Consider the following 144,179-nt stretch of genomic DNA (forward strand, 5'->3'; position numbering starts at 1 on the left):
CAGCCAAGCACAAAATGTTCATTGACTTCAGTGATGCCGAACCCTTAATGAGTCTCAGATACTTAGGGACAGATGCTGCTGCCCTTATTCACATTGGATCAGGAGGGAGAATGCAAAGGTGACATACAATCATCCTCTCCTCTGCCTTGAGACTTGTGTCCAGCAAAGCTCAGCCAGATCCAAAGATCAGAGCCCAAGATCTGATTATTGAATTCTAATTTGTTACACTTGTCCGAAGAAGAATGAGATTGCAGAGTTGTCAGTGAGGGCCTGTTGTAATAATTTGGCCTAAAAATTTACCTCAGTTGTAAGCTTCAAAGTAAAAAATATGTGTAAATTCATAAGACGTCGCAATAATGTATAATAACAAACGTTGTTGGGAAAAGGAGCGTGATGGGGTGTCCCCCCAACACAGGATTAGAAGGGGTTAAAAATAGCCAGGTTGTCCAATTAACTGCCGGGCTGCACCTGGAGGAGGTGCCAGGGAGCAGGGAGTTGATTAAATGAGGCTAAACTGTGTAGGATTAGGTGGGGCCTATAAAGCCCAGGAGCTGAGAGCAGAAGGGAGCTGCTGGGAAAGGCTGCAGGAAGGCCAGCAATAGTTACTCCCTGAGAAGTAGGAGGAAGGTTTGGAGCTGGTACACCCAGAGAGAGACAGGGAAGGAGCAGTGATAGTAGAGCAAGGAAGCCCAGAACTGCTGAGCTGAGGGTCCCTGGATTGGACCCTGGAGAAGAGGGTGGGCCTGGGTTCCCCTATCAGCCACTGAAGGTATGGCATAGAAATAAGATAGTGAATGGGAAGACTGACAAGGACTGCTGATGGACTGTACCCAGGAAGAGGGAATTCTGAGTGACTCAGCTGGAAGGCAAAAGAGGTGCTGATGGTCCTGGAATGAAAGGAGCTGCAGACCAGAGTCAGAGTGATGGCATGCAAACCATGGAAGGGGGTGTCCACCTCAAGAGCTAATCCTCAGAGCGACCAGGAGGAGGTGCCATCCCAGAGGTGACTGGAGCACCCTGTCACAAGTGGTGAAGAAACAGACACATGGTTGTCCCTGATACAAGGGGAGGTTGAACCCTGATGCAGGGGGCTATAATAAAGAGGGAGCCCCTAAGGGAAGATGAAAATGAAAATGCCTCCAGCACAGAGTTCTTGGTTGAGGGAAGTTGTCTCCTACTAAGGTGGATGCCAGAGTTGTTGCTCCCACAGAGGGGAGAGGAGAACCAACAGGGGCGGGTCTGTGCTATGTGGGAACAGATATCAGAGAACCAGCAGAGACTGTGGGAATCCAAAGTGTATTTGCAAGACTGTATGCTGTGGGTAGCTAGTCAACAGCAGCAGCTGTACAGAATCCTGCAGGAAAGAAGTAGGAGGAGATGTAAGGGCCAGGAATGGGAAAGGTGCTCTGGGACTAGGAGGGCAGAAGCCCAACCGCAAAGGGGCTACAGCTGCAGGAGCAGGGAGCACCTGAAGAGGGACGGCCCCTATTTAGAGGGAAGGAAAGAGACTTCCCAGGAGGCAAGGACTGAGACAAGGGCCCAGAGAGTCCCACTCGATAAGCAATTGGGTCAGAGGAGGACCTGCTTTTGGTGTGTGGAAAAGGGCCATGTAAATAGACATTGTCCCCACAGGGAAAAGACAGATCCAGGAAAAGCACAAGGGTCAGAGCCAAGAGAGAAAAGAAGAGCCAGAGGCCTGTAAGGAGCTCATAAGAAGGTGGAGAAGTCCAAAAGGCACATATGAAGCGTGAGGTGAAACTGGGGGGAGTGGGAGAAGGAGAGAGACCCCAGAAAGGAAAGTAATTAATGCAGAGACTAACACCGAGATGAACCACAAAACAGTGGGGACTCACACCCTTGGGGCGAAGGTGCTGGAGGACTTGGTGGAGCAAGTGGACCCTGTGACAAGGAGACAGAAATACTAAATTAGTCTAAACAAAAAGACCTATTGATATGGTTGAAGGACTATGTTAAAATCATGGTTGGTAAAAACAGAAGACATGCAACTAGAAATGAATTAATCAAAACTGGTGTGTTGGATATCAGGCCTAATTGGTGGACAAAATAATGAGGGGATGGACTAGTCCGCCCATCACTCCCTTTCTGGGTCCTTAAAGAAAGACTTTGGAGGGAGAATATGGAAGAGCAGAGAGGCTACTAGAGTGGGCTACACTATCATGGCTGCCACACCCAGCATCTCCTGGGACCCATGACCTTCTTCATCCTAATCCTGAGGAATATCCTCACTGGTATGGGCCAGAGAGAGACCCAGATAACACTGCCATCCCTACCAGCTCCAGCTGAATCTCAAACACCACTTAGGATGAAAGGGGATCAGACCTGAGCAGCAACAACCACAGCTCCAGCCCATCTCAACTAGCTTCTTCTTGTCCCCAAAAGGACAGTTATTACCATCTAAGGGACTGTCAAACAAGGGAGATTTTCCTTCACAGCTAACGGGCACAGGAACCAGACATCTTGTTAAAATTAAAGCCTTACTTACTACTTTACATTTCAAATGCTTTGACTGTTTTTCTGTATCTTTAATACAAGGCTAAAAAGATTTTTAGTGGCATGTTTTCCAGGGTACTAAGCAGACTGAGGTCTCTGTATACCAGGGATCGGCAACTTTTGGCCCGTGGCCCGCTAGGGAAAGCCCTAGCCGGGCCGAGCCACTTTATTTACCTGCAGCATCTGCAGGTTCGGCCGATCATGGCTCCCACTGGCCGTGGTTCACTGTCCCAGTCCAATGGGGGCTGCAGGAAAGGTGGCCAGCACATCCCTCGGCCCGCACCACTTCCCGCAGCCCCCATTGGCCTGGAATGGCGAACTGAGGCCAGTGGGAGCTGCGATCAGCTGAACCTGCAGACGCTGTAGGTGAACAAACCAGCCCGGTCCACCAGGGGCTTTCCCTGGCGGGCTGCATGCCAAAGGTTGCCGATCCCTGCTGTATGCCAAACCTTGTTTAACACTGTTTAATGTTGGACAGAGACTGGGTTATACTTGTAACCCTTCTGCCCTTCAGAGTTGGCAGCAACAAGGGCCGGGTTCAATATCTAGGGGATCCATTCCAATAACACAATGCAAACCGGCTCGAGCCCCCACCCAGTGACCTGGGACAAATATATACCACCCCCGCTGGGCGCCTCCAAGAGGCAATACTTCCCCTCTCGCAAGCACATAATCTGAGTGTAGCAAAAGCCTTTTAATAACAGAGAAACAATATGGCATTATGTTGGGGAAACACCACCAACAGGATTCATAACACAACCCATGAGCAAAAAAAAACCCACCCCAAGCAAATTGGGGCATGCCCTTTTCCCCTTGGTTCTTGAGTCCAGCAACCCCAAATCACCCAAAGTCCCAAAAGTCCAATGCCCCAAAAAGTCTCTGTCCCTGGTCAGGGCAGCCCCAGAGTTCGAAAGTTTATCTGCGGAGCTTTACCTCCCAACCTGGGTGGAAATGGGACGGGGGTAAGAGGCACCTTACATGATCTGAAGCTGACCGCCCCATAGCTCCATAGCGGCGCTCCGCTCTGCCAGCCGCCCCACGAACTCCTTCGCTCAGCCGCGCTCTGCTCCGCCAGCCGCCCCACGAACTCCTTCGCTCAGCCGCGCTCCGCTCCACCAGCCGCCCCACGAACTCCTTCGCTCAGCTCCACGGCCCACAAGCAGCTCCTGCCATCCACAAACTGCTCCGTGTCGAACTGCTTCACCAGCCGGTCCGCAAGGCACTCCAGCCGTCTGGCAAACTGCTCCACAATATATCTTCAGGCTCCCCCACTACTTAACACAACACTCAGTGATTTCAGCTCTTAGGTAAATTCAGCTTGTAGTAGGGGAGCCCCAGTGCTGGTGCACTATCAGCCCAAAGTGAGCTCAGCAGCCTATAACTAGACTTCTAATGAAATCAAAATTAGCTCTGATATTCCACAGTGGAGAGAGGAGGAAGTGCAATTAGCATGTAAGGCCCTCACCAAGGGGCCCATACCACCAAGTATTAATACTTGTCCCCAGCCTCTCTCCCTTCACACAGTTTTGGAACCCATGACCCTTGCCTAGCGAGTGCTACTTAGTTGATGGTGAATCCCTCCATCATAACAAAAGGCCACGTACAGTTCCAAGCACAGTTCCCATAATCAGGGTAATAACAATTTATTCTTCCTGCCCCAATAACAGAGACACTGGGGATCCCACAGCAGCCAAAGTGACCATTTGGGCAGCTATGGTCTCATTCTAGGCGTGGTGGGTGTGCCTATGCAAATGAGATCGGCCCCTGAAGTTCTTTTCCACAACTTGCCACACCTCACCACCAGATGTCAGGGTGGAGCTCATCCTGACACTGCTTACATACTAACACCCCTTTGGCCCATTTATTCCATTTAAATTAATACAACAAGCCTCATTTGGCTTGTGGAACCTGTCTCAGCCAGAAATTATGGGCTAGAAGCAGGAGTTAGTGGATGAAATTCTATGGCCTGTGTTATGCAGGAGGTCAGATGAGATGATCTGGCCTTAAAAATCTACGACTGGTAATGATGAATGAAAAATAAAGAACACAGCTCGACGCTCAGGACCTGATTCCTGCCTTGCAAGTGTCTAATGTATAGACATTTACACCTGGGCAATGTAAGTGCAAAGTGGATGTAAAACACTACAAAACCAAAAAGAAAAGGAGTACTTATGACCCCTTAGAGACTAACAAATTTATTTGAGCATAAGCTTTCATGAGCTACAGCTCACTTCATCGGATGCATTCAGTGGAAAATACAGTGGGGAGATTTATATACACAGAGAACATGAAACAATGGGTGTTATCACACACACTGTAAGGAGAGTGATCACTTAAGATGAGCTAATACCAGCAGGAGAGCGGGGGTGGGGGCAGTGGGAAGAAAACCTTTTGTAGTGATGATCAAGGTGGGCCATTTCCAGCAGTTGACAAGAAATCAAGGATTATACAAAATTATACAAAATCAGGATTATAACATTTTACACCTATTTCGCACAAGGTGTAAGGCAATGGAGAATCAGGCATTGAGAGCACAAGCTATTTGCATGGCTGGCAGTTAGAAAAAAAATTCTCTTTGTAAACTGAACACATTTTATCTGATAATAAACCTACAGCCAGACAATGACAGTTTTACAGAGAAACTCTTCATGGCAGCGCCACACTAAGTGTTACTGGGTTGTAAAATGTTTGTCCACCCAGACTGCAAGCTTACCATGTTAAAATGATGGAAGAACTTTGTCACAGCTAAAAAACTTCTCCAGTGTGGGCCTCTGGATTCTTAACCAGCTCAATTTTTCTTAGAATATGGTAGCGATACTTATATATTTGTTTTAAATGCAGAGGATGACATAAGGACCTGATGCTGCAATCCCTTACTCACCCTGCAAGGAGAAGACTCCTTGTCTATGTCTACACTGCAAGAAAAAACCCACAGCACCAAGTCTCAGAGCCTGGGTCAACAGACTGGGGCTCAGGCTGAGACACCCCCACCCTTCCAATAGGGTTTTAGAGCCTGGGCTCCAGCCTGAGCCCAAATATCTATGGGCAATTGTTAACCCTGTGCCCAAGCCCCATGAGTGTGAGTCACCTGAACTGGTCCAGCCCCGGGTCCTTTACTGTAGTGTAGAAGTACCCTTTCAAGTCAGTGGGAATTGTCACATGACTCAGGTCCAGTTGGGTTATGTATGAGATTGCTGGACTAGGTCTTAAATTTGCAGGGAGTAAGGAACAGGAATTGCTTAGAGATATTTCTTTGGACCCATATGAAGGCTGAGGTGGGTCTGAAGATCAGACAGATTATTGATGTTCAACTCTATATCTGAAGGGAATGAATGCATCACAATCAAAAGAGCAGGATTTCCTTTGCAGAGTAACCAGTTGCATATTAGTAATAGCCACCTTGTATACCTCATGCGCACACTCTGTGCAACTTACCTGCCAAGGAAGAATAGTTTATAGTTACATTACATCACTAAAGCAAATCCCAAAGGGACACAGCCTCCTTGCAAATCAAGAACCACCCAGATCGATCTCTAGCTATGCCCTTAAGATGGATGGGCTGGATGTTCAGGCTGTGTCCACCCCATCAATCTTGTTGCACTACTGAAGCTTTCAGTGATCTCATGATTGTCAACCGTTTAGTACCATAATTATATTTTTAATCAACTCTAAACTTTATTTAATTTAAACTTGTGAAAAATATATTTACAATTAATTCAGTACATTTTTAACAGTGTTTGCAGGGCTGGAAGGGATCTCAACTCCAGCCCCCTGCACTGAGGCGGGACCAAGTACACCTGGACCATCCCTGACAGGTATTTGTTTTACCTGTTCTGAAAAGCCTCCAATAACAGGGATTCCACAACCTCCCTTGGTAACCTAGTCTAGTACTTAACTCCCCTTATTCTCATAGATCTGGATGTAGGCAGGCATAGCTAGTGGTCAAAGCAGTGGCCATTAGGCCTCATGATCAGAGAAGGAGTCAGAAACCAGAGGTCAGAGACAGAGCAAGGTTCAGAGTCAGTCAGTAGGCTACGGTCGGGGCATAGAAGCAGGAATCTGGAATCAAGCAGGAACCTGGAACCAAGCGGGACAGGAATGAGGCAAGGCTCAGGAGTCAGGCAAAAAGGGAGTCTAATGTAGAAGCCAGCCAAGGATTCATATAGTTGCTCAATTTCCTTTGCCTCCTTCTGGCTTAAAGAGTGAATCTGAGCCAATTGGAGAGGCCAGATGTCTAATCCAACTGGGAGATTTGTGGGCAGAGCCTATGGTGAGATAACATCCACCAGCCCACACTCCCTGCTAAGACCAGTGAACTGCTAGGTGATAGCTATGATCTGGGAACACAGAGATCTGGGTTTGAGACCTCCATTCCTCACATTTATACTTACAGTTTTTCTTAATATCTAATCTAAACCTCCCTTGCTGCAGATTAAGCCCATTGCTTGTTATCCTACCTTCAGTGGACATGGAGAACATTGATTATCATCCTCTTTATAACAGGCCTTAACATATTTGAAGACTGTCCTCAGGTCCCCATCCCACAGTCTTTTTCTCAAGACTAAATATGCCCCATTTAACCTTTCTTCATAGATCAGACTTTCTAAACCTTTTATCATTTTTGTTGCTCTCCTTTGGACTCTCTCCAATTTGTCCACATCTTTCTTAAAGTGTGGTGCCTGAAACTGGACACAGTACTCCAGCTGAAGCCTCACCAGTGCTGAATAGAGTGGAATAATTATCTCCCGTTTCTTACATACAGCACTCCTGTCAATACACCCCCAAACAATAGTAGCCTTTTTCACAACTGGATCACATTATTGGCTAATATTCAATTTGTGATCCACTAAAACCCCAAAATCCTGTTCTGAAGTACTACTGCCTAGCCTGTTATTGCCCATTTTGTATTTGTGCTAGGTCTGTTGATTAATCACAGTTAACTCACGCTATTAACTCAAAAAAATTAATCACAATTAATCATACTGTTAAACAGAATACCAATTGAAATGTATTAAATATTTTTTATTTTTTCTACATTTTAATATTTAAAAATAAAAATATTTAAATGCTATTCTATTATTGTTTAACGGTGCTATTAATTGAGATTAATTTTTTTAATCATGTGATTAATCAAGATTAATTATTTAATCGCTTGACAGCCCTAATTTGTGCATTTGATTTTTCTTTCCCAAGTATAGTACTTTGCACTTGTCTTTATTGAACTTCATCCTGTTGATTTCAGACCAATTCTCAATTTATCAAGGTCATTCTGATTCTACCCTCCAACATGCTTGCAACACCTCTCATCTTGGTGTCATCCACAAACTTTATAAGCATACTCTCCACTCCATTATTCAAGTCATTAATGAAAATACTGAATAGTACCAGACCCAGAGGGACTCCACTAAATATGTCCTCCCAGTTTGACAGCAAACTATTGATAACTATTCTCTGAGTACGGTTTTCAACAAGTTGTGCACTCACCTTATAGTATTTTAATCTAGAACACATGTTCCTTGTTTGCTTATGAGAGATTCAAGTTGGACTGTCAAAAGCCTTATAAAATCAAGACATATCACATCTCCTGCTTTCTACCCCTCTCCCCCACCATCAACTAGGCCAGTCTCCTTGTCAAAGAAGGAGACTTAGGTAGGTTTGGCATGATTTGTTCTTGACATATCCATATTGGCTATTATTTATCACTGTATTGCAAGGTGCTTACAAATTGGTTGTTTAATAATTTGCTCCATTATCTTTCCAGGTTTCAAAGTTAGGCTGACTGGTCTACAATTCCCTGGATCATATTTGTCCCCCTTTTGAAATATATGTACTATGCTCCACTCCTCTAGGACCTCACCTATCCTCCGTGAGTTCTTGAAGATAATCACTAATGGTTCTGAGATTGCTTCAGCTAGTTCCTTAAGTACCTTAGGATGAATTTCATCAGGCCATGCCACCTTGAATACATCTAAGTTACCTAAATATTCTTTAACCTGTCCTTTCCCTATTCCGACTTGTGTTCCTTTCTGCTTCTTGTTAATATTAATTGTGTTAAGCATCCATTCACAATTAACTTCTTAAGAGAAGAGTGAAGCAAAATAGTCATTAAACGCCTCAGCCTTCTTGGTATCATCTTTTATTAGCTCTCCTTCCCTGCTAAGTAGTGGACCTACACTTTCATCTTTCTCTTGTTCCTAATGTATTTATAGAACCTCTTCTTATTGCCTTTTATGTCCCTAGCTAGGTATAATTCATTTTGTGCCTTCACCTTTCTGATTTTGTCCCTACATGCTTATGCTATTTATTTATTTATTTATTTTGGTACTCATCCTTAGTAATTTGTCCATCTTTCCACTTTTTGAAAGATTCCCTTTTGATTTTTAGGGCATATAAGAGCTCTTGATGTAGTCATATTGGTTTCTTGCTATTCTTCCCATCTTTCCTTTGCAACCAGATAGTTTGCTGTTATGCCTCTAATATTGTCTCTTCGAGAAACTGCCAGTTCTTCTGAACTCCTTTTTCCCTTAGATTTTCTTCCCATGGGCTTTACCTACCCAATCTAGTCCAAGTTTGTTAAAGTAGCCCTTTTTGAATTCCCTTGTCCTTCTTCTTCTGCTTTCACTCCTTCCTTGCCGAAGATTATCATGAAACTTATTGTTTCATGACCACTTTCACCCAAGTTTCCTTCCACCTTCAGATTCACAACTAATCCCTTCCCTGTTCGTCAAAATCCAGTCTAAAATGGCTGCATCCTGGTTAGTTTCTCAATCATCTGAAACAAGTTGTCCCCACCAGATTCCAAGAACTTATTGGAGATACTGTGTTTTGTGTTATTTTCCCAACAGATATATTGGTAGTTAAAGTTCTGTATGACTGTTAGGTCTTGTGTTTTAGGTATTTTTATTTGTTCTAGAAACGCCGCATTCACCTTCTCTTCCTGATTTGAGGAGATGCCTCTACCATGACATTACCCTAGGTTTTTCCTCTTTTATCTTCCCCCCAAAGACTTCCAACTGTTCTGCCTCTCATCTCCTTCTGGACCTCAGAACAAATGTGTATATATACTTAATGTATAACACAACACTCCTCTCTTTTTTCCCACCTTGTCCTTCCTGAACAAGCTATATCCCCCATACCAATATTCCAGTCATGAGATTTATCCCACTCAGTCTCTGTGATGCCAATTACATCATAATTTAGCTTGTGTACTAAGACTTCCAGTTCATCCTGTGTATTCTCTATACTCCTTGCATTTGTGCATAGACATCTAAGATAAGGAGCAGATTCCCCCACTGTTTCCCCTCTTGTTACTCCTATGTCTCTATTATAATTTTCCATTCCTCCTCTTCTCCTCCCCCAAACATCCAGCCCTCTGTCAAAATCACCTTTGTTTTTTAATACTGAACTCTGGGCTTTTGTCACCTTCCCTCTTTGTACCTAGTTCAGTGCACTTTTTTTGGTCATGATTGCTGTCATTTATTAAACCTCACTTTTTCACTGAACTTGGGAGGCTATCCAAGAAATTAATTTGGTAAAAACAGCAATTGAGCTGTCCATTAAATAGATTGACCTTGAATGAATATGAACCATTATTGTGCAAGATGCATGATTAACAAGTAGCATCAGAAACAGATGTTGCTACACTGGACAAATTGGTTCACAAAGGTTTCCAGATTGTACAAAATTGTCTGAACCATAAGTGATTAAACAGAAGAAGAATATTTGCAGCTGTTATATAGGAACAAGCATCTTGGAGCAAAGTTCAATATGTAAGAGAATGAATCACCTCAAAGTGCTGTAACGCAGTTGAACAGAATAATTTTACAGCTGGTAAACCTTAGTGGGCAAAAATGTGATTTGAAAAGATGGGCTTGTTAAGATTGTCTTGCAGAGTGCCTCTAAATGTTCAGTCTTCTTTGGTGTCTTAACCAAAGTATATGTTCTAAGACTACTGAACCCCTTTCAGGAGTCTGATTTGTCTTGCATACCCCAAGTGTCACTTCACTTAAAAACTAGTTGCTTACAAAATCAGACATAAAAATACAAATATACAAAAATACACACTAGTACTGAAAAATTGCTTTCTTTCTCATTTTTACCATATAATAGTAAATAAATCAATTGGAATATAAATATCTGTATTATATTTCAGTGTATAGTATATAGAGCAGTATAAATGAGTCACTGTATGAAATTTTAGTTTGTACTGACTTTGCTAGTGCTTTTTATGTAGCGTATTGTAAAACAAGGAAATATCTAGATGAGTTGAGGTACCCTGGAAGACCTCTGCATGCTGCCAGGAATACGCATACCCTGGTTGAGAATCATTGCTCTAAGAAATCTTGAGGAATTCTGCATCATTGGCATCACTGGGGCAAAGCAACCCCCAATCTATACAGTGTCAGAGGTGAAAATTGAGATTTAAGGTATACATATGAAAAAATACCAAGAATATCTCTTTCATCTTCAGTGAAATTTCTATTCTATATATTTATAGTAGCACCTAGAAGCCCCTGGTGAGGTTGGGGCCCCATAGTGTCAGGTTCTGGACAAACACATAGTAAGGGATAGTCCCTGCCTGGAAGATCTGAAGTTTCAAGGCCCCAACTCTATAACTGATGGCATGTGGGCACACACCAGCTCTGCATGGAGCCTCACTGACTTCAGCCAAAGATGGAAGAAAAGAAAAAGTATTCCCATTTTGCAGATGGGGAACTGAGGCAGAGAGAGATTAGAGGATTTGCTCAAAGTCATGCAGGAAATCTGACAATTGAATGAATCCAGATGTCCTAAGTCAATTAATATTTATAACAATCTTTTCCCCTGTTTTACAGATAGGGAAACAACTCAAAGAGGTAAAGTGATTTACCAAAGACCACAAAAAGAGCAAGTGGTCTGAGGTATTTGAAATCAAGATTTCCTGACTGCCTAGCTTTTGTTCAGACCACAAGCCTCTTCCAGTACCTTCAACCTACCCACTGAATTGTATAGAATTGAAATAAGATTTTCCATCCTCTTTAGATAACTAGAGAAAGGCACTTCCCTCCAAACTCCACTGCTTATTTATTCACTCAAGAATATGTGGAGGATAAATAAAAGCCAACTAATTAAGGGGTTTTTTTTGGATCAGAGATCTGCATTTCAAAGCAGATTTATCATTTATTGTAAAACCTCCAAAGGAAAATTAAATCTAAAGAAGAAACAAGGATGATGCTGTTATTTAAGTTATTTCAGTAGTTGCACATCAGACCTGTATTTTCTCACTGGATGATTAACAGCTGTCCAACACAGATAGCAAAAAAGCCTGTTTGGTTCAATAATTCATGTTCTTTCAGATTGTGCTGTAATAAACCAGATAACACTGAACATGTTGGTCATCATGGCTGCTGAGTATAATATTGTGCCATGATGTGATGTCCCAGTGCAAAATCAGGAGTAAATGGGAAAACACAAAAGAGCTTGAACTAAGGTCCCTTTCTCTAACCTATCTACCACCTTAGGCTCCACTTAGCTCCATGCAAGTGGACTCATGTCCCCAGGCAGATGGAGCTACTAAAGTCAATGAAGTGCCACTCAGGCACAGTCAGTGCAGAGCTTCTTTGATGTCGAGGGCTTTGCACAGGTGCAAAGGTCCACTCAGTGCAGGATGTGAGCCTTAATCTGGATTTGAGTTTGTGAAGCTTGCATGGACTCTAAATAGACTGTAAAACTCCTGATTAAATCAATAAAAGGCACCGTCTGGAGAATCATGGGAAATACAGCCAATTTCTTACTATAATTTGCAGCAATTTATGCATAATCTCCATCTGTTGAAAATAATATCTGGTGTTACCCCTTCATAATCTGCAAAGATTCCAGCCACAAATCAATGAAAAGGCAGGTTTGCAAAAGACTTACAGGTATTTTGTGGATCAACGTGGGACTACAAAATTATCACCCATTCCTTTGTTGCTACTGAGTTTACTTGGTGCTGATATTTTATCAAAACAATTTAAAATTTGACTTATAATTAAATATGAATCACAATTGCTGCATAATGAGTGAACACTAAGGCCCTGCTCCTGCAATTCACTGAAGTCAATGGGGCTCTTTGTGGGCTTAGGAGCCTGTCCACATGCAATGAATTACAGGCTCACGTCCTTGGCCTGTAAGTGCTTCAGGGCAGGCACCACCTTTTAGATATAAATTTGTGAAGTTCCCATTGCCTAGTACAATGGGGCCCTGACTGAGGCCTCTAGGTGCTGCCACTGTACAATAATACATAATAGTAACAGTCAACAACAGGCAGCAACAGGGTTATGTTGAAAAGACTAGAAAACTCCTAAAGAACTAGCCTTTCTAAAGGACAAAAGCTCGCTGGGGCCCAAATTCAGCTTACCTGCAAACATATGCTTAAGTCTCATTATTGTAATGCTTAAAGTTAGGTTGCTAGGGGCCAAAATATGAAAATGAAGTGATGGGCAAATATAGATAAAAACATAATGCACGTTGAAGCTAAGTGATACAAAAAAAGGGTCTGTTAGGACATTTGATTTTTGCTTGGAAGCAAATTTCTATATGCTATGGTTAAAGAATACCCATTAGTTTGTTTCAGAGTAACAGCCATGTTAGTCTGTATTCGCAAAAAGAAAAGGAGTACTTGTGGCACCTTAGAGACTAACCAATTTATTTGAGCATAAGCTTTCATGAGCTACAGCTCACTTCATCGGATGCATACTGTGGAAACTGCAGAAGACATTATATACATAGAGACCGTGAAACAATACCTCCTCCCACCCCACTCTCCTGCTGGTAATAGCGAAGCGTCAAGCACCAGTTTTGCTTCACTCTTGTTTTATGGGATACCTTTTACTTTTATAAAGTTGAGAGTATTACTATGTGCTCAATAACACAGTGATGAGTTAGGGGACGAGAACTGAGGAAGCGTTGTTCTAAGTCAGCCATAAAAATGTTGGCATACTGTGGGGCCATGCAGGTACCCATAGCAGTGCCGCTGACTTGAAGGTATGTATTGTCCCCAAATGTGAAATAGTTATGGGTGAGGACAAAGTCACAAAGTTCAGCCGCCAGGTTTGCCGTGACATTATTGGGGATACTGTTCCTGACAGCTTGTAGTCCATCTTTGTGTGGAATGTTTATGCGAGGCTGGTGCAGAGATCATTTCTGCAACACGCAAGGGCACAGAGGCAAACTGGTATGGCTGCTCAGGGAACAGACTGCCCCACATGTTTTTTCTGCACAGAACCCAAACCAGATCATGAGTTGTTCTGTGGATTTCATCCTGCTTATACAGAGCCTCAATTCTCAGACTGTATGTGGGTAGAGTGAATTTCACCTCAGACGCTTTGAGACCCTGGGAAGAAAGGGGTTACAGAAATTGAAAGTGCAAAGTAGTGTCACGTGTTTCTGATCTATTGGGTAGATTACAGGGTTTTGAAAAGAGCATGTAAATGTTCAAGATTAGCATCTTGATATTTTCATGAAAGGATACATATAGGAAGGCAATCACATTCCTGAAAAATTTCTGAGTTAGGGTTTGTGAATATAAGTTTAATATGCTACATGCTTTATTTATTTATTTTCAACATACCAAAATTAGTAAAACCACATTCTAGATTTATCTCTTTAAACATAATTTAAATTCAAAACAGATTTGGATGCATTAAAGAGTAAGAAGTATCTCTAAATAGTAGATTTGAATTTTTCTGTGCTTTAGTAACTCAGAATAGTTCAAGACAATTTAAAACAAATGTGCTCCTGGACTGAAACTCTGAATATAAAGTTTTTCCCACAAGCAAACTTTAAGGATGAGCTATGAACCTCTATCAATACTGATTTATAATGGAAGTACCGGTATTGATACAGCCCTCTTTATAGTGTTGTGAACAGAAATGATATTATAGAAGAGTGATGAAGGACTGGATTTGGTAAAAGAATATATTTTCTATCTTCTAAAGGAAGATATTTGATTTCTGAATCACTAGCTGTGTGATAGGGTGTACAACCCCCACTCTGGGGAACAAGGAGCAGCTCTGGTCATAAGAGGCTCTGCCCAGCCATGCCTGCTGAGTGTGCTCTCTATCGACGTGGAGCTTAAAAGGGTGTGGCACAGCTCAGTCTGGGTGGTCAGTGGAAAGGAGTGGACTTTCCTGGTAGTTCCTGCTAGAATACTGCAGGAGCCCCATGCTGTACCATGCTGCCCCAAAGCAGACCTCAACTCAGAACTGCAACCCATTGCAAAAGAGAGTGGAACTTCTACTTGTGAGTTGGGGAAGGAACCTCCTAACCCTCTTTCTGGTGGAATATTTTGTGGACCAATAGCCAGGCCTTCACCAGGACTCTGGAGAGGCATGAATACAGTAGGAAGTGACCGGGGGAGTAGGCTGGATGGTACCCTTACATAGGTTGCACACATGAACTGCCTGCCTCAGGGCCCTGAGTTGGAACCCAGCGAAGCATGAGGGCCTTGGTTCCCTTACTGCCAACCCTGGACTTGAACCACTAGGGGATGTGTTCTGGTGAGATGATCCCCAATCATAAGCAGTTACCACTTGTATATAAACTTTTAGTATGAAATAAAATAAAATTTCAAACTCACTTACGTTTTTAGCATTGGCTATTTAAACCTGTCCTAAAAAAATAGAAATAGTATCTTAGGCCCAGTTCAGCAAGATACTCAAGCACATGCCTTACTTTAAATATGTCACTAGTCCCACTGAAGTCAGTGGCTGGGACTCTTAAAGAAACTTAAGGAAGTTAGGCACTCAAATTTCATTGAAAATCCTTGGGAATTTTGCACCTACTTCCCCTTTGTGCCTTTGAAAAATCTCACCCAATGCTTAAAGGTAAGCATGTGCTTAAGTAATTTGCTGAAATGGGGCTCACATGTGGCAAGAGTTATCTATTGACAAATCACCATGTAAAGTACCTTTGTGCTCATGCACACAGCCCAGCTCTAAAGCATTTCAGACTGCAATCACACACTCTCTCTCTCCCCCCTGCTGGCATTATAGTTAGATGTAGACCTGAACCAATGCTATTGATCCACTTGCAAGTGAACTCTGCAGGTGTCCAAATTTCCCTTGTTTTATAATAGGCCAAACCCAAACTCAAGATCTGAGAACCTTAACACTTCGAGGTGTTTGAAAATTTTGCTCTTGGATCTAATGCTGCAACATAATGACATTGATTCCTGCAGGTCTTTTCCTTTGCCATGTAGTACCATGTTGAGACGGATATTTAGAATACCAGAATGAATTTGGCTGGAGCCTCAAATTTACCAGTGACACATGAAGTCTTTGTGGAGAGTTTGTAAGGCTCTAACAGGGCTTCACTTAGAATCATACTCCACTGCAAGGGAGACTTGAAGAGACATGTATATTGTTTGTTTCACCATTGGTAAAATATAGGGATCATTCAAACTGGCTCAGTGCTGGGTAAAAATCTGGAAAGGAAGATGAGGGAGGGCTCGGACAAAACCACACATAGAGGAACACTCCAGAACAGTGTCCCCTGGTTACCAACCACTCCAAGCTCCATCTCCGTATCTTAATGATGAATTTTGGTTCTGGGACCCAGTATGTTGCCATGCCTCACCTCATGATTATGAGGCTGGGTTTGGAGAAAGCTGAGTTTTATTGTGGGTGAGGCTATGTACTGTTTAGTGGGAGGTGGCAGGCAATGAGTAGTAGAGCCAGCCCCAGCCCCTGCTATGGCCTCTTTATGCCATTCTAGTGGAGGAGAGAGGTTGCAAAGGGGACCTGCATGAGAATTCTTTCTGTGCAGGGGCAGAACAGGAGCAGCATGTAGCCTTCCACTGGGCATCCTTAGTCTCTGGTGTCTGGGCATGCTGAGAGCAGATGGATTGTTTCAGGGACGGGAGGGGGAATGGCTAGAGTGCTCAACACCTGGCAATGGTGGGCTCCACTGCAGCCCAATGGCAGCTGGGCAGAAGCTGCTGTAAATCAGAGGAGCCCCTCTGGCTCCTCTAATTCATGCTGGGATCCACATTGGCCTGCACATTATCCCAGAATATGTAAAGGGCAAGAGGAGCTTTGTCTCACCCACCCCTAGGGCTGTGCTATCTGGGCTGCATCTCCTGAGAGGTGCAGCACAGATTCTGGCCCCTGCCCACAATCTGGTGAACTGGTTCAATTGTCTTAAGAAGCTGAGAACTGCTACCCTACTGCAGCTATTTCCTCTTCCATTTCTCTGTCACATAAAGATTAGGAGAAGAGAAATCTTTCACACTGAACTGGATGCACATCTCTATTTAAGGAGATGAGCATCCCAAAACTTTGGAAATGAACTATTTAGTGTTTCTAGATTGACTGAATACCCCAAGAGATGCAAAAAATAAAAATAAAAAATCATCTAATCATTTGTAGTGAGAGGCAGTGGGTCAGCACAAATACCATTGTGTTGCTGTTCCTCGCTGTGCACACAGACAGACACAATACACAGAACTCCTGAACAGATAACTGCTGTGACATTATTTCCTATATGGCTGGAACATTTCTGGTCATGCAGAAATGCTTGCTGCAGGCAGGTGGCAGCACACCACTGAGCAAACCAAACCATATTTTGCTTGACAATAACATAAATTAACCATTTGTGCTGTCAGAAAGGTTGCTTCTGATGTATTAATCATTTTCATTAATTTAGGAGGGGAAGTCACTTAGACCTCGCAAAGGACCACAGGTCGCCTCTGCTTCAAGATCTTTTTTGAGGGGTAACAGCTAATTTAGACCCCATCATTTTGTATGTATAGTTGGGATTATGTTTCCCAGTGTGCATTACTTTGCATTTATCAACATTGAATTTCCTCTGCCAGTTTGTTGCCCAGTCAGCCAGTTTAGTGAGATCTCTTTGTGACTCTCTGCAGTCAGCTTTGGACTTAACTATTTTGAGTAATTTTTTATTGTCTGCAAATTTTGCCACCTCCTTTTCCAGATCACTTACGAATATGCTGAACAGCACAGATCCCCTGCAGACTCTTGGCAGTGGCGTAGCCAGGTGGAGAAAACGGGGGGGGGGGAATTAAAAAAAGGTGCCACCCGCTACTACTCACCCGGCGGCGCTCAGGGTCTTCAGCAGCACTTCGGCGTCGGGTCCTTTACTCGCTCAGGTCTTCGGCGGCACTGAAGGACCCCCCCGCCCCGCCACTGCAATGCCGCTGAAGACCAGAGCAAGTGAAGGACCCGACGCTGAAGTGCTGCTGGAGACCCGGAGCGCCGCCTGACCCGTTGCCGAAGACCCGGAGCGCCGCCGGGTGAGTAAAAATTAAAAAGGCACCAAAGAATTTAAAAGGGGCCACTTCTGCTCAGTGGGGGAGCGGCCGCTGCCCCGCTCCCCCCCTAGCTACGCTACTGATTCTTGGGGGACCCTGCTATTGACCTCTCTCCATCATGAAAACTGACCATTTATTCCTCCCCTTTGTTTCTTAACTTTTAACCAGTTACTGATCCATGAGAGGCCCTTCCCTTTTACCCCATGACAGCTTACTCTGCTTAAGAGCCTTTGGTGAGGGACCTTGTCAAAGGCTTTCTGAAAGTTCAAGTACACTATATCCACTGGATCCCCCTTGCCACATGGTTACTGGCCTGCTGTAATTGTCAGGAACTCCTCTGGAGCCTTTTTAGAACTAGGCGTTGCATTAGCCACTCTACAGTCACTGGGTACAGAAGCCGATTTAAATGACAGATTTCATACTACAGTTAATAGTTCTGAAATGTCATGAGTTCCTTCGGAACTAATTTATCAGTTGTTTCACAACGTCCTCTCCTGACACCACAATCTGGGAGAGTTCCTCAGATTTGTCATCTGAGACGAATCGCTCAGGTGTGGGGATCTGCCCCACATCCTCCGCAGTGAAGACGGATGCAAAGATTCATTTAGCTTCTGTGCAATGGCCTTCTCTTGCCTGAGTGCTCCTTTGGCATCTCGATTGTCCAGTGGTCTCCCTGACTGTTGGGCAGGCTTTCTGCTTCTGATGTACTTATATTTTGTTGCTGTTAGTTTTTGTATCCTTAGCTAGTTGCTCTTCAGATTCTTTCTTGGCCTGCCTTATACTTTTATATTTGATTTGCCAGAGTTTATGCTCTTTTCTATTTTCCTCACTAGGATTTGGCTTCCAATTTTTGAAGGATATCTTTTTGGACAAGTCAGAGTTAGAGGAAGGCATGGTTGTTGGCCCCTACCATCCAGAGACCCTGCTCTTCTCTTCTGCTTCCCAAGAACCCTGTTGACACTGGGAGTACCAATATCTTTCTCAGCTGCTGCCCAGTAAACATCCCTGTAATTTGTGTGTGTTCACAGTACGGTAGGCCATATCACTTAATGCTGACTGGATCAGTATTCTCTTATACCTGGATTCCCTGAGGGATGGAGGAGTTGTGAGGGGGAAGAACTTTGTCACAGTCAGTCACTCCATTCCAATCTTCAGAGCCTGATCTTCACTCACATGGGGGCTTTTGTAGGAATAAGGTCAGCGGTATAATCTTATAGAGCTGACACCCCTTCTTCCATAGGCAAGAGGAAAAATATACCAGATTTGGGTTCCCTTCTATCATTAACTGTGAAGATTTAGCCATCATCTCCATGCAGTTCAGAGTGAAGCATTGGCCACTGCCTGTGGCAGAGTATTTCTCAAGAATTGCATGTTTCAATAGTGTGCACTTTTCTTTTAAAAAGCAAAATGTGGCAGCTCCTCAATGGGTGTAAATCAGCACAGGTCCATTGAAACTACGCCAATTTACACTAGCAGAGGATGTGGCCCCCACTAATGTATTCTTGTAAGGCCTCACTTCCTGCATAATACATAATTTAGGATAAAGTTTTTTATTTTTTGCTTCTCTTTGACCTCAGTGAGAATTTTTCTTTCATTTCTGAACTCATAGCAACAACCCACACATTCATTTAAGGAAGCTTTAAGTCAGTGGGTTGTACAGGAACTTCTGTGATGCAAGTGCCTAGCTTGTAGTTATTTAGTTCAGCTTTCACAGTGGATTAGCAGTTTCACACTGGTCAAAGGCTGTGCTTTGCTCTGAGTCTGCTTCTAAATGGAAAGCTCTGAGTACCGCTATGTTTACTATTTAGTCCAAGATTATCTGAAATACATTCTTCAGGAACCACAGCTTGGACCAGCCCCAAGCAGAGTTGCTCATGTCTTAAGAAACGCTGCATCCTTTCTGCAAAAGGAAAATGAAGAGAGTCTGAAACCATGTTTGGACACACTTGATATTACCTCTGTAGATGCTGCCAGAACAATTTTCACTCAAATCATGGATAAAGAATTTGCTGATGGAAACACTAACTGGGGACGGATTTTGACAATATTTATGTTTGGAGGAATTCTTTCTAAGAGGCTTCAAGAACACAGAGTTCAGCTTACAGGAGATAATAAAGAGCAGATTTCTTATTTCATCACGGGGTACATTATAAACAACAAGGCTGAGTGGATAGAGGCAAATGGAGGTTGGGTAAGTTTCAGTGCTGTATTTTATAACCATTTTTCACTGCTGTCTACATCAGGAGAATTTTCCTTAATAAATTTTTTAAAAATGCTCTTTTAACTACTGTCAAAAAGAATTGTCAACTTAGCCAGGGCTTTACCATTTGCTTTATTTAAAACTTTTATATCTTGAATTCTTCCTTGAGACTTAAAGCAAATATCTTGCTTCCGATATAAATTAGCAGAAAATACAAGACCTTTAAGGTGCTTGTGACAGTATAAACCACTAAAGTAAGCCCTGAATCATTTGTACAGTACACTTTCCAAACTGAAATTAAAGTGAAAGGACGCAATAATAATGCTATGGTCCAGAGCCTTTTGAAGTCAATGGAAAGGGAAATCTTTATAGGTTAAATCCTGTCCACACTGAAGTCAATGGGAGTTTTGCCACTGAGCTCCATACAGCCAGGTTTTCATCCCCTGTCAATTTAGTTGTATGGTCTGATAATTAAATATAATTGGGGTCAAATCCTTCTAACCTTATTCGTGCACTGAGACTACTTGTGTGAGTGGAAATTGGCTGAGATATTCCTAGAACTTCCCCATGGTTATTTTACAAAAATGAGTAAAGTATCTGACAAACAGTATGTCTCTTTTTCCAGCTTCATATATATGACCATTTAATTAAAGTCCCTGTGCTGATGCAGAGGAAAGTTGTAGGAAACTCCGCTCTTCTGCTTTGCAGGGTTTCATCATGCAAACTTGATTTTCTGTAGGAGTTTAGGGGAAGTTGCTGGTAAATGCCATCAGAGCCTGAGATCCCCTGGTATTTTGTGTGTGTGTGTATATATGCAAATGCCACTTTCTCTTTATATCACCTCTTTGGGCCTGATTCTGCTCTCAGTGCAATGACTTTTGATTTACACCATTGTAGATGAGCTTAGAATCAGGCTTATTTTCTCCTTTCTCACCTGTCCCCCTTTACTACTGTCTTTGTCCTTTCCCACACTTTTCTCTAGCTTGCTTTTCTCTGTTTCTGTTGGGTAACAGTTGTAGTGAGTTAGTGGTGCTTCATACATCACGTTTATAGAGGCTCCTTTGCCTGCCTCTTTCAGTCAAACCTGTTTAAGGTCAGCATCTATTCCTGCCATTTTTTTCTCCCAGTATCTGGAATTGTCAGTAAGTACCTCATAACACCAGAAAGAGAAGGCTTAAAGGGAGAATATTTATACGCATAAAACCTGGATTTGTGCTGGAAATGGCCCAACTTGATTATCATACACATTGTAAGGAGAGTGATCACTTCAGATAAGCTATTACCAGCAGGAGAGTGGGGTGGGAGGAGGTATTTTTTCATGCTTTGTCTGTATATAATAAGATCTTCTAAACTTTCCACAGTATGCATCCGATGAAGTGAGCTGTAGCTCACGAAAGCTTATGCTCAAATAAATTGGTTAGTCTCTAAGGTGCCACAAATACTCCTTTTCTTTTTGTGAATACAGACTAACACGGCTGTTACTCTGAAACCTATAAGCATATTAAAACTGAACCACAGACAGTTATGTTACTTGCAGAAATGAGCCCGAACTCCAAAGTTTAAATCCAACCTAAATAATGAACCATCCCCAGAAGGGAGTAGGCAGGGAGGGAGCAAATTTGGCCATGTTATAATCTGGAGATGAGACAGGCATTGCATGATTTGCAAATAGTTTCAGCTATTGTTTTTAAAGCCCAGTTCATCTTTTTCTGAGGTAGTTGTCGGTAAACCTGTCTCTATGACAGCTCTATTGAACGGAAAGCCTCCTGCTATCATGAAACAATGGTGCATTTTTCACGAGCTCATTATTTTAAAGCTATAACCAGACTGTACATATTCTTCTCCACAGGAAAACGGCTTCCTACCTATGTTTGAGGAAAAACGATCATGGCTGTCCTTATTCAACATTAAAGCAAAAATCATGGATGCTTTTTCCTTCTTCAGTCAGTACTATTGACAAGATGGAGGTCAGCCTTCCCCATGTAAACTGGATGTTGCCACAAGACTCATTGCAGTGGCTTTCTTCAAGCAAGAGGAAAATGAATCAGTCTTCTAGAATTAAGGATACGTTTTCTTGCTTACATTATATTTTAATTTACGTATTTACTAGTAAATGTTTAGGTGCTGGCTTATTTGACAACACTGAAGACTAGAGTCTTCCTGCCATCGAAGAGGTACAGAACTGACCCCCAATATGCCTCAACCCTGACCTGGAGGGAATACCTCTTGGAGAGACAGAGAGCAGTTCAGTGTCTATCGCCTCTGATGCACCCTCAAAGACGTGCATTGTTTCACCTACATATAATCCAATGGGTTAGGAGCAGTATCAGTTTTAATTCTGAATTTTAAAAATTTTGTGAATTAAATTTATTACTTGATTGCATTTTGTTGTTTGCTTTATCAGCAGAAGACTTCTTAAATAAAGGGGCTAACGCACTCACTGATGAAAGCACATGCAAGTTCATGAGATGGATCAAATGATCACTTGGGATCAGCAATTTAAAATGTGTGTATATATTCACTAATCAGTACAATGGCATCTGTTTAATAATTCCTTTTTTTTAAAAATGTTCTTCATATGCATGGTGCTCTTTCCACCTGCAATGACCACTGACTTATTTGTTTAAAGAGATGCTTTTAAATGGCCAAGTGCAAAAAGTTTATTCAAAATCAATAAACTATTTATATCTTTGATAATTCAAATGTGATGAATGGGTTTTTGGAAAAAAGATTAAAATATAAACATATACTTAGGCTGAAAGTTTATTTTTACCAAGTTTCATCTCTGAAAAAACATTTTTTTCTATTCAGCTGAGTTAGATACACCTGGTAAAGCAAGTGTAGGCATAGGTGCAACTCTAGGCCGTATAGGCCTGATCCAAAGCCCACTGAAGTCAATAAAAAGACTTGTTTACAAGCCAGTCTGTAGCATTTTTGGTGCATTATCTGGCAACGTGTATGAGCAGCCTGTTAGATCTTGATGAAATAATATATATGGATCAGATTTGGATGGCAGTACTAGATATTTAGGGGATACATTTAGTGAATGAAGTAGGAGCCTCTGAAAAGTCACAGGAACACCCTCTTGTTAAAGATTTCAACTTATGCTAAGTAAAAGACCTTTTCTTTAACTGTTAGGACCCTAGGATTCTCCTGGAATAGCTGATGAGAGTTGGGACTCACTGGTCTCCTTCCCTTACAGGAATGGAGAGAGTGAACCGGGGTAGGAAACACCAAATACATATGGGTGGGGAACAGTGGCTCTGTGCCATGCCACTTCCTCTCTGAGAGCCCTCTATATAAGCAGGGTTCTGTGGTGTAGGATGTGCCATAGCAGGAAGGCAAGCAGTTGCTCTTGGAGGGCATGTTCTCTATGTGACGTGGTGGCTTTTTGATAGAAAATACTCAACTGTGAAAAAAGAGTTAAAAGCAGAATTAGTTCCCTCCACAGTTTCTCTTCTCACTTGAAGATGGGATACGGCACAGCTATGAGGGTATGTTTACTGACAGTACAGCTCCTGGAGAATCTAGCTGCTGTTAAGGAGGCGGACTCTTGAGAGCACAAAGAGGTGGAAAGCCATCTTCAAAGATAACCCGGGCTCTAGATAACGTGACATGCCTTTCCTGTGGATCCTTGGCATCCCTGGGATGTGCAAATCCAGCTTCATGTGACGAACCTCATGGAGTTTCTGTAGCACATTGTCTCTTCCTACAGGAGTCCTGGTGACTAAGTCACTGACCCTGGTCATTCACCTGCAGGGAGTGGTGCCTAAGATCTAAGAGTCCAGGTAGTTGTATTCCTTAGACCATGTTAGATCAACAATTGTAGCAGGGAAAATCCAGAACCCCAAAAGCCTGGATTCAGGTCTCTTAACAGGTATATTTGTCTACATATCACGAGTGCATTATGAATGCATTAGAGAGAAAATAGACAGATGTGAAGGAGGATAAGTGTCCGTCATGGGATTTTACCTTTTCCTCTGAAGCACCTGATACTGGCCACTGTAAAAAGCAGAATATTGGACAAGGCAGTTCCTATGGCTTTCTAAAAATAAAATCTTTAATGTGTTTATTTGTAATCTAACCCTTCATATATATGTTCTGTTAAGGATTAGGGATTTTAAAGCATTTCAGTTCACCTTCAGACACAATTCTCAATGTTTATTTTAGTTGTCATTATTATTACTATTGTACAGGCAAGGAACTTCAGTAATTCCTAGGAACTGTAGATCAGCAGCAGGGAATCAAAAATGACCTTACCGCTAACTGTGAACAAAGTGGTTGTAAATTAAGTGTTTAAAGATTTGTATTTAGTTCTCCTTGTGAACTTCCTCTGTCAACTAAATGACACATTCATTGACATTCTTTGGGTATATTTTGCCCCAATGGAAAAATACAAGTTCATTTTTTGTCTAATAACTTAATATATTAAATATACAAAGCCAGAGTTGGCCTTTTATATAGACATAGAATTACAGATAGACAGTGTAATGGTTTTAGCACTTGTCTTTCATCTCTAAAACATTTTAAATAAAGGAAGGTAGGATTATCCGCTAAATGATCCATTGGGACTATGGACTATCTTCACCAATAACAAAATCTATAGCTGCTCTGGATTTAAGAAAAAGAACAGCTAGTATATCTTCTTTTTATTATTTTATTATTCATTCTTTGTACTATTGTAGTTTCCAGGAGCCTTAGGCATGGAACAGAACTCCAGGGTGCTAGAAATGACAGACCCTGCCCCAAGGATCTTACAGTCTAAGTAAAAGACAATAGACAGCAGCTGGATACAGACAGATGGGGAGTTTAGGGAAACAATGAGACAATATTGATCAGCATGAGAGGCAGTAGTCAGCACCCCAACAGTCTAACCATTGTCACGTTTTTGTAGGCCTCACGGCAAGAGTTTTTAAGAAGGGTTTTGACTGAGAATAATGAGTTTGTTTTGCAGATGTTTACAGGGAACTTTTCCCAAGGCTGAGGGGAAGCATAGGAGAAAGTACAAACATGCTTGTTTGAAAATTTAAGAAGTGGTCAATAGAGGCGGGCATTATGGGCCAATCGGAGGCAGAGGTCAACCTTTTGATACTGAATGAAAGATGATAGGTAGGGTGGAGATAGGTCATGAAGGGCCTTCGAAGTGAACACAAGTAGCTAACATTTGATACAATAGAGGAGAAAGTCAGTGAAGGGATGCAGTTACGCTGGTATATCTTGATTTCTATGTGGTATCTAAGTATACGTGTAGTATATTTTAATGCTGCTGCCTCAATCGTGTAGAACACTACTGACATTGTTTGGTTACTGACATCATGTTATGCACCACCACATCTGCAGTGTATCTATACCACAGCCATTGAAGATATCACTTCAACTGTCAGGCAAAATATTGGAGCAGCAGACAATGCTCTGTTTCTGGAGGAAAGGCCGGTCAAACGGCACTGGAGCAGCACAGAAGATGAATACATCAGTACAGTGGTCAGGTAGTATCAGGATGTCACTGCAGCACATGATGGCATTGAGACCTACCAGATCACCTAATCCCATTTTTTTACCAATGGAGCATTGGTCACTATTTACTAGTATTTACTAGTGTTTGGTCAGATGTTTTAAATGCCCCAAGTGATGTGGCTTCTGCCCCTTTCCCTGGGAGATTGTTGCACAGGTTAATACATGTTCCTGACAGGCATGATGCAAGACAGCACAAGCCACAGAAGCTGCTGACACATACTGAAAAGGAGGAATCACATTGACAAAAAAAGCCATCGTCCATTTCCTGTAACTCACAAAATTCCCCTAATGTTCCAGACACTGTCTCCTACTCTCCACCAGTTGCCATTTAGTCAGTATGAGGATGGGAAATCACTTGGTCAATGGCTGTTAAATTATATTAAGTTGTACTCCCCCTTTGGATAGCAAAACCATGATGGGGGCGATTTCTTTATGATGTTCTGTCTAGACGAGGCAAACATGATTTGCAACCAAGTGTTGGATGGGATGCCTTTCTACAAACACAACAGTCAACTTCAGACTGCTCTAAATTATGGTGGGGGGTAACATTAAAACCATCTTTGCCACCTGCCTCTGGTCCTGTGCTGAGCACAGCTCAGGCAGAGCAGTGAATCTGGAGCAATATTTCTAATAGAGTAGCAAAAAATCCCAAAATACAGTGAAAAGTACCTTTCATGTCTCTTCATTCATCAGAAAGAAACAACACAGGTCCCGGACATCTTCCAAAGTATTTTTGACAGTCACTTTCAATTGGTTGATTTAGTAGTAGATGCTAAAGTCTGAAGCATTAAAATAAATCTCACAGTAGTGAATCACCAGGCATTCTAAAATCAGAAGTCCAAATCATGAGATTGGCTTAAAAATCACAAGACTTTAGTTATTTGCCTGGCTTCTGACTCTTAACGGTGCACTTGGCTCACATTTTCAGACTGTTCTTTGGAACCATGAGGATTAGAATTTTCTGAAAGCAGAGACTGTTAGTCATCACTCAACTCCAAAAGCTACAGGTTTAAGAACATCAACCACTGCACCACTGGTGATAAAACCAGAAGAGCTGGCAAGGCTGATTTCAAGCTTACAAGGATTTGCAGTCAGAATGGGTGGGTCGGGGTCTCATGGGTGTCCAGAATCACAGAATCATAGGACTGGAAGGGACCTTGTGCGGTCACTCTAGTCCAGTCCCCTGCACCCATGGTAAGTATTATCTAGACCGGGGTAGGCAAACTTTTTGGCCTCCCCAAACAGCCTGGCCCCCGTTCCCTATCCGCCCCTTCACTGCCCCCCTCAGAATTGCCAACCCATCCAACCCTCCCCCGCTCCTTGTCCCCTGACCACCCCCTCCTGGGACCCCTGCCCCTAACTGCCCCCCTGAGACCCTACCCCCATCCAACCCACCCTGCTCCCTGTCCCCTGACTACCACCCGGGACCCCTGCCCCTTATCCAACCCCCGCCCCCGACTCCCTGCCCCCTTACCATGCCACTCAGAGCACCAGGACTGGCAGCTGCACTGCCCAGCCAGAGCCAACCACACCGCAGCGCAGTCTAGAGCACCTGGGCAGGCTGGTGGCTCTCGCAGCCGCGCTGCCCAGCAGGAGCTCACAGCCCCGCTGCCCAGAGCGCTGGCAGCATGACGAGCTGAGGCTCCTGGGGAGGAGGAACAGCAGGGGAGGGGCCGGGGTCTAGCCTCCCCGGCCGGGAGCTCAAGGGCCAGGCAGGACAGTCCCGTGGGCCGGATGTGGCCCAGGGGCCGTAGTTTGCCCACCTCTGGTCTAGCTCCATCTCTGAACTAAATAGCACAATAGAGAACAGAACATATGACTTTACTACTTGAAACTGGTCTCTACCATTTGAGCTAAAAAAGAATCCCCAGTACAGTGAAGTAATAGGGCTCATAGAGCATCCTGTTTGTAGGCCTGTTTCTAGGGTCAGCCAGCTACAAAAACTTGGCAAGTCTCAAATTCCATCCATCCAATGAAATGTTAAACGGGGCATAAACAGACCAGCCTGGAGGCATTACACAATAGTGTAAGACATTTTCCATTTTTCTCCTCCCACATCTCAGGCAGACTCATTGAGCTAGTCAGGCTCAAGACTTATACAGATTCTGCAGAGAAACTGTAATGCAGGTTCCCTTGTTCTATGTGTGGGGCTGCCCCTAGTGTAAATTGGGTGGTCTTGCACTAGCCAGTGCGGGTGTGTACTTGTCACCATTGTCCTCTATGTTATGTTCATGACATACACTCAGAGAAGTTAGATAAAAACATAAACATAACAGACTGACTGCTGCTGGGCCCAGATCCTAACCTGCAAGCAAGGTCAGGGGAAACCCCCTGAAATTTAAAGGGACAGCCTACAATTGTAACACAGTTTTCAAAACACCACACACTACAGGATAGAATGTCAGGTGACCCAAGTTTCTGTGAAACACAGAACCCTCCGTTGCCTTATCTGCAAATGAGCTAAAAGCCATATAATTGCTGATGGCAAACGATTCTTCTTTAGTTCAATATTCCCATACAGCGCAGAACAGCATCAGAGATACACAGTGCAGATTGGAGCAAAGACTTTCACCCTAGCATGTATTTAGTTGTGGTTTCCCCATATAAAAGGGAAAAAAAGGCTGGCACTGTCATTTGAGCAAAACCCTTTAACTGTCTGTGTCATTCAAACAACAGTAGGATGAACTCCCAAGTTCCTTCACGTCAAACAATTCCATATTCTGTAACGGTTTGCAGATCTGCTGAGGAGTTAGCTAATTGTATGCAAAATGCTAGGAAGGACTCAAGGATTTCCGAGGTCTGGGGCAAGTCTGTGAAAATTTTTGTGCTCTTCAAAAGCCAATTCTTGCAAATAAGCCCATTTCCCCTAAATTACCGCACATACAATAGCAGATGTTGTACAGCACGCTCTAGAGGGGAAAAAAAAAAAGAAATTTTCCCACTACTTTCCCATCTGATGGTAAGTAATATTTGTTTATTTTATTTTATTTTAGTGTGTGCTGAGATGAGTCAGAAAGAAGAGAAACCTTTTATCCCTTTAGGAGAGTGTCAGTACTGTATCAGCTTCTGCCGTTCATTCTGTAATCGATCAGCTCCTGGAAATTGGGGCCGGGGGAGGAGGTTCAGGAGGGTTGACATTTTGCTATTCAATAGTGACACCTGCTCACTGCCCAGGAACACCTTAATGGAGGTCTCAGAAAACACAGTTCAGCCCTAATGGCTGGCAGACAGATATGGTGATGTGAGTTGCGTCTACAGAGGTGGTGGTGGTTTTTGGGGCGGAGGTGGGAATCAGAGGAATATGGGGGAATACTGAATCATTCAGGAAATTACATTAATGTCCAACTAAATTCAGTAGCAGAACAGATTGTAGGGAGACTAGCTCTGTTGTATCTTCAGGTTCTCAAGTGAGAGAAGGCAGGGAGTCCATCATAAGCTCAGAAGTTTTTCATGGAGAGCAATCTGTGACTGAGTGAGATTTGCCAAGTAGGTCACCATCAGCAGGTCTCAGAGTAGCAGCCGTGTTAGTTTGTATTCGCAAAAAGAAAAGGAGGACTTGTGGCACCTTAGAGACTAACCATTTTATTTGAGCATAAGCTTTCGTGAGCTACAGCTCACTTCATCGGATGCATTCAGTGGAAAATACAGTGAGGAGATTTATATACACACAGAACATGAAAAAATGGGGTTTATCACGCACACTGTAAGGAGAGTGATCACTTAAGATGAGTTATTACCAGCAGAAGAGTGGGGGTGGGGGGAGGAAGAAAACCCTTTGTAGTGATAATCAAGGTGGGCCATTTCCAGCACCTTGATTATCACTACAAAGGGTTTTCTTCCTCCCCCCACCCCCACTCTCCTGCTGGTAATAGCTCATCTCAAGTGATCACTCTCCTTACAGTGTGCATGATAAACACACATTTTTTCATGTTCTATGTGTATATAAATCTCCTCACTGTATTTTTCACTGAATGCATCCGATGAAGTGAGCTGTAGCTCACGAAAGCTTATGCTCAGATAAATTGGTTAGTCTCTAAGGTGCCACAAGTACTCCTTTTCCATCAGCAGGTCGTTGATACTGCTGTTCAGCACTGTCTCAAAGTCCTCCAGTGAAATCCTTGGCACCTGGTTAATAAGATCCATCAGCAAGTGCCCAACAGTGTTGTCAGCAGCCACTTTATCAGAAAGCACATCCTCTGCGTACTGTAGCACTATGCTCAGGGTATCCTGGATCCTGGCTGATGCTGCCCCCACCTGCTGCAAGTCACTGGACAAGCCAATCACTCAACTGGTACTCAAAGAGGTGGGGGGGTTGAATAATGAGCATGCTAAGTGCTTGATAAAAGCACAGAGCTGACCTGAGCAAAGCCCCTGCAATCAGTGCTGTATCTGTTTGCAACTCTGCATGTGCTACATGTGTAAACCATATTGAGTTGCTCCTCTAGACATTAGGGACCATACCTGGAGACCCTTACCCAGGCAAATCTCTCAGGACTGAGTAAGGACTTCAGGATTTGGCCCTGTGCAGAATGCACTATCGCAAAGATAGCAGCTGGGAATTCAAACTTCTACAGCAAAACAAATGGTGAGACAGTGCAGCTCAGCATCCACTGTAAACTGCTCTCGATTGTTCATAACTCACCCCAAATCATTCCCATTACTGCCAGAACTTCCTCTCCCTCTCGCCTACTGCTGCCACAGCTTCTGTCACTGGGGCCAGAGGGGGATTGTTCAAATGTTCAGCAGCTCTCTACTCCTCCCACCCCCAGCAGCTGCTTCTCTCACGGGGGCCAGGCTGCTCTTGAGCGGCTCTCCAGTCTCTCAATCCACCCCAAGCCTGTGTTCCCTCTGGGAAGGCCATTAATGCTCTTTTGGGCAAAAAGAGTCTGAAGGGAAGGGACAGACTGCAGCAGTTCTTCTCTCTTGGGCAGTCTGTCCCTTCCCTTCAGACTCTTTTTGCCCAAAGGAGCATTATTGGCCTTCCTTTATCTGCTCCCCTTGAGCACTAAAATGGAGACCCAACAGGAAGGACAGCAGGTCATGACTCCCACTGAGGCCCCTCTTGCAGCCTGACACAGAAAAGGCTGAGAAGGGACAGGGAAAGAGAGGGGAGACGGAAGCTAGGAATGGGCGACAGAGGGTGGATCACTTGATGATGACCTGTTCTGTTCATTCCCTCTGGGGCACCTGGCACTGGCCACTGTCAGAAGACAGGACTGGGCTAGATGGACCTTTGGTCTGACCCAGTATGGCCGTTCTTATGTTCTGATGAGACTGACTATCACAGGTCAGAACGAGAGTTGGTGATGGAAGTCTGTCTGGCAGCATACTTAGTGTGAATCTGGTGAATTTGCATCTCAGATTTATTTATGTTTCAATGAGTCGAGCAATTGTCTTTTTATTATTAGTAATTGGTGATTTTCTGTTTCTTATTTGAGGAATCTCTAGTCACCAGGTTTTCAGTTATTTTGGGAGGAAAATATACACATTTTTTAGACTAAAAATTCCCCAAACCTACTTTTTTTTTTCCACATACTTTTTAAAGTAAAACTTGAGTTGATGGCAGTAGATTTACACAGCCAGCAGAATTTGGCCTAAAGTTCAAATGTGGAGTCTAATTTTCCTTGATTTTAAAGATTTAAATGTCAGCGTGGCTGTTTCCACAAGAGTCAGCAAAGCCTTGTTGAATCTTGATAGAGTTTGCATAAGTATAAATGCACATTTCTGTTTAAATTACATGACTGTAACATGTGAATGGAAGCCCGAGACTCATCTCCACTGACTGTAAAAACCTCCTGGAGCTGATTTAATGATGAAATGAAACAGAGTTATTCAGCATTTTCTAAGAAGTGGGGGAAATGACATGGTGCAAAAAAAAGTAAGCCAATTGTTTTTATGAGAAAATCGAGAAGACAATGTGACATATGAATGTGACTTACACATTTCTAAGCAATAAAACAACCCATTTTCCTAGTTTTGTGCTCTCAACAGGTAGGGTCTTGGCCAGAGGTGGGCAAACTATGGCCTGCGGGGCACATCAGGCCAAAAAGTTTGCCCACCCTGGTTTAGCTGGTCATTTGTTGGAGGAAGAAAAAAAGGAAGGAGATGTTCGCATGTACCTCACAGTTAAACTAGAAAGCCACCAAAAGCTGCAAAGTGTGTCTCCAGATACAAACATCCACATAATTAAGAGATCTTCACATCTGGATTTTAGTTTGACCTATTATATAAAGATGAGAGTCAGGGAATATTTGGATCTAGGGATTTTGGTCTAGCTCGGGGATGGGCAAATTTTTTGGACTGAGGGCCACATCGGGGTTCCAAAACTGTATGGAGGGCCGGGTAGGGAAGGCTGTGCCTCCCCAAACAGCCTGGCCCCCGCCCCCTGACTGCCCCTCTCAGAACCCCCAACCCATCTAAACCCCCCTGCTCTTTGGCCCCTGACCGCCCCCTTCCGGGACCCCCCACCCCTAACCGCCCCTGGGACCCCACCCCCTATCCAAGCCCCCTGCTCCCTGTCCCCTGACTGCCCCCATCCCTATCCAGACCCCCACCCCCTGACAGGCCCCCCCGGACTCCCATGCCTATCCACCCCCACCCCGTTCCCTGTCGCCTGACTGCCCCCCAGGACACCTGCCCCTTATCCAACCCCCCCACTCCCCGCCCCCTTACCATGCCACTCAGAGCACCAGCACTGGCAGCCGTGCAGCTCAGCTGGAGCCAGCCACGCTGCCGTGCAGTCTAGCGCACCGGGGCAGGCTGGCGGCTCTCGCAGCTGCACTGCCCAGCAGGAGCTTGCAGCCCCGCCGCCCAGAGCGCTGGCGGCATGGCGAGCTGAGGCTGCAGGGGAAGGGGGACAGCAGGGGAGGGGCTGGGGGATAGCCTCCCTGGCCGGGAGCTCAAGGGCGGGGCAGGACGGTCCGGCGGGCCGGATGTGGTCTTTGGGCCATAGTTTGCCCACCTCTGAACTAGACCATACCTGACAGGTGTTTGCTGAACCTGCTTTTAAAAATCTCCAGTGATGGAGATTCCACAACCTCCCTAGGCAATTTATTCCAGTGCTTAACCACCTTGACAGTTAGGAAGTTTTTTCCTAATGTCCAACCTCAACTGCCCTTACTGCAATTTAAGCCAATTGCTTCTTGTCCTATCCTCAGAGGTTAAGGAGAACAATTTATCACCCTCTTATTTGTAATATCCTTTCAAGTACTTTAAAACTGTTTTCATTTCCCCCCTCAGTCTTCTCTTCTCCAGACTAAACAAACCCAATTTTTTCAATTTTCCCTCATAGGTCATGTTTCTAGACCTTTCATCATTTTTGTTCCAGAAGGGTACTGTGCAACAGCTTCCATTTTTTAAAGACAGTAATACATGTTAAAAACAGCTAGGAAGAGTTTACATTACAAAATCACATTGGACCCATGCGTCGCCTTACCATTGGCCCCCCATCCGGCAAACACTTCCAGGGGCTTAACCCTCAGCATGTGAGGAGCCCCAGAACACTGTGGGCAGCAGGAACCTGGGTGCTGGGCCCCTGGAGTCAGAAACCCCCTGGGCAGCAGGAGTGAGGGAACTGGGGCTCCACCTAGCACAGGGAACCTACTAGAAACCCCCAGGGCAGCGGGGGACTGGGTGCTGGGGATCCCCCTGGGCAGTTGGGTCCTGTAGATGCTGGCGATCCCCCTGGGCACACAGAACCAGAAACCAATCGGGCAGCGGGGGCCTGGGCGCTGGGGATTCCCCTGGGCAGGGGGAAGCAGAAACCAATCCGGCAGCGGGGGCCTGGGCGCTGGGGATCCCCCTGGGCAGGGGGAAGCAGAAACCAATCCGGCAGCGGGGGCCTGGGCGCTGGGGATCCCCCTGGGCAGGGGGAAGCAGAAACCAATCCGGCAGCGGGGGCCTGGGCGCTGGGGATCCCCCTGGGCAGGGGGAAGCAGAAACCAATCCGGCAGCGGGGGCCTGGGCGCTGGGGATCCCCCTGGGCAGGGGGAAGCAGAAACCAATCCTGCAGCGGGGGCCTGGGCGCTGGGGATCCCCCTGGGCAGGGGGAAGCAGAAACCAATCCTGCAGCGGGGGCCTGGGCGCTGGCGATCCCGATGAGATCTCTAGCGATCAGGGCCCCTGGCCTGGCTGCAGCCCCCGGAGCAGCAGGCCTCGGGGCAGCGGGCGCTGCGGGGCGGGGAGCGGCGCGCAGAGCTGCGAGCGCCCGGGGGCTCATTCTGCGCACGGAGAGCCAAGGGGCGGGACCCGGCCCGGCTGGCGACTCCGGCGAGATGGCAGCGCCGCTGCGAGCCGCCAAACAAGCGCTGCGAGCGGAGCTGAAGCGGCGGCTGAGGGGGCTGAGCGAGGCGGAGAAGCAGCGCCAGTCCCGCCTGCTGAGCCGCAAGGTGGGTGCCCGGCGGGCTGAGGGGCGGCCCGGGGCCAGGACCCTGCCTCGCTGCCCTGCAGCTGGGCCTCCCCCGGCCTCTGCCCGGCCCTAGGACTAGCAGCAGCAAGCGGGTGAGGTCGGTGGCTCACGGGCTTCCCGGTTTGCGGGGCAGGGACGGAGGCCCCGCCTGCGCCCTTCTCAGCCCTGATCGCCTTCGGGGCCCGCGGGCTTCAGCGTGCCCCGATACCAGCCGCAGGCCCTACCCACCGCTCCTGCCCTGAGCGGGCCCCGCGAGTCCTCGGGGCCAGGCCCGCGCTGGGCCAGCCTTGCTTTGGGGCCCCTTCCCCGCGCCCCAGGTGCAGATGAGCCTCACGCTGCCTGAATCTGCTCCAGAACCGCCCCCCCTCCCCCGTCTCCCTTAAACCTCTGCTCTCCACTCCTGCCTCCAGACCTATGTCCCACAGGGGAGATGATCTCCAGACCTCTCTCCCCCCGTTCATATCCCACCCAAAATATATATTTCTTCCTCCACGCCTACAAGTTGCGAGTTCATAATATTAAAATAATGTAGAACCTTTAAATCAGCTCCTCTGGATTTTCCAGTGCAGCCTGTTAACTATGGGCCTGGTTAGGATAATGATGTATTTCTTTAATAATAATAATTAATAATAAAAGGTAGCTAAGCTAGCACGTGTTCTAACACGTTTTTAAACACTACTGTAGTGAGGGGAGTGGCATAGAGTTCACCTCAACTAATTAACACACATTAAAATACAACTTGCCCTGTCTCCCTTAGGGTTTAAAAACCTGTCAGCTAGCATATTCTAAATATACACCTTTTATTCCAGTGTGGACAAGCCCATAGCCTCTCTTCTACCAAGAGCTCTTTCGACTGATTGCTGCTGTTTGTGCCTTGAACAGCACCGACTAAACTGATGCTGCTAAACACATAATTTAAAACCAATGAGAAGCTCAGAAGCTTTACAACAGGCCTTTAAATGAATTTGGGCTGAGTTGTGAGGCCCTGATAATGCAAACATTTGTGCGTGTCTTCAACTTTACTACTGTGAATAGTCCTATTACTTTAAGGGACTGCTATTCATGATGGTAAAGTTAAACTATGTGTGTGTGTGTTTACAGGATCAGGGCCCAAGTTTGTAAAGAAACCCAAAAGCAATGGCATTTCACATGGTTTCAGGTTCTTTTGTGTATGTTTTATTCAGCTCTAAGTTAATAGGCTGTGCCTAGCAATATTTATAAATAAACATCTAGCATGTGCTGAAATGATTTCTCTCATCTTTGCTTTTATTTTTAACTCTATCTGTACCTTCCACGTTTTTTCTCTGTGTAATTTTATTGCTAATGTTATCATTTAAGTGCTATTATACTGTATTTACACAAATAATATGCTAACACAGCATGCTAATAGTTTGTATTTTTCAAATACCCAGTGCATATGGATTAACAAAGTTGTTTTATAGATATTTTATTGTTTTAATAAACCTCATACAATTTTATTTTAAAGTTGCTGCATGTAGTCAAACACAGGAATTCTGGGGGAATCACATTTGTATTGTGTCTTTCAGTCAAAGGATCTCAAAGCACTTTATAGACTCCAATTAGCACCAATTGCTTCCACCTCTGGAGTGCAATGTGACAGCACACAAACATTATGTAAGAAGTATAGATTTCTACCAAGTCTGAGCAAGTGGAACTTAAATAGGTTTCTCTCTCTGGGAATCCTATTCTTACAATATTTAATATGAAACATAATTTAACATGAAAATATAATTCTGAGTGAACCTCAAGTGCTTAACTTGCAATCTTTGAATTTCTTTAGTAGGACAGTGTGCCCTTAGTTTTGTTGAGAAATGTACATAGCATTTCCTGCCATCTTTATAAATGGTTAATTCACGAAGGGTACAATTTTCAGCAGCACTTGGCACTTACCTAATTCTGGTCCTATTGAACTCAGTAGTAAATCTACCATTCGTATCAGTGGAGGCAGAGTTATGGCAGTGCTGAAAGGTTTTGAACATCCGACCTGGAAGTGATAAAGTTGGGTTCACCTAAAGGGAAGATACTGGACCACTGTCTAGTTTGCAACAGAATGTGTAAACTGACTATGGCCTGAGTCTGCAAACACACAAGTGTTTAACTTTACTGCCGTGAGTAGCATGTGTAAGAGTTTGCAAGGCCAGGGACTTAAATATTTGCAAAATATACAGTGAAAATCTAAATGCAAAGCTCTTTTCAAACAGATTTGAAGTGGTAAATGGAGATAAAGGAATTACCTTCATTATCAGGAGACAAGTGTAGTGGGCATCGAGAAATGTTTGAAAATGTTGAGAAAACATCTTGAGCAAAGGCTGAAAAATTAACTTCATAACAGATGATAGGAATTGCAGCTGAGAAGGATAAAAGAGACTTGGCTACTTTACTTAGAACTTGAAGAATGCCTTTACGTAAATTCCCGTCTTCGAAAGATCTTAAATTCAAATTGGAATAGCTGCACTAGGCTGACCTTCTTACTAGTATTTAATTAGCTACTGCATGACTGTGCTTGCTTAATGTTTGTGTTTCTGATTAAAGTCATGCTGTTTGCATGCTCTGATTCTGCAATAATAGTCATCAGCTAATGTACAAAGGTCAAAGAATTTTCTCTTTGGAAACTTCTGGGGTGTGACAGGAGCTACTGTCTGGGCCAGGGAGACATCTTCAGGCTGTTGGTACTAATGTGGATGACTGTCTGATTGTATTTGTCTTCAAGGGCACAATGTAACTGCACAATGCATTGATCGCACTATGAATTTTCTACACTGTGAAAGGGGAGGAATAGGTGGAAGAGGGAACCTGAAGAGAGAGAGAGAGGAAAAGAGTGGAATGGGATAGTTATTTTTAAAAAAAGGCAATAAAGAGATACAGTTGATTTAGTTTTTATATATAACACACACAGAAAAGGGGGAATAGCCAAATAACGATAGGCTTTTTAAATAAATGTAAGAGATGTAGTCAGAGGTGAGGGAGAAAAATTAAGCAAAGGTTAAAAACAGGTGCAAGTAGAAAAAGGAATATAGGTGAGAATTAAAGAACTATAAAAAAAGGAAAGTGACAAGGTCAAACTGTAGAAAGGCAATTAGCCCAGGATTATACAAACACACAAAAGATAATTCTAATTCTGGTCTGAATACTCCAGTCCCATTAAATAAGACTAAATTAATAAATGTAGCCCCTATATTGCCCTGCACTTTGCCATTTGCACCACTATAAAGTTGAGTGCAAATCACTTTCAAATCAGAATGGAAGCATATTACACTTTCTTTGTACTGTTGTAAGTGATGACACAAGGTGCAGGGTAATCAGGACCCTGGCCTTAAAAACCCTTTTTTAAAATTTCAGTGTGGTTCAGGAAGGTGTTATGCAAGATCTGAAACTTTTTACATTTTATCATGCACACCACATATGCAATTTCTAATCCTCTTCCCTTGTCCAGCTTTTTGGTTTAGAGGGCCGCTTTTAGATCAAACATTCCCTAGATCATCTAGAAGAGCGGGCAGCAGTAAGACTGCCTATCAGCAGAAGCATTTAGGAAAACACTTTTGGGACCTCAAACTCCTGTACAGAGGTCAGTTCAGGCTAAAGAACTAAGGGCCTGATCTCACAAGACATTGAGCCTCAGTTTATTTTCCTAGGTAGGCGGGAGGAAACAACTTTTGCCTGAGCTAAAGCTTTTCGCTAGTGTTTTCTTTTTGAGTTTTGGACATTGACACTGTCATTGACGTACTTCTCACCTGTCAAGACCCACATGTGGGACAAAATGTATGACTTAAAACATAAATGAGAAATACAGACACTTTCTCTGCTCTGTGGACTAGCATCTCCCCATCCCATGCACTTTTTTCTGCAGTGATGTTGTTTGTCTGAACATGCTTATACTACACACTTTAAAAATACATAAAATACAAACGGTTGTAGGATCAGCAAAATACGCTGAACACTGGTCCTGTGCCAGTGACAAGAGGGAAATGTTCCATCCATGAATTATCGCACAAATGCTCTCCCAAAACTATGTTGCTATATCCTCAGTAATGCTAATATGGTTTATAAACTGAGTATACAAAATAATCTATGTTAATTTCACTTTTAGTAAACAGAGGGGTGGAGGGGAAAAAGTTTTCCTGATATGAAACATTAAAGAGGGAGTTTATATTTTCAAACTTTTCACGGAGAATATTGCTCAAACCTGATTTTTTAAGTAAAAAAAATAAGTGGATCTTTTCATAAGCTTTTAAACCTCATTGCAATAATTTCCCATGTAGGTGATTGGGCATTCCAAGTACCAAGAGTCCCAAAGAATTGCAGTCTTTCTGAGTATGCAAGACGAAATTGAGACAGAAGAAATCATTAAGGACATATTTCAGAGAGGGAAGGAGTGTTTCATTCCACGGTACAAGCCCCAGAGCAGTCACATGGATATGGTCAAGTTAACTTCCGCTGAAGAAATTTGTTCACTTCCTTTGACATCTTGGAACATTCATCAGCCTTGTGATAATGATGTAAGGGAAGAAGCGTTGTCTGTGGGTAAGTGTTTCCTTCTTTCTGATGCTGAATCTCGGGTGATGCCTACACTAGAGAGCTTACTCCAGCCCTCACAACTGGCGGTAGCTCTCCCGCTGACATAGCGCTGTCCGCACTGGCGCTTAAATTGGCGTAAGTTATGTTGCTCAAGGGGGTAGCTAATTCAATCCCTGAGTGACACAATTTATGATGATTTAAGCTGTAGTGTAGCCATAGCCTCAGACTCAGTGAGCAGGAGTTGCCTTGGGTCAATAAGAAGCTATTAGAAGGGAAGGACAGTGTGTTAGAATGCACTCTGGTTCCTGATATCCTAATTTCTGGAAGTTGTAGGCTGGACTGTAGGAATTTTTATAGAATCTTGGATCCTAAATGTTGTTGTGTGTCAATGTATCCTAGTGTCTTCGCAGAGCCTGCAGAACAGCTTTCAGGATTAAGTTCTTAGACTGCAAAATAAAAGCACTTTCTACTAGAGCTGGGTGAATATTTCAAATTATTTTGGGTCATTATTCATTCACATTTTCATTTGTTTGTTCATTTCAGCCTCAGGCTCTTGGCACTTTACAAGATCTAAAAGTTAGTCTGTTTTATAAGTCAATATAAAAATTCTAGTCTGTAGAAAACTAATTTTACTGCCATTTGACCTCCAAATCAAACCCCACCACATCCAGCTCTTCAATCCAACCCTCTCCAACTGCCCACAAATTATAAACAAACTTGCTTTGCCTTTGTTCACATTCCTTCTTTGTTTACTTTCTGCAAATATTCCAGTGAACATCTTCACTGGCAGAAACATTTAAGAATATTAATGGAAAGCAAATGCTGAATTCATGTGAGAAACCTGATTCTGAGGGTATGTTTACAGTGGTGAGTTTCTGCGCAACAAGTTACGCCACTTTTATTAAAGCGCTGGAATTAAACCACTGTTGCGTGTCCACACTGTGCTCCTTGTGATGGTGGGGCCCATCCACATTAGCAGCTCTTGCATTGTGCAACTGTGCAACTGGCCGCAGGGTGCTTTGGGAAGGGTTTGCAATGCCTCATGGGGCAGGCACAGTGTCACATGATATTGGTTTCCCAACCACATTGTTCCATGGGCATCCTACTATGTTGCCAGGTGCTTTTCAAGGGCAGTCAGAAACAGAGCTTTGAAAGTGGAGGGATACATGCCTTCATGGCAGCTGGCCAAGTTCAAAACAATGAGCAGAGCGGTCACTTGAGGGATTATGGGACACTTCCGGAGGCCAGTTGATTGCTTTCTGTGCTGTAATGTGTTTACACTGCCAATACAACGCTGGAGCCTCTGTGCTGTAAGGCTTCCGACTCTTGTCAAAGTGTTCTTTTTTGCAACGCTGCAACTGAGGAGTTTCTGCGCACAAAGTGGCTTGGCAGTATGTACACCTCGGGAGTTACACCACAGAAAGCTGCTTTATTGCACAGAAACTTGCCAGTGTAGACAAGGCCTGAGAGTTGCTCACCTATACAGAGACTTACCAGATTGCACACACTGGGTGAAGTTGCCAACAGCTCCTGTAAGTTGGATACTGCAGCAATTCAAACCAATTCAGTTTAACTGGATTTTAAATGTTTATTATTAGCATGTTCTTTTCCCAGAAGCATTAGTTTTCTTTCATGGGAATTCTCTTTAGTCATTTAGTGTTATCAGCATTAGCACCAGTATTAAGTCTCCATCTATTAGCATTTTCACTTTATTTTGCTTCAGTTGATTGACTTGTTAATTTCTTCTCTTTTGTCCATCCTTCTCACTTTAGAATTCTCTATATTCACGTTAGATGCCAGGTGATTTCATTTGCCTCCTATGGTCATTCTTTCTTTCCCCTGTATCCAGCATTTTTTTTGTTACTTCCTTTCCTGTTGTCTGTCTTACATGAAATTCTGTAAATTATTAATCAGCAGGTTTGAGGCCTTTGAAAGGTGGCTTTTAAAATGTCTAACATTTTATTTAGTTAAGCTTAGTTCAGCCATAAGAGACAACTTACTACATGTGAACTATGGTTAGTTGCATTTAACAAGCCTAAGTTAGAGATCAAAATGAGAAAACAGGAAAATCATAGGGCAAAACTCAACTACAGTTGGGGGGAGGAGAATGGCAAGGAGGGGTAATGTAGGGACCACTGTAGCTCTTGTGCACTGTGGAAGGAGCCTGGCACAGAAGTCTGCAATAGGGCATCCCGGGGAGGCAAGTTTACATGGATCCTGTACCTCCCACTTCAGGTAGTGCCAGAGGGGCTGGAATAGCAGCTAAAGCTGGACAGAGTTTTTCAAATTTGAATGTTTTGATGGAAGTTTGAATTAAAAAAAGAATTGGAAAAAATGTTCCCAAGTTTCAGCTCTCTGTAATAATGACTTGTGTGCGTGTGCGTGCGTACATGGCAAAACATGTTTTGGTCCTGGGTTAAGGGGGTGGAGTTTTCTTCCTCAATCTTCACGTATGGAACCTTATTATTATCTATTTGTGGTATCTTTAGATGAGTTCAGGGGTTATCCTGTTCAGAGACTGGAAATGCAGACCTCCTTCCTCTTCCCCTGAATAGCTTTTGAAAGGTTAGAAAGTGCATTTAGGGTCTTTGAGGCTATTGCATGATGAGACACGAAGTAGACAGACTATTCCTAACAGAAAAACATACAGAACCTGTGCAAAAAGTTGTTGCCATATTTTTATTATGGGTGTTGCCATATTTATTAAACTTTGGTCCATTTGCAGGAATGCCAAACTGCTTTGTTACCACCCTTATCATCCATTGTAATTATGAATGTCTGACTCCTTTATCTCCATGATCTGATCAAATACTGTAGTGATGCTTGGTATTTACATTGTTAGAAGTAGACAACATGGTGTTTTCATAGTAAAGTTCCCATTGCTTGCATATATTGCAATTTATTTTCCATGAAATATCTTGCAGGTACAGCAATAAGTTATGTCACCACTGACTATATTCATTTATACATGACAAAACACAAAGCTCAGATCTAGACTATCCGTAAAACTTCTTTGCTTCTCACAAGTCTTACTCTTAAGGAGGATAGCTCACTATCTATTCTGTGCATGGTGTTGTTAAACCTTGGGTATGCATTCCAGGTTCTAACACAGAGGTGGGCAAACTACGGCCCATGGGACCGTTCTGCCCGGCACTTGAGCTCCTGGCCGGGGAGGCTAGCCCCCGGCCCCTCCCCTGCTGTTCCCCCTCCCCCACAGCCTCAGCTCACCATGCTGCCACTCTGGGTGGCGGGGCTGTGAGCTTCTGCTGGGCAGCGCGGCTGCGAGAGCCGCCGGCCTGCCCTGGTGCTCTAGACTGCGTGGCAGTGTGGCTGGCTCCAGCCAGGCAGCACGGCTGCCAGTTCTGGTGCTCTGAGTGGCATGGTAAGGAGGTGGGGAGCAGGGGGTTGGATAAGGGGCAGGGGGTTCCAGGGGGCAGTCAGGGGAGAGGGAGCAAGGAGCGGTTGGATAGGTGTGGGAGTTCCGGTGGGCCTGTCAGGGGGCGGGGGTCTGGATAGGGGTTGGAGCAGTCAGGGGACAGGGAGCAGGGAGGGGTTGGATAGGGGGTGAGGTCCCAGGGGCAGGGGGTCCTGGGAGGTGGCAGTCAGGGGACAAGGGGCGGGGGGTTGGATGGGGTGGGGATTCTGAGGGGGGCAGTCAGGGGGCGGGAAGTGCGAGAGGGTGGATAGGGAGCGGGGGCCAGGCTGTTTGGGGAGGCACAGCCTTCCCTACCTGGCCCTCCATACAGTTTCGGAACCCCGATGTGGCCCTCAGGCCAAAATGTTTGCCCACCCCTGTTCTAACAGATGGATACTCCCTTTAATTATAGTCCTTTCTCTGTTAGATCAGGATTGTCCATTTTCATTTTGGCTGTGCACAGCATTACACACATTATTGATGTAAAAATAGATCAAGACAATTTCTCTAAGAGGAAGTCTTTCATCCTCTCTACCATGTAAAAATGACACAGGTCATTTGTCGTTTACAATGTTGCTTTCTGTTGGCCTTTCTAGATACACCGGACCCTCGCTAGAACGCGGGATTTGGGATCCATGCCAAGTACCGCGTTATAGCAGGGACTGCGTTAAAATGAAATTCCTGTGTACAGTAAATGTCACATCCATAAAGTATAGAAAACCTTAGAAAATAAACTACTTGAAGGAAACAATAAATGAGAAAAAAAGTGTTGCTTTATTCGAGATTTAAAGTAGACATTACAATAAACTAGTCTAGTTTTTCTTAAAAAAGTCGTTGAGTTGCTTTTGCTTCTTGCTGCTGTGCTGCTTCCGCTTAGCAAACTGCAAAAGGCTACGTAGCTGCATAATTTTTATAGGCTCAACGTCTTGCGTCTCGAACCATCTCAAAGCAGTCTCTAAGCCGGCTACAGTCGCAGTTGATGTTGGAACAACATCCACTTCATCTTCCTCTTCTTCTTCCACATCGAAAGCCAATTCTTCAGCTTCTGGAATGTTGTTTGGTCGTACTGCCTGAAGAATTTGGTCATCCGTTAGACTTTCAGCAACAGGACAAAATTCTTCTGCTTCATCGGCGCCTCTTATCCAGGACTCAAATATTTTGTGGCAGAACAGTTACCCTGAGCGTGGACAGTTGCGGGCACAGCTCCTGCATCTACTCCATGTCTGTTCTTCCAACTTCCTCCTCTGTAAATCCCTTGAAGTCGAATTCCTCGTCAGACTGATCTGCTTTCTTCATTTTCTTCCAGGAGCAGGTGGCCAAACGACTCTCTCAGTCCCACCATCCAACAACGGTTTATTGTTTCAGCATGTAATAAATTCCAGGAATCGCCGCCAATGTAAAAGAAGTCTTTTATAGTCAACTTCTTCAGAAAATCGGTGACAGACAACTCGCTTTCTATCATGTGTCATACCAAGTTCCGTTGATAGTGCAGCTTAAAAATGGCGATAACACCTTGATCAAGTGGCTGGATTTTGGAAGTCGTGTTTTTAGGTAAGTATACAACCCATATTTTACTGTCACAGGTTCTGAGTCTTTTGGCTGGAGGATGTGCTGGGCAGTTGTGTAGCAAAAGAATAGCCTTTTCTTCTAAGCATTTTGCCCGCAAATGCTTTCGCATAGAAGGGACAAATTTGGTGAAGAACCATTGTTCAGAAATCTCTCTTGTCATCCATGAAGTTCTGGAGTTCTTGTACAAAAACGGCAGGCAATTCACATTTACGTGATGAAAGCACCAAGGCATGCAAGACTTTCCAATGCACAATGGTTTTAATTTATGCTTGCCTATTGCATTCACACAAAACAATAAAGTAAGGCGATCTTTTGCCTGTTTATATCCTTCTTTCTTATGTTCATCTGTTCCGACAACCAGGGTTTTATCGGGCAACATTTTATAATAAATTTCTGTTTCGTCTGCATTGTAAACCTGTTCCTCTGAGTAACCCTCTGCCTGTAAAATTTCCCTCAGTTTCACAGGGTACGATTGTGCATCGTCATCATCAGCAGAGCGTTTTTCTCCCGAAACTGCAATCTGAGAGATTTCGTGTCTTTTCTGAAATCGCCATAGCCAGCCTGAACTCGCCTTAAAATTGCTGAATTCACCATTAAGTTCCCAGTCAAATTTTTCCGCTTGTATGGCTTTTAGAAGACTAGAGATGAGAATGCCTTTCTGCTGTTCTTGCACAAACCACATGTACACCACAGAATCAAGATCGGCAGCATTCGATAAATGGGCTCGTTTTCTTTGAATGCCGTGCTCTTCATCCAGGTAGGAATGTAACTTCCGAGCTTGTCAGCATTCTTTAGTCATCCACGAAAGGTGGACTCGTTAATGCCAGTATCATGGCTAATCTTTGCCTGGGTTTCGCCATTTCTAAGTCGTTCGATAGCATCCAATTTCTCCTGCACTGAGTAAGCCTTCCTTTTGCCCGACATTTTTGACATCTTTCTAAAGATAAATACAGTACTGTACCTGTACATTTTTATTACATTACATTTGTATGGCATTCTAGGCCTACAGCAATCGTCTTAGGGCTTGTCTACACTACCGCGCGGGGTCGATCTAAGATACGCAAGTTCAGCTCCGGGAATAGCTGATGCTCTCTTGTCAACTGCACTTACACTCCTCGTTCTGGTGGTGTACTAGAGTCGACAGGAGAGCTCTCAGCGGTCAATTTATCGCGTCTATACTCAAAAAAAATTGTACTGTGCTTACTTAAAATTGGGATTCATGGCCGCGACTGCGTTATATCCGAATTTGCATTACGTAGACATGCGTTCTAGCGAGGGTCCGGTGTACTAAGCAATAAAATGAGCGAAGGTGCAACAGTGGCAAAGTCAAAGTTCAGCCCCCTTGTGAGTCTGCGTTATGATTCAGTCTTTAATTACATGATAACTTACTATTTTTAACACACAACTCCTGTCTAATTCAGTGCGCAGGATAGACCTGCTCTGGGGATGCATTAGGGTTGCGTAGAGCTGCTTACACCAGTTAGCATGATCCCTTTGAAAGGAAAATGGATACTTTCAATTTACAATTGCAGCAACCCACTGGTAAGTACTTTGAAATTGTTACTGAGGGAGCATTAGCCCCATTTCAAAGTTTGCCATTGGGAACTACCTTGTGGAAATATTTTTAGCTGGAAATACTCTGTTTTAGTCACCTTTTAAGTCCTACTATTTATTTATGTTGCACTCACTGCACGCAGGACTTTGGGAGCTATAGTCAGCTCAGAATTCTTAACAACTTAAAAATATATAGAGCCTTTAGTGTTGAGACATATGGATTGGCAATATGTTCTTGAGAGGATCACATGAAACATACGGCTACAAAAGAAAGCTGGCATTTTAAAAAAGATAAGAGGCTGAATTTTAAAAACAGTGCACCAGGAATAAGAGAACTTGGAAATATGAGACATATAAAGGAGTTTAGAAATAGAAAACAATATAAGAGGAAAATAGTATAACTGAAAGCAAAGTAAATGTCTTATATGTCACTTCAGACACATTAGTTGTTCAATAGCTATACATGAAAATATGATGGTAGCTTATAAAACTGTGTTAGGCATTCTGAAATAAGACACATTGCATACAATACTCTGGGGGTTACTGAGACAGACTGAAAGAAGATATGTTCTGAATGTCAGATGAATGGAATGTACATATGTTGGAAGCAATGATGTTAAATATTACTGCATAGTGGGAAAACAGAAGGCTCCAAACAAGATTTTAAAGTGATTGAGGGTACTAGTAGATTGTCTTCTCTTTGGGGAGACTTGATTAAAACTTACAGTACAATATATGTCAAGAGAGAGATTATAATTTGAAATCTCTTTAGAATGGTCATAAAAAGAAAAGCTGAGACCATGGCATGAAACCAAATTGAAAATTGAATCTTAGCTCTTAATGTAATTTATTTTTTAATGAAATGATTTAAAGTTTGGATTGAACTTCTACTTGAAGACAATGAGCCATAGTGTATTGTTGCATAGGAAGAGTCAATTCAGTTCTAGTGAGTTGTTAACATTCTGGTGTTGACTTCTTTGGTGAAGAGATGATTCGTCCTCCCTTGTAACATAGGAATTGCCATCCTCGATAAGACCAGCGTTGCATCTTGTTCAGTAACCTGTTTCTGACAGTGTCTAATATCAAATACTTACTTCAGGGAAAGCTGCAAGAAATCCCTGAGTGTGTAGCTATGTAATAATGTGTCCATATTTTCTTTCTTTCTTTTCTTTTGCTCTCATCATTATTATAAGAATCTAATCCTTTTCGGAATTGTAGTTATCTTTTTGTCTTAATCTTACCTTGTGGCAATGAGTTCCACAGGTTAATTATGTGCAATGTAAAAATATATTTCCTTGTATCAATTTTAAATTTTCTACCTTTCAATTTCATCAACTGGCCTACTGTCCTTGTATTATGAGAGGGTAACTATGACCACCTGATTTACCTTCTCTATACTATTAATTGTTCTTTTAAAGCTCTATCCTATCACCTTGTATTTGTTTCCTCTCTAAACTAAACCATCCCGGTCTTTCCAGTCTCTTTTCACAACCGTCTTCTCTGGGCCGCTGATATTTCTTCCACTGGTCTCTGAACCCCTTCTATTTCTGTTATCTCCTTTTAAAGAGAGGATGACCAGAATGGAATCCAGTATCTGAAGCAAAGGTATATGTAATTTGATTTATGTAATGGCTGTGTAATATTTTCAGTATTATTTCTTTTCTATTTCTGTATACACCCTAATGTTTGCTTTCTGACATCATCTGCCCACAGAGCAGTCCACATGGATGCCCAGGTCTTTTTCCTGAGTTGTTACAAAAACTACCCTCCATATCCTCTAGGTCCATAAAATACATTATTTGTTATAAGGTATGTCTACATTGGAGCTGGGAGTGAGCCTCCCAGCCTGGGTAGACAGACTTGCAGTAGCTTGGCTCGAGCTTTCCTAATGGGTAAGGCTGGAATAACACCTGTAGCCAAAACAGTACAGGTTTGAGACCCAGCCATGACAGCAGCCATGTCCCACTGGCCTTCTTTTGTTTTCCATCCTTTGGCTGAGTGATGGGGACTTCTGCCACCTCCTAATATGACATTCCACCAGCTGGCTCTTGGACTGAGGACATGAGAGTCATACAGAGTTGCCTGCTGTTGATCTGGCTTCTTCACTAGCTTCTAGCACAGGGGTGGGCAAACTTGACCCAAGGGCCCCATCTGGGTATGGAAATTATATAGCGGGCCATGAATGCACATGCAGCTGGGGGCTGGGGTGTGGGAGGGGGTGAGGGCTCCGTCTGGGGGTGCGGGCTCTGGGGTGGGACCAGAAATGAGGAGTTCAGGGTGCAGGAGGAGGCTCTGGGCTGGAGCAGGAGGTTGGGGTGCGGGCTCTGGGTGGGGCTGGGGTTGGGAGTGCAGGAGGGTGCTCCTGGGCTGGGACGGAGGGGTTTGGAGGGTGGGAGGGCGGATCAGGGCTGGGGAAGGAGGTTGGGGCACAGGAGGGGGTCAGGGGTGCAGGCTCCAGGTGGCGCTTACCTCAAGCAGCTCCTGGAAGCAGTGGCATGTCCCCACTCCAGCTCCTACATTGAGATGCTGCCCCGTCCGCAGGCGCTGCCCCTGCACCTCCCATTGGCCGCAGTTCCTAGCCAATGGGAGCTGCGGTGGCAGCGCTTGGGTTGGGGCAGCGTGTGGAGCCCCCTGGCTGCCCCTACATGTAGGAGCTGGAGGGAGGACATACTGCTGCTTCCAGGAGCTGTGCGGAACGGGGCAAGCTCCTGACCATGCTCCCCAGCTGGAGCGCCGGAGCGGGGAAAGCCCTGGACCCTGGACCCTGCTCCACAGCAAAAGCTCAAGAACTGGATTAAAACGTCTAAAGGGCCGGATGCGGCCCCTGGGCCATAGTTTGCCCACCCCTGTTCTAGCAGCTACCTGAACCTGTTTAGTAACAATCAGCACCCACTCCTCTGGATTTTTATGTGCACTTTTAGTTGTGCCCTTAGCTCTTCTTGTGCTCAGAAACACATATGATACTAAAGTCCCTTTTCCCTCACCACTTCTGCTTTCCCTTTCTTTGCAATGTAATAAATAAATGAACTGCTGAAGTACAAAAGCAGGTGGATTTCATTGGCATCATTCTGTAATGTTTTAAACTTCTTTACTCTGAACTCATTTTGTGTAGCCAGTAGAACATGAACAAAATATGGCTTAATTCTAACAGCACATCTAACCAACAGCGTGTTGCTGAAGTTCTAAAAGCATTTGGAATATTAAAGCTCTTCACTCTTGTAAAGTTCATTAACTCTTTGAAAGATTGCTGTTCCTTCTAATCACACTTAAGTGTTGTATCACTATTCTCCGTGCATAAAATGTCCTTGTTAATGTCTCTCACTCAGCAAAACAACCGAAAAGATTACTTCTTCTGTAATTAATTGAAGTGTAAAGGAAAGTGGAAATGGCATAGTAACAGGTTGTAAATACACTGTAAGTGGCTCTGAAGTGTTTTGTCTCAAAGAGGGCTAATTTTATTACAGTGTGAACAATACCACTGTTATTTTCTTGGTACTGTTTCCTAGATACAGAAGTCTTTCAAAAGCAAATAACGGGTTAGCATTTGTTCTGGATTATGGCCCGAGACATACATCAGAGTTTTAAGAGAAAAATTTGAACATGCGAGTATTACTTTCTACCTCCATGAGACTAAAGAGAGAGATTTTATCTTCATTGCTTTTATTCTACAGATTATTTTTGTTCATGACTTTTGGAGTAAATGTAGAGCTGGACTGGCAGCGCTGAAGCCTGGACCCCTCTCTTTGTCCACAGAGTAGAGACAGTATGGGCAATAGGAGTGGATATGTCTCCATGCTGCCCAAGAGTGTGCTTCAGCCTGATCTTGGAAGCACCATCTCTAGGGAGGGAAGATCTCCCTCCGTGGCCCATTTAATCCTCGTCCTCTTTGGTGAGATGACTAACAGTGGACCAGTTTGTAATACAGTTAACTCACAGGACCTCCTCATTATGTACACTGGGAAGTACCTTGGAGCCTGGAGAAGGAGGACTCCTCAGCGCCAGAGTGCGGAATGGTTCTCCTGCTGCTTCCTAATGTGAGTAGGGATATAACTCAGCGTGAGCATCACATTCTGGTTCAACAATTCCAGCTTGTGCTGACTCTAGTTATTTTGAGTATTTGTGATGTGAAGACCCATCAAGCCAGCACTTTCGTGCTCTGAAGTGATGCAGTGATTTCCCTTTACCAGCAGGTGTCAGGATTCTACAGATTTAGTAGCGTGAGCTAGTGTCATTTTTGCTGTCTCCTGTAATTAAAATCTTGTTTAGGCATTGCAGTCACACACAGGGGAGAGCAAATGTTCCAGCCTAATGTCTAAAATAATGAGCGATCACGGAGTGGGTGCTGGGATTCTAGGTGTGGTCTTTTTTATAAAGCTGATCGTCTGTAAAAGGCTTGTGTGTAAGAAATTTAGTGGGAGAAAGCAGCCATTCTCAGAGTCATTGTGATGATAGAACATGTCTGACACAGATGGTAGTGGTGCAGTCACCTGCTGATTACATGCACAATAAACTTGCCATATAAACTTTCCTAACCTTTCTATCCTTGGTCTAACTCTTTAGGAGAGTTATGTGTATGCATCAAAGAAGAAATTAATGGGTTACACAGACATTTATATTTATATTTCACAGACAATTTAGTTGGTCCAGCAATGGAGTAGAAATATTGATAGTAACACTGCATAATCTGTTATAAATACTGGATAGTTTGGGGATTTTTTTTTATCTGTCATATTTCCATTTAGTCATTTTTATTGATTTTAAAGTGTACAGATAATAACAATACAGAGAAGCAGAATAATAAGATCTGAAAATGTCATGTACACTGGGGGCTTGTTCCCACATACAGCACTGCAGAGGTGCAGCAGCAGTACTTAATAAAGACGCTACCTATGCTTCTCCTGTCAGCATAGGTACTCCACCTCCCCAGAGGCAGTAGCTGTGTCAACAGGAGAAGACCTCTTATCTACCTAGTGCTGTCTATACCAGGAGTTCGGTCGATATAACTATGTCGCTCAGGGGTATGGATTTTTCACACCTCTGAGCGTGACAGTAATACAGAAATAAGTTTGCAGTGTAGACCAAGCCTAAAATCCTCATATTTTTATACTGTTTTACAAGTATAAGGTCCATCCTGGCATGAACACTTCAAATGCCAGTGCTGTTGCAAGTTTCTTTAAAGCAGAAGCTTTGTGGCTTGCATTTGCTGATCTAACAAAAGGTATCAACATGTTGCAAAGTTGCTCTTGCACAGATTTGTCCTCCTCCTTTTGGCTCCTTAGCAAGTGCTCTGTATTTTGCTGTCTTAACTTTGCATTTTGACCCAGGTGCAACCCCTTAACGCCAGAAAGCTTTCACTATCTGTGTTTTCCCAGTCAAGTTATTCTAGCCTTTTTGCTCAGGAATAGGGATTATGGGAGCAAATAACTCACCTGTCAAAGAAGGAAGTATTGAGGCAGATAACCAGAGCCTTTCTAAGCAATTATTTCTTTTACTTTGGACTTGCAAAACCAGAGAGTGTTTTAAATGGCTTTAAGTGAGGAATGTGGCTTATATGCTTTGCTTACATAATATACTTTATGAAAATACTTCAAAGAACCACCCCAATTAAACTGCATTTCTCCTAGCAAATTCTGAAAAGGGGACGTACTAAACTTTAAACCTGAGCTGACATATAGCTTAAATCACAAGTGAAAGGCAGCATGTGATGGTTTCAGTCTGATCCCTGACATACTCTTTTTCATATTGTGAAACCAGCTACAGTTTTGGCTCAAGTCTTAAAGTGATGCCACCAGAGGCCATGATTGTAAATTAAAGGATATTTATTGGTGAAGCTAGTAGGAATGTCTGTGCAATGCGGACATGTACTCCATACCTGGCTCCAGCCAGTGCTGTAAGCCTCTCCCATTCTTAGGTACTAAATTTACAAGAATGTATTTTTTAAAAAGGGAATAAAAATGGAATGAGACTGTTTATTTGTATCTCAGGATATTGGAATAAAAGCTGAGCAAAGAGCATTATTAGTGTATTTTGCAACTTTATTAATGAAAGAATTACTGCCACTCATCTGTTTTAAACCTGTATGACTGATGGGGATCATGTAGTTTCTCAGGGAGAGGTGTAAATATTTTATTAAGCCATAGTTCAGCAGGACAAGTGTGAATTGTGAAGACTAATGTTTCATGCTGACACAAAACATTGACATGGATGAGTAGATGGATAAATGATGAGTTGCTCAATACCTGTTTGTTGAGTCCACTGATGATTCTGTTTTCTGCAAAATATTTTATTCAGGTAATAACAAAAAATATTTAACTTACTCTGAGTCATTGTGTTGGATGGATATACTTTTGGGGGATTTTAATGTATAAAGGGACAGTATTCCACTGGGATTTTTCTGAGTGAATGGTATTGCACAGAGAATATGTCAACACAGGTCACCACCACCTCTTGTGGACATGCACAAGGCATTGCCTGCAGTGTAACCAGTGTGATTCCACTGCTGGGGGGCAGAGGCTCCAAGGGAGCACATCTTGTGAGCTATGGAGCCCAGCTATGGAACTCCCTGTGCAGTGGGGACTTGGAAGTGAGGTGGGCCAAGGAAGCAGCTGTAGCAAGGACTGTGGACCTGCTGTGATATGAATTCATTGGCCATCCCTGCTGCAGGAGGAGTGGGGCACAGGCACCACAGAGCCTGTTCTGGCCTTGAGGTCGGGAGCAGTGTTTCCGAAGCAGCAGCAGAATCATCCTGCACTGTGGTAGTAAGGAGCTCTTCTCCAGGCTCCAAAGAACTTCTCAGCATACAGTGAAGTGACTTGGGCTTTTGTGCTGGAGGAAGGGCTGGGCTGGAGTGCTTAAGAAATAATTTTGGTTTTAGCCCTTTAAAACTCAGGATGCTGCTTAACATTATAAATAAATCAAGTGCCAATAAACTGATCAAGAGAGTACTGGGATTCACATGGAGAGCAGAGGGAGGAATTAGTTATCTAGTATTTTCTACTCTGATAGGCCCCAATTCAGCAATGCATTTGAGTATGTACTTAAGTCCTAATAAAGTCATTGGGACTTAAGCGTGTGCTTTAGGGCCTGACCCACAGCCGATTGACTTCAATGGTCTTCAGAAGGAGGCCCTTACTCACTAGGGATGGTTTGCTGAATTGGGGGTCTCACTATCTAGCATGAGGTTGCCAATTGTCCTTTTATTATAAGGGATATCCCTCGTTTAAATAGAAAACTGTCCATACTAAAAATCAGTATGGCATGCCTTTTATCTCATATTTCAACCAGGATCGTAGTACTGTCATACTTGTCCAGAGTGTTGCTCCAGCATCGGAAATCCAGCAAGGAGCAGCACTTCACTTTGCAAAATTCTGCTGATTGGCAACTTGACGTGACGCCCCAGGTCACACCACCACTCAGATTTGGCCTACCGCCCCTCTGTCTCCAGACCACCACTGCAAGTTACCCCTCCCATTGAAATCTGAAACCGTGTCCCTGAAGATTGTGGGCGTAGCTTCCTCCAGCTTCTGCCTTCCTCTAGTCCACACCCCACCCCTTCTTTCAGCAGCAGGCAAAGACCAGCCACTGCAGCCTCCAGCTCAGTTCCTGGTACTTGCCTGAGGTCCTGGGTTCTCTGCGGCACCCAATGCTGGAGAGAGAGAACCCCTAGGAAGGACTGGGGAGGAGATGGGACATACCCCTAGAGGCTCAAGGGAAGACTGAGGTCTGTGCCGTATTTTTGAAATACAGTGGTGGGAACCCTAATCTAGCAGTTCATTTTGAATGGATACCCTTGAATTGATACCCTGGCATGTGTTGAATAAATGGTAGTCTCTCTTGGGACCTCATTCCAAAGAAATAAATGGACATCAATAATTAGAATAATTAGCATCATTATTAATAAACAAAATAAATGCTGCCAAGGTGCCTGGAATACTGCATTGTTAAAAACATTCACTGCATATCACACATCTGGAGGGAAAGGCATTTAAATAGTCACCATTTAAAATTAGCTATGGTAGTTGATTTTTTCAAATAAAATCAGATCTGAAGTTTAGTCCCATAATACAAATCTGTTTGAGATTGAAAGGGAAGTATGGCAGTGAGAACTATAGAAATGTCTACATGAAAAGCGGCTTAAAATCCCCAGCAAATACCTAAAATGGCAGAAAAAGAATCAATGATTTTTCTCACGTAGGTAACTTGTTTGTTGTGTCTCACATGCAGTTCGTTATCTCAGCACAGCAAAGTGGAGACAGTGTGGAGCTATGCGGATTTACCCCAGCCGAGGATCTGGCCCTTTTTGCTTTAGGTTACTATTTCCAAGGAGGTGTGAATTTTTGCTGAGTGACGGGTATTGATTTTCAAGGGCTTGACTGTGTGAGCTAACATGAGTTATTAGATATGAATTTTCTTTCTGTTCAGGGGATTCTTTCTGCTTTTTAGCAGACTGGCTGGGGGAAGTTGAGATACATAATTGTTGGTGTTTGTGTAATCACTTGCATTATTGGTAAATGTCAGCATAATTGGTTCTGGATGAATAACTTTTCCAAATAGCTTATTAATTGCAGCAAAGGGCAATGTTTTTGTCTCCTTTCTCATTAGATCAGGGCAGATTGATAAAACAATACATCTCCCACTGTTAAATGTGTATACTACAGGGCATGGGTTCCACACACAATAATTTGGGAAAGTGCAGCATAGCTATAGGTTTCCCACAGTCAGGGTCCTTCAAGTTTGCTCTCAGTACTGATTGCTTTAGCTGTTTTTATTTCCTCCCTACCATTTAGCCAGAAGGGCAGACAGATGGTTGTCTCTGAAACTGAGCCCTACAATTCTGGGACCATGTTCCCAGCTCAGGATTGTGGACTTGTTCCTGTTGATCTCAACATGCTCAGGATTAGGCCCTAAAGTGAGCAGGTTTCTCATTTACACCCGTCATCTCAGATAGTGCAACCTCTGCAATGACCAAGACGCTGATTTTGAATTCAAAGATTTCCACAAAAGCTCAGGACTTTTCTAAACTTTAGAGCTGAAGTATTAGTGTTATTAACAACTGCAGCAGCTGTGCTGGCCTCATCCCAACCATGCAGGGAAAAGGCCCCTCAGCCTAGCATCACTGCTACTTATCAAATTATTTATTTATTTAGATATACCATTATTCTTATCTTTTTATTATCTATATTGTGGTAGCACCTAACAGCCCCACTTGTGGAGCTGGGCACCATTGTGCTAGGTGCTGTACAAACACAGAACAAAAAGACAGTCCCTGCCCTAAAGACCTTACATTAAAAAAGAATGCCCATACAAAAGCTCCCAGCACCCTGACAATAATTAAACTTGCAATAACCACCCAAAAGCATTAATACTAATATACAAATAAATTAACTTCATTAATCGAAGATAGCAATTTACCTCAGTCAGCAGAAGTACAGATACTCCAGAAAAGCCTCTCACCTTCCCCCAGTCATGCCCAGGCACATACCCAGGTCCTTCCCCCAAAACCCCACCAAACAAGTGGCTGAGCTAGGAAAATTTATATCAAAGGTAGTCTGGGGCTAAGCTAGCATGGGAAAGCACAGCACTGGAGACAAGTGAGTCTCTGAGCCAATGAAACTTCCAAATAAATGTTGGTAAACTTTGTGTGTGAATGAGGAATGATGCTAAGTGATAACCATGAGTGTGCCCTAATTGGCTCAAAAGGAAGTACCCCACTATTAAAGGGCACTCCTAGATTACTCACATCATTATTACCCATGGTTGGATCCTCCAATCCACAACAAATCATCTAAACTTCATCCCCTGGATGTCAGTACAAATGATGTCTTGGGTCAGGTGTTCAAAAGAGCTCTGCTTCCATTTAGGCACCAAAATAAGCAGCCAAGTTTTAGAAGATAGATTTTAAAGAGTTCATAGTCTGAAAGAGCCATAGTGACAGCTACTAAGTACTGCTGGAAATCTGGCTCCATGTCTAGTGACTGTGTAGCACTTTGTGTATTTCCCGCTTCCATCCATTTGTCACAACTGGGCATGCTGTTGAATGGGTTTATCTTGGGTAAAATTTTGAAAAGCACATTGGTGATTTAGGAGGCTAAGTCTCGTTTTCAAAAGTGATTTAGGCAGTTAGGAGCCAAAGTTTTATTGAAAGTCAATGGGTTCCTAAATGACTAAGTAATTTTTGAAAATGAGTCATACAATGGGATTTTCAAAAGTGCCTAAGCAAGGTAAAGTGCCTAACTCCAATGGACTTTCAATGGCACTTCTGCAAATCCAGTCGTAGTCCCCTAAGTCACTGAGTCCCAGATTCTCAGTTACCTCCTGACTCCCATTGAATATCTTTTAGGATCTGGGCCTTACATGTTTTTGAAAATTTTACCCATGTTTAAATGAATCTTGTGCTAAAATTTAGAGAGAGATTATTTTTAGAAGGAAATAAAGAATTTCAATATGTGATGAGATGCATAGATAGAGGCTTTGTAAGCCCTTAGCCTTTAGTATTAGAACTTTCCCAAGCTAAGCAAGCCCTATCTCCAGCTGCTGGTACCTGTTTCTGTGTTTTGTATGCCACCAGGATGGATATCTTTAATGTTAAATGACAGGTTTCAGAGTAACAGCCGTGTTAGTCTGTATTCGCAAAAAGAAAAGGAGTACCTTAGAGACTAACCAATTTATTTGAGCATGAGCTTTCGTGAGCTACAGCTCACTTCATCGGATGCATACCGTGGAAACTGCAGCAGACTTTATATACACACAGAGAATATGAAACAATACCCCTCCCACCCCTCTGTCCTGCTGGTAATAGCTTATCTAAAGTGATCATCAAGTTGGGCCATTTCCAGCACAAATCCAGGTTTTCTCACCCTCCACCCCCCACACACAAATTCACTCTCCTGCTGGTAATAGCCCATCCAAAGTGACAACTCTCTACACAATGTGCATGATAATCAAGTTGGGCCATTTCCTGCACAAATCCAGGTTCTCTCACCCCCTCACCCTCCTCCAAAAAACACACACACAAACTCACTATCCTGCTGGTAATAGCTCATCCAAAGTGACCACTCTCCCTACAATGTGCATGGTAATCAAGGTGGGCCATGTCCAGCACAAATCCAGGCTTTCTCACCCCCCCCCACCTACTGACCGCTATTCCTACATACATGCCTCCAGCTTTCACCCTGACCACACCACACGATCCATCGTCTACAGCCAAGCTCTGCGATACAACCGCATTTGCTCCAACCCCTCAGACAGAGACAAACACCTACAAGATCTCTGTCAAGCTTTCTTACAACTACAATACCCACCTGCGGAAGTAAAGAAACAGATTGATAGAGCCAGAAGAGTTCCCAGAAGTTACCTACTACAGGACAGGCCTAACAAAGAAGATAACAGAACGCCACTAGCCGTCACCTTCAGCCCCCAACTAAAACCCCTCCAACGCATTATTAAGGATCTACAACCTATCCTAAAGGATGACCCAACACTCTCACAAATCTTGGGAGACAGGCCAGTCCTTGCCTACAGACAGCCCCGCAACCTGAAGCAAATACTCACCAATAACCACATACCACACAACAGAACCACTAACCCAGGAACTTATCCTTGCAACAAAGCCCGTTGCCAACTGTGCCCACATATCTATTCAGGGGACACCATCACAGGGCCTAATAACATCAGCCACACTATCAGAGGCTCGTTCACCTGCACATCCACCAATGTGATATATGCCATCATGTGCCAGCAATGCCCCTCTGCCATTTACATTGGTCAAACTGGACAGTCTCTACGTAAAAGAATAAATGGACACAAATCAGATGTCAAGAATTATAACATTCATAAACCAGTCGGAGAACACTTCAATCTCTCTGGTCACGCAATCACAGACATGAAGGTCGCTATCTTAAAACAAAAAAACTTCAAATCCAGACTCCAGCGAGAAACTGCTGAATTGGAATTCGTTTGCAAATTGGATACTATTAATTTAGGCTTAAATAGAGACTGGGAGTGGCTAAGTCATTATGCAAGGTAGCCTGTTTCCCCTTGTTTTTTCCTACTCCTCCCCCCACCCCCCCAGACGTTCTGGTTTAACTTGGATTTAAACTTGGAGAGTGGTCAGTTTGGATGAGCTATTGCCAGCAGGAGAGTGAGTTTGTGTGTGTGTGTGTGTCCCTGGAAAAAAAAAAAAAGGCGGGGGGCGGGGGAGTGAGACAGCCTGGATTTGTGCTGAACATGGCCCACCTTGATTACCATGCACATTGTAGGGAGAGTGGTCACTTTGGATGAGCTATTACCAGCAGGAGAGTGAGTTTGTGTGTGTATGGGGGTGGGGGGGGGTGAGAAAACCTGAATTTGTGCTGGAAATGGCCCACCTTGATTATCATGCACATTGTAGGGAGAGTGGTCACTTTGGATGAGCTATTACCAGCAGGATAGTGAGTTTGTGTGTGTGTTTTTTGGAGGAGGGTGAGGGGGTGAGAGAACCTGGATTTGTGCAGGAAATGGCCCAACTTGATTATCATGCACATTGTGTAGAGAGTTGTCACTTTGGATGGGCTATTACCAGCAGGACAGAGGGGTGGGAGGAGGTATTGTTTCATATTCTCTGTGTGTATATAAAGTCTGCTGCAGTTTCCACGGTATGCATCCGATGAAGTGAGCTGTAGCTCACGAAAACTCATGCTCAAATAAATTGGTTAGTCTCTAAGGTGCCACAAGTACTCCTTTTCTTTTTAATGTTAAAGGCAATTGAGTGTGTTAACTTTTGTTTCTATGCAATCAGAATAGAACTGTAGGCAGAAAGAGTTTTTTCCCTGTTTGAAAAGTGAAGTTTTACAAAAATATAAAGTGTAGATATTTTTATTTCTGTGATCTGCCACCCAGCTGAGTTGCATAACTCGGAGATCAAAGAAACTTTTCATTCTCTGGTGTTGGATAGGTTTTGAAAGCAGTCAGCAGTGAATGGTGTTGGAAAGGCAGGCACATAAACTGGTCTCCTGTTGCTTATGGTGTCCATTCTATGGAGAGAGAATATCTTTCCAGGAGGATGGCTTAAACACAAAAGTAAATGATGCTCTCTGGGCTCGATTCTCCATTGATCTGCAATCATTCACAGCTATGAAAGTGAGTGGCAAATGCTACCAAATCAATGTGTGATCTAGGGATTGAAAGCGCTGTATAACAAATATTACACAAGCTGCAAGGCCCTTTGTGCGGATGCAAGAATTAGGGCTGTCAATTAATTGCAGTTAACTCACACAATTAACTAAAAAAAAGTAATCACAATTAGTCACAGTTGTAATCACATTGTTAAACAATAGAATACCAATTGAAATTTATTTAATATATTGGATGTTTTTCTACATTTTCATAGATACTGTATTCTGTGTTTTAATTGAAATCAAATTGTATATTATTTTTGATGATAAATATTTGCACTGTAAAAATGATAACCTAAAGAAATAGTATTTTTCAATTCACCTCGTATAAGTACTGTAGTGCAATCTCTTTGCTGTGAAAGTGCAATTTACAAATGAAGATTTTTGTTTTGTTACATAACTGCACTCAGAACAAAACAATGTAAACCTTCAGAGCCTACAAGTGCACTCAGTCGTACTTCTTGTTCAGCCAAGGTGTGGATCATGCTTTCAGAAGTCTTTTTTGAGCGACACACTCGTGGAAACTACAAAACCTGAACAACCGAAAAAGAAAATCAACCTTCTGCTGGTGGCATCTGACTCCGATAATGAAAATGAACATTCGTTGGTGTACACTGCTTTTGATTGTTATCAAGCAGAACCCGTCGTCATCATGTACACATGTCCCCTGGAATGGTGGTTGAAGCATGAAGGGACATATGAATCTTTAGCACACCTGGCACTTGAGACGCCAGCTACAACAGTGCCATGAGAACACCTCTTCTCACTCTCAGGTGATATTGTCAACAAGAAGCAGGCAGTGTTATCGCCTGCAAATATGAGCAAGCCTGTTTGTCTGAGCGATTGCCTGAACAAGAAGTAGGACTGAGTGGACTTGCAAGCTCTAAAATTTTACATTGTTTTATGTTTGAATTTAGTTTTTTGTACATAATTCTACATTTGTAAGTTCAACTTTCATGATAAAGAGATTGTACTACAGTACTTGTATTAGGTGAATTGAAAAATACTATTTCTTTTGTTTTTTTACGGTGCAAATACTTGTAATAAAAAATAAATATAAAGTGAGCACTATACACTTTGTATTCTGTATTATAATTGAAATCAATATATTTGAAAATGTAGAAAACATCCAAAAATATTTAAATAAATGGTATTCTATTATGGTTTAACGGTGCGATCATTTGCTTGACAGCCCTAACAAGAATATAAGCAGCACAAACGCTGTACTTCAGGAAAATGGTTAAAATGCCAAATGGCTGCTGTGAAAGGAGGAGACGACGGTATATAGAGCTGGTTACTATCTGAGCTTTTTTAATGACAGGTTTCAGAGTAGCAGTCGTGTTAGTCTGTATCCGCAAAAAGAAAAGGAGTACTTGTGGCATCTTAGAAACTAACAAATTTATTTGAGCATAAGCTTTCGTTAGCTACAGCTCACTTCATCGGATGCATGTAGTGGAAAATCCAAGTGGGGAGATTTTATATACACAAAGAACATGGAACAATGGGTGTTACCATTACAGACTGTAACAAGAGTGATCAGGTAAGGTGAGCCCAACAAAGAAAATAGAACAGCAGTAGCCATCACCTTCAGCCCCCGACTAAAACCTCTCCAGTGCATCATCAAGGATCTACAACCTATCCTGAAGGATGACCCATCACTCTCACAGATCTTGGCAGACAGGCCAGTCCTTGCTTACAGACAGTCCCCCAACTGGAAGCAAATACTCATCAGCAACCGCACACCATGCAACAAAACCGCTAACCCAGGAACCTATCCTTGCAACAAAGCCCGTTGCCAACTGTATCCACGTATCTATTCAGGGGACACCATCATAGGCCTTAATCATATCAGCTACACTGTCAAAGGCTCGTTCATCTGCACATCTACCAATGTGATATATGCCATCGCGTGCCAGCAATGCCCCTCTGCCATGTACATTGGCCAAACCGGACAGTCTCTATGTAAAAGAATAAATGGACACAAATCAGATGTCAAGAATTACAACATTCAAAAACCAGTCGGAGTACACTTCAATCTCTCTGGTCACTCAATTACAGACCTAAAAGTGGCAATTCTTCAACAAAAACACTTCAAAAACAGACTCCAACGAGAGACTGCTGAATTGGAATTAATTTGCAAACTGGATACAATTAACTTAGGCTTGAATAAAGACTGGGAGTGGATGTGTCATTACACAAAGTAAAACTATTTCCCCATGTTTATCCCCCCCCCCCACCCACTGTTCCTCAGACGTTCTTGTCAACTGTTGGAAATGGGCCACCTTGATTATCACTACAAAAGGTTCCCCCTGCCCCCGCCCTCCTGCTGGTAATAGCTCACCTTACCTGATAACTCTCCTTACAGTCCGTATGGTAACACCTATTTTGTTTCATGTTCTCTGTGTATATAAAATCTCCCCACTGTATTTTCTACTGAATGCATCCGATGAAGTGAGCTGTAGCTCACAAAAGCTTATGCTCAAATAAATTTGTTAGTCTCTAAGGTGACACAAGTCCTCCTTTTCTTTTTATCTGACCTTTTGCGATCCTAAGCTCAGGAGGCTTATGTGCTGAGAGCATGCATTTTTGACATACGTTGCCACTCCCTTGCAGGGACACAGGAAACGCTGTGATTCTACCTCTGACTACCAAGGCCCAGATTCTGCCTCGGCATTGTGTGGGTGCAAGGGGGCAGGGGAATAAGGAGTCTTCCCTCACGCTTTGCATGGCCCGTGTTAGGGACAAACAGAATTGCAGGCCTTGTGCTTTGGGGAGTAGAGGGGCTGCTCTTTCCCTGATTCTAATGGCATATACGAAGCCGCAGAGGGGACAGGAAAGGTGGGAGGAGGTGAGATCATGCCTTCAGACAGCCTAATGAGGGCAAATCCACCACAGCAGTAAGAGAAAGCGAAGCCTCATTGTATCACTGTTTAAATCAGCTTAGAGTGATATCCGTGTTTCAGCCCACCACTGGCAGTGACTGTGACCTAACAGTGATTAGGGAAGGGGACTGGAAACCTGCATACCAGGTTTCTGTTTCTGCTTTTACCACTGATTTGTCAAATCCTTGGGCAAGTCACTTCACCCCTTTGTTCCTTATTTTGCCCATCCGTTAAATGATAATTGTACTTTCCAAACCCACTGGGGTGCTGTGAAGCTTGTTTAATGTTTGTAAAATATAAGGTCCTTGGAAGGAAGATGCTATATCAGTGCAATATGTTATTGTATAAGTAGGCAGTGAATACTGCAGATTATATATTTTATGTATTATTTTATTATTAAATGTTCTCATGCCTTGTGACACGAGGCAACCCAGTGTTTTCGCCTCCATGTGTCTAATGCCATGTTTCTTGCTTCCTCGTAGTCTGTTTCCATGACAGCGACATCTTTCTCAAGGGTGTTCTCATATGTCATCTGTTGTCCTTCTCTTTTCCCTCTTCCTCCAAGTGGTATCCAACGAAGGTTTTGTTTAGGAATAGTTTTTTGACATCAGTACAACATGGCTAAACCGCTTTAGCCTTCTTTCTCGAATCATTGTCACTATAGTCTTTTGGCCAGTCCTTCGTAACATGTCATCATTACAGTAGAACTTTCAGAGTTACAAACACCAGAGTTATGAATTGACCAGTCAATCATACACCTCATTTGGAACTGGAAGTACACTATCAGGCAGCAGCAGAGACCAAAAAAAAAAAAAAGCAAATACAGTACAATACTTCGTTAAACATAATCTACTAAAAAAAATAAAGGGAGAGCAGCATTTTTCTTCTTCATAATAAAGTTTAAAAGCTGTATTAAATCAATGTTCAGTTGTAAACTTTTGAAAGAACAGCCATAATGTTTTGTTCAGAGTTACGAACATTTCAGAGTTATGAACAACGTCCATTCCTGAGATGTTTGTAACTCTGAGGTGCTGCTGTAGTTACTTTATCCTACCAGCTGACACCAAGTATTCTCCACAAGCATCTCTTTGCCAAGTTTCAGAAGCATGTAACAATGTGAGGATCACAATAACACTGTATAGCTTCATCTTGGTTCTTGTATGAATTTCCTTATTTTTCCAAATATTTGCCAGTTTTGAAAAACTACACTTGCCTTTCCAGTTCTTGCTTTCACCTCCTTATGGAGATGGCCATCAGCACTGCTTGTGCTTCCAAGATATACAAGCTCATTAACTCTGCTGTATTCTTTACTCTCAATCACATGTGCACCATCATTGCTGATTCCTCTTTCTAAGATCATGACTTTCATTTTCTTTTCACTGATTTTTAATCCTACTTTGGCAGCCTCATATTTGACATTGATAATAGTCTTTTTTGTGGACATTGCAGAGAAGAAGGAAAAAGTCGATAAGGAAAGGCAAATGAATCGGGCATTCTCTCCTTTCCAGTTTAAACTGCACTTAGGTTTTGAACGATAATAAAAATAAATCATTGTTTACATAGTACAGCCCAAATCCCCACCCTGTCCTTCAGTGGACGTGGACCCAGCTGTGTGTGGAGAAAAGGGAAAGAAGAGGCAAGGGTCCATACTGGGTGGAGCATGGTTCTGTGGGGGTAGGAGGTGCTAGCATGTCCATGAGTGGCAGCTACTTGGGAGGCAGGGGTGGAAGTGTCACTATTAACCGCAAGGATCCTATGTATGGGGGCAAGCGCTATGGGGGTGAGAGGGACTTTCCCTTCCCAACCTTGTACTATCCTGTTGAGGCCCTGTTCAGTGCAGATGTTGGTCTTCTGCAGCTTCATTCCTGGTACCCCTGTGTGAATTATGTGGTTGCACCTCTGATCCTACTATAGTTGGTCCCCAACCACTGTCATAAGGGGGCTTCACTGCTCCCCTGCAGCCTGAGGAGTGGAGGCTCTTCTCCGATGGAGCTCTCCAGCACTCCGCCAAATTACAGAGATTAGAGTCTGGGGGCAGGATTTGGGGCTAATGCTACCTGAACTGACTTTAGTTTCCTTGCAGGGTAGCACCCACGGCATGTCATGTTTCTACTGAAATCCTGTTGGGTATTTTACTTTACTTGTGCTGCGTGAGTTGTTTTGAAATCAGACAGTATATTGTGAGTCAGGGCAAAGAAATTCTACAGCACTCTGGCATATTGAAAAGTGTGAGGGTGCCTATTACAATATTTACAGCATAATTTTTCATATTGAAGATTTGCACAAGCTTGTTTGAGTTACTCAGCATAAAATCAATGATTGCAGAGGGGCATACTGATTAGAACAGATTCTGGTTCTCTAGAGATCCCAGAAAAAAATCCAACAGTTTCTTAAACTAATACATCTAAATTCATTGAAGCGTGGCTTGTGCCACCAGTGAAGTGATACAGAAAATTTATTTCTTCCGACATTGTCCCTGCCAATTCCCTCTTTCCACAGCACTCCCACTCGCAATGCCTTCTTCCTGCTTGCAATATACATATAAAGTAAAAGGAAAGTGACTGCGTAAAATGCACCTTGTTACTCTGGAGATTTGCCCCTTGTATATATTCATATCTGCTGACTTTAGTGACTAAAACAAGTTTTTACTGCTCTTTACCTTATGAGCTCAAGCGAGCTGAGAGAGAGTGTGCTCGAGGCTATTCCTTGTGCATCATCAGCATAATTGTTTTCTAAGTTCCAGTCGCAGGGTCAGTCATTTATACTCATGCAGCCCCAATGAGAGGCAAGAGATACCGGAGGCATAATTTGAAGGGAATGGGCTGTACAGGGGTAACTGGGGGGAGAATTTGACCTTTATTACTGGTGACAATGCTAAAGGAGGAAAGAGATCACTTGACTCTTAGGGTATGTATACACTGCAATTAGACACCTGCAACTGGCCCGTGCCTGCTGACTCAAGTTCACAGGGCTCAGGCTCACAGGACTGTTTAATTGTGATGTAGACACTTGGGCTACAGCCCAAGCTCTGGGTCCGTCCCAGCTCTGATCCTAGAGGCCGGGCTCCAGTCCGAGCTCAAACGTCTACACTGCAATTAAACAGCCTCTCAGCCTAAGCTCCACCAGCCCAGTCAGCTGGCATGGTCCAGTTGCAGGTTTTTAATTACCATGTAGACGTACCCCTAGATCCCAGACTGAGTTTGCAGGCTTGTCAGCAAATATATCTTTTGACTTGTAAACTGAGCACATATGATCTCCAGTGGCTGAGACACCATAAACATGGAACTTCGTGATGCTGTTTTTACAGTGTCACTTTTTAAGGTACAACTGAATTTTAAGACCTCCTGCTCAGCTCTTCTGTGTTCCTATTTTACTCTTATTTGCCATTTGTCTCCCCTTTTAAATCAAAATGTTCAGACCTCTACAGTGCTCTCACTTCCCCTTTTATTTCAGGTCGGAGGGAACCAATAAACATTTCACAGACTTCCCATTGGCCAATTCCCTGCTGTTCCTCCCTTGCCTTTTTTGAAAGCAAGATGACTAAACTCGCTCAAGCCATATTTGCGAGATACAACTTCCACTATCTCACTTTGCATTTTTTATATTCTAATTAGTCAGAAGGGTAGAATGGATGGACATTCACACCAGTAATTCTTCTTTCAAGAATGATGAGCAGTGAAAGGAAATCGGACAGTCTGCTCTGTTTGTGCAAATGTATTGTCCTGAGTGTATTTTTTAACTTACTTTCCAGAGTTTAGTGCTTGTACATGGCATCAGGTGGATACCCTGGAAACATCCCTACTCACCTGTAGCACTTCCAGTGTAACCTTCCCTACACTGCCTTGTGTGTTAAGCCTCATCCCTGACTCACAGATGGGAGGTAGTGCATTATCTGTCAACGAGGTGTCCCGTTTTGATGTTGGTTTGAGATAAGAACAATGCAATTCAAGATGGTGGCAGATGCTGTTTTGCAGTTAGGGCAAGATGTAAAAATACCTGGAACTAGTGAAGTAACCAAAGTAACTTTAATAAAACACCACTGCTGAAACACCATTATTGGGATGCAAATAAGGAACAGTAAACAGGATGTTAATGAATGCCCTATCCAGATTCTTACAGATCAGCTGTGTTTTCTAGGCTTCACCCTATATTTCTGTCTTCCTCATTTTAATCTTTTTTTCTGGCACAGCAACATCGGACAGAACACTGTTTCCTTACACTGTGAAACAATAAGCGTGATGCTCCTGGTTCCAAAGAGCTGCACTAGCTTAGCCAGGCTTATTTGTTCAGACGATACCTTTGCAGGACTTTTCATACTCGCAGGACAAACAGTCGTGCTCTACATGTTGTCTGCCTCTAAACTTGGCAGCAGTTCAGCATAGTCGGTTTCCTTTTTCTGCCTGGCAGAGATGTGAATCATCTTCCAAAACAAGGTGGGCAGCAGACTCTAAATTCTAGTTGTCCTACTGGTTTGACCCCCCAGACCACATCAGTCTCCAAAGTATTACTAATGATGGAAAAATGGTTAATCTGATCCTGAATGTACTGTGCCATTTTTTCTAGTCTGGTTGGGTGGATCACCTGTAAAGGTTTTACCATTTACACATTAGACCACATATCTGTTTTGTTTAGGAGAATGACTTCTTAGCCAACAGCAGTTTGGTTTCTCTCCTATCCAAGCTAACTGCTAACCCACTTGGGATTAGAAGCTCAGTCATGAAGGGATAAACTCTCCCCTTCTGTGGGAAAAACATGTAGAGAAAAAAGCTCTTGTAGAATTTCAAGAGGCTGAACTTCTGGGGTTTCAGAAGACTGTTGCCCTCACTGGGGAGGAATGTGATCATCATAGAGGGGCAGGGGCCTGGCCTTGAAACCCTCAGGCTCTGGGGAACTCAGTACCAAAGCTGACAGATCCTGATGCAACCACAAGGAGAGTCAACATCTTTGTGCTGCTGCCTGGAGCCCCTAGCAGCTGTTCACTGTTGCCCACCCCACTGCCTCCCAGAAAGGGATAGGCCAAAGAGAGGAATTAATACCGCTTACAGTAGCGTTGCGTCCTTTGTACATTTCTGCTCACAAATCCTTTGAACTTTGGGGAACAAGCCATACAGAGTGGCTGCTCCATGGCTCCACGATGGTGCCCCCTTCCACACAAACTCAGATATCCTTGGGGAAGGTGGGGAAGCATGCATCCATTCCCACAATTTAGCCCCTATTTGGCCTTTGCTCCCCACCACAGAACAGAATGGGACCCCATAGCATATAAGCCAAAATTTATGAATCAGGGAGACTGGGAGTAAGAGGGACCTGGTTGTAGATTGAGCCATGGGAGCCACAGAGATGGCTCAAGCAAGATTATTACTAGTACTAGTGTTTTTTCCCCCAACCCAATAACTGTGGGTAATCATTTAAAAAAACCTGACCTAGCTAACAAGAGCATACAGTGTGTCCTACATATAAAATAAAGTAGCAAGTTTGTCACAGTGGCCTATTTACATACCACATCCCTTGGTTTGGTTTATGGGGAGCCAGGAGGAGGTTCAATTACAGGAAATTCTACCACTGTGCTGAGAAGTTTCCTCCCACTATATCTTTTCTTTTAATTTCTTTTTCTTCTATGTTTTATGGCTGGTACTGTGGGTTGCTCTTCTTCTTCTTCCCACACTTACTAGGGCTTGTTTGAAGATAGGAGTTTTTTCCCTTCAGGCTTTTCATAGGCCTAATTATTTTTGCTGCTGATCTAATAGGCACTTGATAAGGTGACTATGTAAAGTTTCAGATTTAATATTCAAGGTATTTTTCATCTATGCAAGAAAAAGGAGGCATTTGGCAAAATATAAAACTAGCATTTTAGCTTAATGTCAGCAGATATGTGTAAATATTTAAGCCATAGGGAAATCCACAGCACTGGTTTGTTAATCCACTATTCTTTATTTCATTTGATGTATTTTTTTTCCAACAGGAGGCCTTGATCTCATCCTCATGCCAGGCCTTGGGTTTGATAAAAGCGGCAACAGATTGGGAAGAGGGAAAGGATACTATGACACCTACCTTGAACGATGCATGCATCATCCCAAAGGAAAACCTTACACAATTGCCTTGGCTTTCAAGGAACAGATCTGTGACTCAGTGCCAGTGGCAGAAAATGATATCCAAATAGATGAAATCCTTTATGAAGATAGCTAAAAGCATCTGGATACCGCTGACTACAGACTGACCAACCAAAGATTTCATATCAAGGCACAAACTTGTAATAGTCATACGTTATTTTTGTAGCAATAAAATACACTATTTTTAACAAAACAAAACAAAAAAGCTCTACATTCATGTTAATAAGGACTACATTGATCTCATTCTAATTATCAAATATCTATTGTGAAGTCTTATTCTAGAATCAATAGAAACAAGAATAGGTGACTATTTTATTAAAATAAAGATAATTTAATCTAATTATGTTTCTGTTTGTTGAATTACCCAATATTTAACATGACTGTTTTATTGCCCTTCTTTAAAATCAAGCTCAGTTACTAATGAGATTTCATGATCCAATCTGAAAGCAACTATTTGTTGGAAATAAAGTTTCAAATATGGCCATAGCACTTACCAATTATGCATGACCATCAACAAAACATTAGTATCCAAGAAATCACCGCTTAAGTCATCACACTAACATGATCACAAAGGGGTAAATAGAAAAAGCCTTTGATTGTAAAATCAATTTAGATTACATACTTGGTGGTGTGACGGGGCAAGGCCAGATGGCTATAGAAAAGTAGTGGGAGATGGATATATTAGCTCCAGGCTAAACAAATCCCTGGTACCAAGATAAGTGAAATGGCAGCTGCTCCAGGGCAATTAAGACACCTGGGGCCAATTGAGAACTTTCCAGAAGGCAGGGAGAATGCTAGGTTGATTGGGACACCTGAAGCCAATCGGGCTGGCTGAAACTGGTTAAAAGCCTCCCAGTTAGTCAGGTGGGTGTGCATGTCAGGAGCTGTGGGAGGAAGTTGCGCTGTTGGAGAGACTGAGTAGTACACACCATATCAGGCACAAGAAAGGAGGCCCTGAGGTAAGGGTGAAGCGGAGCTTGAGGAAGTGAGGGCTGCTGTGGGGGAAGTAGCCCAGGGCATTGTACATGTCATGTTTCTAAAAGGTCAGCTACCATAGCTGATACTATTAGGGTCCCTGGGTTGGAGCCCGGAGTAGAGGGTGGGCCCGGGCTCCCCCCCACACCTTTGCCCCCTGATTAATCACTGAGACTGGGAGACAACAGAGACTGTGCAAGGAAGGATAATTTCTCCTCACCTCCCTTGCTGGCTTATGTTGAAAATGGCTCAGTAGACTGTTACCCTTGTCTCTAGAGAAGGAAGGGTTACGTGCAGGGTCACAGTGAGCCTCTGAGGCTAGCGAAATCCGCCAGGAAACGCGGGACCCACGGAGGCAAGGACAGAGCTTTGTCACCGTGGTTAAACCATTGTCTAATTGTAGAAGATCTGTATGCTAGCAACTCTGTAGTTAGGGATCTGACCATGTTTTTAATATATACCCAATCCATGTTTTTAATATATACCCAATCTCCATGTTTCAAATATAAACCCATAAAAATTCCCTTGGGCAGAAACTTGGTTGATGAGTTCTCAAGCTGAGCATTTTTTTAAACTATAACTCAGAAATGGTTTTGATTTAAAACCTACAATTTTTGATGTCATTACTCCATAATGTATTGGACTAGTGCATGACATTTGGGTACAATATGTTGAAGAAAGGCAAGAGAGAAGCCTAGAGGAATTGCAGGGAGAGCAACTACTGTAGGATGATAGGGTTTAGAAGGGATGGATTCAGAAAAGGTTAAAGGAATGAAATAGGTACAAATTGGTGAAAGGGGTTATTGGAGATGGTGGAAGGGAACGTTTCTGGAATGCAGAATAACTTACATAAAGGGAGAGAGAACAGGATAAATTGTTCTCACTAGTTATGGAAAAAGGACGAGGGGGCTGATCCAAAGCAAACGGAAGATAATGGAGTCTTTCCATTGATTTCAGTGAGATCTGGCTTCAGATAATCTATTCTTATGCATAACAATTCTTTGCTTCTTCAGGGCTGAATCATGGGAGGAGGAAGACCCTTACTCTCTTCCATGGGCTATTTATGCTACAGGTAGCAGTGCAGGAAGGGAAGTAGGCCGTGCAGAGCTGCTCTGTCCCTTACCCTGTGCAGGTGGGTGGGAAAGTGTGGAAATGTTCTTACTGGCAAAGCTACACTGGGTATAGACCTCATATGGCAGGGATCAGCAACCTTTGGCATGCAGCCCGCCAGAGTAAGCCCCCTGGTGGGCCGGGCCAGTTTGTTTACCTGCCGCGTCCGCAGGTTCGGCCGATTGCGGCTCCCACTGGCTGTGCTTCCCTGGAGCAGCATAGAAAGTGGGAGGAGCACTGTGCGCTCTCCTTAGCGGGCTGCTCCAGTGGCAGCCCAATAGGATGTTGCCCCTGGCTCAGGACAGATTCGATAGTCATGATTTAGCCCATCCTGTGGGTATTTAGATTTATAAAATTGTCTGTGCACAATTCAGCACCTAGCTTTTTTGTAGCACTATGCCAGATAGCTCTCTGTACATGTCCCAGGTAAGAAATAGCATTGGAGTGCACCAAAATATTCCCAGTATTAGGCTCTATGCACCATCCAAAGTAATTGTGTGAAGACTGAAAAATATCCATTGAAAGGATGTGGTGGTAGTTAGCGTTTTAATGTAATATTCAGATATGGGAATTAAAGATAAACAGAAGGTAACAATGAAAGGGAACACAATCTTCATTTTATTTCAATCCTACCCTTGCCTCCTTCAGAACATTTTTTGTACATGTATAATTTCTTTCAACCCGCACATTATTTCATTCATTTTAACCAATTCAGTCTGTTTGCACATTAAAAATTCTATGAATTCTCAAGCACTGACTACAGAACAGAAAGCCCTTAAGACTTCACCAATAATTTTTGTGAACTAAATCATGCTTACAATATACATGGGCTTTTTAATCTAGAACTGTTGTATTCAATTTCACTTCTATTTTTGATACCATAGTAACTCAATAACCACTTGTTAAAAAATCCTATGTAATTGTAAATTCAGTAGATTTGAGGGTTTGCTTCAGGATGAAGTTAAATTTCTCCCAAATATGATGACGGTATCCATGGAATGGAAGAAGCCACAAAGAGATCTGACAGAATTCTCTGTTTTGAAACAGCCCAGGAGGGTATTTGCATTTGAAAGGTCCCAATGCAGATGCATTGCTGATCAGCTCTTTGGAAAGATCTGTTGCTGCAAAAAATGATCAACTCTTTGAGTTCAACCTCCCAAATAGATAGAGCTCCTCAAATAGTGGATGCATCGGCTGATAATGCATATAGGGCTTAATTATACAACCCTGCTGTGTTTGACCAAATTTCTTGCGTGAGTAAGGATTGCAGGACTGGCCCTCTTGAATTTAACCAAAAGGGCAAATTTATCTTGAAGAAGATATGAGTAATAATAATATACTGTCATCCTTATGGGATTTTTAAGTGAAATTGAGTTGTACCTCTAGAAAATGAAGATGCTGGATAAATATGTACTGATGTGAGTTTGGGGTGGTCACATTACCCACAAATGCTGAAGCAATGAGTGAGTTATGCAGATCATTGCAAATGAGTGCTGATAAACTAACTGAAAAGCATGACTGCTATATGGAGACCTATCAGAAATGAGTTAGTGGTCTCAGGCTAGTTCTTAGTGAACTGATGCCCCTGCCATAAAGTCAGCCCTTTAATTGGTAGGAGCTGGTGGTCTCACTGGCAGTCTCAGCTTAGAAGGCAATAATGGATGAAACGTGGAGAATGAAGGACTCTGAGGCCACCTAGAGGCAGTCCCGACAGAACAGGGTTGATAATATTGTTGGGCAGCACAGAGACACTTGTATTATCATTGCCTGTGTCCAAACAGAGAACTCAACCTTCCAGCATTAGCAAGCTGAAAAATTTCAGGAATAATACTTAAGTGTATATAATATTAAATTGCTGTGTCAATGCTCATTGTTTCATATACGGTCTATTTTAAAGGCTCTACCTTTGGGTAGGTAAATATATAGATTAATTCATACATCTTAAAGCCAGAGGGCCATTGCATCTTCAAGTCTAGCCTCCTGTATAACACAGGCCAGGGAATTTCACCCAATTACTCCTGTACTGAGCCTATTTACTTGTGTTTGATTATGGCGTAACTTCCAGAATGGCATCCAGTCTTGATGTGAAGGTTTCAAGAGCTGGAGAATCCTTCACTGCTTTTGGCAGTTTGTTTCAATGGATGATCACTCTCACTGTTATAAATTTGCATTTAGCACTGATTTGAAGTTGTCCGGCTTTAACATCCAGGCACCGGTTCTTGTTATGCCTTTCTCAACTAGGTTAAAAGAGACCTTTAATACCTGGTACTTTCTCCCTGCGGAGATACTTACACACCATAGAATGCAGTCAGAATGGGTGGGTTGGGGTCTCATAGGCAGCCAGAATCGTAGGACTGGAAGGGACCTCATTAGGTCATCTAGTCCAATCCCCTGCACTCATGGCAGGACTAAATATTATCTAGACCATCCCTGATAGGTTTTTGTCTAACCTGTTCTTTAAAATGTCCAATGACGGAGATACTGTACCTTCCCTAGGCAATTTATTCCAGTCCTTAACTACTCTGACAGGAAGATTTTCCTAATGTCCAAACTAAACTTCCCTTGTTGCAATTTAAACCCATTGCTTCTTGTCCTATCCTCAGAGATTAAAGAAAACAATTTTTCTCCCTCTTCCTTGTAACTACCTTTTATGTACTTTAAAATTATTATGTCCATCTTCGGTCTTCTCTTTTCCAGACTAAATAAACCCAATTTTTTCAATCTTCTCTCATAGGTCACGTTTCTAGACTTTTAATCATTTTTGTTGTTGTTCTCTGGACTTTCTCCAATTCGTCCACATCTTTCCTGAAATGTGAGTCCCAGAACTGGCCATAATACTCCAGTTGAGGCCTAATCAGCACGGAGTAGAGTGGAAGAATTACTGCTTGTGTCTTGCTTAAAACACTCCTGCTAATACATCCCAGAATGATGTCACCTCTCAAACTTCTTTTGTATAAGCTAAACAGTGTGAGCTCCTTAAGGTTCCTGTTTGTGGGTGGATGGATGGATAGATGGTGTAAGACCTAACAGAATTAGTGGTAGCAATTTCTGGTATGATATAGTTAGTAAAATTATGGCTCCCATGCATTAGTATCTGATTTTTATTTTTCAGTTTTGTAAACTGAGTGCATATAGATTTTATTAGAGAGGATTTGCGTTTTATGAAAGATGAATTATGCACCACTTTATCATGTGCATTGAACTCCTTTGTTTGGCTTTTGATGTGCTGATGATCTTTTGGAAATACAGGATTTGAATGTAATGTAAATGTAATGTATGGCGTTTGATTAATGTCAGCCTTGTGCATTATTGGATGGAATTTAATAAAATGTAATTAATGGTGTTGTAATGAAATGGATATTTTGCCATTTCATATATAGTCACTTTATAATATTGAGGATTTGGATTCAGTTAATATATTTTATATGCTCTAAGAAATGACTCAGGAAATGGAACTGAAACGCTCAACTATGAACATAGTCTGTAAAAACAATGCAGTGAATGTTCATTTTTCTTTGCCTTCAATCACTTTCATACCAAATTGGCTCAGTTTACCAGTGAAAAGATGATTTTTCTAACTTCCCATTTTGCTAACTCAGCCTGGGATCTGAAAGTCAAGCTGGGTCTTTCTGTTTCTTGCATCATAAAGACTGCAGCCAGAAGGCTAGCTGATAATTTTGGTGATGATGCCCAAAGGAGAATAGTCTCCAGCTTGCTGTTCCTTACCTGTATTGGCTGGCAGCTGTACAAACTTGGTTATGTCAGTAAGTCAGGCAGGTACAGTTCAAGACACGGAGTAGACATGCTGAGTGAGAAGATGCAGATTTGGTACAACTCCTGTTCTGACTATTATAATCCTTTTCCCATCACTGAACTTATGTTAATGTATGAAAAAACGGTTGCAGCATGTTTGTGAACGTTAGTGTGCAGGAGTAGAATTCTAGCTTCTTTTTGCAGACTGATGCACACTGCTCATTAACCCCTTGTGAGCACTCAGCTGTTAGGAGTTTGGGAGCAAATTCTTCTCTGTTATATTGGTGTGGTCAATGCACCTGCACTTGTGTGACTGAGACCACAGTTCAGCTAAACACTTCAAGCACAATCTATCCTTATTCAGCAAAGCACATGCTTAAATCCCATTAAAGTCAATGGGACTTCTGCGAATGCTCTAGTGCTTTGCTGACTATGGATGGTTTGCTGAATCAGGATTTGAAAACAACATTAGGAGCTTTGCCTTTTTTGTTAGACACCTAATTCTGACTGCACCGATTCTCTTGTAGTTTCATATTATACATAAAATTAAGAGATCGCACCAGTGAAACAGAACATTGTCAGAGGATAATGGTTTCCTGTTGCTACATAAATGCTGAGGCAAAGCCATGGTGTTTGTTTTCAAACTAGGACATCATAATCTTTTGACCATGTTCTATTAGAATCACTTATTTCATTTAAACAGGATGACTGCTGTAGATTGAAACATTTTATCTGATGCCTGTTCGCCCAGTGTAATAATGGTTTCAGGATGTACCATTGATGTCCTGCGGCATTCTTTATAGAAGAGATTGATTATTGTACCTTAGCCAATTAGATATCTCTTTATTCACAAAAAATTTACTATCACCTTTTTGAATAAACTCTTATCTGACTGGTTAGAGTTTGATTTGTTAACTTTAATAAATGAATAATGGCCAGGCTGACTGGTACAGATTCCATTCGGATTATAATAGGTAATCAACCATGTTTTAAAAAAGTATTATATGATGAATAGGTTCTGGGGACAGCACAAAATACTCAGCACAGGAACAAAGTACTGAGATGGAGCTAAGGGCTCTGTTATAGATTTTACTTCGTGTTTTTGTTTTGTTTTTCATGTGGAAATTTGAGGGGGAAAATGGAAGAATTTGAACTAAAAATATAGGCCCCAATCCTGCAAAGACTTGTGCATACACCTAACTTTACTTGCAAGAGCCAACAGAAGTCAGTGCAACCACCTAGTGTACAAGGTTAAGCACATGTGTAAGTCTTTGAAGGATTGGGGCCATAATTTATCAGGGGCTCTCAGACTTCTTATATTGCGGACCACATTTTAATACCGAGATTCTCCCATAGACACTTTCCCTCCCAGTCCCAGTTGCAAACCATTCCTTGGTTATTACAGCAGTTGTTTACATGGGAAAGTATTCCATGTATTTTTGCTTGGGAACAAGCAGGAGATGTTAGTTACTATGTGCTCAGCCAGCTCTCAGTGGATCACCAAAGGTGTTTTGTAGGTCAACAGCGCTCCCTTGGCCATAGTTTGGGAACCACTGGATACTGGTTATTGTGGGTGACTCTTTCAATTTGGTGATAGAAAAACATGAACTTATATTATCTTGACAATTGTGGAGCTCCGAGTCATAACTAGGGCATTTTAGCACCCGGTGTGAGCGAGCATATTTGCATCCCCTACTGTATTTTTCCTTCATTTCTCTGCCCCATTTTTCCACCTCCACGGCTTTGCGTCTTGGGTGGCTGCCCCATTTGTCCTGTCCTGGTTACAGCCCTGGTGAAGCTAAATAAATGCAACAGCTTTAATTGGACATCCAAGCCTTCCTGCTGCCACTCAATTTTTTTTTTTTTTGGCCATATACCCTGATATCGTTGTCAGCTTTACAGCATATAACAGTGTTTTCATGGGACAGGGTTAAGGAACTGGAATGCAGGTCAGAATAATTTAAATTTACTCAGCATACAATATCACTTGGGGGAGCAGGGCAAACTGCCAAAACTGAATTGACTGGTTCTTCTACAGTATCCATTAATGCTGGAATGTCACGTTAGGAATTATAAAAATGTGTTCTAAATGGTTTAATCTTTCCCCAAATGGGTACGCTACGGTCTGTTTCAGTCTCCAAATACAGTGAACATCATTATCGCTCGTCTCGTGACAAAGCAGTCGAAGCAGTAAAGTTCCACCTTGTTTGTAAACAAGTCTGCCTGCCTTGCATAAGAAATGGATAGTTTAAGGGAAAATATCATTACCAAAGAAATAATTATACTTTGGTATCCCAGCAGGGAACGCTAGCTATCGCAGAGTTTTCACTAAGATCTGACCAATGGAGGAGTTAAAATTAAAAACTGTCCCTGGGGAGAAACTCGTAAATTATTTATTGCAAGGGGCTTTTCCAAGATATTTTAGTTTAATTACCCTCTCCCCAAAAGAAAGGCCTAAGAGACAAATTAACTTAAAGGTTGAAAATGACTCTTTTTAAAAGCACATTCATGTCTATGCGAGGTACAGATTCTGTGAGTGAGGCGCAAATGTAAGGCAAAATCACTGGAGGCTTAAATTATTTATGATTTAAAAGTGGTTTGCACAATAATACATGGTGTTATACGCCTATGGGCCTGATCCAAAGCCCACTGAAGTCAATGCTCCCATTAACCTCTGTGAGTTTTGGCTGAGGTTCATAGGCCTTATCCTGCAGTGAGCCTATTGCAAATGGACACTTGCTCATAGCTGAGACTCTATTGACTTCACTGGGGCTTTGCAAGGGTGCAGATGTTGGCTTGTGAGGAGCTCTTTGCAGGATATGGGATCACAGATGGACATAAAGAGAGGCGGCTGGGTGCCAGTGGATGGACAGACACAATGTTAATGGCTGGTTCATCCACTTGCAAATGGGTGAGGTTTGGTTATTTTGCCCTCTTCTGCTGAACAGATATGGTTGGGATACTTGCCACTCAAGCTTTTCAGGTGTTGAACACTTCCTGAAGGGAGGCAGAGAGATTTAGCGCTTTGAGGAGAACGGGAAGTCAGGAGACGAGAACTGTTTACCTGGCCCTGCCACCCTTCGGGAGCGGAGGGTGGAACATCTAACTCTCATCTATTTTGCCAGAGGATGAGCCAGCCCTTACTACTGAGTCTGCTCATCTGTTGGTGCATGTAATGTGGTTCCAGAGCTCGCCCATAAAGTCACTCCCCTGTCCTTCAAATTCCTCCATAAGACACACGTCTACTGTGATGACACTAGGAAACTGTCAGCTGGTAACTAGGGCAACTAAATAGGGACTTCTGATTTTTATCTTATTTATGGACCTATGTAAATGCATGTTCTATTCCTCTCTCCCTTGTTCTCCTTCCCACAGTCCTTCCAGCTGTTTGTTGCATGTACTCGTAGCTTCTTTTTTTAATTAGACTGTAAACTCTTTGGGGCAGGGTACATCTTCTCCTCTTTGTTTGCATAGCACCCAGCACAATGCCAGTTCTGATTGTGGCCTCTAGGGGCTGCTGTAATGCAAATAATAACTCTCCACCAAGCAAGTTGAATAGAAATTGACACACAAAAGCTGCTTAGTCATTCATCAGGTAGCTGAGATCTTAGTTTTTACTTTGTTATGGTGTAAATTTGCTGCTTAGTTTCTCAGCCTTTCTGAAAACTATTGAATCATGAAAAGAAAAATGCATGTAGCAAATGCCATCTTGTCTGTCACCAGGATAATGCATTAAATGGCTTATCAATTCCAGGAGAAGACTACAGTCCCTGTGAGACTGCTCCGATGCATATTTAGGGAACAAAATATGTTGACGACTTCAGAATAGCTTTGACTGCAAGATTATGGTGCATAAAATAAACACATATTTTATTCTACCACATCCAATAGTACCTGTGGGAATAAGAAAGGCATGCCGACATTTCTATAATTTAGCTTATTCATGGGAAAGTGACAAATGAAAAATGCATGCAACACAAATTTGAAGAACTGTTATTTAATGGATAGCGCTCTATGGCTTGAATGTTATCAGCTGAAAACAAAGAGATTTAATTACTAGGAGTGGCAGATCTATATTAATACATATGGAAATGTCCTATAGAATATAATAAAAATGAAAACCTTTCCATAGGTTTTTGTTACCACCTTATAGAATTGAGTAGAGAATTATACACTTTCTATTGAAATAGTTACAAATAAAACTGTTGAAGAGGATCATTTGCTATTAAATATTACAGGTTTATAGAGTAATTGCTATAGACACCGATTCAATTGGATATTACTTTTTCATTCTGGATTTAGATAGAAATACAATCCATATTGGATTTATATAATTCCTTTTACAAATCTTCTTGCTTTTGTCTGAATTTCTTTCTTGTCAGGAATTTGTCAGGATTTTACAAATAGAGAAACTGGCCTAGAGAAGTTATTTCTTACTCGGGATATTACAGCTGGTGATTGGCATAGCCAGGAATAAAACCCTGCTCTTCTTATTTCCACTCCCAAGCCCTATCTTCTGGTCAAGGCTCCCATCAATGTGCTTTAGCTCTGAATTGTAGGGATGATCTAAATTGTACGGGACCGTCTTTTTCTTCTATGTGAATATAGTACACAGCACAATTGGGTTCTGGTCTACAACTAGGACTGCTAGGCTCTATAGTCATTATAGCAATTAATAAATGAGCAGCTAGTTCAGTCTCAATAAGAAGTACAAACCTTGGTCTCCAATGAGAGTGCTAGCGAAGTGGATAATTACTGCTAGCTGTAGCGGTGGTTTTTGTCATGTGGACACTTGTGGTTTGGGGACTGGACTGAGACCACTAAACTCACATAGGCCTGCAAACAGCCATCAGATGTGACTTCTGGTCACAATTGGCTTGCGTTGGATACAAACTAGGGCTGAAAGGCTATATCCCAAGCTGCTGGGGCGGCCATACCTTCAGCTGTTATTGTCTTGGGTAACAATTCCACAGATCGCTGCACAACAACACTAAAACAGTCACGTGAACAAAATGGAGTTTAATAACAAAAAAAGGATAAACAGCAAATGCCACAGATTTCTGTTTTGTTTTAAAGTCACTCCTAGTCCCCATAGAGAAGGAAGCCAAAAGACGGAGATCCTGACTGGAAAATCTACGTATAATAAAAACAGCAAATGCAGGGAGAGCAGATGAGTCTCTGAACACAAGCTATGAAGGAGCCTGTTTAAAAGTCTAGTCTAAAAGAACAAATAATTCTGGAGCCGTTATAATCAATTACAGTGTAACAAAGACACACTTTGAGTGCAATGGAGACCAAGACTACCACCTTCCAGCTGGCTAATCAGCTGCCATGGCTCTGTTTCCCCAGGCCTGGGGCTGCAGTTTGTGACTCGCTCTCTCTATTCATCATTAAAAGAGGGAACTTGCCCTTCATGCCAGAAACCTGCTGCGGCTCAGACTCATCTAACCCCGTGGTGAAGGTGACAGTTCAGGCAGAGATGTTAACAACACACTAGGAAGCTGTGCTGTATTTCCTCTAGCTAAGGATTTGGAGCTGCCATAGCTGTTATGGAGATGTGCCGTCCAATCAGGCTGTGCTGTGGCTCTGGCAACAGAGGATGACTGTCATCTGGGGCTACAGAAGCAGTGATGAGCTGCCAGAAGCTCAAGAACCGGTTCCTTCACTTGCTCTGGGTCTTCAGCGGCACTTTGGTGGCACGTCCTTCAGTCCCTCCAGGTCTTCGGCGGCACTGAAGGACCCGCCGCCGAAGGCTCGGAGTGCCACTGGGTCAGTAAAAATTCACATGGGAGCCTTCCCAGCCGAGAGCTCAGGTGGGATGGACAGGACAGTTCTGTGGGCCAGATCCTGTCTGTCCCGCCTGAGCTTCCCCACTCCTTTAACAACCGGTTCTAAACCGGCTTCAAAATTTAACAACTGGTTCATGCGAACCGGCTCCAGCTCACCACTGTACAGAAGTGTTAGTTCTTTACCATGTGAATCTTCTTTTTAGGGTTTTTTGATAATGTCTCAGAGAGAGGAGGAATACGATCAATAATCTTTAGGGGGCATCATTTTGTGAACCCATCAACCCTTTAAAAAGATTAGAGATGATAAAAAAAACCCAGAAATCCAAGAAATTAAACAGATGGAGGGGAAATGAAGCAAGTCATTTCCTAGTTGTTCTGCAAATCGCCACCTGGTGATTCCTCACAGATCCTGGTGTGCAGATGTACACTACTCATTCAGTTTCAGGATAAATACTGTTCTTTCTGCAAGTGTTAAAAGCATCATTACAGCTTATTAAGTAGAAGAAAAGGCTTGTTTCCCTGAAACTTTTGCTGCCTAAAGTGACTTCACTTTAATATGTTTTCTCTGTTTTGAGAGTATGTAGCCTTGGAGAGGTGATTTAATAGCTTTGCCTCAGTTTCCGCAGTGGGTAACTGAGCTCTCAGAATTAATAGCAAAGCCTCTTTATTTAATGTTTGTAAAATACTTTGAGATCATTGGTTAGAAGTCTCTACAAATGCCTGTTTTCATTGTTTTGCTCTGCAATGCATCCTGAAATGAAATGGGCCTGTTACAGCTCCCAGTAACCACTTACGTGACAGCCACCATCTCGGCCAGCCCCAGGCATTGAATCAGGGACCTTGGGAGCTGAAAGTGCAGATTTCCACACAGCTTGAGTTAAGAAGCCAAGCGTGGTAGCTAGAGGCTGTAATAAACTTGCCTTTTCTGTGAATCAGGCACAGAACACACGAGCAGTGGGGAATAACAAAGGCAGTTGTTGGTTTGTAGAAAATAAATGTAAATTAAATTTTAAAGTCAGTTTTTGGCTAAAATTAGAACTTGTGGGTTCTTTTTTTGATAATGATTTGGGCCTGATTTGCTGTAATTTGTAACAGGGGACATCTCCAGTTGTAAACTAGTTTCCACCATGCTTGCATACTATTGTGGCACTAGGGTTGCCAATTTTGGTTGGACATATTCCTGCAGGTTTCATCACATGACATAATCTTTAATTAAAGATTAATCTTTAATTCCTGGAGACTCCAGGGCAATCCTGGAGGGTTGGGAACCATATGTGGCACACAGATTAACATTACTGACTAAATATGAAACGTTATTTAAATATGAAGCCGTGAAGTTCTGCCTCTGATCACTAGATCACTGTGAAAGCAGGGTAGAAAATGGTTTCTAATCTCTGACTCAGGGTGCCACATCCTGCCAGTGTCCATCAGCATGGTGGCTGCCAGTAGGAGGCTGTGAAATGGCAGTTTCAATTGGCTGCTTGGTTTGCAGATGTGCTTTATAACTAGAGCAATGTGTATCTCTGACAGCTAAACTAAGCAAAGTGAGTGCACCGCAGCTGCCTTACAATAGATCCAAATGGGCTAAGCCCAAGCGGCCACATCCTCCTACCTTGATCCAGCACAGGAGCCCCTCTCCCACACATGGATCTCTCGTGAAGAAGCGGTGAGTACTGCCTCTACACTAATGCCACTTCCCTTGCTGAAAGGCGCTGTGCTGGAGCGTCCCATGGCTGGCACTTCACAGCCTTCCAGTGTGTTTGGACGTAGTGAGGAAGGAGAAGGATGGTGTGGTGCTTGGCGCGGGACCTAGCGTGTTGGAGAGGAAAAGGTGGCTTTAATTCACTGTCCAACTCTTCTGATCATTGACCAACCCCTAGCATATCTTAGAATTCCCCAAGGACTACTGTAAGATACACTGGCTACAACAGGTCCTAAGGGAAAGAATTTAATAGTAATATGTCATCATTCTGCATCTCTGTGAGGCCCTTGTTTGCTGTGCATTGGTTCTATTTGGTCTTCCACAAAACAGTTTGTTGTCTGTAGCCTTAAATGTGGGACAAGGTGAGTGTGTATACTAAACCTTCATCGCTCATTACTCTGTCCTATTGAATCTCATATCCCAAATGGCTGTAGTGCTCTGCTTTTTATATACAACATTTTGCTAAATATAAACTCTGTTTAACAAGTGAACAATGCTGTTGCAAGGCATACAAGATAATGACTTTCAGCCTAAGAAATAGTAATGGTGACATGCCCAGCCACTAAATCAGGAAGATCTGATTTCAAGGCGGTGGCTATAACAGGTTGAGTTTGGTGATTTCTTTCCCCTTCCATAATTTGTATGAGTGTAGAAAGTAGGTTACTAGCTTAATGAGTCATAGCCCTATTGACTGAGGACTTTGAGAACGATAAAATTAAACTTTGCTTTAATGCTGCTTTGCTTCTCTGCAAGAGCGCAGCAAGTTAACCCACCACCAAAGTTTCACTCTGTTCTTGTTCATCTAGAAAATATGTACAGCAAGTGAAATATGTGCTGATAATTATTTCGACAGCCTTCATGTATGTACATCATAAAGGATTAGCACAGACAAGCATGGGTGGAACAACTTCAGGATTACAATAGCCTGTGGCAATTGCAGTGATTAAGAGGAAGTTAATTAGAAGGCACTACACAAATAGACCCTAGAGTTTATTTTTTAAATTTGCATTTGGAATGGGAGCCTCATTTTTAATGTGTGTGGTTAGTATTCCCTATGGACTTCCCTGGCAGTTATACCATTTCTGTTCACACCAGCAGGTTATATTCAATAATCCATAAAAATAGTGTCTTTCTTTAAAAAAAAACAAAAAAAAAACAAAAAGATTTTTCCTGATTCTCACAAGAGACAGGCATGGGTGGAACCACTGTACAATATTTATGTAAGATCAGAAATGCTCCAGGTTGCTTGAGAAAATGTATCCAATCATTTTTGTTGGTGTTGCCTGTTTTAGATGAAAATTGGTACAATATCACGCACATGCAGCTGAAGAAGAAAACTTCCTTGTTAAACAGATAAACACTGGATTTGGGATTTATGCCTAGCAGATGGAAGATCCCACTTGGATTTTCAAGCATGTTTTTCTTACTTATTATTGGTGGTCATCGTAGCACCCAGGAGCCCTAAATGTGGAGCAGGGCCTCATTGTGTTAAGAGCTGTACAAAAACCTTGTGCATACCTCTGCATTATGAGGTAACCCACTGGTGAGTTTGTGTTGCAGGTGCCACTCTGTGCAGAACCCACAGAGGATATGGGTTGCTACAGGCCCACCTGGAAAGCCTTGGCTCTTTAGCCAAACTGTAACAGCTTGTGCTTTTGGCTATGGCGGCCCTCCATTCAGTCCCTCGAATGTTAGCCGTTAGTTGTGGGCTTATGTTATCCCTGGAAGGAGCAGGTTGGTTGATATAAAAAGATCCATGAAATAAAGATAAGCAGACAAACATTTAAGGCTGTGATGTTTCACTTTACGCACTTAAATAATCCCATTGAAGTCAATAAAACTACTTGTGTGTCTGTATAAAGTGTCGCACACGGTTAACTGTTACCAGGATTGAGGCCTAAGCTTGTGTTTACGTTTATTTTCAGCAACCAAATGGAGAAACTGGCCTTTCTGTATCTCATAGCTTTGCTGCAACTAAGCCCAGGGAAACAGCAGCCTGGAACATCTGCTCTGCAGTAACACACACAGCTGGCTGAATGGTAGAAAGAGTGGGTCATATGCCATCAGCTTTTAAGCAGAGCAAAATGATTTCAGTAAGAAGTTCTGCTCAATAATCTGTGTTGTGATATGGCCCTCTAACCTAAATACCTTCTGCAGGTATAAAGTACTGTTTCTAGTCCATAGCACATTAGGAAATATTAACAGTTAGGAAAGGTTAAAAAACGGGGCATGTTTAGTCTTGAGAAAAGAAGACTGATGGAGGGACCTCAAAATGGTCTTCAGATACATTAAAGGCTTTTGTAAAAAGGACAGTGATGAAATTGTTCTCCATGTCCACTGAAGGTAGGTCAAGAAGTAATCAGCTTGATCTGCAGCAAGGGAGATTTAGGTTAGCTATTAGCAAAATCTGTCTAACTATAAGGATTGTTAAGCACTGGAACAGGTCACCAAGGGAGGTGGTGAAATCCCCACTGTAACAAGGTGGTTTGCCTAGCGGCTGGAGAGCCTGAGGCTAGCCGGTCAGGCTTATAAGATGAGTCCCATGGTCCCACCAGAGAGGAATCTGCTGATCCAATGTAAAAGGCAGCAGGAAGCTGCAAGGAGGGAGGTGGCTGAGACTGCCAGAGGCAGGAGGTTCTGGCAGTAAGCTGGAGAAGCTCAGGGAACAGGAGATTGTGTGGAGCTAGGTCTGATGGAAGGAGCAAGGGAAAACTTGGGCTGAGTTTATATTGTGCATCCTGCTTTAGTGAGGATTTTTGATCATTTATACTAATTTGAAACACATTTCATCCAATCTCGCCCATTGTATTGACCTTCCTTCCAGAATATCTAAGCAGATGAGTTCCATTTTGTGCTCAGAAATCAGTATTATTGTGTATATTACAGTAGCACTGAGGAGCCCCAGTCATGGGCCAGGGCCCCGTTGAGCTAGGTGCTATACAAACAGAACAAAAAGATGGAATATATTTCCATATATTTTTCTTACCATACAAGCTTACTGAGAATCCTTCTGAGCAGAGGTTCAACAGTGCTAACTTTGAGCAAACTTGACTTAAAACTAATAAATTATTAAGAGGCAAAAGGGGGGAAATAAATTAGCTCAATTCCAAAGTTTGTGAGAAACTGTAAAACAAAGAATATAGAATTTAAAAAAATACTGCTAATTTTGGAACACTTATCTTCATAAGATCCACTAATTTTAGAATTAATTCTGTTTAAATTGCAGGGCACTGGACTTGACCTCTCAAGGTCCTTTCCAGTCCTAAATTTCTACGATAAACCTTTCTTCCTTTTATTGAGATTTGGCATTATTCCCAATCGAATGAAGAAAGATGGAACACTTTTTGAATTATTTTTTTCCTTCCAAAAAAAAATCCCTTGGTTTTGAAGTTCACATTGTAATATGCAAGAATCCAGCCAAGGACATCTTATTTTCATTTTAATGTATTAAATATTGCTTAGATTTCAGCTGAATATGTAACCCTTTATTAAACTATGGCTAATGAGATAGAACTCAGTTAGGAAGACTAAAATATAGAAAGATTAAGTCAGAAGACCAGAATGAACACTTGTACTCCTTTACTTTTATTAAATCCATTTAAAACTAACTTTTCCATTTATCTTTCTTGAGATTTTCATTACTTTCTTATCCAGTGAGGACCAGATGCAGTTGTTAGTTTTATCGTTCATTTGTCTAATCTTCTCTTAGCTGTTGGGGCATTCAGGCACTGGATGTGATATTTCACTGCCAGTCTGAGATATTGTTTTATCCCCTTCCTTCCACTATATCCTGTCTCCTCTTACTGGCTGTCATTACTGAGTCTTTCTTGCAGTTAGGAGGATAGAATATCCATCTCTAAGATCCTGTTCAGAGTCATTCCAGAAAGGAGCTAGCAGAAGACGCTATAAAAATGGCTGTTGGCCATCCAACTTCCCCCTAGAAGAGTCATAGAATCATAGGACTGGAAGGGACCTTGAGAGGTCATCTAGTCCAGTCCCTTCCACTCAAGGCAGGACTAAGTATTATCTAGACCATCCCTGACAGGTGTTTGTCTGACCTGTTCCTAAAAAGCTCCACCGATAGAGATTCCACAACCTCCCTAGGCAATTTATTCCAGTGCTTAACCACCCTGACAGTTACAAAGTTTTTCCTAATGTTCAACCTAAACCTCCCTTGCTGCAATTTAAGCCCCTTGCTTTTTGTCCTAGCCTCAGAGGTTAAGAAGAACAATTTTTCTCCTTCCTCTTTGTAACAACCTTTTATGTACTTGAAAACTGCTATTATGTCCCCTCTGAGTCGTCTTTTCTCCAGACTAAACAAACCCAATTTTTTTCAATCTTCCCTCATAGGTCATATTTTCTAGATCTTTGGTCATCTTTGTTGCTCTTCTCTGGACATTCTCCAATTTGACCACATCTTTCCTGAAATGTGGTGCCCAGAACTGGACACAATGCTCCAGTTGAGGCCTAATCAGCGTGGAGTAGAGCAGAAGAATTACTTCTCGTGGCTTGCTTACAACCCTCCTGCTAATGCATCCCAGAATGATGTTTGCTTTTTTTGCAACAGTGTTACACTGTTGACTCATATTCAGCTTGTGGTCCACTATGGCCCCGCAATACTCCTTCCTAGGCAGTCATGTGCCATTTTGTATGTGTGCAACTGGTTGTGCCTTCCTATGTGGAGTACTTTGCATTTGTCCTTACTGAATGTCATCCTATTTACTTCAGACTATTTCTCCAGTTTGTCCAGATCATTTTGAATTATAATCCTATCCTCCAAAGCACTTGCAACCCTTCCCAGCTTGGTGTCATCCGCAGACTTTATAAGTGTACTCTCTATCCATTATCTAAATCATTGATGAAGACATTGAACAGAACAGAATCCAGAACTGATCCCTGTGGGACCCCACTCGTTGTGCCCTTCCAGCATGAGTGAACTACTGATAACTACTCTCTGGGAAAAGCTTTCCAACCAGTTTTACACCCACCTTATCGTAGCTCCATCTAGGTTGCATTTCGCTAATGGTGTGTGAAGAAGGAAAAAGGGATAAATTCATAACATGTTATTTGCAAAGAATAATTCTCTCAGTTCCATTCCTCTGCCACTCCTCCCTGTAAATAATCAGCTGCTGGAGCAGAAGCACTGAAAAAATGCTGTAGCAGTGTGTGGCAGGGAGAGACTGCAAGAAAGAGTAGCAGAGCACGGGATCTGAGAAATAGAATACTGGGCCAAGTTGCCCAAGCCTCAATCTCTACCTTAGAGATCCGGGGTCTGCACCTTCCCGTACCCATTATTATAGTGAAAATAGTGCCATGCACACACAATAAAAACAAATGTGTATTCTTATTGTTTCACTCTCAACAGCTAGATTACGTTGGTTATAATAGCTCAGCAATTGTTGCTCGGAAGTGATTTACATTAAACTGTTGCTTATTTTATGTGAGGTTTCCTTTTCCTTTTAAAGAAACTGCTTATCAGTAATAATTATGCTTGTAGCAGTGTACTGGCAATTGGGTTATTTTCCATCAAGAGACCCACACTATTATTTAATGAAAAGAAACCTGAGTCTAAGGCCCCAGTCCTTCAGTGAGGCCCACACAGATATACAGGACATAAATCATTTGGTCGGCTGCTCAGACAAGTTAGTGAGGATTCAATCACTGTTTTTTCAATGTGCATGGCTGAATATTTCTCATAATTCCTTGAGAGACAGTAATTAAATACCATCACATATGAATTATTTAAGCTCAGTACCAATGTGGACACAAGAACAAATGGATATAAACTGGCCATCGGAAAGTTTAGACTTGAAATTAGACGAAGGTTTCTAACCATCAGAGGAGTGAAGTTCTGGAATAGCCTTCCAAAGGAAGCAGTGAGGGCAAAAGACCTATCTGGCTTTAAGATTAAACTCAATAAGTTTATGGAGGAGATGGTATGATGGGATAACATGATTTTGGCAATTATTTGATTTTTAAATATTCATGGTAAATAGGCCCAATGGCCTGAGATGGGATGTTAGATGGGGTGGGATCTGAGCTCCTACAGAGAATTCTTTCCTGGGTATCTGGCTAGTGAATCTTGCCCATATGCTCAGGGTTCAGCTGATCGTCATATTTGGGATCGGGAAGGAATTTTCCTCAAGGGCAGATTGGAAGAGGCTCTGGGGTTTTTTCGCCTTCCTCTGTAGCATGCGGCACGTGTCACTTGCTGGAGGATTCTCTGCTCCTTGAAGTCTTTAAACCATGATTTGAGGACTTCAATAGCTCAGACATAGGTGAGAGGTTTATCTCAGGAGTGGGTGGGTGAGATTCTGTGGCCTGCATTGTGCAGGAGGTCAGACTAGATGATCATAATGGTCCCTTCTGACCTTAATATCTATGAACCAATGCGTCCCATCTAGAGAACAAACTCATGCTCGTAATTATTTAGCCACCGCATTAAACAAACTAGCTCCTCATTAAAAATAGATGCAGAAGATTCAATTAGATGTAACAGTGTATTGTGAATTTTATGAAGTGCTGGCTTTATTTCTACTGGTCCTTGGCAATAATGAAACAGTCTTTTATATTTACACAGGAGGAATATTTTTTCTTTTTAAATACTCATTTTCTTCTTAATCTTAAAGCCACGGTAAACCAGTTCTACCTTCTCCAGAAGCCATAGGGCAGGTAGTGGGAGAAAGCTTTTCCTTGCATTCCAACTACATTTACCCTCCATAAAGTCCAGGACAATGGAGTCCCAGTCCATCACCCAGGCTCTGAGGTGCTACCACAGTACATATGATAAATGATTATAAGAGTGGATGATCAGGGCCTCTCATCTGGTTGTACCAAGCTCAAACTCCACTGAAATTAATGTAAAGACTAGAGAATCAGTCCCATTACAGAAGAGTGTTGAATATATGGAATTCTCTTAGCTGTTATTCTCCCTCCCCTAGCTGTGTATGTAAGCTTAATGCCAGTAGAGCAGTGTGCTATTCTGTCCAATCAATCTCCCTGGATGACAGATTTCAAAGTTCCCTGGTGTCTTTATTTTAGTGTATGTCCTGTAACATCCCTCCAGCCATTGGCTGCCTATGTGTCAGAAGACTACAACTCCTTATTAATCATTACAACAGACCTTTCTCTCACCAACCAGTTTTTGTCTCTTGCCCTAGCCCTTGTGCTTTGGAAGCACATTACCTTTTGCCGAGAGATTGGAATTACACCCAGATCCATAAGGGCTGCCCTTACTGCTCCATGAAATGCTAGATAGGAAAGAGGTTGTAAATTGGACTTGGAGCTAGGACACTCTACCCACACCTTAATCCGTCAACTCTACAGCAAGTGCAGCCCCTACCAGCCACTGGAGTGAAGATCAGGTTTGCTCTTTTTCTTAAGCTCCTGCATGGCACTAACATAGTTATGAAACTCTTTAAACTACATTTATAAAATAGTCTGATGCAACCGCTGTTAAGATGGAAAACTAGGCACAGATCAGAATGGAAAAGTATCTCAAACACAGGAGGGGTTGGATCCTTGCATACAGTTTGTATATCAGTCTTGTCCTTCCTTGAACTGCTGTGCTTGAAGCTGTGAAAGTGGAACTACGAATTTCATCACCAATTTGAACAACGCCTGTTGGCTTATGTCATTACATCACTTCACAGAGATGCCACCACCCAGAGACGGTACTTTTGGAAATATGGTGAATCCTAACTGCTTTGGGGAGTTTGTAATGTTGGTCATTTAAAGGACTGTGGTCATCTGAGTGACCATTGGGTAGCTCCTTAACGACCCATTTCTCGCTTCTACTTCACAAACCAATAAGCTCTAGAAAATAGCATAAGAGTTAAAGTTGTCCACACAATATGTTAATCTGGAAGGTGATATGGAAAGAGGGAACATTATAAGTAGCTTCACAGTCAAATTTTGGGTTTTGCTAATTAGTTGTGTCTATATTTAGATGCCAAATTTCTCTTGCTTTTCAAGGTGGGTAAATGTTGTAATGTGAGAAACATCACTGAGACATATTTAGCTTCACTAAGCACCCACATTCCGGGAGTGTTGCTGGAATGAGAAGAAAAGTTTAGTTCTGGTTCAAATGAACTCTAAATGAAAGCACATAGCTGGCTAGGCTCTATAGATTTACATTTCATCAGCACACACAATTCACATTTATATTGCTCTGGGGTCTGAGGATCAAGAATTGTATATTCTGAAATATGAAATAAAAGCACGGGCATTATTACTAGAACTGACTTCTCTCTCTCTCTCTCACACACACACACACACACACACACACACACACACACACACATTTCAACACCTATTCCCAAATTAGAAACTCAGGTTTTTTATTTTAAAAAATGGACATTTCAAAACAACTCAATTTTCATGAAAATAATAAGTTTTGTTTTTGTTCCAGGGTGGAATGAAAACAAATACCAAGACCTGGAAAGTTGTCTGGAAATACAATTGCCATCTACAGTCATCTCTAATTATTACTATCTTACCTTAAGTGAACTTCCATGTTACAGCCTGGGTCCTTTCCATTTTAACCCCCCTTTTTAAATGACAGTTTAATTTGCAATAGGAAACCCTGAGTTAGGGCAACCACCATTGTTATAAAATTGGAGTTACATTTTGTGTACACTTAGTCCTTTGGTGGGCCTTCTGCTCATCGTGCCTCAGCCAGATCTGAGAAGCTCGGACCCAGCCCAGCTCAATCAATGGGCCTAATCTAAAGGCCATGGAAGTCATTGAAAAGGTTTAGCTGACTTCACTGAGATTTGCATCAGGCCCCAAGAGTCTCCTCTGTGCAGTCACCTCCTGATGACCTTGGGCGTCACTTCCAACCTCAGATTTCTCATGTGGCAGTACACCCTAGGCTGTTCTTTGGCAGGATACATACAATAACTTGACAATAGACAGGCAAGCCAGCCGCTGAGACCACTGCCTATTATGGTGACTGGTATTGTCTCATTGTTTACTTGTGCTCTTCTTGTCTGTTTGTTGTATCCACAGGTTGTCTCTTGTCTTATACTTAGATTGTGAGCTCTTTGGGGCAGGGATTGTCTCTTTGTTCTGTTTGAACAGCACCTAGCGCAATGGGGTCCTGGTCCATGATGGGGGCTCCTGGGTGCTACTGTAACACTAATAATAATGATTAATAACAGGCTGACTTTTAAGATTGTTTTTCTTCAATGTGTTAGTACCAACAGTTGTCTCAGATGCTTTGAAAAGCAGAATTAGGAATTTAAAAACAAACACTGGACCAAAGTCCTTCCTTGAATGACTTCCGAGTAGTTCTATTGAGGTCAGTTTGATCCGTCAGTGTTAAAATGATGTTAACGGCCAGATTGTCCAGGTTGTACCCACACATTTTGCATAGGCAGCTATTTTTATGTGTAAAAATGCACTAGCAGACACAAGTCTATTAGGTATAGTCACCTGACCTGCAGGTACAAAAGCACATTTGCATGCACTAAATACATATCTCATGAGTATATGGGATCACATTCAACATTTGCAAAAGGGATGAATTTAAAGACCCATTTGAACATGTTTCCCAGATTAGCTTTTCCAGCTGTTCTTTCGCTGAGAATTAAGGCTGCAGCCTTATCTTGGTGCTGTATACAGGTATGCGAGAGGATGTGTTTTCCAACAGAATGGGACTAGGAGCAAGGTGTGCTTCTTTGACTGCTGCCTTTGCTGCTCTTGTGTCTTTTGCTCTTTATGCAATGAAAGAAAAACACCCGGGGTTGGTGAGGTTTCAAATAAATATGTTTACCAAATATATCCAAACATACAAGACGTAACTACCTGGATACTGCACTGACTGGTTTCTGAAACACAGAACACAGCGAGCACCACTAGAGGGCTCACAAACTATTAAAGGGATACTACCTAATTCTTATACACAAGAGCTTCTGATTTACTATATGACCTTGAGCAAGCCATTTAACCTTGAGATGCTTCAGATTCCCTGCCTGTACAAAGATTACATGTAAACATGCGACTCACCAGCCCATGTGCCCCATATTGGGTAGGTGTTGTGGCGTAGTCACACTCTCCTCGTTTAGCCCTCCCTGCTGACAGCCATTCCAGGCCTGTGGTGGTCTGCTGCTTTTTGTGAGCCAGCCCCCTGGCCAAATCACACAGGCCAGGTCTACACTACAAGTTAGGGGTAGGGGTAGGGGTGTGATTCTCAGATTACTACTATCTGGTGGGATACAGAAGTCCTTACCCCTTGTCAGAAGTCAGTTCCGTTCTAGCTTCCTCACTGCGCTGGTAGGGGAACCCAGGCCCTTTCTCTCCACTGGGTTCTGATCCAAGAACCCTTGACTAGGCAGTCAAGGCTTGACTACACAGACCCCTGCCTGCCTCACTGAACCACTTCCTACCTTGCCCTGTCTTGGGCCTTTCCCTCAGCCTCTTCCTGGACTCTGAGCTTATCAGCTTTACACTTTCTAAGCCTCTTCCACCAGCCCACTGCAGAGCTTCTTAGCACTTTCTACCACCCAGCTGGTTCTGCTGGAGGGGAGTTTTCTCCACTCCCTTGGCAGGGCAGTCCCTAACTCAGTTGGCCCCTCCACCAGTGTGCAGAATCCTGGGCAGACTCACTTCCTCATGCTGCTTTTCAAGTGCCTTGGGCTCCCTGCTGCAGGCGTACATTCCTTCGCAGAAGCTCTGTCTGCCAGCTGTTCACCTGAGCTCCCTGACTCCAGCTGGACTTCTCTTCCTGGGTGACAACCAGAGATCTGCTTTCCCTCCTGGTCAGAGTCTACCTGAGCAGGTTCAGTCCTTTTAACTCCTTCCTCCAGGCTTGACACCTACTGCCGGTGTCACAGGGCGAGGCTGATTGCACCCATGGGCTCTCATTAACCCCGTCAGACACACTGTGATGTTGGTACACCTTATTGCAGTAAATAATATTGATCTACCTCGGAAGTGAGTTATTAGGATTAATTAATTAAATTTTGTAAAACTCTTTGAGATCTTAAAAGGAAACGCAAAAATATTCTCTTGTGTTGAGACCCATGTTATTTGCTATTCACTGTGTGAAGGCTTGCACAGGTTAAAGGGGATGTATGAATAAAGATTACAAAAAGCTACTGTATGTCTCATGGACCCAGTCCCAAACCATTGAAGTCAATCGGTCAATGCCTCTGACTTTAATGAGAGCAGGATCAAGCTCCATATTAACTGATTTTGGCTTAACACGCTCACATATGTCCAGGGATCATCTTTCCCTGCTGACCCTCACCTTCCCTCGAGCTCTTCATCTACTGTTTAGCAAATAGGGTCTGGGACAGATTGAATTTTTAATCCATAACAGGACTTCACCTCTCATTCTCTTGTTGCTGAGCTTCTCAATAGCCCTTTGTGGTAGACATTATCTAAAGCTGTTTGAAAATCTAACTAAATTATATCTCTTGATCTAAATAAATAGCCATTGATTTTCCTTTAGCCATTGTTCTGTTCACTTGTACAAAGAATTCCAACAGGTCCAAGAGCACGAGTTACCTAGGTAGTAGCCATGCATGTTTGTCCCCATCACAGCGTGCTAATCTAGGGATTTCTACAGTTTTCAAGATCTTCTTAGCATCCTTTTGTAGATGGATTTGATATTGGCTTCCCTTGGGTAACATCTAGTGCACTACTCGTGTATATGATAAATAGCATATTTTTGCTCCTACCTCAGCTACTTCACTTTTTAGTTCTGTCAGAGATCTTGGGTGAATGCCATTCGGTGCTGATTGTTTACTGCAATTTAATTTTGTGTGTCATTCAATCACTTCCTTTTGATTCCTCTTGTCTCTGACAGTGACTCACTTTCATTGATTGTGAAGAATTTAGGGATTTTCCTGTCATACCCCATAGTGAAAACTGATGCATATAAATGATGTAAGCTTTTCTGTAAGCTCCTTTTCCTCCTTGAATTGCCCACTACCTGCAGTCTTCAGTAATTTGATCTAAGGGATTGTCTTTTCGCTATTATTTTCACAGTGCCTAGCACAACCCGGCATTAGGGCCTCTGGTCTCTCTTGCAATAGAAATACTACATTCTGGTGCACTTCAAGAATTGTTCTTTATATATTTGGCCATTTATTCTTCATTTTCCCCCTTAGCTCTCTGAATTCCTAACAGTATCTTCCTTATCTGCCAGTGTTTATGTACTATTCTATTACCATTTCTTCATGTGACAAAGTGGTCTGATGTTCTGTGGGGTTGTATACGTAAGGGGAGGTTTTTTCCTCCTTACCTTTAAGAAATTTCAGTAATTTATAACCGTCTTATGTCATGGGGCACCAGCAACATTCCAGTGCCTTACGAACCTGGTATGACCTCACATAGGATATGCTGCGATGTGTCCAGATGGTGTGAATATGTACAGCCCTGACTGGGAGAGTCACCCGTAGCACAATGTGTTGGTGATAGGCTAAAGTTGGCGTAACTATTAACCAGAGAGAGAGAGAGAGAGAGAGAGAGAGAACCTGCTGTGACTTTGTTGTATAAAAGCCAGACCCACCACTCGAGATGTCCCTGCAACACTTGGGCTGAGCTTCCAAGAAGAGAGTGGAAGCAATCAGTGTGAGTGTTTCTTCTGCTGAACAAAAGCTATGCCATTCCTTAGCCAAGCTAAAGCTGGACAGCTTTACCTTTTGTATTATCAAGTGCTGTGTTCCTAAAGAACTTAATTAAAAAATAAAAGATTTACACAAGGTTAGATTTTCTTTACACTCATAGTGCCTTCTACCTTCTGATGACTGTATTGACTTCATCAATAAAGTACCAGTCTCAGAGGATCCCACCCTTCTTCTAGATAGGATGTGTTGATTTGTATTCTATGGCTGTTTTCTGTAAGATCACAAATACAGGAAAAGAACATCAATCCTGATTTTTTTTCTTTCTTTGTCTACCCCACAGTCTTCTATTGTGCCAGGACTGCTAATAGCATTCTGTGTTAGCGGTAGACTTAATAGGAGCTGAATGCGGAGTAGTGTCTTTTGATACCTGTTACACCTTCACAAATGCTCAGAGCAGACTCCTCCCTCACCACCCAGTTTCTGTCTGAATTGAATTCATTTTCCATAAAAATCACATATCTGCAGTCCCAAGTACATTGGATCAGAGAATTATATAGAGGACATATGTAGTCCACTGATCTCTCATATATATACTCCTATGTTGTCATCTCTGTGACCTTTTCTCCCTTTGAGCAGGAAAGATAAATACTCAAGCTTTTTACTTAAATTTCATATCATTTACAAAAGTCATTGTGTGTAACCAACTTTAATTATTTATAAAGGCAAGACTGTGTATGAATATTTGTACTCATAAAGAGCCAGGGATTCATATTTCATAACACTGGGAACTAAATTATTTACCAGCCAGATATATTGTGGGAGCCATGGTGCAGATGTGCTTGCTAATGACCTCAGTCAACCATAAGCATCAGACACTCATACCCACGTAGTCAGACCTGGTGGATGGAGCAGAGGTCAGAGCCAGATATTGGGTCGGGACCAGGCTCAGGGCAGCATTGGAAACACGGTCCAGGGACAGGCCAGGGTCAGAGGCTGTAAACAAGCCAAATCAGTATCATAGCCAGAGTTTGTGTGCCAGGCAAAGGTCCAAGCAATGGTCGGAGTCTGTGGGTGTGGGGGTCAGGAGGCAGATGTGGAGCTGAAGCAGGTCATAACGGGTCTGGAGTACTGGCTCAGAGTAGGGCCTGGACAAGGCTGGAACAAGGCTTGGGCAAAGCTTGGACGGAAACAGGAACTGGATCAAAAGCAGGCTGGGAGACTAGGGAATCAATCACACTGCAAGGCTGCAGAAGGGTTCCTGGCTGGGTAGTACTGTTGCACAGACTGATCTGCAGCTCCGGCGGGATTGGGGAAATACCTGAGCCTGGGGGTCATCTGACCCTTGATTTGCTCAGGGATAGGCTGGTACTGCCTGCCTGAGGAATGAGTCACTGCTGGCTCTGTTGGAGGGGTGAGTTATGGCGCCTGGTTTGGCTGTGGGTTTGCCTCACACTAAGGACCATCATCACTAGGGCTGAGAGGGGATTTAACCTTGTAGTTGCCATTCTCTTCAGCCTTCCTGACTAAGGAAGCCAATGCATGCCACTCAAACGTCAGGTTTAGAAAATTGTTCATTTACTGCCATTAATGCTAAAACACGTTATGGCTTCTCAGCTGGTTTTGAGAATTAGGGAGTACAAGGCTTGTTTCCCCTTCCACCAAAGGGAAATAGAAAAGACTGTTGGCTGAAGTCCTGGGCCACTGCCAGGTCAGCGTCAGTGCTGAGGGGCAGCACGTCGCTCAGCCACTGGAGTCTACAACCCGACAATGTTGCCCTGATACTGCGGCCTTTAATCACGTGGAGCAGCGCTCGTTCACATCAGCAAGTCTATTGCAGCTTCTGGAACGATAATTTTCCAAACTAAATTATTTATCAGCCAGATATATCGTGGGCGCTATGGTGCATGCGTGTGAGGGTCGCCGTGGTCAGGCCAAAGTTGCTGGGCCGCAGGTTTGACTGGCTGATTTCGGTCAGACTGGTGGAATCCACAGTTACTGAGGAATATTCTTTTGTTTTCCCCTGCTGGTTAAACAAGCTGCTCAGGAGTTCTCAACCTCAAGCGGGTTAGAGCGTGATTCACCAAAACCATCCAAATGGGTGGGATGGATGGCTGAGCAGTTTTAACCTGTGGAGATTCTGACTCGGCCCCCAAGACTCTCTGACCTCACAAAGCTCATGTCCACCAAGACCTCTCTCTGATAGCACTGCATCACCTCTGCTGTTTGCCTCCCAACATGTGGCTGAGGTGAAACACTGTAAAAAGCTGCCTCTGAATTTTTGCAGATGTCCATCCTGAACCTTTTTTTTTCCCCCACCGACGAGTGACAAACGTTTGGATGATGTGAAAAATTGTGTGTGCGGCACCGGCGTGTTTGTGGAAGCTCTGCAAACCCCACAAGCATTTTTAATTTGGCATTCAATATTTTACACAGCTGTACAAATCAGAACCTTGACAGGTACAAACTTGTTGTTCCATGCAATTGACATTCAAAAATAAGATTTTTCCATCCCAGGCGAGGGAAGCTGAATTGGAAGAAGGAAAAAAAATTGCCAGTGAAGATCATGATGAATCTAGAACTGACTAGTGCATTCATAACTCTGCCCTTCATGAAGAATGGGTTTTTGGAAGCAGAAACTCATTTGCACGCACCAAGCAAGGTGATATAGTGCCAAAGAATCAAATGCAGGAAATGTTGCCCAGTTTTGTATTTTTTTAAGTAACTGAGATTTTCAATTTATGTTCAACAAGGAAAAAGCTGGTAGAAAAAAACCCCTCAACTTCTTCCATCATGCAATACATATTCTGGCAGCACACTGCATGCCTTATATCAAAGGATCCATAGTATTGATTTCTTGAAATGAAAAATAAGTTTAAGGTGGAGTGCTTGAAAAAAAATCAATATAATGTAAAGTGACTGAACAGAACTATCCATTGTAATGACAACAGTCAAGGAGGCTTATCCAGTTCCATAACGTGTTGGTATCTGGACCTTTATTTTCATTAGATTTGCCATTGACAAAATGCTGACCTTACCCCCCCCAACCAACCTGCCTGAAAATAGATTAAAATTAGTGCTGTTCAAAAATGCCCATTGTGATTCCGTAAAATGTTTGCAAATGAAAATGGAACACACCGTGAAAATGTCAGCATTGCCAAGTGGGAAGATAACAACTAACCACTCAGTCAAAGCACTGGAAATTACCTCCTGGGACTAAAAAACCACTGGAAACTTTAATCAAATGCCAATGAAAGCATCCTAGAGGCTATTAGCAGAGAGCGCCGCGTATGAATTCAACAACTGGCGATGACAGAGAAATGTAAATTTAATCCCTTGGCTACTTCAGGGCCTTGGCTATGTGTGGAATGCTCCCCATCCCAGTTCACCTCCTTATCCTCATTTAAGACCCTCCTAAAGCCTCACTTTTCCTCAATACACACAAGAACCAAGCAAATAACATTAGAAAAGCCAACCCGTGGATGGGACTAAGGGTTGGTGGGCTTTTCTGTAGGATGAGTTCTAACACTTTTTGTTAGGGTTAGTGGGTGGGCCCTAGGTATAGGGCCCACCCACAATCCCTGCCCATCTCCATATATTTCCTAGAGGACCAGCAGGGAATCAGGGCCACCTGCCAGCTCTTTATCCTGGTGTCACAGCTCCCCAGAGCCTGGCAGCATGGTTTCCCCAGCCCATGTCTGTCCCCCATGCCGTTAAAAGAGGATACTGAATGATAGATACAATGGGACTGTATTAACATTCCTGAGGAATTTCCATGGGGCCAGAGGGAAGAGTACCAGAAATGTCAGAAGAGCAATGGACTGCATTCCCCTAGCCCAACCCCACTACTGCCTCAGCCTGATAACACTCCACCTTCTCCCCAGGCCAATGGAGAGCACTCTGCTGTGTCTGGGCAAGGACAGGGGCTGCAGTTGTTGATGCACCTGAGCCCTCTTCCGCATAGAACAGTTACAATCTATGTATGGAACCACTGTGACTTCCTGTTCCGCATTTCTAAGTATGCCCTGGCTTCTGTGTCTATCTTCCAGACAGTAACATATCTCGGAGGCATGAACGAACTTATTTTGTGTCCTCTAGAGTACCGAGTGCATTGTCAGCATCTAATAACATATTCCAGCGGTCTAGGTATTTAACATGGCCAGTGACATGAATACCATAGAGGCGTCTGAAGCACACAAGAGAGTGTGTGTTGCCAATCAGTGGGAAAGAAGACCTGTTGTGTCACACATTTCCATATCACTTCGACAGCACTAGGCAGTGATACATCCTTCATGTATCTAGCTCTAGCATACGTGTGCACAGCACGTAGCACAAAGGGCTTATTCAGCCTTCTGGATACTATTGCGATTTAAATATTAAATAATAGTTAATATTGTATAGTTCAGCAATGCTGGGAAAGGAATGATGGGGGTGCAACACCTTGCCGTTATTCAGGGGAGATTAATGCTGGCAACTCCAGTTAATATTCGTAGGATTTTATTATTTATTTAATTGTATGATAAATAATGTAAATAGCATCATTAATTTTCACCAGCCCCGTGCCTGCATGCTGTATGTCAGCTCCCTGCACATGATTGAGTGGCTGGGCTTCTCTGTATCCCACTCTAACACCTACTCAGTGGGAAGCCGGCACACACCATCTAGAGACCTGGGCTCTGAACTGTGCCTCTCACTTTTCCCAGTGCCCTGCCATAGTGGCTTATTGGTTTGGGGCCTCATTCATTCTGCTCATCTTTCTTTTCTTCTCATCTTGCCCACTATTCTTGCTCTTTTCCCCTTTGTTCCCCAAAGCAATGCCTACCTCTGCTGCCGACTCAGGAAGTCAAAGAGGCCATCCACTGAGATCCCAGTCAGTTTCACTGAGAGCTCACTATGAGAGAAGAAGCTACTGCAGTTCATACATACAATCATACATACATACAATATCAGGGCTGGAAGGAACCTCAGGAGGTCATCTATTCCAACCCCCTGCTCAAAGCAGAACCAATCCCCAATTTTTGCCCCACATCCCCTAAATGACCCCCTCAAGGATTGAACTCACAAGCGTGGGTTTAACAGGCCAATGCTCAAACCACTGAGCTATCCCTCCACCAGTTGCCCCTATTCCCTTCACTTGCTTTTTTACTCTATTTCTTTCCCAAAGGGAACTTGGAGGGATTTCTTTGCTTTCAAATCCCATCCCTTAGCTAGTTTTTGTCTCTATTTTTCAATCATCCTTTTGTCTTTCTCATTTTCATGGCTACATCCCTCTTTTGTCACAGACTCCCAAACCCCTCCGCCCTGGAGCACCAAAATGTACAGTTATCTCCCTATTTTCAGGAAAATAGACGGGGCAGAGTGAGAACATTAGGAAGCTCAAAGTAACTGTCTGCACCTATTTTTAGCCAAATTTACTTGAAATGCCTGTGTGATCTCCCTACCTTGACAGACTCCCTGCTATGCAGGGAGCTACAGGAACCTTAGAGAGAATGATCAGAGCAAGTCCAAATGGCACAGCAGCAGAAACTTTACCACAGCTCAACTCCTCTCTTCTTGTGATGCGTCACTGCACTTCTGGGCACAGCTACACTCAAGCAGCCGGTGGCAGCTCGGGATCTGGATTTTGATCCCAAATGGGAGGGTGCTTCAATCTGAGGGTATGGTTTGGCCCATTAGAAAGATAGGATTTTTTTTAAAGAATTCAGGCGTAGGCCAGGGCTTGGATTTCAAACGCCCCATCCAGAGACACTTTGTCTGGTTCTGGAGGTTGGGCTCAGGTCCATCTCTGTTTTGGGAATGTGACAATCAGTTTTATGTGGGTGAATGCTGGTTTTGCTAGACCTATCGTAACTAAAGACGGGATTACGTGCAGTTTCCTTACTGATTTCCTGAAAACACGAGTACCTCATTGTTCCAGTGATGTTTTGTAATGCCTACAGAAAGCTTGACAAGGGTTAAGCAGCTGGTCCACTGAAACCACAGCCTATCATGCTAACCAATATTGTCTCCTTGGTCCCTTCTGCTCCTGTCTGTATCCAACTATTGGCTCTTGTCCTATGCTTAGATTGTAAGCTAATTGGGACAGGGACCGTCTTTTTGTTCTGTGTTTGTACAGCACCTAGCACCGTGGGTTCTGGTCCAGGCTTGGGGCTCCAAAGCGCTATGACAAAACAAATAGTAAATAAGAATAATATAGTCAAGTTCTTCAAAGCACCATCATAGGGTCGGAGTCGGTCTTCCTTTCTGAAGTGAGTTGTATTAAGAGGTGGTTGACTTTTTTTTCCACACAAAACATTTAGAAAGGAAATGAACAGTTTCCAGTTTGTTTGAAATTTTTTACTTTTTTGTTTGTTTTTTAATGAAAAAATTCAAAACAATTTTTTTCTGAAACAAAAGGAACATTTCTGTTTTGTAGATTTTTGTTTGAAATGTTCAGGGTTTTCTCGTTCTTCTCTCCCCTTTTCCTAGTGGAACAAAGGGGGAACAGGGCTGGCCTTACCATGAGGCGAACTGAGGCAGCCTCAGGGGAAGGGTGGGATGCCACTAGGACCCAGAGTGTAGAAAATTATGTCTGCTGTTGGTGCATATGTATTCTCTCTGCTCTAGATGCACAGAGATGGTGGAGTGCTGTGCTGGAGGAAGGAGGGCACAAGAGGCATAACAGGCAGGCAGGAGAAAAGGTGAGAGGGAATAGCAGCAGGAGCTGGAGAGAGAGAGAGGAGGAGGATCCTCTTATTTACCTCTCTAGCACCCCCAGGAGCCTGAACTGATTAACACCAACTTCTCAGGGAGCTTCCTGTTTCCTGCTGCTTCCCTGAACCCACTTGAGGTGAACAGGCAGTCAACTGAAGTAGTAGGAGCCAGTTAGGCCCTTAAGATGCTGATATCTTCCCTCACACATGCCCTGCTACCAGCCTGCTTATTTGTCCCCTTCAATTGAGTGTTGAGAGCCACTATAGCTGGCACAGAACAGCAGTCATGAGTGAAAGAAGAAAATGCCCCTCTGGGGTAGCATTCAGAAAAAGAAAGAAAGCAAAGGAAGCGTTTCTATCTAAGCAGAAAGGAGCTCTCCTGAGATACATAGACACAAATGTTAACAGTGAGCCTTCTGGCCCCAGTGAGGATGTGAGTGGTGAGGAGATGCCTGATCTTCCAGTTAGTCAGAGTGCAGGTGACCTTGCAGCTACTGCAGCATCCATATCTCTATCTCAAACGGATGTAACCATGCCCATTCCTGAAGAAAAGTGTCGATCAGAGAAGAGTGTGGTGGAGGCGCAAGAAACAGCTGCTGCTGAGTTTAATTCCTTAAGTCTAGATGATCCAGGACTCTGGACCCACTTGAGCAGTAGCCTGAGGGACTTCCTTGTACTGCATGGGCCACAGCAAGTGAAAAACTTCATGTTCCCCAAAGACAATGAAAATAGAAATTTTCATCCAGCATATTACTAGCGTGAAATCCCCAATGGTGACAAAGTGGAGAGGCCATGGCTTATGTACTCAAAAACCCAGAATGCTGCATACTGTTTTTGTTGCAAACTCTTTCATTCTCTAATGTTCCAGCCACATTGGGTTCTACAGAAACAAAGGACTGGAAAAATCTGGCTAGAAATCTGGCATGCCATAAGAAGGCAGCAAATCACCAGAGAGCATTCCATAGGTGGAAAGAGCTTGAGATGAGACTAAGGTTAAAGGCCACCATAGATGATCAGCATCAAGAGAAGATTGCATCAGAGTCTCTTGACTTGCAAAATGTTCTGAAAAGGCTCATTGCCCTTGTGAGAATGCTTGCGACCCAAAACCTAGCACTGTGTGGCACTTCAGATCAGCTGTATGTGCCAAACAATGAAAACTTCCTTAAAATTGTGGAGCTGATGGCTGAGTTTGATGCTGTACTCCAGGAGCATCTGAGAAGAATCACCAACCAAGAAATGTACACACACCACTACCTTGGAAAAACAATTCAAAATGAGGTAATACAGTTACTGGCAACAAAAGTCAAGCAGAAGATTGTGCCAGATCTGAAGTCAGCAAGATATTACTCTTTTATTCTGGACTGCACACCTGACATCAGCCATACGGAACAAATTACTTTAATGGTGCATTTTGTAACAACAACAGAACCTAGTGAAAATGTTCCTGCAATGGTGACTGTCAGAGAGCATTTTCTATAATTTATTGACATTGATGATACTACAGGAGCTGGTATGACAAATGTGCTTCTTAAAAAGCTGGAAGATACGGGAATTGCAATAGCTGACATGAGAGGTCAGGACTACGATAGTGGTGCCAACATGAGAGTAAAGAACAGAGTGCAGACATGGATCCGAGAGTTAAACCCTCGAGCTTTTTTTGTCCCATGCAGTTCTCATTCATTGAACTTGGTGGTCAGTTATGCAACATCAGATTCTAGTGAGGCTGCTGAATTTTTGAATGTAATTCCAAGCATCTAAGTATTTTTCTCTGCATCAACTCATCGATGGCAAATTTTGAAGCAACATCTGGGAACATCCTCTCTAACACTGAAAGCACTGAGTGCCACATGATGGGAAAGTTGAGTAGAGGTGATAAAGCCTATCAAACACCAAATTGGGAAGATAGATGATGTCATAGTTGCCATTATGGAGGATAATGCTATGACAGAAAGTGTTCGTGGGAGAACAGTGGCAGAGGGAAATGGAATCACCAGAAAAATACATAACTTCAAATTTCTGTTTGGCTTAGTGTTGTGGCATGACATACTGTTTGAAATAAATGTTGTAAGCAAGATACTCCAAGGTGTTGACCTTGATATATCTGGAGCAATGGAACAATTGGACAAAGCAAAGTCATACCTACAGTCTTACTGGGCAGATGAGGGATTTCAAAACGTTCTGAAGAGTGCACAGAAGTTGGTAGAGGAACTTCACACTGAAGCTATTTTCCCACCCATTCAAGAATACAAGAGTCACCTAAGACGAAGACATTTTGATTATGAGGCACGGGATAATCCCATAAGAGACCCCAAACAACAATTCAAAGTTGAATTCTTTAACCAGGTGCTAGATTGTGCAATACAGTCAGTTGAATAATGTTTCATGCAGCTCAAGGAACACAGCAGTATATTTGGGATGTTGTATGATATTCCAAAACTCCTCACTATACCTGGAGAAGACCTACACCAGCAATGCAGGCCACTAGAGACAGTGTTGACACATGATGACATGCGTGATATTGATGCGAATGATTTAGGTGATGAACTGAAAGTACTTTCAAGATAAATTTCAGCAGGATCAACTCCAAAGGCTGTTCTGGAACATATGTGCACAAATAAGATGACCACCCTCTTTCCAAATGCTTTTGTTACTCTGCGCATACTTCTAACACTTCCTGTAACAGTTGCCAGTGGAGAATGCAGCTTCACCAAGCTGAAGTTAATAAAAACATACCTACTCTCCACAATGACACAGGAGAGGCTGGTCGGCCTTGCAACAATCTCAATAGAGCATGAGCTGGCCCAGATTGTGGACCTTCAGCAGGAAGCAGGTCAAATCTTTGCAACCAAGAAAGCATGGAAAGCACTACTTTGATTATTCAAACAGATAAAAATGCCAGTATTTACTATGCAGACAAGAAAAGTTACATTTGCTGTTCAGGCGTTTGAAAGTTAAGTGTTACTTAAAATTTTGGAACAAGGCATTTTAAGTTGTTAGTTCTCCTTTATTGGGGTAGGTAGCAGAGCAGTACCATGAGAGGAGTAGAACAGGAAGAAGGCAGAATTGAGATCTTTCAAAGTTTTGGCCCAAGCGAGGGGGCATGGGGGCATCATTTGAGCTCCCCACCTCAGGTGCCAAAATGTTGTGGGCCAGCCCTGGGCTGGGGGAAGTGAAGGAGACTTTAAAGCCAGAAGAGACCATCATGGTCATCCAGTCTGACCCCCTGCACAGTGTAGGCTACAGAACCTCTCACTCACCCACTCATGCAACAGGCCCATAACCTCTGCTGAATTATTAAAGTCCTCAGATCTTGATTTACAGATTTCAAATCAGAATAAACGGTGGAGTTTCTGTAGTTCAAAGTAACAAGTGACCAGTGCCCCGCACTGCAAAGGAAGGTGAAACCCCTGCAGGGTGCCTGCCAATCTACCTTCCCAACTCCAAATATATTCTCTCACTATTATTTTAACCTTTTTCACAATTTTTCACTAGGAAGTCTTTGGTTAGTCACCTTGGTGCATGTAAGCAATTGCAGCACTATAGGACTAATCAATGTTTTTCTATTACACAGCATCTTGGTCAGGATAGCGTGTTGTAGAACTTGCAGCTTGAACAATAGCTACCTGCAATAACAATAAGTCCTTATGAGTGACAGACAAACCTCTAAAGGTCTGTCATTCCTCTTTGGCTCAGAGTAGAAACCAAAGCTTATCTGTGTTAATTCATTGCTCTTCTTCTGGAAATTAGGCTGGAGGCCTTATGAGATTAGGTTTCCTTGTGACATTTCTGGTACTCTCTGGTTTGCTCCGGGACGGAAATAGTATGAGAACAGTGTTTCTGATTCTTGCAGTAAGGTGCCTGCTTATTTGGGAGAAAGTATTGATTAGCTCAAAAGACAGAAAGGCAAGAGATTTGGGTTTGAGTCTCAGGTCTGGAACTGACTCTTGCCGTGACCTTGTGCATGACATAGGGCAAAATATAATTTCTATTCTGTATGGCTGCAGACTAACCTGATTAGGATGTATGAAATAGACTTCTGGTCTTATCTGTTTGTCCACCAGGGCATATATCACAATTTGCAAGCAAATGCTAGCACTTCTAATCAATAATGAGGTCTGCATGACATAATTTTTTACCATAGTCATCCTTGATCATCACAGGTCTCGTTCCCTTTAATACTTGGGCTGATTTCTCTTCTCTCTCCTTCAGAATTTTGGCCTTTCCTCTGAGTTACATGGAGACCTCCCACAGCCAGAATGTACTTAGAGAATCAAAATTAAAATGAACGTTGCATTTTTGCATTGAAGAAATTAAAGGAGGCAAATAGGAAGCAAAAGTGATTTTGTTTTAATATATTTGTTTTAAAAGATTTTTTAACTTTTCCAAAGCTCACATTGATTTCCATTGAGGTTCAGATGTTAATTCAGGCTGGCTGTTATCAAGACCTGTTCAGTTGTCCTGTGTCACTGCATTTCGCATTCTATATTCAAGAGTACCTTGGCTCTTCACTGCCAGGTTCCCAAAGGAAAATATGGGCTTGTATAAGGCTCTTACAAAAGTAGGTGCAAGTTTCCCAAAAGTACTGGAGTTGATTCACAGGAAAAGGTCCAATTTTTTCTTTATTGTTTTGTTGTTACAGGGAGATGAATTACCCATGGCATAACGGCAGAACAAAAATAGATTGCCTTTGTAATATACTACACAAAGGACTGGAATACATACTTCATATGCCTTCCCCCCACCCCCCCCAACAGTTCTTTGACAAATGAAAATATATCTAGCTGGATTTCCCTCCCCACTCCCAAACTGAAAGGGTCCATCCTTCTACAGCATGACTTTTAAAGGTCATGCATATTTTGTAGCTTTGCACGTGTCTGAATCCCAAATCACATTACTGCTGAGATGCTGCTACTGGAGATATGCAGAACAATTCAGTGCTGTTTTGAACACTCAGCTACCTGCTGTGCTTGCTGCTTCCCGAGTCCTCTCATGTGGGGGATACTTTCCATTTCATGTCTCTGTTAATGAGAACAGTTGGCTGTGATAGGGCAATTGGTCTGTTGGACAGGAGCCGCCGGTATTGCTTTCTGTTATATTGGTAGTTGCGGGGCTGCATTTTTCAGTCTTACGGTATAGGGCAACTCACAGCAGCACTACACTGAGAAAGCACCTCTTCCTGCTCAGGACTGAAGTAGGACAAAGCATTAAGAAAATGTCTTGTTCCATAGGTAATAAAACAATTGTTCGACTCTCAGCGTTGAAAACAGAGACTAATCACTGTGGGAAGGGAACAGTTTCTTCCTCTGGAATGAGATAAAAAGATGCCATGTCTACTGAAAGTGGGGGGAGGGGAATATCCCTTTTTTGTTAGATCTGTGAAAAGCACCCAAAAAAATGTGTGTTGCCAAACACGTGTAGTTTCACTGTGGTGAAAGGCCATTTCTTTTTAGCAAGAAGGAATGTTGCTTTGCCCTTAAGCAAAAGCCCCCTCTATTTTTTTGCCAGTTCACAAAGCTGGCATTGCTGGGGAAAAGGAAATCGAGAAGGGCTGAAAGGGAAACAATTCGTCCTCCCCATTTTTCATTGCAGTGTCTACATTTTCTCACCTTGGCTAGAAGGCCTCATTTCGCAAAACCTCTGTAACCGATGGCAAGTCTACCCTGAATTCTACTTTCCATTTCAAGAAGAGAATGTGAATGTTACCAATGTAAACATGAATGTGTCAGCAGGAAATTCTGCACCAGCCCCAATTTCACCCACTTTTGACACTTGGTTAAAGACAATTTAACTATCAATTTATGCAGCAAACATTGGTGAACATTTGTTAAGGCCTTGATCCTGCTAATGCATAAATGAGTAGTCCCACAGAATTCAATGGGACTACTCACCTCTGTAAAGTGATGTATGTTTGTATTTGAAGGATCAGGACCTTAGATTGGAACTAAGCTTCTGGGGGCAGGGACAGTCTTATGTTATGTTTGAGGAATGCCCAGCACAATGGACCCGCGGTCCTGATTGTGGCCTGAGAGGGCTAAGGTAATGGAAATGCTCTAGAATAATAGTGATGGGGAAGATGGGTGGTTAGGCACCAAGCTCTCTGTAGCTGATATGTGTACTCTGTGGATCAGATGAGTCCAACATTTGTGGCTATTCCCATAATCTCAGTGAATTTCAATAGTTGTGCAAAACAGAATAGTCAAAGATTTCTACTATAATCACATCTGGTTTCATCCAAATCATGGACCAAATCCTAAACTCCATATTCACGGTAAGGACTGTGTAAAAATGAAGTAAAGATTTGGCCCCATGATGAAAATTAATTTAAAATACCCTTGTAGATATCACCCAGTCACTAACAAAAACCTATTTTCAAATGAAAAGAAGTACTTGTGGCACCTTAGAGACTAACAAATTTATTTGAGAATAAGCCTTCGTGAGCTACAGCTCACTTCATCAGATGCATACAGTGGAAAATACAGTGGGGAGATTTATATACACAGAGAACATGAAACAATGGGTGTTACCATACACACTGTAAGGAGAGTGATCAGGAGAGTGATCAGGTAAAATGAGCTATTACTTTTGTAGTGATAATCAAGGATAGCTCACCTTACCTGATCACTCTCCTTACAGTGTGTATAGTAACACCCATTGTTTCATGTTCTCTGTGTATATAAATCTCCCCACTGTATTTTCCACTGAATGCATCCGATGAAGTGAGCTGTAGCTCACAAAAGCTTATGCTCAAATAAATTTGTTAGTCTCTAAGGTGTCACAAGTCCTCCTTTTCTTTTTGCGGATACAGACTAACATGGCTGCAAGTCTGAAATCTATTTTCAAATGGTTATAGTTTAACTCTTCCAGATCTTCAAATGCATTGCAGACAAACTCAAGAAGGATTAGACAGGTCTGACTGTATTTCATAGAATCATAGAATATCAGGGTTGGAAGGGACCTCAGGAGGTCATCTAGTCCAACCCCCTGCTCAAATCAGGACCAATCCCCAATTAAATCATCTCAGCCAGAGCTTTGTCAAGCCTGACCTTAAAAACTTCTAAGGAAGGAGATTCTACCACCTCCCTAGGTAACGTATTCCAGTGTTTCACCACCCTCCTAGTGAAAAAGTTTTTCCTAATATCCAACCTAAACCTCCCCCACTGCAACTTGAGACCATTACTCCTTGTCCTGTCATCTTCTACCACTGAGAATAGTCTAGAACCATCCTCTTTGGAACCACCTCGCAGGTAGTTGAAAGCAGCTATCAAATCCCCCCTCATTCTTCTCTTCTGCAGACTAAACAATCCCAGTTTCCTCAGCCTCTTCTCATAAGTCATGTGTTCCAGTCCCCTAATCATTTTTGTTGCCCTTCGCTGGACTCTCTCCAATGTTTCCACATCCTTCTTGTAGTGTGGGGCCCAAAACTGGACACAGTACTCCAGATGAGGCCTCACCAATGTTGAACAGAGGGGAACAATCACGTCCCTCAATCTGCTGGCAATGCCCCTACTTATACATCCCAAAATGCCATTGGCCTTCTTGGCAACAAGGGCACACTGTTGACTCATATCCAGCTTCTCATCCACTGTCACCCCTACGTCCTTTTCCGCAGAACTGCTGCCTAGCCATTCGGTCCCTAGTCTGTAGCGGTGCATTGGATTCTTCCGTCCTAAATGCAGGACCCTGCCCTTATCCTTGTTGAACCTCATCAGATTTCTTTTGGCCCAATCCTCCAATCTGTCTATTTCCAAAACATTGTCTGTGAATCAAACTTCATTTACACACGCTGCCAGTAAGCCTAGCTACTTTGCTGCTACCCTGTTCATAGTTTGCAATTTGAGTTTACAATTACATGCAAGGCAAACCTATCAAGCAGTGAATTACAAAGCTGCTCTCAGGAACATAATATTTATATTCAGTGCAGATAGGTGGCAAAATGTAAATAGCCAGTTTAGCACCACGGCAGGAGCTTATTGATGATGCTATTTGCATGTCCTTTATATTGAAAAATTGCACACCTTTTGAAGTCACAGACCCTTGAGGAATGGACTGACCCGGCTCTTGGGGTGAGCACTGCCAGAATTGGGGTTGCGGCGGGTGGAATACAGATGGCAGTCTCAGTTTGCAAGCTTACTTTTCTGCCCCGCAGCCTGCTGGGAAGGATTGATTACTCTGCTTAGAAAGCAGAATCAGCAGATGTTATTGATGTGGGACCAGCATTATGCACAGCACATGCTGTTGATCCGGAGAAATACCACATATGGCATCATATTTTAAATCCACCCTGCCAAATATTTTTAAACGAACCTGCCATTTCTATTTGAATTGATCCAATTTTTCTAATATCTCTTTTTGGTGTCTAGGTTACTGTTGTGATAAAGAGCGAGACACATTAAGCCTTTGTCTTTGGCTCAGTAGCACATTGTGAATCAATTGCCTAATGCAAGGAAATGAATTCCCGAAATCCTGTTATGGTGGGAGGGAACTTTGCTTTGTTTTTGTTTGGATTTTGTTTTCACTCTATTCTTACTGCTCTATTTAACACCAAAATAACAAGGCTGCTGGGCTGGCTACCAAGTCCCCAGATGGCCATATGGAGAACTTTGTGCTATATTTATGTGATGGCTGTATCATAAAAATGGATAAACAAATGATTTAAGTGCAGAGCTGGATTTGAACTAAACCTCAAGACCTGGTCACTGTGTGGAAGTGGCTGCAGGGGAAGCGTTCACGTTTAATATCCAGAAGAGGATCCAGATCCATATTTCCAGCTTGTGTGTGTGAGTGAGTGTGTGAGAGAGAGAGAGAGAGTGTAATCCCATAGAACCAAAGTAAAATGTAGAGCTGAATTTTGCAGGTGCCCCTTCCTCTTAAAGAGGCTAATCTGGAACACCAAACTTCGGAGGGTTTAAAATCCTGCCCTGGATCTGAATTTCCCAGAATGGCTCCATCTCTGTTTCTAATGCACATTGACACCATACAAATAGAAAGCAGGATTTTGGCTTAGTCAAGTGCTTTGCCATGTATTTTCAGGGCAAGAGTTTGCACTTATAGAGGATCTCAGAGCATTTGACCTAATTGAGTGTCTGATCCTATTCCCATTGGCTTCATTGGCAGCAGGATCCAGCCCTCAGCCTCACAACAACTCTGTGAGATAGGTATTGTCACCCCCACTATATACATAGCTAGAATGAGGCCCAAAGAAGTCAGTTGACTTGCCCAAGGTCACATAGCATACAAGTGGCAGAGTCAGGACTGGAAGCCAGACTTCCTGATGCCCTCCTCTAGCCCCCTCTCTAAAACTAAGCACTCTTCAACAGTTTCACAGAACCTGGCTTCCTCCACGCCCTAAGCTGGCCGGATCTGTCTGAACTATGTTTGCTGTATGTGCCCTGGGAGCACAGGGATTCCCATTCTGCCTGGTCCTTGTGCAGGCTGTGTGTGATGGGAGGGGGAGCCCTTTATGCCGTCCCTTCACTGTTCACTCAAATCAGGGCCAGGTAGAATCTGACTTTGTGCATTTAGTTGCATTTTGTCCCAGCATGGAACCACCAAGCACAATGCAATTAACAGAGAGAAAGGATGATCTTGTGGACTCAGGAGACTCAGGAAATCGGGGATTTTAACTGCCAAGTGCTGCCACAGCCACCCTGAGTGACCTTGGGAAAGACACATAATCTCTCTGGGCCTTAGGTCCTTGTGTGCTCAAGGGACTGATAAAACTCCTTTTTTCCCACCCTTTCTCTGACTTGTCTATTTAGACTGTAAACTCTGTGGGTTTGGGACTCTTTCTTCCTATCTATGTACTGCAGCTAGTGCAGTGGGGCCAGGATCTTGGCCTAGAGCTATCGTAATAAAAATAGCAAATACTAAGAATGAGAGATTCAGTCTAATTTTCACAGGTCTAAAATATGCAACCATGTCTGTGCTATGTGTCTATAGCTATAACTGCAGAGCATACAGATCATCTGTTTTCATTGTTGTAACATTTTTAAGGATGGTTGGTGGATTTTTCCCTCTTTGCTTTTACAGTATTCAAATAAAGTACTGTATAAAAGAGCGGATAATGGAAATCCACCTGCTGCTATTACTTTGGTGGCAGCCTGTCTGGAATACAGACTCAGTTCAGGCCACTTCATTACCAGGAAGAGCTAGACAAATTGGAGACAACTCAAAGAGCAGTTAAAATGATTAGGGGCTAAAAGGATTGATACATGAGAAAAGACTATGAACTAAATATATATAGCTTGGATGAACAATGACTAGGAGCACGGTAATCATGTTCAGATCTAGGAAATATCAGGACAAAAGCTCTGTTAAACTGTGAAATAGTCTCCCCAGGAGAGTGGAGGAAAGTGTCATCGCTGGGGATAGTTGAAACAAGATGTTTGAAAATGACATACAGTATAGTTATTTAGTTTATATTTGGCTTCTCTCTAACAAAAAAGGAAAAGGGAATGCCTCTCCTATAAGCTAAGTATTTCTTACAAAAAACAAAATAATAATGGCAAATAATAAAAATATTGTAGGGAAGGACCCTGTGATGGACAAAGTGGCCTATCATAATAGGTCTTGTTCCTTTCATTTTTCTAATCCCTGTGATTCTCTGAATCTATCACCATGGAAGGAACTTCTGATATGAAAGCTAAGTAGCCTTGCTTTTCAGTACATGTTACAGAACATATGACAAAATCTAAAGCATTTTTACCAAATTGGACAGTACTTTATTGTTGGTAGAGCTTAGTCTGTCAATAGACCTTGATCTGAGGGTTTGTCTTTTTGGAATGAGTCCCTGTTTGCGTTACCCAGTGTTTTCATAGTTTTATAGGTTCCAAGGTCAAAAGAGATCATTGTGATCATCTAGTCTGACCTCCTGTCTAACCCAGGCCAGAGAACTTCCCCCAAAATAATCCCTAGAACATATGCTTTAGAAAAATATCCAATCATAGAATCATAGACTATTAGGGTTGGAAGAGATCTCAGGAGGTCATCTAGTCCAACCCTGTGCTCAAAGCAGGACAAACCACAACTAAATCTAGTCCAACCCTCTGCTCAAAGCAGGACCAACCCCAACTTTGTCAAGCTGGGCCTCAAAAACCTCTAAGGATGGAGATTCCACCACCTCCCTAGGTAACCCATTCCGGTGCTACACCACCCTCCTAGTAAAATAGTTTTTCCTAAATCTTGATTTCAAAATTGTCATTGATGAAGAATCCATCATGACTCTTGGTAAATTGTTCTAATGGTTAATTATTCTTACCATTAAAAATTTACACCTTATTTCCATTCTGAATTTGTCTAGCTTCAACTTCCAGCCATTGTATCATATTATACCTTTCTCTGCTAGACTGAAGAGCCCATTATTACATATTTGTCCTGCATGTAGATACGTATAGACTGCAATCAAATCACTCTTAACCTTCTCTGTGTTAAACTTTGATAAACTCTTTGAGTTTATCACTATAAGGCATGTTTTCCAATCCTTTAATCATTCTCATGGCTCTTCTCCAAACCCTCTCAAATTTATCAACATCTTTCTTCAATTGTGGACACCAGAACTGGAAACAGTATTCCAGCAGGGCCAAATACTGAGGTAAAATAACCTCTCTACTCCTACTCCAGATTCGCCTGTTTATGCATCCCAGGATCACATTACAGGAGTTCTTTTGGCCACAGCATCACACTGGGAGCTCATGTTCAGCTGATTATCCACCACGACCCCCAGTTTTTTTTTCAGAATCACTGCTTCCAAGGATAGACTCCCCCACTCCATCCTATAAGCATGGCTTATATTCTTTGTTCCTAGACGTATACATTTATTTTTACCAGTATTAAAACATATATTGTGTGCTTATGCACAGTTTACCAAATGATCCAGATCACTCTGAATCAGTGACCTGTCCTCTTCATTATTTACCATTCCCCCACTTTTGTGTCATCTGAAAACTTTATCAGTGATGATTTTATGTTTTCTTCCAGGTCTTTGATAAAAATAAATAGTATAGGTCCAAGACCTGATCCATGCAGGAAACACAGCGGCTCGATGATAATTCCCAGTTTACAAATGCATTTTAAGACCTATCCATGAGCAAGATTTTAATCCATTTAATGTGTGCCATGTTCATTGTATATCATTATAGTTTTTTTAATCAAAATGTTGTGTGGTACCAAGTCAAAAGCTTTACAGAAGTCTAAGTATATTACATCAACACTATATCCTTTAACAACCAGACTTGGAATTCCATCAAAAAGGATATCCAATTAGATCCAATGACAGGATCTATTTTCTATAAAACCATGTTGATTTGCTTTAATTACACTACCCTCCACCAATTATTTGTTAACTGAGTTCTGTATCAGCTGCTTCATTATCTTGTCTGGGATCAATGGCCAGCTGACAGGCCTATAATTACCCGGATCATCCCGTTTATCCTTTTAAAAATTGGCACAACATTAGCTTTCTTCCAGTCTTCTGGAACTTCCCCAGTGTGCCAAGACTTATTGAAAATCAGCATTAATGGCACAGCAAGTTCCTCAGCCAGCTCTTTTTAAACTCTTGACTGCAAGTTATCTGGACCTGCTGTCTACTGTGAACTGAGATGACACAGGGGTTGGGACCATGCAACTATGTTTGATCTCTGGCTCTGAGAGCCTTAGAAAAAAATAAGTACAAAGAAGTGCAAGGATGGAGTGAACCTCCTGGTTCTTCCCGAAACCAAACCCTTGTCTCTGGTCAGCTGAGCTCAACTTTTCAGAAGATACAACAATAGGCAATAAGTGTATGTCCATCCCTGGTATCAGTTAGTCAATCAGGCAGATCTGAGACTGATCAACTGAATAAGACAGACTTGTTGGGAAAACACTGCTGTCCAGAGAGGAAGTGCAGAGCAGAACTGGTCAGAATTTGCCAATTCAGCAAAATTGAAATATTTTGCAGAGAAGGCCTGATGCGGCCAAAGTTCCAGTGGAACCCGGTCATCAGTTCAATCTGTGTGGTTTGCTGCCAGTTCACCTGCCTGTCTCCTTGACAGCCAGCCATGAGGATTGTCCTGGAGTCCAGGCTCTATTCTCTTTCATTGAGAATTTCTTTTTTTTTTTTTTTAAAAATTTAATTCCTAATCTGAATGGAACCAAATATTGAAATTCTCCGTAAAACAGAATTACCTTTTTCTACCCAGTCCTACTGCAGAGCCTTGGAAGAGGTGTCTGGTGGGGAAAGGGATTGGAACCATGTCTGGAAAATCTCAAATCAGCCCAACTTTCTGTGTGGTTTAAACACAACACAACACAAGCTGTGCGGAAAATAGCAGGTATCAGGAAAATGGCTTAGGTCTGCATGGTCCAAATAATTATTATTGTTATTACTACAAATATTGCCATAGTGCTTGGGAACCCTAGTCATGGACAATTGTGCTAGGCGCTGTACAAACAGATTGTCCAGACAACTCACGTATGTATCTAATGTGCTACATGAAGAAAAGCTACGTAGTTTAAATCAGTAGGTTGGCTAAGGCAGCAGTTGTTTAACTTAAATCCTAATAATGCAGGGACTTTGAAAACAATGCCTGTAAGAAAGTGAAGGTAGCAAGGAAGATAAAGTGATATAAATGAATGTGCCATTAAACAACCAGAGAGCTAATTTTTTAATGTCATTAAAAAAACCCACACTCACACCCACAACAAAAGCCTCATTTAAAAAAATATGTTAAACCAATTTAACACATTTCTGCGCACTTCTGAAGTATGTTAGAGGGCTTATTTTATCTACTCCTATCACTGTTAAGAGCTAATCAGAACATATTAATGCACCCACATTATGAAAATCTCTTTTCCATTCCAATAAAACAGTGAAATGAACTTAAAGATTTTACATACTTTGGTTACTGTGGATGATCTATTTGTTGTCCAAGTTGAAGATACAGCTAAAGGAGGGAATGTTGCAAAGGAATGCTGAGGCCACAACGGTATAGACCCTGATTCATAAGTATTTAAGCTTGTGCTTACTAGGCAGTCAATGTGAAGCAAGTGCTTAAATGCTGTCCTGAATGGGGATGCTTTCCTGAATCAACACCATAATCAGTGAAATACTACTAAAAAATCCCCCCACAAAACAACAGCAATGTCTCCTAAGAGGAAAAATACCTGGCCGATAACATCAATTGTATCATCTAGCATCACTACACCAGATCAGGTCAATGAGAACAAATACAACACATGTTCAAGGTGGGTGAAATTCACTCCCAAACAACAGTCCATACACTACCACTCAAGCCCTCAAAATGAAAATGGCAAAAGCCTTGTGCAGGCTGTACATAGGAGTGTACACTTAGCCTGAACCTAGCATTGCATATTCTATTTGCATACAGATTCTACCCTGGAGGGGTTGTTTTGTTATTTTTTTGCAAAACTCTTTGTGATGTCAGTGGGAATTCCGTGCATAGTTCAAGGGCAGTACCCAACATATTCAGGGAATCAAAACTTGCTGAACACACTAACAGACGCAGGAGCCTGGGTTTTGTGGTTGTTTACTCTTCTTGCTTAAAGAGAATTAGAAATCAAAACAGCTTTAATTCTCTTTCTGATGCAACAATTTAGGGAGAAAATGTAGAGGGGCTGGGCATGAGAGACTGTAGAGCAGTAGTAGGCAACCTGTGGCCCATGGGCTGCATGCAGCCCATCAGGGTAATCCGCTGGTGGGCCGCCAGACAGTTTGTTTACATTTGCACAGCCGCCCGCAGCTCCCAGTGGCCATGGTTCACCATTCCCGGCCAATGGAAGGTGAGGGAAGTGGCAGCCAGCACGTCCCTGCAGCCCGTACCACTTTCCTCAGCTCCCATTGGCTGGGAACGGCAAACCGCGGCCACCGGGAGCTGCGGACCGCTGTGCAAATGTAAACAAACTTTCTGGCGGCCCACAAGCAGATTACCCTGATGGGCTGCGTGCAAGGCCACAGGTTGCCCACCACTGCTGTAGAAGGTTATTATGGCTCTGGAGGAGTGGGAAAGTGTGAAAAAAATAGATTAGAAAAGCAGAAGGATATAATCACTGTGCAAAATGTGGAGGATCTGAGGAGACATCTGATGCCTGCAGAGAAAAAATGAGCATGTGATAAGATTTTATCTCTAACAGCAGAGTTTGGAAATTCAGTCCCTTTTTCATAACATCAAATAAGTCAGGGTGTCTTCCCCGCACCCTTCCCCATAACAAAAAACACAGGTCAAAAAGGTCAGCAGATGTATGGCTAGTTTTAAATCAATGAAGTCTCACCTGGAAGGCTGAGTTTTGAATGTCTCCAGGATGGGGGGAAAGGTGTAAATTATTCTGATACAGTGGTTGTAAATAGCGGAGAGATCTCAGCCCAATTTCTAAGGTGTTGCATGCCATAAAGTCTGATAAATTCAGCAGTCTCAGTGATGGGGATTTAGGCAATAGAGAAACAAAGCTGTAGAGCTGTATAGCAAGATGCTTAATGGACATTTCTCACCCGCACCCATTGCAACCCCTCACTGAAGCAATTTTGAGATTTAATTACATTTAGTCACCTGTGTTTTGCAGTTTAATATAAATGGCTTTGTACAATATTGTGGAGTGCTGGGAGAGCTTACATTAGCCTGTAGGGTTTTAGCATGGAGTTCTCCTGACTAACACAGTTTAAAGTTGTAAGGCTAGATCATTCATCTAGGAAGAGATCAAACTTATACCAGTTTTAAAGATTTGCAGTGACAGCTCTTTGGACTTATGCCTCTTCGAAAGAGCAAGTGGATGCAACAACAATAACAGTACAGTGAACCACAGCCGCCTCCTTCCTACACTGGTATAACATGGGTTGAATTCCATTGAAGTCAGTGGAGTTACTCAGCATAGGTGGGAGCTGATTCAAGCCCAGAGATCTGAAACTCACTAGATTTGGAGGCAATCCCCGCCCCAAACATTAACATAAATATCTAGGCAGCCCCAGTTCTGCCCTTTGTTGTCTTTCTGTATTCTGTGGATGTAAAACATGACTAATAAGATTAAGCTTTTTATATGTAAAACATAAATATGACTTTTCAATATAAAACATAAACGTGGCTGATTTTGAAAAAAAGCTTTCATTAACTGGCTCTCAACTTTGGAAAAAATATCGACACGCTACCTGTGCTGACAGAAGCATGCTGTATTGCAGAATCAATGCCCGCTTTGCCTGCTTCTGGAAATTTTAGTAACCAAGCTCATTTTGGAAACCAAACTCATCAAAATGCTGCTTGGTGTGACCTTAGCACAGGACAATTATGTAGCTGTAGCACGGGTTGGTGTTATCACTAATATTTAGGGGCAGATTTGGATCCCCTCACTCACACTGAAATCAGTGAGTGTACTTGTGGAGGCAGGGGCCGTTAACACGTGTAAGGGAATCACAATCCAGTCGCTAAGCAGTTAATCCAACCTGTGCTCTCAGCCATCTTCCGATTATCTACAGTATTGTATTTGAAAATAAAAGGGATATGGTGCCTGGAGAAAGTACAAAGCTTTTAAAGGAAATGTTACTCTGAAAAAGCATGTGTCAATTATCAAAAACGTATGAAATCATAGCAAACAAGGCTTCGGAATCACCTACAACCATTTTCTTTCCTATTTTCTTCTCCTTCGGCCACATGCTATCTTTATTCAATCAGGGAATTGACAAATGATTGATGGTCTCCGTTCTTTAAAAGCCACCTATACAATGCTGGATAAACCAGTCCCAGCAACAAACAAAAAAAGGCAACAGGAATATGAGCTCAGATAGTGTGTGCGTGCGTGCACTGATTGTGCAGGTGCAGCTGAAATGATTTGGGAACCTGCGAACATCACAGGTAGTCAACACAGCAGTGGAGCAAAACCTGGGGGGCACTGTAAACTAGACATGGGGGACCTGCTCTCTGTTGCTCCAAACCTTGTGTCACCATTTAAACCAGTGCAGAGGGGGTATAACATGCTATCATTCTGATTTTATACCCACTTGGCACTGGTGCAAAGGAGTTCATAATTTGGTCAAGAGTGGTGAAGAATTGGGCCCAGAATACAAGTTTAACTTTCCTCAGGAAAATAAATTACAAGATAATTGTGCCTACTGTATTCTGCTCTGGTGATACTTTGCTTACTTAATGCATTTCTAATGCACTCGTATTTTATTGGCTGCTGCTTGCTGTCTGTACATGGTGGTGGCTTGTTGCCAGTGCATTGGATTTCAGCAGCAGAAGTTGTCAGTTCAAAGCTTACTTGATATTGTTCTTTGCTCTGGAGAACTTTTTTTTTTCAGTTGTCACAAGGCTTCTCTGTGCTGTTATCACTGTTCCATCAGTGCCGAGAAGATTGATTTTTACACATTCTAAAATGTGCTACATTTAACAAAAAAGGCGTATGTCACTAAGGAAAGAAATATAGTAGGTGGTGTGGAATAGTGTCCCACCGTTCATGTGGGTGAGTACATAAAACTGCCACATGTATTACACCCATGTTCCTCGCTATCCTTTGGCTACCATTTGTTTCTGGGCGCAATTAAAGGTGCTGGCTATAGAGACTTGAACAGACTGGGTCTGGGACATCATAATCTGAAAAACCTCCTCTGTTCTTCTCTCTCTCCATAGCAGCAAGATCACCTGGATTTGTGAGGTCTCTGATTCCAGAGAGAATTTTCTTGGGCCAGTGGCAGTGCATTCTGAATAAAGGGTCCTGACTTCCTTTGGCTGTTAGTTAGAGTCAGAATGTAGCAGCCTTCAGGGCAAAACAGAAGGTGCATCTGTTCAGATGAGTTTTTGGTGAAGGCAAGTCATCATTGTGCTGAAAGAGCGATGGAAACATGACTGTCTATTCTCTTCTCCACAGGTTCTTATTCTGTGCTCATCACCATATTATCTAGCACCTTCCAGGAGTTCATTAAACTTTCAGTGTAGATTATTGTGCATTATATTCATTGAGCTGTTTAGAAATAATGTGAGATGTTTAGATGCTGTGGTGATGGGCATATATAAATACCTGTACAGTTAGGCAATAATCATCCCTCAGAGGCTGTGCAAAGTAAAACTGCCTTAAATCTTGAACTCAGTCTAAGCATTGATCCTTTAGATGAGGGAAAAAGACATTTTTGGGGGAGAAGTTACTGAGCGTTCAGCAAAATTCTATAGTGAGTCAGCAAAGGGTACTCAGCCTTGAGGTTTGTATACAGGGAATAGTTTGGGTCTATCCACAGCTGACACCTCCACCTGGATGGTGGTGATTTAGTGATGACCCTCAGCTGTGAGATAGAATGTATGCAGGGATTTGGGCTAGCTTTTGATCTGGCCACATAATTGTTTCCAGTTCTTCTGTTATACACCATTCAGCAAGTGCATTTTCAAGACTCTGTGGATATAGAATGCTAGCCAACCAAAGGCATGGAAAGCTCGTGAGGGAAAATAATCCAAAAGGAACAAATGGGATACAGTGTGTATGTTTGGAAGCTGGGAATCCCCCACACTACAACCCAGGGCAGTGCCAGGAAGTGGCAGATGCACACTGCATGAGCAGAGGAAGACAAATTAAATGTTGTTGTGAAGACCGGGATGGCAGTTTCAAGTCTATGTGCATTCCTCCCAAAGGTGCCCTTGTATATTGTAGCACATCTGCTGTGCATAAAGAGAGGTATCTTTCTAGATAGCTATGGGACCTCAAGCTAAAGAGGAGCTGTAAGGCATCACAGCGAAAGTAGGGAGAATTAGGTTTACTTATAGAGAGAGTAATACCTACTGGTTACAACAGGGACCGGGGAATCAGGTTTCCTGGGTTCTTTTTCTACCTCTGTCACTGATTTGCTGGGTGACTTTGAGCAAGTCACTTGGGCCAAAATTTTCGAGCATGGCAACTAATGTTGGATGCTCTAATTTTTGAGTGTCCAGCTCGAGGCACTGAAGGCCTGATTCTCAATAGTGACTTACTGACATGGGGCCCAGATACTACAGGGATGGGCAGCAGTATAAGATAGAAGTGCTAAGCACCCCCAGCTCTCACTGAACAAAATGGGAGCTGTTGATGCTCAGCACTTCTGAAAACTAGGCCCAAGATGTCTCAAAATGGGCAACCCCAGAGAAAAAAGATCACTTTTGAAATTTTTGACCTTGTCCCCTACATGGTTGGGTGTACCCACCAAACAAACAGGGTAACACTCATTATCTTCCTACCTATAGGAATGTTTTGTGAAATATTTTCAGATCCTTGTATGACAACTCCTATAGAAATGCTAAGTCTTATTCATTATGATTATTTTATTAGCCAAGGAACTAATGAGATGGGATAATTCTAAAGGCTGGGCCTTTGTGACTTTCTCCTTATCGATGTTCAGTAATTGTAAAGAGGAAGGACTTTGTTTTAGTGAGAGCAAGCGCTTGAATACCGTGTATCTCTCTTTTTCCTATGGAGCATATCTCCAGTTCACTGTCCTAGCAGGGATGAAGTCCTGTTAATGAAAGCGGCCAGGGAAATCACTTGAAAAGGTGACAGAGGCAGATAGTTTGAACTAATACTTTGGGGAAACTAACCTCCCCTCCCTCAAAAAACAGCAGTCCTTGTGAAAGTCTTTTCTATTTGTAGACCATGGATTCATAAAGGGCAGCTATCTAACCTCATACTGCACTCCAGATTAATCTGGAATTAATTGGATTAATTGGAGCATGGTTACCTACTCTCAGCAGCAATGTAATTTTCTGGGTGGCTGCCCATGGCCAGACCCTCACAGTTTTTCCCGATTGGTGGCAGAGTCCAGCCACCAACCGCAGGTAGCAGGGCATGACTGGTGTAAGCAATTGTTTCTGATTGGACCCCATGCTCATCTGCTTGATAACAGGGAGACCATTACGGTATAGTATAAGATAGCAATTTTCATCCAAGGATCTCAAATCACTCTACAAAGGAGGGTAGGTATCACATTACTATGTTGAAATCATTTCACAAAGCCATGAAGACTTACAACAGCTGAGGACATGGCTTGCTAGCTCTGAATCTGGACCCAGGTGTCTATCTGAAAGTGCTGGGATGGGAATGTCATGGGGGCTGGTGGACTGGAAAAGGTGAGCAGAGAGCACACAGAGAAGGAGGTGGCTACATAGTTTTTCTGAGGGGAAAGGAGGATTGAACATGGACACTATGTAGTTTCAATCCACTCCAAATGCATATCTGTACCTGAGCACTGACGGCAGCAGTCTCAGTGCGATAGTAAACAAGCAGAGAAATATAATCCATATTACTTCTGTGTTTCAGGGGGGGATAAAGAAGAGCATGAAGAAAAGGAAGACACAGCCATGCATCACAGGATACAAGCGTATGGCTCCATTTTAGCCATCTGCTAGCTGCCATAATATGTGTGTTTGCTGATGCATTGATGGGGAACTACCCACTGTATGTTACAGTAGATTGTCTTTTGCCTTCTCTTTACTGTATTCCTTCTGTGAATATTTCAGATATTCCCCCCAGTGCCTTAAATTCAGGTGCTGGATTACAGTCGGGGCAGGGGGTAAAGGCTACCACTCTGAAACCAAGCACAGAGAAACTCTAGTCTCTTAGCACACCTGTGTGGGAACAAGGTCAGACTGGAATCTCAGGCTACTCTCACACAGCTCTCAGGTCCCAGCCTGCATAAAACAGCACCATGATCCAAGAGAGCAAAGATTGAGCTTTAAACCAGCATTGCACAACATTGGAGGATCTGTCCCTGAATCTATAAATTGCACCAAACTGTGTTAGGAGCATTTGTGTTGATTGGAATCTTTGCCTGTCTACGTTGCTGCATGTATACATTCACCCAAATGTATTTCTTTTACATCTCAAGCCAAAAACAGCTTGATGCAATGCTTAATTTGTGGTGTGTAATGTTGTGACACATTGCAGTCTAACGATGATATAATATGCAGAGATGAGCAAAAGGAGCACTAAAATGCAAGCCCACCATGAAGTATGCAGTGCCCAGCTTGCAAGCACTTATTTTACTGCCGTTCAGATTATTTTCATACACCTTTGTATATCTCTAGCGTTATTGTTATTAAGAGCCAAAGAGAGACAGTTTACTTTAGTAAAAAGAAAAGGAGTACTTGTGGCACCTTAGAGACTAACCAATTTATTTGAGCATAAGCTTTCGTGAGCTACAGCTCACTTCATCGGATGCATACTGTGGAAAATACAGAAGACGTTTTTATACACACAAACCATGAAAAAATGGGTGATTATCACTACAAAAGGTTTTCTCACCCCCCACCCCACTCTTCTGCTTATGTAAAGTGATTACTCTCCTTACAATGTGTATGATAATCTATCAACTGCACAGTATACATCTGATGAAGTGAGCTGTAGCTCACGAAAGTTTATGCTCAAATAAATTGGTTAGTCTCTAAGGTGCCACAAGTCCTCCTTTTCTTTTTGCAAATACAGATTAACACGGCTGTTACTCTGAAACCTGTCAGTTTACTTTAGTATAAGGCAAACAACCTTTTAATAAGCGCCCGGCATGCATTTGAAATTGCATTTCCCAAAATACACCTGTCCCAACCACATTAACAATAAGGGGAAGGCATGCCAGTCATACACTCAGTTCTTTGGGGGTAGGGTGACCAGATGTCCTGTTTTAAAGGGGCAGTCCCATTTTTTGAGATTTTTTCTTTTATAGGCGCCTATTACCCCCCCCACCTCCTATCCTGTTTTTTCACAGTTGCTATCTGGTCACCCTATTTGGGGGTAGTTTCCGTGAATCACAGCCAGACCATGACTGACCTTTGATTGGATGCACAGGAGGCAGGGTGCAAGGAAGTTAATCTGGCTTGAGCACTCCACACAGGAGCCAGTCCTTGCTCCTTTGGTGAACACCCAGAGTGGATGGGGAGTTTCAGGTAGGTGGACACATGGCTCCATTCTTCTGTCCATACAGCTTGCAAAGGATGGTGAACCCTTCTAAGAACATAGCACTGGAAGGGATGTTCTGCGCCCTTGATTCCAGTCCTCCGCTATCATGGGCAACCTCATCATGTAGTCCCTTTACCACATTTACTAAGCTCCATCTTAAAATCAGTTAGGTTTCTTGCCCCGCATTACTTTATTGGAAGGCTACTCTAGAACCTCCCTCCTGGAGGTTTAGTAACCTTCTATCCCAGCCCAGATTTACCCATGGCCAATTTATACCCAGATCAGCTGGCTGCCGGGGGAAGGATTATACCTCCCCATTATTCTTATTTAATATTGACATAGCCCTTCAAATCTGCAACCAAGTTGGGTCCTGTTGTGCTGTAGCTCGTGGAGTGGGGTGGTTTGCATCACCTCCAGCGCAGGTCCATGCAAAATGACACACTTAGTCCCTCACTTAGTGTACAAACTTTAATACCAAGTGAAAAGCAGCTCAGGCACAGGTAAAGTCTCTAAGGAAATGCCTACCCGATAGAGCAGAATATCATTACTGCCAATTGCAAGCGTTTAAAAAATCATGAACCAGGCTACAAAAAATCAGGAGATTTTTTACAATAATGTGTTTGGGTTTCTTTTTATTTGTCTCTTGGATTTTGAGTCTTTAGGCCCCACCCGGGTCATGTTTTCAAGCTTTTCTCCTCACCCATGAAAGCTAAACACTTTCTGAAAAAAATGAAGGCAGAAACTGTCTCAAAATTGCTCAGCTTCAGGAGTTAAGGCTTGAACAAAAAACATCAAATACTGCGAAACCTGTGAGAAATTGCAAGACTTGGCAACATAATATAGTTAGAGTCCTACCTTCTTCCTGTCTGTTCATTATTGGCATTAGAGAAATAACAATTGCTATGCAATAGTAACAAATCACATAACATTGTAAGATTTTTTTCCAAAATAGGATATTAAGAAATTATTTGGGATGCTAACTCATAGCTGCCAGGTCTGCTTGTCACACCTATCAATGGCTTACATAATTTACTTGCCCTATCATTTCTTACCACAAAAAGCCAGTGGCATTTCTTAATGTTGTTTCTTTTAGTCTTTTTTAATTGATTCAGTTCATTAATTGGATTCTCTTTGGGTTTTTCTGTAACTGTGACCACTGCTATTAAAATCTGCAATTTGCAGGAAGTTGCTAATTTAGCAGTCAGGCTATCTTTTAACACTACGGAGAATAATAAAATGTTCTTAAATCAGTATGAATTATTAAAAAGAACTGGTTCATGAAAGAGGCAGGAAGGATCTATTTTCATGAAAGGTTTGTTTTAAAAAAAAAAACACTCACAAGCTTTGCAGTTTCAATGAAGGAATCTCATCTGGACTCTGCTCTTGCAGTGGGATCTATTAGCTGGACCATCTATGCTAATGCACCCTCATTCACCCAGTAGGCTTCCGCAAAAGGACAATTGCAAGACAGGACCCTAATATGTAACTACATTAAGGTTGCACATTATGCATTTGTGCAGACACCTGTTGTACTGTGATATGCCGGAGATGTATAAATAAAGGGCAAAAATTATACCGTCTATTCCTAAACTCAGGCACTTAACTCCATAATTAGGTGCCTACCAAAATGGCCTGATTTTCAAAGGTGCTGAGAGTCTGTAGCTCTCATTAACTTCAGAAAAGGTAGTGAGTACTCAGCATTTCTGAAAATCAATCCACACACGTAGGAGTTCCATCCTGCACTGATTCAGCAAACTCATGGGGCTACTCTCATGCTTAAAGTTAAGCATGTGCTGAAGTGCTTTGCTGGAGCCGGGCAGCATGCTCAGCATCATGCAGGATTGAGCTCTGCATGTCTAAATACAGATTTAGGTGTCTACATTTAAATCACTGGGCCAAAGGCAGCGAATTGCTGTAATGTTTTGGTCAGATAACGATAATCTGGCAAATTTCCTACTGCTCAGATTATATTTCCAGTTTGCCAAATTGAAATTTAAGTAAAGAAAAGGTAAAATATCATTCTTTAATATTACAGTCACAGTGTATGTCCAGGCTACATTTATAGACACTTTATAAAGGCTAAATGAAGAATTAATAGATGTTTCAAGAAATGGGTGATTAAATGTTTTGGATTGGTTTAGAGTCCAACAGGTCAATAGGTTGGTCGTGATCTTGGTTTATACCATCTGCAACACCTTTAACTGAGGTTCTCCTAACACATGTTACTCATGTCTGTAAGATGCTTTTAACATCTGCTAATAACCTAGTAACTCTTTGTACACCATTTATAAATAGAACCCTAATATAACTTGTGACCATACTAGGAGAGGGTAATATGTGAGGAGCATTAGGCTGTAGGTTGCTCATTTGAAGAACATTGTGTTTCCAGAGAAGTGGAAGGAGATGTCGACCCCGATGAATCTGAACTATGAGCTAGGAGTAGAATCTGCTAGATAAACAGATTACAGAATGAAGTGCAAGAATTACAGATCTGGAAGTCAGTGGACCAACTGGGAGGTAATGCTGTTTATTTATATATTTATTTGACTATTCGGAGATTTTCTCCAGGTTTGAGTTGTATGTTTAATGTCTACCCTGCTGTTTTAAAATGAGAGCTTTTAGAGCAGGTCATCTAGTTATGCCAGGAGGGCTCCTGCTAGAGAAATCATTCTTTCATACTATCACCTTGTTACTTTACAATCAGTTCTGCTTTTAAATAGCAAAGGAGCTCCTTGGAAGATGCCAGTTCTGATTACAGCGTGAAATGTCTAACCTTGGTTTACAGCATCTAAAAGTGTGTTTCTCACAGCTTGAGACTTACATGGACTGAGACTGTGTTCAGCTAATAGGGAAAAGAGCATCACTGCCACTTCACGCCATATACCGATGGCTCATACGTACAGTCAGCTTTACTAGATGCAGCAAGGGGGAACACTGCTGTAGGTTAGCTCGCACACGGAAGTTCTGAAATGAAATGACACAGGTGCAGCTCGTATCCTCGGTGTCGTAAGAAGTGTGTGACTGATGGCTGGTCTCCCTAGATATTTTTGATTACCGTTGATTTTGCTTGCTTCACGCACCCTTAACTTTGTCTTGCTAAAAAGTCTCTGTGTCTATGTGCTCATCTTAACCAAAAATGACACACTGAATAAAGAGAAAACATGCCTGATTCTCCTTCTCACTGTGCTGGGGTGTCCACCCCACACAGAGCCTGAAGGGGTTAAGGCGGCTATGTGGGCCAATTAACCATCTGGGCCGCACCTGGAGGAGGAGCCAGGGAGCAAGAAGAATTAATTACAAATAAAGCTCAGCTGGACAGGAACAGGAAGGGTCTGTATAAAGCCTAGTAGCTGAGAGCAGAAGAGGGCTGCAGGGAGAGAAACTGAAGTCACACTCAGGGTGAGAGAAAGTAAGATAGGAAATAGCCCAAGGCTACAGCAGTAAGGTTCAGGACTGTACAAACCATGACTGCCTGTTGTAAGGTCCTTGGGCTGGAACCCAGTATAGAGGGCAGGTCTTGGTCCCTCTACCAGCCACTGGGTAGTGGTGCCATTAAGGGGCAGTGAATGGAAAGATTCCCTGGGACAGTTGGTCCTGCGGGACTTTGATTTCCCAGAAGGCTGGGGGGCCAAGCCATGAAGTGAGAGCAGTTAAGTCCTGAGGAGAGTGCGACACAGAGAGAGTGATGGAGTGCAACCACAGGAAGGGGTGTTGGCCTGGCAGAGCTAATCCCCAGATGTGGCCAGAAGGAGGCACTCCAGTGGTGAGTAGAGCTGTCAGTGACACTTGTGTACCCTGGTTTGACATCACTATAATTCCATTAATTTCAATGGCATCATTCCTTACTTACACCAGAGTAAAGGCCAGAAGAATAGGGTTTAATGGGCTAAATCTTCAACTGTGCTGGAGTAGAGATCAATGTAGCTGTTGCAGGGAGACAAAGGTAGTTTTAAATGGCCTTTCCTCCCCTTGCTGTTATGGGGCTATCCAGGGGTCACACTGGTACAAGGAGACTCAGGGAGCTTGGCTTGTTTAGCCTAACTAAAAGAAGGCTGAGGGGAGATATGATTGCTCTCTATAAATATATCAGAGGGATAAATACCAGAGAGGGAGAGGAATTATTTAAACGCAGTACCAATGTGGACACAAGAACAAATGGATATAAACTGGCCACTAGGAAATTTAGATTAGAAATTAGACGAAGGTTTCTAACCATCAGAGGAGTGAAGTTTTGGAATAGCCTTCCGAGGGAAGTAGTGGGGGCAAAAGATCTATCTTGCTTTAAGATTAAACTCGATAAGTTTATGGAGGAGATGGTATGATGGGATAACATGGTTTTGGTAATTAAATATTCATGGTAAATAGGCCCAATGGCCTGTGATGGGTTTTAGATGGGGTAAGATCCAAGTTACCTGGGAAAGAATTTTCTGTAGTATCTGGCTGATGAATCTTGCCCATATGCTCAGGGTTTAGCTGATCGCCATATTTGGGGTCGGGAAGGAATTTTCCTCCAGGGCAGATTGGAAGAGGCCCTGGAGGTTTTTCGCCTTCCTCTGTAGCATGGGGCACGGGTCACTTGCTGGAGGATTCTCTGCTCCTTGAGGTCTTTAAACTACAATTTGAGGACTTCAATAGCACAGATATAGGTGTGAGGTTTTTTTTTTTTGTAAGAGTGGTGGGTGAAATTCTGTGGCCTGCGTTGTGCAGGAGGTCAGACTAGATGATCATAATGGTCCCTTCTGACCTAAATATCTATGAATCTATGAATAAGTTAGAGCAGCCTACAGGCTGCTTTAACTTGCCCTGGCTTCTAACAACCACGAGGAGCTACTATGCTGCCAATGATTTCTAGAGTGCCATGTGCTTCATTTCTGACAGGCTCTCTTGCTCCTGAGATGTACCTGGCGCAGCAGTAGGACCTGCTATGCCAGTTCTGTGCCTGCTGAAGATACCCCCTTTAGTGCTTCTTTTAGGTCCCCTGGCACTGCTCCAGCTCTACAAAGGGACATTAGCATGAGCTGGGATCTGGCCCAGAACTTCTGAACAAGTAAGTTGTGTCGCACCATTGACTGCGTTTGGGTCTATATTAATTTTACCTCATCTCTTCTCTCTGAGACTGTTTGTTTGCTTCTAAATTTGTTCAGTGAAATATGTGAACATTATCAAGTGGTTGCTTGGGAAGCAATAATGACCACATACAAATCTTACTGATTTCGGCAGCAAGCTGGATATGTTATTGGAGTCTGCATCTACAGACCTTTAAAGGGGTGCTAGGTAGGGTGACCAGACAGCAAATGTGAAAAATCGGATGGGGGTGGGGCGTAATGGGAGCCTATATAAGAAAGAAAAAAAAAACAAAAATCAGGACTGTCCCTATAAAATCAGGACATCTGGTCACCCTAGTGCCAGGAAAGAAATTACAGATGTGTTTGTAACCTTTACAGGCAGCGGGAGCAGCCTTCCCCTTGTCTGCATTCCTTTTTCGGAAGGATGACCCACGTGGAAATGATACAACACCGGTAGCTAAACTGGCACCATTCCTGAAGCTACTCCAAATGATTTCCAGGACTCATGAATCAATCTCCCAACCCATAATCCCACGTGAGTCAAGAGCCCAGACAGAAGAATCCTTTCCTCTTTGTAACTTTTCCCCCCTATAGAAACCCAAAACTTCATTGTAAATATCGGGGTGATTTTTATACTTTATCAGAGGCCTAATTACCAGGGTGCTACACCTGCATATTTTTTCATGGATGCTCAGGTGTCTGCACATTTGTGTCATGACTTGACTTGACCATAGCTAGGCATGGCTTGAGGGCGTCCATAGGGACAACAGGGGAGAGAGGAAAGGATAGTTCCTCACAAGCTGTGGAGTGGTAGGGAGGTTTCTCCCTGATGCTACTGCTACAGATTTAGGCTTCCATATTCCCTGCCGCTACTGCACCTTCACTCCGTGGGAAGGTAATGGCTGGTGGACCTGCACAGGGGCAGGGGTTTCCTGGCCTTACCCTGCTCATTCAGAGTCTATTGACACAGCATTTTGCAGCCCGTAGGAGTGAGCCTCAGACACCAGGCTGCAGAGACAGCCCTTTGAAGTTGCAGCTTGGGATGGAGCTCAAGCTCTGAAGTCTACGGAATGGGGTGAACTTCCAGGCCCCGCTTCCAACCCTTGCATTTTACAAGTGGTTGAAAGATCTAACTAAGAAGCTTAAAAAATCACCCTCCCAACTTGCCGCTGCCTCCTCATGCTGACCATACGGCCAGAAGCACAAGAACTGGACTGAGCACTTGTTCTGTGAACAATGGAAGGAATCAATCAGCTCACTGAAAGAGGGGTTTCAGAACTGATGTATGGTGTTCTGTTGGCACAAAGTGCCAGTTCAGAGAATGGGATGTTCCTCACCAAAGACGAATTGTGTCCCTTCACACTTCAGGTGATAGTGCAGCTGTGAACTGTGAGGAAACAAACTTGCCGAGGAAACAAACAGGCAATTTGAAATGTAAGTGCCTGCCAGCTGTAAGTTTCTGTCATGCTTCCAGAGGCAGGCATGACTGCTTTCAAGTGACAAGATTTGGGGCCTAAACAGGAAGTTACAGGTACCTTCAAATGGTCACATTCAGAAGGAATCTTAGCATTTATTTTTACTTTCAACTGATCATTGAAACCATGAGGAAACAAAACCAGACTTGTTGCCTCCTCATTTTGGAACTCTGCTCCCACAACATGGTGCACATTCTGTTATCGGATTTTTTTTTTTGACAGCCCACCTACCTACTAACTTTTCCCTTTTGTTTTTTCCCATGTCAGACAATGGTATCAGATGTATTTACTTGCTAAGAAGATGGTTTAAACATCTCTTGAAATAAAAACACAACAGTCTGATTTGGAAAGCTTTTTTATTTTTCTCCCAGGGTAGTTTGGTTGTCTGTCTCTCTCTCCCATTGTGTGGTAAACCCAAAATGCGTGATTTTTTTTTATGTACATTGTGCCTCATTTGTCACTGCAGTATATGGACCTTATTCTCTACTGCCTTTACACTTGTGAAAAGCACATGTAAAGTGTTGCCACTGAGGGCTGGGCAGGGCAGGGTAGATTGTTTCATACACTAGAGCTGCAGTTCTCAAACTGTGGGTCAGGACCCCAAAGTGGGTCACGACCCCTTTTTAATGGGGTTGCCAGGGCTGGCATTAGATTTGCTGGGGGCTGGGGTGAAAGCCTGAGCCTCATCTCCCAGGGCCAAAGCTAAAGCCCAAGGGTTACAGGCCCCCGCATGGGTCTGAAGCCCTTGGGCTTTGGCCCCCCTGCTTGGGGTAGTAGGCTTTGGCTTTGGCCCTCATGCCTGGGGCTGTGGGACTCGGGCAGGCTCAGGCTTTGGTCCTCCCTCCTGGGTCATGTAGTAACTTTTGTTGTCAGAAGGGGGTCATGGTACAACGACGTTTGAGAAACCCTGCACTAGGGGAATCCCCAGGTAATGTATAGACGATATATCTGCTTGCAATTCACTGCTACCCTGGCTGGCCTCAGTCACCCCACTCCTAAGGGGCATGGCTGGAAGGAAAGGGGTATGACTGAAGTACTGCTGAGTTCTGATCTTGGGGGAGGTCATCACAAGTGATGCAATTCAGAGTAGCCCTGAGAATGTTCTAAATTTTTACTCACGGCTGAATTGGTGGTCAAGAGAGTAAGGATCAGAGATCCTTAAAGAGCATTTCCTGGTTCCACTTCTAAATGTACTGTGCATTAAAGGTCCCATCCTGAGGATCTGGCCCTTCAAGCAAAATATTGCATAACATCTTAAATATTTGTATAAAATATGTTCTGTGTCCCAGGCCTGAAAAAGGCTTTGTGAAGGATGAAGTGTTGGTTGCAGTTGTCAGAGAAACAGCTAAAGGGAGAAAAAGTTGAGTATTACCTTATAAAATGGGAACTATATTTCATAAAGCAACTTTTATTAGCTGGTGCTGCTGGTCTGACTAGTAATAACCATGTGGGTTTGTAGAGTTTTAATGTGAGTTGCTCTTTTTATTACCTGTTGGTTACAAAATGACTGTACTCTGTCAGCTGGGAAATGGAAAGACCTGATTTATGTCATTATTTCTCTTCTTATTCTACTGGGATGTTTGAGGCTCATAGAGAGTCTAATACAAATACCTGAGAAGTGAAGGGAAATCTTTTCTTTGGCTTTGAGATTTGGTCAGGTCCAGATTATGGGACATTCTGGAGGGCATGTTGTCTCCCACAAATTTTGTTTATTCCTGTTTGTGCTTTTAGGGCTGCTGTTCAGAGAATTAGAGAATATCAGGATGGGTATCAAATAGACAAATCTTGAGAAATATATCTGGCAAGTTATCTTCATTTGTTTCTAACTTTATCTGATCATAGAACAATTCACAGGCAAGAAGTCCTCTATGGTCTTCCTATGGGGAGCACAACTTTTCTAGATTGCTTGTGGTGATATCCATTTCCTTAGACTTAGGGGATGGGTTTGAACTCTTTATAGATCCATTGATCATCATGATCTAGAATACTTATTCAAGGTTTATTGATTATTATAAGCAAATCCTCTGGCTATCACCATAATCATGCCAGGCATAATATGCTGTATTGCTAACTTCTTAGTAAAAATAACATATCTATTTTGATTTTTTTTCCATTACAGTACCCAAAAGTACCAATATGAATGTAAAATTACATTCACGGTTCTACAGTCCAAGGCTGTGTGGAAGCTATTGCTAAACTGATCATTGCTACACCATTTGCCTATATACTTCATGCTCTGCTAGCATTAACATAATCACTTTGTAAAGGTGCTTGGGACTCCTGGATTATGAAAAGTGCTATATTGTATAAAAACAAATTTTAGCCTTTGTAAAACTTCACTATGTACAACACTGAAACATTCTTGGTCCTTTAAAATGATATCAGCATCATAGAACAGAAATAGAATAGATCATCAAGTACATGACAGTGCCTTGATTTGCTTTCTGCTTCACAAGGATGCAATAGAATAGAATGGTACTAAAAGCTGGTTAGTTGATTTTTTTAAAAAAAAATTCTTCAAAATGCAACAGCTCTTCAGCACACTTCTGCAGAACTGTTTCCAAATAGCTTTGTCATTGTTCTGTCCCAGTAGCAAAGGTTGATATATTAGCACAGGGAACTTTGGATCTCATCAATATTTAATCTGTGTTTTGTTACCACACATCTGTTTTCACTGATAACAAATTCTTCCTTTGAAGTAGACCCTGTCTGCTTGGATTTTGCAACTTTCTGCAAAATAAGTATAGAGTTTTGTAACTTAGCCAGGCGGTACTTGTAGGCATTTTATGTCAATAAGGTGCATTACCCCACTGATATATCGGAACACTACAAAAGGTTTACATAGAATGTTGCAATAGCATAAAAATATGCATGTGGGTTTTTTAAAGATTTGGATTATTTCCATGTGCCATCTGGGCTATGTTATGTCCTCTAGAATACTGCCACTATTTTGCATGTAATCGCTACTTGAAATGTATCTATGTTCCTACAAGTGGTTTTTTTGTTTTTTGTACTTTCAGTTCTATTGTGGAGTGCTACAACAACCATGACATTGATAAACTACATCCACAACCTAATGCATATTTCCTTTGCTGCTTCAGGAGATTTTGTTTCTGATTCTTTCAATTTCTTATTTGAATGTAATAGATCTCTTTATTTATGAAGAGAGAGCTACAATTCAGAGCTATTTATATATCTGCTTACCCCATCACCTTAGTATCTGAGTGCCTCACAAACAGTAATCAGTTATCCTTCCATCATGCCTATAATTCCAGGTAGTATTATCTGTATCTTGCAGATGAACTAATGCACAGAGAGATTAAGTGACTTGCCCTAGGTCCCACAGGACATCTGTAGTAGAGTCAGGAACTGAAGCCTGAATCCTAGTCCGGTGCCTTAGCCAAAAGGCCCCCTTCCTCCCAATGACTGGATGATATATGGATGCTAAAAACCAATTTAGGAGAGTATGTTGTACAGAAATCCTTAGAGGAATTTTTCTTGCATAAATAAATGTAAAAGCAAGACAATAAAATAGGGGATTGCAAAGTTCAAGATGACTCAGTTGGATTCTCTCTTCTTCTAGATCCATCATGTGCTTCTTAGTCCTTCTCCTGCTGAGTCTTACAGGGAGGGGAAATAATTGAGTAACTTACTACTTATTAATAAGAGACAAGCTAAATCAAGCTATGATTCATGCTTCCAATTTGTGTCTTATTTTTTGTCAATGGCCAATGAGAGAATTGCAAAACACCACTGACTCAGATGCTTTGGAAACTGTGTGTAGTCTTTGTTACAGTTCAGGGCAATTGCACCTGTATTCCCTCTGTGTTGTCCAGCAAGGGTACTTCCTCTAGGCTTCCAGGTCACCAGCCATTGTCTCTCTCCCTTCTGATAAGGCTATTTCTGGGCTTCACAGTACCCTGACAATACAGTCATTTTTCCCATCCAAAGACAGACTGTCTAAGCAGGCCTGCTTTGCGTCTTTCCTCAGACAGTATGCAGAGTGATTGCCAATTATAAGTTACCACACAGCTGTTTCTAAGCAAGCAGATTTATTCTTAAGGTAAAAGTATTACAGAGACAACATATTAAAAAGAACCTATATGCATGTTAATAAGGTTACCAAAGATGACCCCTCCCCCTCCTTCAGCAAGGACTCTGGTTGGTGATTAGTCTTTCAAACCGCACACAGGGTCTTCCCTGTGATCATAAGTTCATCATAGCATTGGCTCAGAACAAGCACTCTGCCTTTGGGGCCTCAGTAGGCCAAACTCCTTCCAACTCTTCCCTAAAGATTGGGGCCCACCCTGGACCTGTATGTTTGCTAGATCAGAAAGGAGATCCTGAGTCAGTTTAAACAGGTGGTTTGTTTTTTTTATCCAAAAATTCTGTTGGTCCCTGGAGAATCCAGTTTGAATTAGTAGATGCAAACCTATCCCAGGCATCACTTCAAAGGGATGATAACCAGAGCCAAATACATTAGCGTACCCCCTCCTCCTCGAAGTTATATGCGATAACACACAAACAATTGCATTTTTAATATAATGGACCCCCAGCATATCAAACTCAGTTCAGTTAGGCTTATCCAGGATATTGCAGTGTTTTGTTGTATTTGTCACAGTCTTTTCTTTTAAGGAGGCTTTTCTTTCCCCTGTTGGTCTGACAAGGGCTTACAGTGTGCTTCAGTCATAGTTGGACGTAGTTTCCAACAGCTAGTAGTTAGTGATGAAGCTCTAATTACAACAGCAGTAACTAGGCCCACGCTAGAGGAAGCGAGTCCACTCCTGTAAGGAGTTGTCCTTATGGGAGCAGTCCTCACTCAACGTCTGATTTTCAAAGTAGACCTCCAGTTACGCAGGTAGAGTTCAGAGACTGCCACTGAACTACACAGACTGTTTTATGCCCGCAATACACTGCTGGGAAAAGGCATGAAATATGCCTTTAGAATTAAGGGTTCAATTCATTGGGGGCCTAAAGTGGTACCTACAGCCTGGAGCACAGTCTGAAAATCAAACCTGTAAGAATCCTAATGAAAGCAATAAGGCTGCTATTTGTAAATTAGCACAAGCAGGATCAGACCCTGGGAAAAACAGTCAGAAACCTGGATATAAACAGCCAGTACCAGGCATTAGACACCAATGTGGATTGTTTTGTACATTAGAATAAAAATGATTTACCCACAGAATGACACAGGGAACGGTGGGCTTCTATCCAGTAACATCTGTAAAGCACTGAGACATAGAGAAGAGTCCCTACAGAAGAGCAAATTACTGATACAGGGCCAAATCCTGAAATTATTACTTGTTCTTTTTATTTCTACTGTGGTAGCACCCAAGGACCCTATCTGGGAATCATGACCCCATTGTATTAGGTGCTGTATAGATAACACAAAGTCCCTGCTCCAGGCAGCTCACAATCTAGAATTGGTGTTAGACAGAATTTACTAAGGGAAAACTCTCTATGAAGTCAGTGGGAGCTCTGAGTGGTGGCATCTGTTTATTCATGGATGCTACTGGCTTCAGCCCACTCCGCTCCCCTTGCCTGAGTATGGTTGGAGTAAATTCTGAATAAGGACTTCCAGCTTTGGCGTGATAGTTTTTAAATTAAGCCTAAATATGGTTTTAAAAATACTACTCTATTTCCTTTTTCTCTCTAGGTATTGTCATAGGCACTGTAGCTGATATAGGTTATGTCAATAAGTTGAGGAAGAAGATGCTATCACATACTAAGCTTTCTCTGGGAATTTAAATATTGCAACAGCATCTTAAAAAATTATACTTTGCTTTATCAGCCAACAGGTTTGGACAATCAATGCTCACATTCAAATACCTCATCATGTGAAGCTCTACAGTTTCACATTGGATTATTACAGCCTGAAAGTCTGATGTCTCCTTTGACAAAATTGTATGGATGCATCCATAAAGGTTAATGTTTGTTTCTGTCATGGAGAGGAACAGTGGGATATGTTATAAGGCAACTTTTGACTTAATAAACTACAGCTGACTAAACTGGGAACTGAGAATAGAACAAAACAGCAGGAACCATTTATCAATGATAAAAATGACTTAATATGTTACTTTGCAGACAACAGATTTCTTTGATTAAAATGATCTTTCCTACCTAACTAATACAAAAGGTATCAAAGCATATGATATGCAAAGAGCATTTTTGTCCAAGACTTCTTGTCCAAGAGTCACAACATGGATTTTCTGTTCAATGGAAATACATTGCTTTTAAGATCATTAGCTGATGAGGATGATAATCATAGAAGTGTAGAACTGGAAGGGACCTCACTCGGTCATCTCATCCAGTCCCCTGCATTCAAGGCAGGACTAAATACTAACTAGGCTATTCCTGACGTGTTTATCTAACCTGTTCTTAAAAACTTCCAATGACAAAGATTTCACAATTTCCCTAGGCAATTTGTTCCAGTGCTTAACTATCCTGATAGTTAGGAAGCTTTTCCTAATGTCCAACCGAAACCTCTGTTACTGCAATATAAGCCCATTGCTTCTTGTCCTATCCTCAGAGAATGGAATGGCAACATTTATCAGTTTATTCAGAATCACTTTTAACAAGACACCTGTTGGTTAATATAAGTAATACTGCTGTACTACTAAAAGCAGGAATTCAGAATGAAAATGTTTTGATACTGTCACAAAGGACATTTGGGCCATTATTTTCAAAAATAGGTGCCTACACTGAAACTCTTGGGCACCTAAATAAGTTACCTGATCTTTCAAAAGGGCCAAGCACTTAACATTTCCTATTGACTTCAGTGAAAGCTCAGACCAAAGATTTAGATACCTAAGTACTGATTTAGGAGTAGGGTTGCTGGAACAATTTTTATAGTGGGGGTGCTGAGAGTTATTCAACCAATCTGTAAACCCTGTATGTGGTGTAATCCACTTTGTGCCAGGGAATGCAGCAGCACCCTTAGTTCCAGCACTGATGTTTAGGAGTCTATCTGCAGGAAATCTTGGCCTTGGCTTTTTCACATGAAGCATTACCACAACTGCTTTTTGTGTAACTTCAGATTGTTTATTATCCCCACAACATGTTTTCTGTTAGCCTAAATATCATTAATAAAGAGCCTCAGTAATATGATGCTGCTCATTAAATTCAGAGAGCTCCTAGGGAACTTCACTTCTGCAGTCGTATAATATCATACTGCCATGATGTCCTGCTATGCAGAACATGTTTGCCGTTCCTGTATTTGTATAATTTTCATAGAACACTACACTTCTCAATACTCGCCTCATAAAACTCTTGGCCCATGTTTCAAGCACTCCACAGCTGGCCCCTTGAGAGGACAAACCAAGCCAATAAGCCTGACTCCCAAAACCACCCGCTATCTTTCTTTCACATGTGCCCCTATTCCTGCTGAATCTGTAGAACTAGAGCTAAATCCTTCACAAAGCAGAACTTCTGTCCTCTGCACAGCTCTATACTGAGCGTTATCTTCTCTATTATAGTGGATATAATTTGTTTTTAAATAAAAAAGGAATGTCCTACTTCAAACCCTTTTTTCGGGGAGGAGGGCAGCGGTGGTTCCTCTTATCTCTAATGTTCAACACTCTTATCAGTAGCTGTAGTAAAGGTTTGTCTTGCCTTTTAATTTCATGTTTTGGCGATCCATGATGCTTTCTCACTCTCTTTTGCTGGCCTTGGCATTCTGCACAGACACAGTGACTAGATAAATCACAAACCCACAACTTGGGCATGGAGCACAAGAACCTTACTCCTTCAGTTCCAAAACCACAGGCCTCTACCATATGAGATAAAGGACATTGCACTAGGTGGCAGCAGTCTTTCATCCTACCTGTGGGCATGCCACTTGAGGACAAGCTCATGGGCAAATCCATTACATTACAATCTGCTTCTAATGTGTTGGGTTCAACCCACAAAGTCTTGAATGCTTTGGAATCTGTGAGACCACCATACTCCCTCTAAGATGCTAGTACACTTGCCAACAGCATTTCTGGAGATCTGATTCCCTTCCCTTACATCAACACATATCAGGAGAAGTCAATGGAGAAACACCAGTGCCCAACTGTTGGGTCTGTCAGAGTGAAGCTGAATATTTCACAGAGGATTCTTTGACACCGGAGTGGGTGTTATTCAATTGCCTGAATTCTCAAAGTATAATTAGAATATCAGTTACAAGATACAAGGTTCCTCCCAGTGTTTTCTTGTCTCTGGTCTCAGAAGGTTTGGCTATCTAAGTTTAACACCAGCCAAACACATGGGCAGTTTAGAGAGAATCTACAAAGACATTTGCTGAAGCAAACAAATGAATCTAAATGTCTGCAGCGGAATATGTCTATGATATAAATGGGAGTAGGTTCAGACTCCAAGTCTGGCTGTAATATTAATGGTAATAATGAATGATTCCAAACAGGATTTAGCTGTTACAAAACACCCATAATAAAGGGAAGATGCAAACTTCACTAATGATACAAATTAAATGCAAGGAACTCAATCCACAATCATTTCAGAAAGACCTGCATCCAACTGGAGGCCATCATAACTGTGTGGTTCATGGTACCAAATACAACTAATAAATCTAAAGACAGCAGCCGAGACAAGCACTTATTACTAAATCAAGGAGAACAATCTCTGTGCAGTCCTGGGTCAGCCATACTGATTAGAATTAATTAAAATTCTGATGATCCATGTGGCTCTAAAACAGAATGGATACAACTTAGGAAGTATCTTAAGTGAAGTAAGAAAGGTTAGTAATGGCATGATAATTAACAACGTCTCCTGCTATATTTAAATTTTTTACCCTTGAAATTTTCATGAAAGATTTCAAATTTGCTCGCAGTTTTCAAGTAGCCAAAGAGAGATTAATTATATGGTTTAAGACTATTGGTGAACTGATTCTGATAAAAACTATATGGATTCCATGTTTACAATATGGGATGGAGGAATTGATCCAGATATAATAAGAACTGACTGAAACTTCCAAATCAAGCCCTACCTGAATCTTTTTGTTTGGATAACTTTTTAACTTCTCTTTTAATAAACAATGATAATAAACCACTTTGCCTCTTCATTTCCTGATTTCAGCTGGGACAAGAAGCAAGGTGAGATAAAGCAGCCAAACTTTTGACTATTGCTGATACAAACAGAACCTCTTCACCATTGGATTTTGCCTATGTCTAGAGCCTAAGAAAAATATCCAAAAACAATTGTGAGAGGAACACTAGAGATCTAGCCTGGAAGCTGTTGATCTGGGCTATAGGATAATTTCACGCAAATCATCAGCAAGAAGCAAATTTTACTAACCAAGATCAGAGTTACCAGAATACAAGGAAATATAAGATAAAGTCAGATCGCTACAGTTTGTCAAACTGGAAGAAATGTTTATCCCAATTATCTTCCCTTTCAATCTGAAAAGGCTAGGACTAAAATTTGTGGCAAATCTTTTGATGCCTAGGAACAACTGGGAGGATGGATTAAGGAGAAAATTAATAGTCTGAAATAAGGATGCAGAGCAATTTCTTCACTTCAGCATCAAACGCAAATAGAAGCCAGCCTTAATTTTCTTTTAGACACCTTAATCTGATTCTTCCATATCTACCTTAGATACTTATATGGTTCTCATTACCATGTAAAACTATGGCACAGACAGACTAAGGCCCAGTTCCACAAAGGTATTCAGACTCCTAACTTCTACTGATTTCAGTGGAAGTTAGGAGCTTAAATACCTTTGTGGATCTGGGCCTAAGTGATTTGCTGACACAGGGTGTCTACAGAAGAGCAGAGGATTGAATGCAGGTCTCTTGTCCCAGGCTGTCTTCCTAACTATCAGACCACCTTTCCTATATCAAAATGATCGGTTAGGCCAGAGGCCATGCGCTGCATCTCCATTTCCTTCCATCTAGCCTAATCTTTGAGCACCTCTATAAACTTGAGAAAGTGATACATCGAAAGGATAGAGTGAGTCTGTGAAAGAACTGTGCCACTTATAATATTTGCTCATTCAAGATTGAACAGATCATAGGCCTTTAGATCAACTGGGAGCAGAGAGGACTAAGCTGTTTCCAAAGATAATATTTCAACAGAGTTGTAAGAGTAAAAATAGGATCTGGTTAGTGGTTTAAAAAAAAGCAATATTAACATGAGTATTAGTCTTTAATGTCTCAGAAGGGTACAAATCAAGTGAGACAACAAGAGCTGGAGTGCCAGCAACGTTTGTTCTGAGAGTTCTGAGCACAAGAACCAAAGGACCTCAAAGCTGCAACTTAACATCACAAAGTGAATGCAGATCCTCTCAATAGTTGAGCATGTTACAGAGGAGGCAAGTTCTTCAAAATGCTTCCCTCTGTCTACACGCATCAGTCTTGCACAGGTTTATCTTTAGCTGTGTGCTCTTCATCTACATGTTGATTTCAGTGGTGCTCTCAAGCTCTTCCACATTATGGGCCACATCTTTATAAAGATGTCACACAGACTGCCCCCTCCCCTCCCTGTGGCAATAAAGTAACATCCCAGTGGTAATATAGCAATTGCTTACATGGAGAATTAATATCAGGAAAGTGTTTCATGTGTCTGTCTTTTAATACAACTCAGCATGTGAAAACAAGGGGTAGAAGACACCACCATAGTCTAGGTTGCTACCCACTGATCACCAGCAGGTGCTGAAGGGACCAGCCATGGGTGGTACATGGATCACAGTTTGGGAACTGCTGTGCTAGGCATTGAGAAAGCTGGAGAAGTGATGCTGTTTAGGTTCAATTTAAAGGAGATGTAGAGCTCTCTACACTGCTGGCATTTCAGCCCATGCTGTTTCATTAGCTCTCCCACTGGCTTCATCTAGATGTTGAATAATTAAAAGGAGTGGCAGAGGACTGAGCTTTGTGGGATTCACTGTCTGAGAGCACTATTGGAGCTAGAAGAAGAGTTGCCCCTACTGACTCCTTGGGTTTGGTCTGAGAGGAGAGACCTGAGCCATTTAAAGGCATTTTCATTCATCCCTGCAGGTGGGACAGGAGTAGTAGGTGATCTACAGTACCATATGCCAGACAGGTAAAGTGAGATACATATGGATGTATTTCTTTTGCCTACAGATAAGTGGTAGGTGACCCACCAAAGCAGCAAATGCTGTCTCCGTGCCATGCCTTACCGTGAACCTGATGGAGAGGGATCCAGGATATATGTGCTGCCAGGTGGATGCCTATGGCCACTGAGGCTGAATTTGATCCTTAGTCCGTACGGTTTTTTTCCTTACATATTGGTGTGGTCTGGAGTATTTTTCTTTCTTGTCTTGTCCAAGGCAGCTGATGTATTTTAAATTCTTGCAGTGTTAAATTTAGCATCTATAATCACAGCACAGTAGTTTCTTGAAAGCTTCTGTGTATTTTCTCCCACCTTGGATTACCAAATATCTCAGCTGCGGAATTCTGTTTACTCTGAGCCGTCTTGAATCAAAAACTTGTATACATTAGAGGCGTGATGGGATCTAAGCCTAATTTCTCATAGTGTGGATGTGAATCCACCATCTGGAGCTCGGCACAACCATTGGCCGATCAATTCTGGAAAAACAGAACAAAGGTGGAGGTACTGCCAAAATTCTGGCTCGCATAAATCTTTGTCTTTCTGTAGCCCTGTGGATGATGCAAACCTGCTCTTTTATAAACGTATGGTGTAGTATATTCCATCCTCACTCCAGCTCTGGCAGTGCAGTCTCATTTCATCAGTCATGGAAATTAAAGAATTATTGCAGTTACATGCTCTTATTTGCAGACCCAGTTTTACTCTTAGCCCTTTCTCTCTCATACAGTGGCCTCTGTTAATAGCTAACTACTGGGTTTTTGGTTGTAAAGTCCTTGAGGGATAATAATAACCCCTAAGTATGGGGAAGGATAGCTCAGTGGTTTGAGCATTGGCCTGCAAAACCCATGGTTCTGAGTTCAATCCTTGAGGGCCCATTTAGGGATCTGGGGCAAAAATTGGGGCTTGGTCCTGCTTTGAGCAGGGGGTTGGACTAGATGACCTCCTGAGGTCCCTTCCAATCCTGATATTCTATGATTCTATTACATAAGGCCCAGATGATCTATTCTGCCATGTAGAATTGAGAGCAGGGGAAGGAAAACTGAGGAACTATCATATAGATGGGGGTTGATCACACAGGGATGGAGCAGAGAGAGGAAATGCTGGTTGCATAATTTTCTCATACCATATAGCTGTTTCTATCCCCTCCATGGCCAGGATGCTTAAGCTCAGTGCTGCATCACAGTGGGGCAGGGTGATTGACATGACCAGCTAGAGGCAGCTACAGGCAGAGCATGTGCCCTTCTCAGGATGACATAACTTAGTAAGCAATATGGCAGACCATAAGAGTGTGGGGCCCAATGTTACACTGTAGAAGCACCTCACTAGGCAAGCGTGCCCTGTGATAACACTATGGAAAGCATACTGCCTTCTTACCGTCCCAGGGAAGAGTTCTTATTCCTCAATGGCAATGGGAAATCCTTTACCTACTTCTAATTTTGGGGAGAGTTCTACTAGATTTTATCCTCTGAGTCCCATGCTCCAATATTTCAGCATCCATTATTCTGAATTAGAGCTGGATCAGTCTCTTTTGTTCATTTCCACACTTGCACGACTCAGGATACCAGGAGGGATGGGGTGTGGCAGGTCTTGTATTCAGGCAGAAGGATAGGTTCACATGCCTGGTTGTTAGTTCTCCACCCTTTTTTTTTTTTATTAACACTTTTGAGACCCAAACAAGGGGTGGCACAGGTGGATTGCTAAACATCGTCATCTGTCTAGTTTGGAGGAGAGCAGCAGGAAACTGCCAAGGACACAGCTGAGCATCAACTTAAACATTGTTCACACAAGGTGAGAGTACATGAAGAGCAAGCAATGGGACCAACTCCAGCTAGATGTACAAAGTCTCTTTCTCCTGCTCCTTGTGACCCTTTTCCATGTAATGGCAGTGCACACTTCAGGGTTTGGGCTTTTGGTTAAAGTCAGAGAGACTGGATTCATGTTAGGCTTTTATTTCCCTGGGGTAGGTGGGCTTGGTCAGACATGCTATCACAGCTGAGGGGTTGGGAGCCATCTCACCCATCACAACTGATCAGTCCGAGGAGATCATGACCCTTGAAATGTGAAAGCTTACCCAAATATATGGCAAGATATACAGATGCAGAGTATTTCTTACTACAGCCCAGCATTGTTCTGCCCTGAGGTCAGAGATTCAGCCTGGAGATACATTCCTTCTTAGGGGATGGCTGCTCTTGAATGGGTGCACTTGGTGCCAAGCAATCATTGATGTGATCAACTGCTAGATGACTCTCACAGAGAGTTAATATCTATAGCTATTTTGGAATAGAGTTAGGGAGAGGTGATAGCTCTTTCTGTTTGCTGGCAGATGGAGCAGTTCTTGACATGACAGGATGGTGAATCCCACTGGGAGAGGCTACTGGGAAGTGGTCCAATGAAGCTTGTGTTTAACTAAAGGCCTGACACGGTTTTTGCCATTAACTTCAAAAGGAGTTGGATTGGTACATTATTGTTGGAAGGCTAGATGACCACTTGGTAGTGAGGATTATTTCGGTTTGTACCTATACCTGTTCTGTCTGTACTCTCTAAAAGATTGCAGCCAGTATGTCGTTTTTCCACCTAGAATTTAATTCCATCCTCTTTTACAATGGCCTTGTAGCAATTTCCCCCACACCGGAGCTATTAGCAGGACAGAAAGATAAACTTCCAGTCTCTGCTTTTATTTTTGAATAATATTGCTGAGCAGTATTTACCAACTGCAGTACTTTGCACTGTCCCCTTTTTATTGGCTGGAAGGCTCAGTTTCCCTCTATCATGTATCTTCTTTCATGGTTTAAACAAAAGTTTAGTTTTTTCCCATGATACCTAGACTTGTTAAGTAATCACAACTGCCAGAGCCTCACACTGATTTCTCCTGTGCACTTTTCATTAGAACAATGTATTATGGATGATACCATTAGAGTGAAATGACATTGGCTACATGATCCAGACCTTTCCACTACTGTAGAACTAAAGGGACCTTTCCTCATTGCAGCGTGTCACACAAGTGACATTAATAGTCACTCGGAAATAAAGGTAAAGGTTGAACTAGTTTTTAATGAGCATGGAAGTTCTGAGTCACTATGAGGCTGAAACAAAGCACAGTATTTCATGATTAATTATATGCACATTGAGAGATACCTCCTCCCCTTTAATATAAAAGAAAAACAAAGTCAAAACATTTCACTTTGGAAAAAGAGTGAGTAATAATATAATGGAATGTCATTAAATATAGATGCCTTCTTCATTCTGTCATTGTGCACTACAGGACACACAAGTCTGAGGCTCTTTTCAGGTATGTGCATGCATGTACATAAATGCACATGAAATAATAGCAACAGTAATGATTAATGAATAAGCCTGCTCAGATAGGGCTAGTTGTCAATTTCTCTGCTGCTGTTTTTCCTGTCTCAAGAGCAGGAGAAACTACTGTGTTTGTTGTTCTTCAGATGTTAGCTAATCTTGTGTAAGTTGGTTGGTGGACATGAACTCAAAGTAACGGTCACGTAAGACATCTCACTGAAATGAAAACTTTGCCTCCTTAACTTAAATCTCCCTTTTATAGTGGTTAAAAAATAGATTACAGGTTCTTTTAAGGAGCTGGTTGCTTGAATGCTCTACAGTCTCATAACTGAATGGGTCCAACATTTCTGAGAATCAGGGTTTTGAGTTGTTGCACAGACACCCCATGCATCTGACACCAAAAATTAATAGCAATCACTTATTATCATTTGGTTTCATATGACTGCCTCACTGCCTATTTCTCAGCAATATTGTTCATTACTGTTAGAGTAGCAAAAAGAATGACATTTTAGAAAAGGAGTGTGCTTTTGGCCATCTTTGCAGGCTTAGCAGCAAGCCAGAGACATTGCCAAAAGGCAGCAGCTAAATCCTCAGGGATTTATAAGCAGCTTAAGAAACTGCACAAAAGGTGGAGAAAATCAGAACCTGGGCAACCTTGACTCCTTTTGATGAATCAAGTCTTAGGTTTCTGCTTCAGTGTCAAACTAAATCCCAACTATTCAGAACAGACATTGGCAAATTATTGTTGTGGCTGCTAAAGTAGATCTTAAAAGCGTAATAAAACATTTTTAATATTGATAAGTTTTATATACATAGTCTAGAGAGACCATGAGTCTGAGCTTGGGGTGGCTAGATTCAAACCTCGTGAGTTATGTAACAAGTTCTCCCAGACAAATGTCAATAAAACTTTTATCCTACTTCACACCACCATGTAGTCTGGATATGCCATATTTTATGGACAGGCTGTTTTAGAGATTTTTGTTTTTTTAAAGAATGTATAAGTACTAGTTTTTGTACACCTCCCCCCACACTGGCACAGGAAAGCTCTTTCAATACAATGAGTCTAAGCCTTCAGAAGGAGAGGTAAATTCTGACTGATACATTTAAAAAAAACAACAACCTCCAAAATCCTATAAAATACCCTTTTGTCTAGGTAGAATAGCTTTTGCCTACATAAGAATGGAATGAGTTTAAGGCTCAGTATCTTATTAGATGCCTGAGCTAGAAATAAAAGCCTTATTTCATTGGAAGTGAAGAGATTTCTGCCTTTCAAGTGACTAAAACTCTGAAGGGCCCTAAGATTTCAGATAAAGCCATCACTGGTTTCACTGTGAACATTGCCAATCCTTGGCCTGAGCCCCGTGTAATCTATTTTGCAACAAAGAGGGGAAGAGAAGGGACTGTAACAAGGTCAGGGCAGAACAGTGCACAAATCACCTTCTCCATGTAAAAAAAAAAGGAGGACTTGTGGCACCTTAGAGACTAACAAATTTATTTGAGCATAAGTTTTCGTGAGCTAAAGCTCACTTCATCGGATGCATTCGGTGGAAAATACAGTGGGGAGATTTATATACACAGAGAACATGAAACAATGGGTGTTACCATACACACTGTAATGAGAGCGATCAGGTAAGGTGAGCTATTACCAGCAGGAGAGCCGGGGGGGG

General features: G+C 42.5%; 2 protein-coding genes across 2 annotated transcripts; both read left to right on the forward strand.

Moving 5' to 3' along the window:
• The first annotated feature begins 19,539 nt into the window (after positions 1–19,539).
• Positions 19,540–22,642, forward strand: BCL2A1 (BCL2 related protein A1). The gene is made up of 2 exons (XM_077828831.1): positions 19,540–19,991; positions 21,850–22,642. The coding sequence occupies exons 1-2, from the start codon at positions 19,572–19,574 to the stop codon at positions 21,955–21,957; spliced, it is 528 nt and encodes a 175-aa protein (XP_077684957.1). The 5' UTR covers positions 19,540–19,571; the 3' UTR covers positions 21,958–22,642.
• Positions 22,643–33,707: 11,065 nt separating this feature from the next.
• On the forward strand, positions 33,708–67,478 carry MTHFS (methenyltetrahydrofolate synthetase). Its single transcript, XM_077828330.1, has 3 exons — positions 33,708–33,901; positions 38,202–38,463; positions 66,991–67,478. Exons 1-3 carry the CDS (start codon positions 33,788–33,790, stop codon positions 67,212–67,214), a joined length of 600 nt encoding a protein of 199 aa, XP_077684456.1. The 5' UTR covers positions 33,708–33,787; the 3' UTR covers positions 67,215–67,478.
• The last annotated feature ends 76,701 nt before the right edge of the window (positions 67,479–144,179 follow it).

The sequence above is a fragment of the Eretmochelys imbricata genome, chromosome 10 (genome assembly GCF_965152235.1).
Source record: "Eretmochelys imbricata isolate rEreImb1 chromosome 10, rEreImb1.hap1, whole genome shotgun sequence".
Classification (NCBI taxonomy): Eukaryota; Metazoa; Chordata; order Testudines; family Cheloniidae; genus Eretmochelys; species Eretmochelys imbricata.

Excerpts from the sequence above, each read along its gene's own strand:
- BCL2A1 (XM_077828831.1), top strand. The coding sequence starts at position 19,572 with ATGGAAAGCTCTGAGTACCGCTATGTTTACTATTTAGTCCAAGATTAT. Across the intron at positions 19,992-21,849 it reads TAGAGGCAAATGGAGGTTGG|GAAAACGGCTTCCTACCTAT; the intron begins GTAAGTTTCAGT and ends TCTTCTCCACAG.
- MTHFS (XM_077828330.1), top strand. The coding sequence starts at position 33,788 with ATGGCAGCGCCGCTGCGAGCCGCCAAACAAGCGCTGCGAGCGGAGCTG. Across the intron at positions 33,902-38,201 it reads CCCGCCTGCTGAGCCGCAAG|GTGATTGGGCATTCCAAGTA; the intron begins GTGGGTGCCCGG and ends TTTCCCATGTAG. Across the intron at positions 38,464-66,990 it reads GGAAGAAGCGTTGTCTGTGG|GAGGCCTTGATCTCATCCTC; the intron begins GTAAGTGTTTCC and ends TTTTTCCAACAG.